Source organism: Halichoeres trimaculatus, unplaced genomic scaffold, assembly GCF_033239565.1.
Source record: "Halichoeres trimaculatus isolate MK-OKI-2021-1 unplaced genomic scaffold, fHalTri1.1 fHalTri1_scaffold_7, whole genome shotgun sequence".
NCBI classification, from domain to species: domain Eukaryota; kingdom Metazoa; phylum Chordata; class Actinopteri; order Labriformes; family Labridae; genus Halichoeres; species Halichoeres trimaculatus.
The window spans coordinates 7288944-7424559 of NW_027437185.1; the positions used below are offsets into that span (position 1 = coordinate 7288944).

Here is a 135616-nt window from a genome sequence, read left to right on the forward strand (position 1 = left end):
GATGCGTCACTCTGTCAGACCATTACACAGCTGTACTTTCCTACCGCACGTTAACAGACGAGAACAAGAGTGCGCGCGCACTGGTCACGCTCATAGACGTCGCTCTTTACTTGGTACGTTTGAAGCTAACCAGATTCCAGCACATTGGAGCGGGACGTCTGACTCTAAGTTTCAGTGCAACTTCTTTTTTGGGCATTAGCGCCCATGCTAACTGCGGTCGTGGACACAGTATCTCACAGTATCGCCCCCCTGCTCGGGAAGAGGAACGGCTGCACCGCGCACGTCTCGGTACCAGAGTTTCAGTGACGAGAGCGGCCGCACTGTTTTAATGTCACAGCGCATTCAGAGTCAGTGCAGGCACACAGTACAATCACCTGTTACCATACCAACGAGCTGACGCTGCTTATTATTTCATATTCTCCTCTCCTGGGGCCTCAATTATTGCAGTCCTCTTAAGTTTCACTTATGACGAAAAGGCAAAACGTGCATACCACCGAAACATATACACTCTTTTCAGATCTATCAGACTCTGCATACACACAGCTGCACGCTATTCTCCGTGATAAATCACACCACTCCGAGAAAAGTATGAATGTGGTGAGCGCGCCCCCTTTCCCTCCTTCAGCGTGCCCGAACTTTAACATATATGGTCAATGCAAATCAGTACGTGCATATTAAGTAGCCATGTGCGTTTTTGTAGTGACGTCAGCGTAAGACGGTAAACACAACATAAGGAGAGAGCATGGAAGAAGATGAATTTCTCTCCAAGCCAGATACACAGCAATATCAGGAAATATCAGTCAGAAAATGATCTTGCATTGATTTAGGCTACATTTTGTGATGAAGTGGGCCTCAGCAGATTTAGAAATCTTTATTTATTTAGACTATTTTCTGCAGTCAATGTAGCTTGTTTTTATCTACACTCACAGATTGAAGCAGAATTTGCTCGCCTTACATCAGTTGACCTGAAGGGCTGCCTCTTTGCCGGGCTGGACCAGCATATGACAAGGTTCCTGGAGCTGTACAGAGCAAAGAGTGGCATTGAAGGCCTAACCAGGCTGTTGAGATCTCTCGATGATAATGTAAGTGTAAAGGAATTATTTTTTTCATCAATGCCTTTCACACTTGTTAGGATCTTCCACACTGTATTTGTGAAACTTCTTTCTTGGGCACTGTTTTAGGAAGCGGATTTAGTGAAAACTGAGTTACTTGACTCAGCATTACAGGAAACTCAGGGTTTTTTGTTTCAGAAAGCTGGTTCAGCTCAGCTCTGAGTCAGTCACCATGGCAGCATACTCTGTGAACCTAATCTGGTTTGGAGCAGGTTATTATCCAGATTGAGATCACAAAGTATAAAAGTTCTGCCTCATGACCGATAAGTTCTCTTGGCAAATGAATCACCGATTTAGTGAGACAGTCTGATCAGCTGACAGAGGGCTGTCAGTCCTTCAATGAAAGCGAGAGAGAATATGCATCTGTCTCTTTTATGCTCATTAAAAAAGTCAGGAGCCTGTCTTAATTTTATTGAAGATTATTATCTTTTTTTTTTTTTTTTTTTTTTTGGACGCAGTGCATGCATTTTATTCACAACCTAACTCTCTGCATTGCAAGTACACCACAGAATTGCATGTGAGCAACACATCAGTTTAGGAATAAAATGTGATTAGAGCCATCCCATGGAGCAGTGGTTTTATTCAATGTCAATGCTGCTGTCAGATATGACTATGTCTGTGATAGGTCAGATGCTGCCAACTTCGCCTGTTTGATGTGAATGCGCTAATGTCCAGACTGGGAAACCCAGGATCAATTTCAGAGTTGATAAGCCCTGTTGTGTGACTGTTTGGTGTGATCACGACTGCTTGGTTAAGTGAAGCTGGGTAACTGAAAGATACCCTGGGTTTGTTAAACCTGCTTCGTAGTGCAGGCCCCAGATCTCAAAAAATGAAGAAAACACTTACAAGCATGGTGGATCATTGAAGTCTTTTAGTATTAAATTTGATTTTAAAAATGTGAGGCCACAACATGTCTTAATGTCTTATTTTTACTTGAGAGGTCTTAAACGCTGTTTACAATTGTATAGAAATGCCAGTTATTGAGTACTGTTTTTTTTTTCTAAACAGAGCTTGAACCACCATAAGAGGACAGTTCTCCTGCTGGGCCTTCCACACTTCCTCAAGGAGAAATCCTCCGGATTTTTCAAGACTGTCAAGGTAAGCATGTTTTATGTCTTTATTGTAGTGGTAAAGAATAATTTGAGGTAAAATTGCTTGTTGGACCTGCATAGTGGTGCCTACAAAATACATGCTATAAGCATGTGCTTTCTGTAGGTGTTGGACAAAAATATGAACTCCGATGTTGAATTAATTCTCTTCACGACACAGATTTTTCTGCTCTCGGCTCACGCAACTAATTCTTTCCCCTTTTTGAAAAAAAAAAATATTCTCAAGGCAGTGTAGAGCACGGTTGCTACAGTGACTCAGTCCCTTAGCTGCATGTCAAACCCCCTCTCACTTTCACTCTGCATCCTTGTCTCTCTCATGCTGTCCCTTTAAAATTAATATATAAAGCTCAGGGAAAAAAAACAAACAAAAAAAGTTCATCAATGTCTCCTGAGCTGGTGGCAATGAGAAATTTAAATGAATTTTCCTTCTCTGTGGCAAACATTGCACACCATTCCTTTACAAAAAAAATCTGAAAAGATCTGTCCAGCTTAGATCATCAAAATCAAGTTTATTCACCGAGTTTGGAAAATTTTGTTCTGTGGCCCATTTAGTAGGGTGATGATTGTTATCAACATGTCTGAAATGGTAACCTTGTTTCTGTTTTTTTTTGTTGATGTCAACATACATACATTGCTAACAGAACAATTTTGGATGGTAATATATTTCTGCCTTCTTCAAAATCTTGTGTAGGCCACAGATGGTGAGGACACGTTCAGAAAGGGTATGAAAGTTGGTGTTGTGATGGTGAAGGATGGAGGAGACATCGTTGACACAGTAGTGGTTCTCAAGGAAGCAGTGATCCTGTCCGATCTGAAGGACATCCCACGTGCCATGGCTTTGCTGATGGGTCTTCTTTACTCTCTCAAGACTATCCAAAAGAACTAAGGTACACGTTTGAAGTCATTCAAAAGGTCCTGATGAACATTGGTGGAGGACAGTGTTCAGTTGACAGTTTTTAACAAGACCCTAATCCTTAGTTGTTCTGACCTTACACTGTTTGTTTACATTGTTCTTTATTTACAATTGTCAAGCAGTTCAGTAGTCCCATATAGAGGCTCAACTGTTACACTTACTCACAGTCCTTTTCTTCCTCAGATTTTGCCCCTCTGAGTAAACGCCCTGTTCTCCAGCTGTGTATTCCGCATCTGTTGACTGTGAATTGTGACTTCACACTTTAGTGTTTGAAATGTATCATTCACATCCATTTACTGCTGTTGTTATTCATTATGTTTGTGAACTGCCGATGTCGTAGGCAGAGGGGGGCAGGGGGTTGGACTGACGTACACACACGCAGACTTGATTAAAAGTGTGATTGTTGTTCAAAATGCTTTGGGTTGGCAATGCCATGCAATACAGCAATAAATGTTGAACTTGTTGCTTGTGAATTGCTGTTTGTCATATTTCTCTTTGAAACAAACTTGATATAGGCATTTGTTACAGTCTGTTGCATTTATTGTACTAAGAAAATGTTAGTACAACAGGAAACATTAGTTATGTTGAAATGGAAATTTAAGTTCAAAGAAATATTGAATTATATTAAGTAGATTAATTAATTTAATTTAAATAACGTGACATTTTTAATTAAGCTAAAATGGATTTGCATATTAAAATAACAACCATAAAAAGTTCAGTCAATGACTCCAAGTCAACTTAACTGAAATTAAAGGGTTTACTCAACTTAATATCTTAATTAAGCTGGAATACATTTACAGGTTCAGACAACTATCATAAGTAGTTCAACCAACTAACAAATCCAATTCAGTTTAACTGAAACAAGAGTTTAAACAACTGACCATTTTAAGTGAACTGAGAGATTTGCAGGTTCAAACAACTACCTGAAGGAGTTAAGTCAATTATGAAATCTAAATCAATGAAACTAATGCAGATTTTTACACAACAAGGAATGTTTAATGAAGATGACAAATAATTCTTTTTCATTTAACTTAGATTTTTAAGGCAGCCCTTTCACTCATAATTTTAAGTTGAAACAACATGTTACATTTTACAGTGTAGGAATGCAAACTAACCTGTCTGACTCACTTTCTCTCCCTCTTCCTAAGTGTTATTTGTGATGGTGGAGCAGATTTCACCTTGGTGTTGATCAGTCTGAATCGCTCCAAAACACTCACTGCAAACTGAGGTCTCTCTCTGCAAGTCAGAGCTGATTATCTCCAGCATATGGCCTGGCTGTTTTTCAGTGAGTTAAGAACATCATTACAAGTCTGTAAAACTCAGGGCAAAGAAGAGCAAAATATTTAACAACTTTATAATGAAAACTTAAAAATAGATTGTAAAAAAATCGAACTAAAACTAACTGTGTTCCCAGCCACTAAGAGACAACCAAGTCTACCACAGAGCTCCAGCTGCCTGGGCAGTATTTTTAGGGATTTTCCCCTCATTGGGTCAACTTTGTGCAGTTACACTGTGTAACCCAGACACATATGTCAAAATATAAATGTGATAGTTCATAAGTTCATAAGAGATGTTAAAATTAAAATGATATAAAGGAATCAATAAGTTAAAAGTTGTATATGGTTAGAATTGGATCTCATGTACGTGTTTAAAAAGGTTTAAAAGCTGTTAAAAATATCTGAGTATCAGTTAAAAACGAATGAAACACAAATTGTTTTCATTATTTTATTTTGGTTTTATTGTGAAAGAGCTAACAGGAAGTGCTGTGTACACAACCCTTGCCAATCAGTTTTGTATTGGCTTTACTAAATCAAACCGGAAGTGGGATACGCTTGCTTGACTTCAAGAGACGCAAATTGAATCTACCATGTGGCTGCTGTTCATGAGTAATTAGAAGAGTTTTCTGGACTGTTAACTCAATGGTCGTCAATGAACACTTGTCTGTTGCTTTTGGATTACCTAGAAACAATTTCTGCCTGAAGTTTGCCCTGCAGTAGGTTGTTTAAAGAACTTTCGAAGCAGTTTAGCACCGTAGCATGTAGCATTCGCTGGTCTAGTGGATGTAGCATCACCAACGGACTAGTTTTGCTCACTCAGCTTTCTATGAACACTTGTTTCTCATCATTCTGGACTCGACATGAAGATTGGTTGTTGTCGAAGAGCAAATAGACTGCTGGCAAAGTGCCAAGTGTGGATTTTTTTTTCTTCTCTTTCCTGGACATAGCCTGGAGGATCAAGCCGCCATCTAAGGACACGGTTTGGGTTTCTCTTCACGTGAACTTGGACTGGAGGCTGTGAGTAATGATTGAACTACAAGCTCAGGATTATTTTATTTTGGTTTGCTCCTAGAGTGAAGTGGCCATTAAGTTTTGGGCTTTGCCACTCCCAAGCATTGCTCAGGCCTGCAACTATAGGTTTTCTAGTCTTTACTAGCCGGCTCGTGTGAGTGTATGTGTGAATGATAAGGGGGCCCCTTCCATGGGTTGTTAATTTAAGTTAAAGGGGACATATCATGCTGATCCCTAATTTAATACTTACATGTAATTTAATAAATTTGAAAACAAGACCTTTCACCCCCTGAATTTTCAAAAAATTAGATATTGTATTTTTTCTGATATCCTAGAACGAGATTTGATGCCTCTGAAAATAGGTCATTGCTATTCGCCTTCGAGATTTTGACTGTCGTAATGACACGAGGTACCATTCTTTTTATTGGAGTAATCTGATAAAGCAGCTCCTCCTCTATGATGTCAGTTAGTCACACAACCGCTACCCAGGAATACACCCACCAAGAGCTGAGTATAAACGTATAAACTATACATGTTACAGTACCGGTTTGACTCACTACACTGAAGCGTCCTGAGATGATCTGTGTCCAGGTGGATTTTCTTCCTCCTGAGCTGCAGAACCGTCCGGGTCTGACTCGGGGTCCAATATAAAAGAATATATCCTACACTCTGCCATTTTATTAGTGCTATCAATGCCTTACGGTGAAGTTTTGGCAAACAGCAAACTCGCTCGGTCTGCTCCATCCTATATGGCGATTTTGTAAATACTGCCATGCTGCAAAAACCACCCCCTGGCTCTACCCCCTCCGCCCCTCTGATAGAACTGACCAATCAGAGCACAAAGGGCTGTGACGTTGGGAGGTTACTGGAGGTCATTCTCGACATGGAGCGTTTCAACGAGATCTTCAGAATGGCCTAAAATGAGGATATTGAGAACGCTATTGTGGGGCAATGAAGGAACTAAATGACTTGTACTGAGGGCAGAAATGCTTTACAGGCATCCTAGTCTGGCATAGTGAAAAGGGGAAACAAGCATGATATGTCCCCTTTAAGAAACTGAGAAAAGAGAGATTTCAGGAGAAATGGTGATTTATTTTTGGTTTACATGTTAAAATGTTTATTTTATAAATGCTCAGTAAACTGGAAGTTTGCATTTAACTTAAAAGTTTGGTCATTTCATCTGATCTTAAGAGTGTGTGACAGTGATTTGGTTTCTCTACATGTTAGATCATAATAAGAGTGGGTTTTCGAACATTAAAGGGACACTTGTAGTCCACCAGCTCACCAAATCACCAACGGCTGAGCATGGCTGTTTCACTGTGATTTCATTTTTCCCGGAGTGTGCTGCAGAGACGTGTCAGTTTTTGCAGAGCAGATCGTACCAAACAGGAAATTAGACACAAAAACAATCAGAGTATCCGGTCATCTCCGGTCAGCATCATGCTCTGGCACTCAATTGTAAATCTCATCCTTGTTTATCAACACTACGTCTCTGACGCATGGCCAGAAGTATTTAGCAGGTCAGGTCCAGATGAAATTCAAGCCTTTGAAAGGAAAGTTAATCTTGGAGGTGAAAAACTTCATAATCCTCACTCTTTGTGTGTGTGAATTAGAGGTTAGCCTTGCATCAAATTTTCATCTTGTTCCCTATAACATGAACTTCCTGCACAGAAGCGGAGCAGGAGGCGGGGCATGTCATTGTGTTTTAGCATAGGAGTCACTTTCAAAGTCTGTAAGGTAAACTCACCTTCTACTGAGCTTTTTTTTTCAGTCTCACTATAACAAGGGGCGTAGGCTAATTATCCAAAAATAATGTCACATCAATATTTAAATGACTTGTTGGAAATTGGATGGCTTGTCATGTTTAAAGGCACCGTCATCCATCCTACAATAAAAAGTTCTCTTACTTCACCTTTTTGAACTTATGATCTTTATTTTAGTTACTTTTTTCGGTATTTAACTTTTTTTTAAATGCAAAATCTGACAACATATAACAACATGCAATAGTAAAAACACTTCTAAACACCACCAGCTCCTTGCAAGCTGCAAAAAGATGCACAAAGAACAAGAAAAGAAAGTTTTATGTTGCAGAAAGCATCTTGCTTCACTCTCACTCCCTCATTGTCATTCTGTTCTCCAAGCCTTCATTTCTCCCCTCCATCCCTCCTGTTTACACTCACCCTTTGAGGAAATCTGTGAAATGCCAGCTGTGTTTTATATGCTGGCACATGAGAGACATCTACCTGTGTATGTGTGTGTGAGTGAGTGTGTGTGTCCAGTTTGCATTGTACACTGACACGATGTGCAATGAGAGGTAATCTCATTGAGGCTCGCACACACAGAGTGATTTATTAAACAGCTATCCCACTATCAGTTGGGGTATCATTAGAGCAGAACTGCTGCTGTGAATAAGTAATATCACAGAGCACAGGCCTGATTAACGTGTGAGTGTTTATGTGTGTGTGTGTGTGTGTGTGTGTGTGTCGTACAGGAGATGATGTCGCTCCGAGAGCCAGCGATGATTGCTCTGACTGCTTGTTACTTTGAATCCAGAGGTAATAATCTTTTCTTCCCTCTTGCTGTTGTGACCTTCATTGCTTTTCTTCCCTCTCCTTCTTTTTTCCCTCTCACACATATAGCTCACATCTCTATTGTTTCCTTTCCTCACTTTTGATCTCTCATCCAATTTGTTCTGACTCATCTCTTTCCTGTTTCTCCGATATGTGTTGTGTATATATCTCCCTTCTCCAGTTTTCCTCCCTGACTAATCTCCGTGCCCTCTTATTTTTTTTTTGTCTGACTCACTGTGTTTTCTCCGACAACATGTCTCCATTTGTATCCCCTCTGCTTGCTTTAGCCTGTCTCAAATGGTGCATGAAACAAAAAGAGAAGAAATAGAAAGGTTCACCTGGAGAGTGCATCATCAACCCCGGCGTTTCATAAAGAGCTGACTGACATTTTGCTTATTTGTAGTATTCTAAAATTTACTATTTGGCTCAAAAAAAGCCAAGCAGCTTGCAGATTAAGTCCAAAAAAATGTCATATTTCAAGATATTTCAATATTAGAGGCAAAAAACCACAAACAAACAAACAAAAACTGAATTGCTTGAAACTGGAGAATAAAATGCTGCCGGGAAAAAAAATAAATAAATGATAAAGTTTCTTGATGACAAGAATTATTTTCCCATTCATAGACCTGACTAGTAATTTGTGCTTATCCAGGAAGATTTCTCTTTCCATGTCTGTGTCCATTTTTTTTCACCTCTTCTCCCTTCAGCTGGAGGCACAGTGAGTCTACTCCCCCCCTTTTTTCTTTTTTAGTTATTTTATAACAAAGTTATAAATATATCCCTCGTTCTTAACTCACTGAAAGACAGCCAGACCATATGCTTGAGATAAATCAGCTCTGACTTGCAGAGAGAGACCTCACTTTGCAGCGAGTGTTTTGGACTGATTCAGTCTGATAAAGACCAAGGTGAAATCTGCTCCATCGTCACAAATAACACTTAACTAAGAGGGAGAGAAAGTGAGTCAGACAGGTTAGTTTGCATTTCTATGGCCAGGTAAAAGGCTTCACTCCTGCATTATGGAAGTCGCTTTTGATAGGATTTTTAATTAAAAGGCAAGCAGTGAGCTCACAAAGTTTAGAAGACTAAAATAAAGAAGAGACCATTGCTAGAAATCTGGTTGTATCACACTTGTCAATCAATATTTGTAACAGTCAGTGTTTGGACCCAAATGCAACACACAAACTGCAGCAAAGTCTTTTTATTAAAGACAGTTCAATAACAAAAGTTCAAAACCAAGCAACAGTACTGTGAGGGAATAGACAAAGAGTGTATTCAGCAAGGCAGCAGGATCAAAACCAGGTATCAGTCCAGAAAGGCAAAATAGTACAAACAGAGGAAGGGCAGGAGGCAGGGCCCTATTCTACGAAGCAAGTTCAGCCTAGCGAGATAGCCTTGGAGCTACCTCGCTAAACTAAGCGTGGTAGCTGGCGGTCTCGCTACACGGTTTGACGACTCTGGTTATCAACCTCATATGTGGATCCAGCTAGGCAATGAGCGCGTGCATGCTTACATATAAGGCTGAGCCCGCTGCATCTGACCAATCGCGAACATGGAGCAGTCTGGAGTGTCAGAACAGGCCGGAGAGAGAAGGACCGCATACTTCACACAGGAGGAGCAGGAGGTGATCATGAGGAAGTATGACGAGCTGAAACATGTAATTTACGTTAAAAGCAACACCGTCGCCGCTGCCAAAGCACAGAAGGAGTGCTGGCAGAAAATAGCTGACAGTCTAAATGCATAAGTGTAGTGCAAAAAAAATCTGTTGTGCCATTATCATCCTGAAATAACACTGTTCACCATGCACTTTTACTGTAACATGCAACGTACCTAATTTATTTCTTAGATGAATTTATTCATTTGTTCATTCCTATCGTGTTTACATTTTGTGTGATATGTAGCCCACATGAGCCCTTCATAAATTCCTGTCACAATTTTCAGACGGGCAAAAAAATATTGTCATGGAACAGAAGTGTCGGCATCGAAGATCTTATTACAGCAATGAGAGTTCTTCATCCCTTTAACTACCTGTAGAAAGTGTCATGTACTACCAACCCCCCCTGGAAAACCGGTACCTTTCATAAAGGTGGTCATCCCAAAAACAGAGTGGGTCGGTGCGGTCACTGAAAACTCTTGCGCGCCAGAGTGCTCCTCGGACAATGCGAGCTCCGATGTCCACGGGATCCTCTAAGAGCGGACAAGCCGTTTTTTCGTGAGGGCTCATTGGTCAGTGGGCAGGGATTTTATAGTCCGCGAGTTCAATCTGGAATCTAACCTGCCCCGGAGCAGGTTAGCCGTTCAGCATATGTTGCCATGGAGACTCGCCTCGCTGAGGAGTGATCCCGTGTCGTAGAACAGGGAATCCGGAACCTATCCGCAAAGCTATCTCGCTGGGCTGTAATCCTGCTTCGTAGAACAGGGCCCTGGAGGCAGGTCAAAGGCAGGCAGAAGATCAAAACTGGGAAACCAAAACAGGAAAAGTGCTGGAAAGTCTTGCATGAAGCTGAGAGAAATCTGGCAAGGAACTGGTGAACAGCGGAGGTTTAAATGCAGGCCTGATTGCAGATGGGCTGCAGCTGGGTGCTCAGGTGCACTGAGTTGTCTAATTAGGTGGGCGTGTCCCACAGGCAGAGCAGCAGAGGAAGGGTGAGTGGAAAAATACCGCACCCATGGAGCAGAGCTGTGACAATATTGAGGGAAAAAAAGAAGAAGAAGAACAAGCAAAATTGGAGGTAAAATGCTTCCGCTGAAAAACTCAAATTAAAAAAGGCAGATGATGTGAAGTTTCAACTGAATAATGAACGCTGGTGTGAATGTTAGTCCACTCTCTGAGTGAAAGGATGACCAACCCAGGTCTCACTTTTTTGTATGCAGTATCTTGAAATAGCACTTCTCTTTCAGACTTGCCAGCATGATACAATTTATTCAACACAGGGTAAAAAGGACATAGTTTTCAGTTTCAATGCAGACTAAGGCCCTCCTCACACGAGGACGGCCCCGTATCGTCTTGGCTTTGGCATCAAAACATTTATCGCTGTTTACACATCGTATTGCACATAGGCTTGTGCATTTACGTGACAACGCAAAACTGTCGTCGGGTTGCCCGTTTGGTTCTGCTCCGAGGCGGATTCCAGGTCAACAAGTGCTCATTCACGTGTAACATGCTGCGTCTCTGCATGAGCACTTGTTATCGTTGCCGTAGCTGGTGTTGTTCATGCTTTGTGAAAATGTTGATATAATAGTCAAAGCAATATTTGTTGCTGCTGGAACAATATCAGAACCAGAAACCTGCCGCCATTGTTGTTGTGGGACAACGTGGGTTGGGGGGCGGAGAGTAGGAGGGGTGCTATGAGGTCACCGTCTTTTCCGGACTTATCTGTTTATACCAAATACGGCATGAAGACGAATACGCAGATATCCACCTGCAGACCCGTTTTCAAAAAAGATCCGGAGTCATGGACAATTACGCGTCTCCGTGTGTCAGTATCACCGGATCGATAGTTTATTTTACCAGAGTCGTAGAAATTCGTACTCGTGTAAAGCCCACCTTAAACATGATATGACCCCAGCAGAGAGTCTCATCTCAGTCTGAGGTGTTTGTGGATCATAGCAAACTTCTCTCTGTGCATTATTTCTCTCTGAAAAAAAAGGAACTAAATGGTTTCACTTGTAAATGTATTTATTTCACAGAGGGTCATACTTCATTTGTTAAATGAGAGAAGCCAGAAAAAAGATAATTCTTAAATTTTTCCCACAACAGGAAAATGTACAGAATTACAGGAGTAGAAGACATTGTACGGTGTAAACAAAGAAAATGATATGTCAAAGTAGAATAATACAATGAGTTGTATGTACAGAACAAGACATATTTACAGCCAGAACACTAGTATGAAATGTGCACAGACAGATAACATAACAGGAAAAAAACAATAACACAATGTAAGGGTATTCCACATGTTAAAACTGCACCAGTTCTCAAATAGCTAAACTAATACAAACACGTTGGATGAAAGGGAATTTTAACAACTACATAATGCAAATCAACAAATAAAATATATTAAGGTGCCTTGAACATTAACATCATCTGCTGATAAAATGAAACTGGTTAATTATGCAGTCCAGGTTAAATATTCCAGTTAAGGTTTTAGTTGATAGCAGCTGAAAAAACACCTGCCCTTTCACTCCGATAGAGTTAGCTGAAATCCTCACAAAATATTTACTATCCTGTTGGATATGTTCTTTATCTGCCTTTTTGCTTTGTGTTTTTTTTTTTAGAGGTGTCCTCTTTCCTGCCCTGTTTCTTTTCCTCCTTTATTTTGCCCTCTTTCCTCATTTTAACTTAAAGTTAATTGACCAGTGTTTTAATTCTAAAGAGAAATAATAAACCATATAAGGCTAAAATTGACCAGTCAAAATTAAGTATTTTATTTTCATTACTTTTTTAAAATCATTTTTATTTAAAGGGAAAGTGCACTTTCATTAACACGTCAGCAAAGCTAGAGTTAGCCGTAAGGCTAATTTTATATGCAGTCCCTGGCATTCAACACAGGTGAGCAACTAATGACAGACATCAGTCTGTGATCAGTCTATTCAGAGATTTTTGGCAATGGAAGCTTCTGGTAAAAACTGTTTTCTTGTTTCATTGTGTTTAGTCGTGTTCATATTTATTTCCAATATTTCTCCTAACTTATTTATGCAGACAAACATTACTGCAGATCTGTTGCACTATGTTCCATCTGGATCAGGTTTGTTTTTAGAGAAGTGAGTCTAACCATATCCACACAGACCTGACTTTAACCCCACACATGGTTATCATCCTTATATTAGAAAGTTTTAGTATTATTAAACTACTCCGACTCTAAAAAATATGTAAAGCTCAGTATTCTGGGCCTCATCAGGAGAAACTTTTCGTGCATGTTTTTTTTTTTTTATTTAGCAGGTATATGACTATTTATTCACCGTGGATATTAAAGTTAATGATATCCTCAGGAAGTGTAAGTTGCACTGAATCATGTCAGTATGTGTTTCATGCCTGTGCGTTCAGACTTGACTGAGTCATGAGTCAGAAAAGAAAGGAAATTATTTTTAACTCAAATTCACCTCATGCTATAATCCCCGGGGTAAACTTATGGCTTTCTCTGATCCCCCGTAAAACAAAAGTTATCGTGATTCAACAGCAGAGATTTCTCTTTGCCACTTTTCAGCATAAATAATACGCATCATCACCAAGTGTGACTGTTTGACTCGCTGAGATGGAGCTCTGTCATCTTAAGTTCACATAAATGTTTGTCTGCTGATGACAAATTATACACGGAGGTGTCTGTTAATAAATCATGATGGGTTAGGTAAAAGTTCTTCGCTCTTCGCGGACAAAAAACAGCATCTTAAATAACTCTAAGTGATGAAGGTTTAAAAAAAACTCAGCAGGCTCCAAAGTACAATAAAGAGATCAAATCTCCCAGAGGGAAAAGACTGAAAATGAGTTTTTATGAACGTCACCACATTTCTTCTTTCCCACTTTGTCCCTCTCACACAATGAAGTTTGTGATGGACTGTAAATGAATAATAAGTATTATAAAAAGTTTTTCATCAGTACTGAGAAGAGAGTGAATTTCCATCTCGCTGTGGCTGTGACTTACTGTCAGTTTTTAAGAGCTTTTCATAAGCTGCGCCTCGTCTTTCTCCCTATAGCAGGTTAATTGAACTAATATCCAGTCAGAGGAAATGTAATAAAACAGAGGTATGGAACATCACAATGTCTCACTTAAGTTATTTTTTGTTCACTTTCTATCTTCTTGTCTGTATGCAGAGCTGCAGTGTTTAGAACAAGGGTATCTCCAAAACCGTCCTGACAGAGGATCTAATCAGAGCTGCGTAACTGATTCAGAGGTGAATGGAAACCCTGGGTGCTTGGTGTGTATGCATCAAGTTTTGGTGCTCAAGGAATATAATATTTGACCCCACTATGAGACTCAGAGTGGTGAAAAAATACAACAGCTTACAAGGATAACTGAGAAGAGAGAAGATGTATGAATTGCAAGTGCATCTGAGGAGGAGCAGCAGTCTGTTTTCATTCCGAGTCGAGAGGTCGGTGATGTAGCGATGAAAGCCAGCCACCTCATGGCTAATGTTAGCATCAAGGCCGTATAACAGTTTACGATGAGGGGGAGTTCATGAAAACATGCTGAAGGCTGCAGACATTTTGTGTCCTGTGGAGCGACAAAGTTCTGCCTGATGGGGAATACTGTTTGAAAGACAGGGGCTAATGTAACTTTATTATATATATATATAAGAGGACATATCATGCTTGTTTCTCCTTTTCACTATGCCAGACTAGGATGCCTGTAAAGCATTTCTGTCCTCAGTACAAGTCATTTAGTTCCTTCATTGCCCCACAATAGCGTTCTCAATATCCTCAGTTTAGACCATTCTGAAGATCTCGTTGAAACGCTCAGTTTCGAGAATGACCTCCAGTAACCTCGCAACGTCACAGCCCTTTGTGCTCTGATTGGTCAGTTCTATCAGAGGGGCGGAGGGGGTAGAGCCAGGGGGTGGTTTTTGCAGCATGGCAGTATTTACAAAATCGCCACATTGGATGGGGCAGACCGAGCGAGTTTGCTGTTTGCCAAAACTTCACCGTAAGGCATTGATAGCACTGATAATGGCAGAGTGTAGGATACGTCCTTTTGTATTGGACCCCGAGTCACACCCGGACGGTTCTGCAGCTCAGGGGGAAGAAAATCCACCTCAACACAGATCATCTCAGGACGCTTCAGTGTGGTGAGTCAAACCGGTACTGTAACATGTATAGTTTAGTTTTGGAAATATAGGCAGACTTCACCAATAAACTATTTCTATAACAGGGCTCCATCCTGCTCCTTCACTTTTATCTGTCTGTTTTATTCATCATGCTGAAAGTGTAGTCTAAAGATCGCCTCTACCGTCAGTTTGTCACTATGTTATTACCGCAGCATTATTGTGGTCCAGGTTCACAGTGCATATCAGAACTGCAAATGAATATCACAGTCTCACAAGTATTACGACATCTGCTAAAACTACAGTGTTTTAACTACTAATTCACCATGTAAAGCCGAGCTCCGAGTCCCTGCACCCAGCACTCAGTCAAGTCAGCCAGAGCTGGTAGGGAGCTGTATTTATACTCGGCTCTTGGTAGGTGTATCCCTCGGTGGCGGTTGTGTGACTAACTGACATCACAAAGGAGGATATCAGATTACTCCAATAAAATGAAAGGATCCTCGTGTCGTCACCAAGGTCGAAATCTTGCGGCCAAATGGCAATGACCTATTTTCAGAGGCATTAAATGTCATTCGAGGATATCAGAAAAAATGCAATATCTATTTTTTTGAAAATTCAGGCGGTGTAAGGTCTTGTTTTCAAATTTATTATATTATATGTAAATATTAAATCAGGGATCAGCATATGTCACCTTTAAGGGTTAGTCCCACTTTTGCTGGTAAGGTGTGGGGAGTCTGTGTTCAAAATAACTACACAGATGTGAAAAATAGTTCCAAAGATCTGTGATTTATTGTTTTGTGCCTTTTCACATTCACTGTGATCAGTTATAAAGCACATGTGTTATTGATAAACAGAGGCTAAGTGATTTTACTGGTCTTACCCACTTGAGAAATTGGGCTGTCAGAAGCATATCAAGACAAAATGAGTTTAGCCCTTTTTCCACCAAGCAGTTCCGTTCTTCTCGGTAAGGCACACATTTTGTGGCCTTTCCGCTGACTAATCCTGGGACGACTACGGAAATAACTGAATAACTGAGACGAGCCGCCCCACTTTTTGGGAGGTGGAGCTACAAACACAACAGACCATTGATTGGTTGAAAGAATCGTCACTTACCGCGCAACAGCAGCTGCTGTATTTATCCTGGCATTACACAGACTTCTCTGAAACAAAGCTTGGTAGCGCTTTGTATCAAAGAGCCACATGCCAATCATAAAGAAGGCAAATTGCTGGATGTCTTCCATTGTTGCTTTTTGTTTTCTGTGTCATATTTTTCTACTTTGTTGGATTTTTTAGCAGGGTACACTGTTCCACGCTGCTATGGTGTCACTCTATCATGTTACTGATGCTCTATCATGTTACAGCTCACACGCTGCTTACCTGGGGTAGGGGGGTCTTGGTTGGCGGTGGAATGCTTTACCAATCCAACCAGTACCAAACTGTGCTGATCCAAACCAGACTGCTTGGTGGAAACAAGGCTTTTGGCACCCCTGTTATATAGTGTGCTATCCAAACCTCAGCAGGCCATAAAATCACATGTATGCTAACATAGCTTCATAAGATAGCGTCATGCTACACACAGCACTCTCAATGTTTTTGCTTGATCTGAAGCCTTGTGCTTTTTGTGTTACAGTCCTTTCACCTTTGTCTGTAAATCCCAGTGTGGTAAGTGAAAAGTCCACCATTGTTTTGAGTTGTTTTGGTTATTTTGTTTCACTGTTGTTGGATGGGACAGGTGAAGAGAGAGAAAAAATGTGGGAAGCAGGGCGTGATAACCTGCAGCAAAGGGTTGTTTCAAGGAGTGGACTCTGAAAATGCTTCAGTGAGGATGTGGCCAATTCACACAGGGTACGTTCTGTCGGTGCTGTGCACTGCATGGTCAGTCAGTTTCCATTGTAGTCAACAGACATGTTTACACAGGGAACACCAAAGCAGTTTATTCACAACAGAGCCTGCCACCAGCACACATCCAGCTGTGCTAAGATAACCAACCTAAACAGGAATTAAGCCACGAGAGCAACATGACATCATAAACTAGAAATACACTCAGAGAGCGCAGACCTCTGTCAAGCATATTGTGATTGTCACCAACACTTTAGTCCTACTTTAATATTATACTCGCTTTCAGGAGCCAGGATCTGGATCATTCTTTTACATCTGTCAGAAATTATGGTGACCTTGTCTTGAATTGTTTTGCAAAGCAATCCAAACATTTATCATGGAGTTACATGTATGGTGAAAACGGCCCTGTCTCACAAAATTTAATCACGTCTTCCTCATCCCATTTTAAACATTTCCTGAAAGTTTCATCAAGATCTGTTACTTTTTTAACTATGTTGTCCACAGACAAACAAACAGACAAACTCTCCCAATAAACACAACCTCCTTGGTGGAGGTAATGATCTCCTGGTCTTTTACCAGATGTGATGTTCAGACCTGAAACACTCTTTGATCATGGATGTAATTGTTAGTCGCTTTGAAGGAGAAACATACTGATGATCAAACTCGCCCACAGCAGGACATTTAGCATGACAAAGAGGAAAAGATCTGTCATAACCATACACATTTAAACCTGCTAAAACTCAGTTTTACAGTTATGCAACAGCACAAGAGTCTCAGAATAATGTTCAAATGAGCAGAAACTAAACCACAGAAAGACACCAACCTGGTGTTTGTATGTTGTTCTCTTTATCTTCAGCCTGGCTGTTACTGGCTGCTCTCAGCTGTGTTCCTAAGACACATCCTGTGTGCCAAAGCATGCACTGTCAGACTAAATCCACAGCAGTCATGTACGGGGCACCTGCTTAATCTGCTGGACCAACAGATTTGCCCTAGAAATACCCGTGCATGTGCTTCTATTTCTTCATCTTTGAGGTTTTAGCGGCAGTTGAAATCCAAAATGCCAGAAAAAACACTTGAGTCTCCTTCAATGATGTGTTTACTGCTGTTTACTTGAAGTATAACTTATCGCAATCCCTTATATTGTTGTGTGTGCATGTTTTTCAGATGTGAGAATATAGAGAAGAATATCTGAGGTGCAACCGTAAGTGATGCAACTCAGTTTCAAAACCCCTGCACTTCAGACACTATTATGCTGTGTCGGGGTAAACTTTAGCATTCATACAATTTTATTGTGCAACACTTTAAATATTTAGACCCTTCCCTCCCTTTTTACAACTAATCCTGTGTGAAAGAATCTCAGGCCTGTGTTTCTTTTAACAAGGCGGCCTTCATAAATGGATAATGAGTGTTTAACACACCACTAATTTACATCGCCCTGACAGCTAAGGAACAATAGCAACATTTAAAAAAGGTCGACACTTGTTCAAAGTGCTCCGGATTAAATATTATGGTAAGGCTAAAAACTCAATATGCAGCAATAACAATGAATTAATGGGAAGCATTAGCATAAACTCTCAGACTGAACGTGGAAGTGCCAATAAGGAGCAGAACACTGTCACTGTGAGATAATGTCAGCAGTTTAATACACATGTAGGAAAGAGTTATCCCCAACAACTTTGAGGGATGCAGCATTTTATAGTCTGGCTTAACTTTCCCAGAGAATCGCCGTTCCAGAAAGCAGGCTCATGCCTTATTTCAACCGCCCATCCAGATGGTTGGACAATTTAGTGGGTGACTGTGTTAGACCGGGGACTAGCACACACATTTAACCCACAGCACAGCAGAGCTGGCCTCTCTCCATTCAGGCTCTTTTATGTTTGTAACACCAGATGCTGCAGCGTCTGCCCTGCTTTAACACTTTATTCCTGTCTTTTTAATTACTGGCACTAAGTCATGCTTAAATGCATTTGCTGTTTCACTTTGTTGATCTATAAAATACATTGATTTTATGAAGTATGGTGTGCTTTAAGTGCTCAAAACTTTAGACATGAACTATAGTTGATAAGTGAAGACCTTCAAGGGCAGAAAAGAGATTTAGAACCCAAGCTAACAGTCCGACAGGGCTGCAGTTTAGGATGCACAAGTGTTCAAAGGTAATTTCACAGGTAGGTATGAGTTACACATCAATCTAAAACAGCAAAAATAAAATCAAACCTGATGTCTCAGAACTTGGTTAATGCCTCCAGTTAACACCGTTGCCAGGTTCATGTCTGTTTCTACACAGAAAAGTGTCTGAGTAGCCTGATGAGCACCTTCCTCAAATACACCCAGACCCTATTTTTGGTCCACAGGGCAGAATCTTGTTTCTGGCAGTACTTCTTAATCACAGTTTATTACTTACTTTCTTTCTTCTCTGAAGTCTCTTTTTTTCCCATTTGTTTTTAAAAACTACTGTTGAAACAAAAGCAACAAAGGTTCCAGCTTAACATGACTCTCTCAGGATAGACATTGTAACCGTTGCACAAGTAAGCAGAAAACATAGCTGGGATCTGACTTGTAGCAGTCATGCTGCCTTGAGGTGTTTGGGGGGAGTGTCACAGAGGGCAGTCTATGGCAGGGGTTGCCAAACCTTTCTGATGTCACCCTTAAGAAAGCAATCCCAGAGGGACCAGCGACCCTATTTGCATGGTTTTACAAAAAAAAAATATATATATATATATTCTCAGTTTTTGTTAATGGGTTTTGTTAATGGTTTTACAGATATAGATGATTTATTTATTTATTTATTTAGTTAGTTAGTTAGTTAGTTAGTTAGTTAGTTAGTTAGTTAGTTAGTTAGTTAGTTAGATAGTTATCTATTTATTGTTTTTAGGCATTTTGTGACCAAAGCAAATGTTTACACTACTCTTTAAAGCAGGGATGTCAAACTCGTGCCATGCAGGGCCAAGAGGCTGCAGGTTTTCTTTACAACCAAAGATTCCACCAGCTGATTTCACTGATTATCTCACCTTCAAGCAGAGAGCAGGGACCAATCAGTGAAACCAGCTGGTGAAGTTTTTGGTTGAAAAGAAAACCTGCAGCCTCTTGGCCCTCCATGGCACCAGTTTGACATCCCTGCTTTAAATTCTTCTCTGTTGTTAAATCTGAGAAGGTCTCTTATCAGAGCTGACATAGTGCTCTATGAGCAGCTGGTTATATAAAGACAAATACATAGAAATGAAAAAGAAAGAAAGAAGCAGAATGGTTCACAGAGAAATTAACCACTTAATTTAAGGGTAATATATATATATATATGTATATATATATATATATATATATATATATATATATATATATATATATATATATATATATATATATATATATATTTTTTTTTTTTTTTTTTTTTTTTTTTTTAAGTCCATATAGTCAAGGACCTCCATCAACAAGACAAATTATTCAGTTCCTTGCTTCCTTCACCCTGTCTTTGTAGAAAAACACACACATAAAAATGTGATTTATACATTTAGATAAAACAGTGTCAGGTGGGTGTTAGTTTTTTTGTACAGGTGTACGGTACTGTATTTAAATCTTCATATTTAATTTCAGGGTTTGCAGTTCCAAAACCAAATTTTATTTTACAGAATTCTGTTCTATAAAGTATTTCTTAATTTAAAAATCAATAAAAGAAAAATAAATTGATGAGCATGTTTTTTTTACTGATTCTTTAAACCCCCTCCACCTGTTCTGTTTAGTCTTAGAGACTCTCATTGACTGATAATAAATCCCAGAAACTGAGGTAGAAAAAGAGTTATCTTGTAGGTAAAGATCAGATGACTGGAGGAGCAGGTTTATTAAAGATCAATCAATTCATTAGTAACACAGATTTTTATTTTGAAATGACCTGACCCACCAAAGAGAGCCAAATCATGACTTGAAATCAGCACGATGGGGTCTAAAGGCCTTTGCACACTGAGTCTGTTTTGTTTTCTGGTTTTGGTCGATAGATTTTTCCCCTGCCTTTTTTTTTTTTTTGCTGAACAGGTTTGATTTTGTTGTGTCTTTTTGCATCTGTCCAGCTTGTTCCCAGTGTAGTCTGACTATTCAGAGACACTGCAGGCATCAGCTCATTAAACTGAGAGATTATAATTAATTGTTTCTTTATTCAAAGAATGAAAATATTTCAAAGTTAACTTTGGCTCAGCTATGATAAGAGCCTTTTTGAAACCCTGCTCGGTGTCAAAGTTCAGCTGTAATGATCATTTAATGAGTTATTCTACAAGAAGAAAAGCTAGCATCCTCGACTTACAAATATCCAACACACTTTACATTTCAGCCTCTGCTTCATCCTCCTGAACTCTTCAAAGGACACGTTAGAGAACCAGACAGATGTCCTGCTCCAAAGCTCTCAAGTCTCCAGACTAAAGTCTCCTTCTGTCTCGTAGACACTTTCAGACCCTCTCAGATCATCCACATTTCTTCAGCCAAGCTTGTCTTAAATCTCCCAAAACTCTGTAATGTAACTCCTCTCAATCCTCTCTCCGCTGGCTGCTCGCCTGTTTCTCAAAACACTGCTGCATCATGACAGCCGCGGTTCAGCCAGACTCTGTGGCCCGGTCTCTTCACTGATGTGTGAAATGCAGTCTTTTGCAGTCAGCTGAGCCTGTTTGGCCTGTAAACCTCCACCCCGTCCAGTCTTCACTTCCCCTCTGGCTCCATGGCTGCAGAATGATGTTCCTGCATTGATCTGAGCTGCAGAGTCTGTCTATTGCACACCACTTACTGAAAATCAATTCGCTCCGATGCCAGTTTGACCTCTGACCTCAAGCAGACTTTACTCAGCTGCTTCATGCTTCACCCTGCAGAGGCCTGTGTCTGCATGTTAAACATGTTTCCTGGACTGCAGTAAGAAGTGATGTCCGTTTCTTACTTTCAACTCAGCACACTCTGCACAGCCATGACTCGACTTCACATCTGATTATACGAAGCAGTTTTACACTACATGCCACATTTACCCTTTCACACACATTCATACACTAATGGGACCGCTACTATCACTTGATTTATTCACACACACTCCAACACCCGAGGCTATGCCTGAAGAGCAACCAGGGGTCCAGGGTTTTGCCCAAGGACACTTCAACACTCTGCTACAGCAGCTCCACTGGGATCTCCCCAGCTTGATTGGTTAATAACATCACTCTGAAACACAGTGTTGGTCACGTTAAATCTACCCTCACATTAAACTGTTTTCACCCAGTTTACTTTAATGAAAACATTAGCAAAAACACTTCAAATCTAGCCATCAAGAAGAAAAAAAAAAAAAACGTGCTTCTTAGCAATGCTACCATCCAGTCATGATTAACTTTAAAACTCAGATTAAAGGTATCACACATTAGATGGCAAAATGAAGCTAACATGTCTGTCTTTCCACTGTCTATAACCAAGAAAGAAAAAATCAGCCCAGGGATAAAGTACATCATTACTGAGCTTTTTTGCTGATCTTCAGGCTGTGTGAGATACTTGATTCTGATTGGTCAGACCTCTTCGACAACCCCTTGACGACGGTTATTAACTTTCACTAACATAGGCAACGCCAGAGGCAAACTGATCACACTTCATGTCGAATTTATCTTCAGACAAGTGTTCACAGAGTTAAGCTTCTGCTTGTTGACACCACTGACTGTAAGGTGAGGTAAAACATGTTAGCTTTCATTAGCATCATAAACATAGCTCCAGTTAGCATGCTAATTCTGCAGGATAAACAACATGGATATATTTGTATTGGATCCTGTCCAGCAGCAGAGCAGGTTAGAGAAATTATATAGCTATGTTCACACTGCAGGCCTTGTTGCTCAAATCTTTTTTTTCTTATTTTTTTACATTTTATTTTATTTTATTTTATTTCATTTTTGGGGGCTGTTTAAAGGGAAAGTCTGCAGGAAGGTTCCTGAGAAATAAGATATTAAAATGCCTCTACTCTTGTGTGTCAATGTCTGTGTCTGCCTCTGGGAGTCACCTCTTATAACAGAGTTAGCTATACTCAGTAACTGTTTGGTGAACAGGGATTCTGGGTGAAGCTGGGACTCTACAATCAGCTTGCTAAACCATTTCATGATGTGGTTTAAACATTTTTTTTTAAGGACATGTTTCCAAACCATTAAACGAAACAGAAAGATAAAATGGATTCAATAAAAGCACGATAACACAAGGTCAACATGGTCCTTTCAATGTTAAAATTGGACAGTTTTGTCAAACAACTCAGGGGTTGGTGTCCTTTTTTTACACAGCTTCGCAGTTTGCCTCAAAGATCAGTTTGTTGTTGATGATAGTTCCAAGATATTTGTATGTGTTGACACACAACACTACCAGAACTTTTAAACTGTGGCCTCCTGATTAGTATGTGTCAAATACGCGTGATTAGCTTGTGCTAACATGCCAAATCAGGAGCAAAGCTCAGCTAAGGGGGCACTGTCATGATTTTCCTTCTTTTGAACATCTTAGTCATCCAGTGTTTTTTCCTTTTCACAAGTAATTTCAACTCTTTCTTCAATACACTTGTGAAAAGCTTGTTTTAGCCTCTGTTTCATTCAAAGAGAGGGTCCACTCCAACCAAAAGTTTGTCTAACATGAGTGGGTTAAGTTGGGAATAAAGGAAAAAACAGTGCCATATCTATTTTAGTTTTGATAAGTGGGCTGAATAAAGACACATATATTCAATCCGTGACCTTGAGAAAGTTAATTAACTCCCGTGAAGGTCAAGAGTCAGGAGTACTGTTATGCGGTCATTAACTGCTCCTCTCAGCCTTCAGTAACTCTGTAAAGACCCACGTCCTTGATGTGACCATATCCTCAGACTGCTGACAGGATGGATGTTCCTATTTACTCCTCTTGACTAATGTAGCGCTCAGTGCTAATTGTACCCTGAAGGCTGTTTATGCTGTTGATGCTTGATATTTTTCCACTCTTTCACTCTTGCTCTTTCTGTGGCTCTCTCTGGATAAAAGCTTGTGCTAAATGTGTACATGCAAACTGTAATTATCTATTAGAGGGCTCTTTGTGGAAGCTCCTGTTTTTGTGTGTCTCATTTAAAGACCTTGATTTTGCTCTTGTGGTGATCTGAGGTTTTCATCAGACTATCAGCTTTTACATTCAGCATCCAGTTACAGAGCAGGAAAACATTTGCTTCAACTGATGAGGCAGGATGATCTAAAATCCCTCAACAGTGTTTTCCATCCAGATAAACACCTTGACGTCAACAGCCCTGAATGGAAACTGTCCAGCAAACATGGGAACAAAATGCAGACATTTACTATCTTTGATGCTTAAAGGTAAAGTGTGTGTGTGAAGGCAGAGATGGTCGCGCAGATACCAGGCATTAGCAGATGGCTTGAGCTTGTCATGTCAACAAATTAAGATTTGTCACACCTGATGAACTCTTAAACAAGAGGCCGGCTCTGCTCTCTGATTGTGTCCTTCATTTAATTGGAAACATGCTTACACATAGAGACTGCAGTGTTGCTCTTTCTAAACAATATGTTCCTCTCTATCATCCTTTCAGAGGGTTATGGCTGAAGGATGAATGTTTGGCCTCAGAAGATTTTTCCTGACTGTGGGTGTTGACAGTTGTTTGTTGTCATCTTTGGTTAGCAGATTTCATTTTGTACATTAATGTTTTCATGTGTTCACTATCAATGGAATAAGCTTTTCTCCCATGTGCAGACCCTATACACATGCTTTTCTTTAAGTGGTATATACATTAACATGCTTGTTTGTTTTTTTGTTTGTTTTGTTTTCTTTTGTTGTGTTTTTTTGTTTTGTTTTGTTTTGTTTTGTTTTGTTTTGTTTTCTGTTGATGATTTGATTGATGTTATTGTTGTTTTATCCTGTACAGTGTCCTTGGGTGTTTTGAAAGGCGCTTTTAAATAAAATGTATTATTATTATTATTATTATTATTATTATTATTATTATTATTATTATTATTATTATTAAGCACAGTGCATAGTGTATTTCAGTGAGTACATACACTGAAGGACATTATAATAACAAGTGGAACTCCTTGAGTGATTGTTGAAAATGAGGTGAGGTGTACGACATACATCTAAGTGTCAATTCTACTGTTTTCCCACACTTCAATATCTGTTAGAAGGAACAGGGTACAATGCAACGGTAAACTCAGCTACTTTTCCCACACTGCCTTACAGGGTACCTTTAACTGTGAGCTCAGTCATTTTCTCACACTGCTATCCTGACAGGATACTCTTCACTGTAGGTTCAGACATTTTTCCCACGCTGCTGCCTTGCAAACCATGAAGGGTACCTCACAGATATAGTTTGTCACTCAAAATAATGTCTTAGCTCTAAATTTCTCAAATACTCAAATTACTTCTTGTTGGAAATGTGATGCTATCAATCTGACCAAAATACCTTCAAATTATTAATCTGACTCCATTCTCCTCTCACCTCTTTCCGCGCAATTTGTTGATGGGGAAGGATCAGGAGACGTCCTGGTTCTCTGTTGAACACAAATTTTTTAACAATAGGACAAGAATATGCATTTACAGAGATCTCTGGTGCAGCCTCATTTCCCTGTCCCCTACATGTTGCAGAGACAGTTCATGAGACTGACCCCGACTCTCTATCTCAGCACCAATATATAGTCACTAACAGAGTTTCTCTAAGGAATGTAGGTTGAGTCATCTTCTTATTGGCTCTCCAGGTGTTGTCCCCCTCTTATTGGCTGCTGGTCGTCCTCTGTCTCTGTCTGTGACTGGCATTCATTAAGTGGGTGATCAGCCCCCCTTCACTTATCTGTAGAGAAACTGTTAGAAACACATCTCTCTCTTCCTCCTTTAATTGTTTACCTTAGTCACTTGACTGAAACACCTCAACTCTAAAAAAGTAATTGCTGACTTGCGTTATTAGTGTTACACAGTTACTTCTTTTTATTATTGGGTATAAACATTAACTTCACTTGTGGTCACTCTACACTCTGGGTGCTCCATAAAATCCCAGGAATCCCCAGCCCCCCTCAAGTGTCCTGCAATACATACCCCAACAATGAGCACGTGTACAACCAAGTTAGTAAAAGCACATCTTACAGTATTGTTAATAAAAAAGTCTCTACATAGGCTATATATTCTTTCATGATCTAAAAAGGAAACAAAAGCTAATACTGATTATGAAATATCTGTCTCTGTTTTATTTACTGGCTATATTTTTTTTTTTTACTCAAAGGGGCTGTGAGGGGTTTGAAAGTGATCTAGAAAAAGTCTCCCATCTAGATAAATACCTGATTGTAATCCACACTTTGAAATGAGATTATCAGCACCAATATCACTGGTTACAGGTGATTTTAAAATGCTACTTCTTAGCTTCCAGCTTGGGTTGACCAGGACCAGACTGAATTCTATCTAGGTCTTTATGGCAACACCACATTGGCTGATGAAGTTTAGTAGAGAAAAGAGATTAAACAAAGAGATCTGATCTATAAGTAAGGATTAAACAACGAGGGAGCGTGCGTTAGACCGTTCTAAGGCACGACGCGGAGTGGGAACACCACGACGCGCAGCGGAGTGGTGTTACTCCGCGGACTGCCTAAGAACGGTCTAATGCACGCTTCCGAGTTGTTTAATCCGCTTATACCATGGTCCCACAAACTGTAATGTTTAAAAGAAATAATGAATAAATAATGCGTGATGGACCACATGTGCTCAGTTGTTTGATCTGAGGTTTTTAGTGCACTGGTGGGACAGGAGGAGAGAGAAGCGGAGCTGTCTGCAGCGGTGACTTTCATCCATTATGCGCACGCAGAGGGACAGAGGTGAAACTGTTGCTGTATCAGCCAATAACGGCATGATCTCAAACCGATCAGTGATAAAACAACAGTTTGCTACTGTATGAAAATGGTGTGATTATGTGTTATTTTTAAAGGCATTATTGAACTGGCTCGAGTGGGCCAGTGGAGCGCACAGTCAGCTGACCTGGAGCCTTTCAGTTTCACTTTCAGCCTGCGTGTGTTGTCTGCTGTCCGGTCTCTGGGGCTCTTTCTAATTGTCTGTTGTCATCCTCAGTGAGAATTAATGTTCTAATCATCCAGATTAATATCAAACATGTTTGAAAATCACCGGGGCGGCTCCGACGAGTCTGTGAGACGATCGTGGGGCTAAAGATTCATCTGTCAACCGCTCACACTAGAAGATAATCTTGCCCGAACATCGGGCCCGATTTTAGTCCCCGACCAGATTTCTTCCCCGATTGTCGGGAGGACCAAATCTGGGTTAAATCGGGCGAGAATCCTGTAATGTGAGCCAGGCTTTATAGAGAGTAGGAGCGCAGGCTGCCCTCACATGCGTTGAAATGTGTGTGACGCGTTGCTATGGTAACGCGCACAGCGGAGTGATACAACGGTGATTTAACTTGCCGAACTAACTTTTCAACTGGCGTGCATTAGACCAATCTAAGGCACGCCAGTTGACATTGGAATTCTCACTGACCGTGGTATAACTAATTTTGTGGTGATGGTGGACACTAACTGTCAGACAGAAAAAGGACAGAAGAGCAGAAGAATGATAAACAGGAGAGAGATACAGCCTGAGCTAGAAGCTAATAAGCCTTTAGCTCGGGCTGTATCACTCTATAACACAGGAGCTTAACTGTTTGTGCAAATGTCCATTCCAACCCACAGTCAGCAGTTATTCTGCAGTGGTCTGTTCAAACTTGAGAGTCTATCAATAAAATGAAGAGTGAGGTTACGTTAGCTCTGCTTGGTAGATGACTGGCAGGACATAACCAGGATTCACCAACATTACACATTACAGACATGTCTTAGAGCACCGGGCTGCCAGCTGGGCTTAGTATAAACAGCTACTAAACTACATCAAACTGACAGTGTTTACTTGTTGTCAGCATTTGCTTGAAGTCACATTTCAAACTATAGCACAACGGAACTCCAATGATGAGTCAACTTGGTGCGTTCAATCCAGTAAAGATTTGTCTTGAACAAAGAAAAATGATTTCAAACCAATCTCCATTCAATTCTGATACAAACACACACCTCACTCAAAGTAACTTACGAAAGTGTGTGTGACTACGGGCCACAAGGGGGCGAGAGTGTGAATGTGATAGGATTGAGTAAATGAGACATAACAGTGTAAAGTGCTTTGAGTGGTCGGTAAGACTACAAAAGTGCTGGTCCAATACAGCAATGACGATTTACAATTAACGACATCAGTGCATTACTATTGACACTACACTTATTTACAATTTTTCCTTCCTGTTCTAACTTTTTCATAAAACAATTAGAAAAAAAAGAAGTAAAACTCAGGATTGTAATCATCAAGCCATTTGTTGTTAGCATTATGTAAAAATATGTGGAAAAATATCTACATATTTCTTTTTACCATGTTGTAAGTTGTAGCTAAAGTCATGTTCCAGCATAAAGTGGAAGTTTTAGATTCTCAAATACTTAATATTAGCTTCCTTTTTTGAAAAATCCATGATCCTACCTTCAGGGTGGGGGAGCTGAACTCTTGATATCTCTGCCTCTGCTTGCCCAGTTTGTTTGTCCAGGAGATACATCTTATCCTAACCTCTGGTCGTATCTTTATGTATCTTGTTCCCACGCTGGAAGATGGTACAAGTTTACCAGCCTCAACTCTCACTTTAGACTATACTAACTCACTGACTCTTAAAGTTTGCTAGCAGCAACGTTAAGTGAGTACCAATATAAAACAGCAAAACAACATTTTATTGGTTTTTGTTAGGGAGGCCAGGAAAAGTTGAGAATAGATTGTGTGACACTGAAAGTTAGCCACCAGAACCACAGGAGCGTACACAGGTTGAAGCTACTGCTCTACATCCACCTCACCAACAGCCCTTTTCACCTCCTGTCCAGCAAAATAGAAGATTGTTTTCATGCTGCCTGCTTTGATGGATGGAAAGAGGAATTTACAAAGAAAAGTAAGATAAATTTAATGAAGATTGGTTCATTAATCGCCAAATGTGGGAAAATGTCAAAATCAGTAACATGGAAATTATGACTAGCATTTCAAAGGTACATAAATGGTAAAAACAGGAGACAGGAGACGTTATTGACTCAGTATTGCTGGGTTGTAAAAAGTGAAAATATATATATATATATATATATATATATATATATATATATATATATATATATATATATATATATATATATATATATATATATATATTTATTTATCTATTTAATTATTTTTAATTAATTGCTCATGATTTGCAAGTATAGAAATAGGAGAACTCAGACAGACAGTATTGTTTTGATGAGCATGGTTTACATTTCCTTCCACAGGCTTCAAGACTGTGTGTCAGACATGGTGGTCTGCAGCACTGGGGTTCCACAAGGAGCGGTGCTCTTCCCCTTTATCTTCACCCTGTCCACCTCAGACTTCAGTTACAGCTCTGGGAACTGTAACCCCCAGAAGTTCTCTGACAGTTATCCTCAGATGTGTACTGAAGGGGGACGAGCGGGACTATAGGACTGTCATTGACTGGTGTGACACTAACCACCAACAGCTCAATGCCAGCAAGGAGAGGGTCATGGATTTTCGCAGGTGGAGGACACCCTATACTGCATTAGTTAAGATCCAGGGTGGAGTGGAGTGTGCAGGACTCTGCTCAGGACTTTTTATGACTCTGTGGTGGCTTCTGCACTTTTCTATGCAGTGGTCTGCTTACAGTCTGTGTCTTACTGAGGGAGAGGAGGCAACTTTCTACTGTATCTAATGTCCTTAGTGGTCACATAGAGCTCATACAACCCCACTTTAATAAAACTGAACTATCCCTTTAAGCCATTCAATTTTCAAAAATACAGCCACTATGCACGTCATCTCACTATTCAGTGTTTATTCTTGTTCTTATTTTGTTATAGTGTACATAGCGGTATGTTATTCTACTTTTTTGATTTTTTTTCCCCAAGTCTCTAATTTTCAGTTCTTAAGTTATTATTCTATTTCTATTGGTGCTTTTATGTACTTGTTGTGAGCAGCTGTGACAAAAATTGACCTTGTGGAGGATCAATAAAAAATATTCTGTTCTATTCAATTGTATTGACACAAGTGTGATGTGATGTATAGCAGTATCCACAGTCCCTGAAAAAATTTCATCACAGTGTTATTAAATCAGCAGCAGCTGCTGCAAGACTTGAAAATGTACTGTCAAGGTTAAGGAAGTTGCTCACTAACTCTTATGTATTATGTTTTTGCTGTCTCCACTATAACTATTTCAGATTCTCTCTACCATTCACCTCATTATGCTTCACACATTTGATTCGATCATATTCATTAAACGGTCCAACAAACATTTGAGTAGGAATTGGACTCAAATGAGAATATGACTCTCCCTTCCTTTTCTGAAAACTCATTTGTACTGCACACACGCCAGACTCCAAAACTCCAATTGTTAGAGGTTATTGATATGCAGTAGAGTACGCTGACATTTACCCGGTGCCCTCGCTATCAGAGCTCCTGTTTGGCCTTTTACACCAGCAGTTATGTAAAGCAAGAAGTGATTTCCACCAGAAAACATGCTTGGTCATGCCCAGTGAGATAACCTTACATCCAGCCCACACCATCCCTTCATCTCTATTCACCACGGCATCATTCCCTTTCAATTTTCATAAAATTGTAACACAGACTTTAAAGTACTCCATGCTCTTTTCACTGTTGCAATGATGGCGCAGCTTCCTGCAATGCACTGAAAGAGATTTCAGCAAGTCTCCGACTGCTCGAGATGGAGTCTAATTCACACACAACAATTTTCTCAATAGTACGGTAGGTGAAAAAAAAAAAAAAAAAAGCTTCTAAGCTTCCATTTTGGCAGCAAGCAGCCAGGGAAGTAGCTGCTGGCAGTCGCATCAATATATATTCAATGTCAGAATCCTTACAGGGCGTGGAGTCCACTCTGATAAAGTGAGGAGTGAGCTCAGGTCTGGAGATGGTGATGAATAGAGGATCATCACCCTGGAGCTTTGAATATCGTCCTCTTATCAGGTAAGTGGGATTATACCGGCAAAAAGGAAAAACACAGAATAAGAGGAAATATAACTTTAATCCTACTAGTTTGTCACTTTTAATAACGAGGAACAGCAAACACTGTTGCATATCTGTCAGCTGAAACTCAGTGGTACATTTTTTCGACCTCAAATTGATTCATAAAAGGGTTTGATCCCAGGCCCCTCTGTCCACATGTGCAGTGTGCAAGACACCTGACCTCAAGTTGACCCCAGTGATTGAGCCACAGGGTGTGAATGGGATTAGTTAAAACTAATTGGTACAGATTCTGCTTTCAGTGTTTCAGAGGTGACTTAAAAAGTTCATGCACACTGAGTGGGACGAAGACCAGAGAATAACCTGCAAAACTCAAACCAAAGTGTGTCTATTTGTCTCCAATCTAGCAAAAAATGTCCTCTTAGACTTTATGTAATGCCAATTAACCTGATGCATCCAGAAAAATGTCTGTTTCAAGATGTTAAAGAAAAAATATGATGCTAGTATTGCCTGTAGAGAGAAAGAGAAAGAGAATATGTGAATAGGGTAAGAGATATGTTTGGTTCCTATATGGAGACATTCTTCTTTTTTTTTTTTCAAGTTAGTTTTTTTAAGCTTTTCATGCCTTTAATTTTAGAGGAGAGGACAGTGGATAGAGTAGAAAAGGGGGCAAGAGTGGGGAGTGACATGCAGGAAACAGGGCACGGACTGGACTCAAACCCAGGCCAAGTGCTTGAGGTGGAACCTTATGGGGCCCGACCCAAACCGCCAACTGTGCCCCTTAGAGACCTTACTCTAATTTCAAGGAACCTGGCAAGAAATTTTTCCTTACTCCATTGGCATTTTTTTTTTTACTCTGCACAAGCAATTTTGGTGCATTTTTTGTATCTTTATATCATGGAATAAGCCACTTACTAAACTTTTCAAGTGAATATGTAATAAGTAAGTTATTATAAGTAGTTACAACTTAATATAATAAATTCCGGACTATAAGCCGCCACTTTCTTCTCATGCTTTGAACCCTGCAACTTATACAATGGTGTGGCTAATTTATCTTTTTTTTTTTTTTTATTGCCACCAGGGGGGGATTCTTTGGGTTGTACTCATTCAGCAACAATTATTTCTCGTGATCTCCCCTGACCTCCAAAGGAGCGTGTCAAACAGAGCGGCCCGTGGTGAGGAGGAGAAACACAGGAAGAGGACAGGTGAGAACAGAGCGCACGATCACATAAGAGCTCACCCGTACACAGCCTGCACAATACATATAGACCTAACTGAAATAACAAAATTATTGTGGACATGTATCACCTTTAGCTTGTTTTTGCTTTACGTTTAAATAAATAAATTAGCAAAAAACAAAATATATGCACAACTTCAGCTTTAATGTTATACATGATATAATTTTACACAAAATGAATAGGCTCCAACAGCTGTAATCCAGCGCCCAGGATACAAATGTTACAGCAGAATTATTTTAAGATAATTTACTCTACACTTGTGGACTTGTCTAGATAGAGCAAACAGATAGAAACGGATGCTGATCCAGGATAAGACCACGCTGTGACTGCTAAAGAGAAACGTCCTCCTGAATGGCTTTGATGCACAGATTTCTGACATAATTCTCCTGGAGTTTCATCTGGCGTCTGCACAGGCATGAGTTAGTATTGTTTCAGTGATAAACAAAAAGGAACCAGATATTAGCCTACGTCTATTATCCTTATATTTTGGGGGACAAAATGCAATGGTACAAACATCGGTCTGACCCCTTACTGTAAAAATATCTCATGTTACAACGTGCGGCTTACAGTCAAGTGCGGCCTAAATATGTAGGAAAAAAATCTTTTTAAATTTACTTGGTTGCGGCTTATACTCAGGTGCGCCCAGTAGTCTGGAAATTGTGGTAATAGACAATCACTTGGTCATGAGGATGTGTTGTAGGAAAGATGGGTGGCAACTATTAGAGATATCACGATTCAAAACTATAGACTGTAAAGACACTTATAAAACTGAAATCCAATCAAGTGATTACATCTGATTATTAGCAGAAAGTGTCTTACTGTACCTTGTATAGATCAAATACAGTTGATGCTTATAAAGAAGCTTCTTTTGAGATATCCAAGTCCAAAAAATGAAACTTGAGTTGCTTGAAGTGAGTATGTAACACTTGCCAGGAGAATTTCTTCTGTTTTTCTTTCTTTTTTATTGAGACATTATTCTTCTTAGAAAAATAACTAGCAATTTTCTTTTTACCCCATTGGCAGATTTTATTCACCCTTTACAAGTAAATCAGGTCTCATGTTTTTCCCTTTAATATTTTGAAATGAGACATTTCTCTGGACTTGTCAGGTGAATGTAGCTCATATTAAGTGTCAGATTTATTACGGATAATAAGCAGTCAGTATTCAGTTTATAAAGTGTGTTAGGTACAAGTTTTGATATCAAGTTTTCACGATACAGCAATTTTTTTTTCTATTAATCAGAAAATTGTGAGACTTTTAAAAAGCTACCAATTCAGTGAAATCACAGCGACTGTGCTTTCCCCTCACATAATCAAAGTGAAACATCACTTGTTGATTGTTCTTGTCCAAGTGTAACAAATAGAAAACATTTTGCACCGTGGGATGCAGTATTCTTTCTTGCTTCCTTCTCTTCTTCATCACTGTATGCAAAGCAGGGCTCATCTAATGGCTCACAGAGGGAAAGAGCAGTTCCTGTGTCCGCTGCCAGGTTTGGGCTCTGTGCTGGCCAGGTGTCTGAGGGGGAGAAGATAAACACACTGGCACACACTGGCACACACTGAACCATGCTAAGGACCACCTACACACTCAGAGCACATCCATGCTGCCATGTGTGCTCTCTTACAAACAGCACACAGTCTGGAGGTACAGCAACCAGCAGCCAGACCTAACCGGGCTCTCTGGGTTGGATTAATTTGTTCGAGGCCTTGCTGGAGGAGAGAAACAGGATCCTCTGAGACCAAATGTGTCAGCCAGAGATGAAATAGGTTTTTAGATCTGATGAGAGATCTAAACTATTTCTTTCCGAACAGGAAGAAGCTGAATCTTGGGCTGCTGATCTCTTTAACTGGATTTATTTGACAGATTAAATGCACACATGAATATTCCAGAAAATAGTATTACAAAATATTTATGTGCTTTTTTTCTGATTTAACTCTTAAAAATACACAATTCTTATTTCATTATTTCACCTTACACCTAACCCTCTGTTGCCCAGTCTGCCATGGAGGCTGGAAGAGCAACTGGATATTTTTGATGTCTCAACATGTGGTGGAATGCTGTGGCAAGAATAAGAGAGACACACGTTAAACTGCTGTTAACATCTCAAAAGGAATGTTTATTCTTCCATATGTCAGGACATACTTCAGGTATCAATAACAGAATAGCAATCAACAGATTTTCAGTTCCAGTGTTATTTCCATTTGTTAACATTAAATTCAACCAAACAAAACCTCTCTGTAAGGTTGCTCAATAAACCTTTCACATAAAATAAAATCCCAAGAAAACATCTACTTTTTTTTTTTTAATTATGAGAATCACAACACATTAATTACCTTTTTTGATCCTTTTTTAACCACATGAAATGTTATTTTTAACATAAACTGTATTGTTGTTTGTTCATCTTGTTGTTTTACTATTTGTACGAAATAATTGCATTTATTTATTACAGAAACACCATATGTGTACCTTTTTTGTAACAACAATCTCACAAAAAAGGTGTAATATTCCTTTAGCAATGCTTTCACACACTTAAAGGTATAATTGGTAGTTTGATTTAGATACATTTTTTGTTATGCTGGTTAAAATTATCTATATGTGCTGATGGCAAGAAACACATGATGTGTACAGATCACAGAGCGGGAAATATCCGCTATCTACAGCAGGAGTATAAAAGGGAAAACACCAACCAATCGTCTTCCAGGGACACCTTTTTTGTAAACCAATCAAAACCCGTCGCCGTTCTGCCCGCCTCCTGCGCGTACATTTCACTGGCGTGCACATGATTCAGTGCGCGTGGCCGAGCTGAGAAGGAAGGAGCAGCGCTGCTGAACGGCGGAGAAGCTACCTATACCTCGATTGCCTGTTGCTGCTCCTCCAGCTAAACAGAGCAAGAAAAGAAAGACAGAGGCTTTCTTTTCTTGCTCTGTTCCCCTGCCTCTAAGTACTGCCCCTCCCGCTCGACCTCGGGCATGTCCCCTCTGACCCGATGAGGTACTTGGCTCTGGGCTGTAATTCGGATCAGTCTAATACACTCTCACCACAGGGGCTCTGACAAGTAAAAAAAAAAAAAAAAAATGTGATATTTGGTAAGTCCTAGCGAAAATGTAGGCCTACATGTACTATTTGTATTATAGCTCTACTCCTGATATCATGTCACGGTAAAAGTGGACGATTCTAACATGACAGTCGCGAGTACTGACAAAAGCCACATTTGCTTATTGTTTTTTTAGCTTTACGTTTTAAAGTTTTGGTGTTTCCTTACCTCTAAATGAGACACGACTCGGCATAGTGCAAAACATAAAATGATGTGCCGAGTCCATCTTTCAGTCATTCACAATCAGAGTCGCGAATCAGCGGCACCTGTGCATGTGAGCGGGGGCGTTGCTTTGAGGGGAGCCCCAAGGGGAGGGGGAGGAGGGTCCTGATGAGATGCTACATTCAAATTCATGCTAGTTTTTCAGGACTGCCAACCCTGCCTTTAAACATTCTGCCAATGCATCCATAACTTTATTCACAACACAAACATGAAAATACGCCTGGCCATGGCATTTAACCTTTAACTTATATTTGCTACAAAAACTGACAAAAAATAAAACTGCTAGCATTAGCATGGTTAGCATTCAGACTTGAAATCATGTTTACCATTTACTGTAAAAAAAAACGGACGTCTGCTTACTCGGCTCGAAGTGAGGTCTCCACAACACTTGCTCCCCCTGGTGGCTGGCTGCAGTATAGGTTAAAAAATCTGGCTTTCCAGCCATTCCAGATGGGCTGTGGTCAAACTTTAAAAAATGCATACACCTGGTAGAAATGTTTCTCAAGTTTGGTTGTTGTGGTGATTTGAAGATATCATTTGGCTGTCTGGTTTTTGTGACTTTTGAGTACGTTTTACTAACCCGTGGCAAGAATAGGAGAGACGCACGTTGAACTGCTGTTAACATTTTAAAAGGAATGTTTATTCTTCCTCTGTGCTCAAATGCTACTCTATGCCACCAGCGCCACTGTGCCCCCTGGTGGATGGGTGTGGAATAGCTAAATAGAAACTGAAACTGCTGGGAAACCATACAACTGAAACTCGAAAAAATAAACATAAATAAGTGAAAAATAAATTATAGGGGTTTCTGTTTTTATCTGCTTTAATCAGCTTATTCTCAAATCCGTTCTAAAGATACTGATTTCAACTCTCTACACCTCCTTCATGCTTAAACCTATGAAGCCCCACCATGTAGCACAAATGGTCTCCTTGTACCAGTTTTGAACTGGTCCAGCCTCACCTTGTTTGTCAGATGTAAATGATGTTGTGGGAAAGTATAGATCTGCTGATGCAGAATTGATGAGACAGAACAGCATTACAGAGTTTCACAGCCAGCAGTGATGGGGTCTGTGACTGTGTTAGCGTTGATACTGAGCTGACCTTGGCTGTGCCAAAGCTGCCCTCTCTGAACCCGATCACCTCTTTGATTAACTAGACAGAGCGATGGGTGTCGGAAGATCTGAAATCTATAACTTACCCTTCATCAGTACTGTATCGTATCGATCATTTAGCAAAGCTGTGGTGTAACATTGGCAGCGGTTAGAGACGCTGACTGTGATGCTTTGAGGAAACAGATGAACAATATTTGTCTGATTTACCAGAGAAATCCCATCTTTAATTGTGTTTTAAAAACTTACCACTGTGGTTGAACAGATTTACCAGCAACACTTCAAATCCCCTTATCTTTGTCATGTTACAACATATAAAAAAATCACAGCAAACCATAATTAATTACTACAAATTACAGTAAATGTTGCTTTAATTAAGGAAAATAGCATCACTTTTATTCTTATAGCCACCACTGCTATAAACACAAGGCCCTGCAGAGGAATCTGTGGCTTTCCTCAGAGCTATCAGATGGTTGAGAAAGTAGAAAACCTCTAAATGGAAGCAGAAAAAAAGGACAAATGAAGGATGAATTTGGTAGTTTTGTGCTGTGTGTCAGAGTTGAGCATACATTTATGGCTAAGAATTATAAATTGTCAAGGAGAGGCTCTTTCATTACAGCCAAAACTACATCTCTTGTTGCCTTTTAAATTGTCTAAATTGTAAACAGCCTGTTCTCATAATGTTCCTGCGATGCCAAGTCTGAAATGTCTTATTACCACTGTTGTAATAACCTTTGTTTTGTAAGAGTGTTTTGTATTCCAGAGCTTTTGAATCCTCATTAATGTAAAATTTAGCCCTAAATTCTACCTGCCCAGGCTATGTCCCATTTTTTACAGTGCCCCTGTTGTTCAACTGGCTTACAACTGTTTCTTTCTGCCAGTTTCACATAGAAAAAATACTACAGATATACAGAAACACCTATCCCTCACATCCTATCTCTCCTAGATGCTGAAAAATTGGTCCATGCCTCTGTCTCCTCCAGACTCCAGTCCAGACTGGACTACTACAACACACTTCTCATTAGGGTCCCTACCAAGAGCATGCAGAGGCTCCAATACATCCAGAACTCTGCAGCTAGGATCCTGATGACAGTGTGAAAAACGTGATCATATCACCCCATCCCTCAATCACTCCACTGGCTCCCCGTGTCCACCAGGAATGAGTGTGAGGTTTCCCTCGTCACACACCAGTGCATCCATGGACATGCCCCCTCCTACCTCAAAGAACTCCTAAATCCACAGAACACAACTCGCTCCCACTGCTCCACCCAATCAAACGACCAGGTTGAGGACTACAGGCGATAGGGCCTTCTGAGCTGCTGCCCCACATCTGACTGCACTGACTGTTTTTAAAAGGGGCTGAAGACATTTCTTTATAGCAAAGCTTTTAGCCAACTCTGATGCTTTTAAGATTGTGTTTTCTAAGCTGTTTTTAATTGTTTGTAATTGTTCTTTTCTTTTAAACTGTATTATTACCTCCTTTTATCTTTTTATCTTTTCTAATTTCTTATTCTCTGTTTTCAGTTTTCATAAAGTTGTAACTCTTTAAGATCCTTGGATGAAAAGGGCTTGATTAATAAAATCTATTTTATATATTTTTGGGGGATTTTTGGAGGACTGTCGTCCACATCTGGTTTATTCACACGTCCTTTTTGAAAATCTGCAGAAAATCAACCATTTGCTCTAGCTCAATTCTGTAAAAAAAAACAGATAATTCTACACTCTTTACTGCATTACACAAGCCCTGAATGATTGATATCTGTCCTGTATTTAAATCTAAAGAATTCTTTAAAAATTTCCTTCCATCTTCCTGGTGTCATGTTTCAGCTTGGGGCTGCTCTGCACCAATGAGCAACAGTTTGTGTCTTCAGAGCTTGTAAAAATGAAAATACTTCACTTTTCTGTGATCCAAGACTTGAAAAAAGTATTTTGTACATAGTTCCTCACAGTTTTTAGCCTTTAACCCTGGTTCTCCTGACCCCATAGAAGTATAGAAGTTCATATTGCAGTGAAAATTGAGTCCACATTGAGTGAAAATGTGACAGAAGCAAAAAACCGTCCTAAAAATCAAATCAGCTTATCTTAGGTGCAGGACTGTGTAGATTTTGTAAAGATAGAACCATAAAACTTTTTTCATTTGTTCCTTATGCCTCAGGGTACCTAAAAAATGTGTTGTATATATTCCCACCTTATTTTTAAATGTTTTTAAATGTATATTAATGTAATTTCAATGTCCTGGAATTCAATTCTTTATTTTGGGACCTTAAGCAGATATGAGATTAAAATGTGATGAATTAGATTAATTAATTACAAATCCTGTAATTAATTAGATTAATTTTTTGAATCGCCTGACTAAGCACTAGTATATATATAAATATATATATATAGATAGATAGATAGATAGATAGATAGATAGATAGAGAGAGAGAGAGAGAGAGAGAGAGAGAGAGAGAGAGAGAGAGAGAGAAATCTAGTTGGGCGCAGCTGTGGCTCAGCAGTGTCCTTGGGTAAGAGTAGGAAACATGGCAGTGGGATAGAGGGTTAAAAGGTTAAAGAGGGGTATTGTGCGATTTGAAGTCTTTATACTGGCCCTCTGGTGCCCCTGTAGTAATTTGGTTTTATTTTTTTAAAGACACTGGTGTTCTAGTTAACTCTTATTTCAGCTTCCATCAGACACACTTTGTTTTAGCTGCCTTCTGATTGGCCAGTCCACTGGAGGCCTGTCAGGGGCAGAGCTATTGGCAGACCTTAGTGTCAAGTTCTGTTTCCATCAAGTGTTTGAGTTCAGTTTTTCCAGGTACAGCATGCTTTTTTTGGCAATTCCTTATAACTGGGTCAGGTCCCCAAATTACTGACCCGTACCATCCCACTTTGTGGGACCCTGCTGTTGCGGTGCTGGACATACCAAAGGTGGAGCTAGAAACGCTGCAGTCCATTGATTGGTCAAAGATTTGTCACCTCCTGTGCAACAGCAGTAATTAAGTGTTTTTCCTCACAGCACACTGTGTTCTCTGGAACAAAGCTTGACTTTGCTTTATAACAAAGAGCCACATGCCAATCATAAAGAGGGCAATTGCTGGATGTCTTCCATCTTTGCCCTTAGTTTGCTGTGTTGTGTTTTTCTTTGTATTTATTAGTTGGGTCCAGCATTGCTACTTTATACCTGTTTAAAATATGGAAAAGTAGAATACCCCCTCTTTAAAGCTTTAGGGCTGCTCTACATAACAGCCTCTGCAATCAGCGTGGCATGAGTGTAAAATCACTTTGAGTTGTTATAAGACAAGATAGAAAGTATAGTCCATTATCCCATAATGTTACAATTGAAGGAATATACAATAGCAATATACAACACCTTGGTAACAGTGAAATAAAATAATAATAATAATAATAATTGAATATAAAGGGCAATAACTCATTTTTTTCCCTGTCGGACTTGCTGCAGAGAAACAGGTGAGTGACTTGGATTTTGCTTCTAAAGATTTTTTTTCAGTAACTCCTGTATTGCAGATGCTGCTACAGTTATTTATGAATTCGTCACAGAGGTTTATGGTTCCTAAATTGGTGCTTTACGGCAGAGGAGCTCCATTCAGGTTGAGGGAAACACAGTTTGGTGAATAATTCAAGCTTTAATTTCCATGTAAAGGGTAAAGAAATTCCATATTTCTTAACTTCCACTCAAGCTCATTCCACTCTGAGGGACCAGGTCAGCATTTTAAAATGTCACCAGAGCTAAATCCCTGACTGCCGCTTCGCAAGCCTCCCTCTGTATGAAATATGGATCGAGGACAGCTGTGTGAATTAATGTGGCAGATTAACAATACAGCAATTTAAAGCTAAGTAACTTAGCTTGGTATCCACTGTAAATCATTGTTTCCATTTGACTGAGCCGCGTTTCATTTACTGTGTTACAAAACAAAACATTACCGGTCAATAACAAGAGGCATATCCAGGGACAAGATATGCCAGCCAGAAAAAAAAAAGAAAGAAAATAAGATTCATCCTGACAGTCTGCCCATGAGCAAGCAAGTTCCGAAAGATAACAATTAGAAATTATATAAAGAATCAATAATCAGAGTCTGAATGCCTGTAGTCGGGGAGAGACGCTCAGAAAGAAAAGGACAATTTTTGTCTGAGAGGAAGTGTGGATGGCGTCTCATTGCTGGAATCAATACATGAACTCTGATCCTGATGAAATATTTTGTAAAATTCTTGTTCCTGCAGCTCCTCCACTGACCCATGCATTTACCACCTCTTTTCTTTTGGTGTACGAGGTCAGACCGACCACAAGTAAATCTCCAAAAATGTCATCAGTGACATTTTCTCCAAGTTCGGCGTATAATGAGGAACAGAGAAAGACTTTAGAAATCTTAAAGTAGATCAGCTCCTTTCTCACAGCTGTGATTATCTCATCATGTTGTCTTTTCTCTGGAATCTTCTTTTCATCCCCTTTCAGATCAAAGTATAAAACTGAATAATAAGGTCAAGTCTAAGATGATAACTCCCTTAGAAATCAAACCCATGTTTCTTCAGCTTCTTTCTCAAGCACAGTAATGCTGTGACATCTTCACCGTAATCTCTTTCCCATCAGCCATAACCCCACTTCAGGACAAGCCCCCGTTCTGTAGCAGCAACAAAGATAAAGAGGGAGACAGAGGGAGGACTGATTCAGATTATCTGCACTAACAGCTGCTCGTGAACACCAACTCAAAACTGTCAAAGTTCTGATCAGAGGTCAAAGTTTGGCTTTCAGTGTTTGAATTTTAGTCTACCACTTTGCCACAACCTTCATACTTTCAAGACATCATAGTTAAGATGGGATAGTTAAGAATGTCCTAGGCCCCGTTTACACAACGTTTCATCTGAAAACACTAAAACAATGAAAAAATCTGTGTTTACACAGGGTGCGTCTCAAAGCGATAAAGTTCCATCCTTCCTTCCTTCACTTGCGTCGTTCTCCTGCTTCTTAGTCCCTTCCACCAGAGATGCATGTGAGAGACGCGAAGAAAGGAGAGAGGATGGAGGAGATTTGTTTTAAGAGCAATGGGATATCCTCTCCTTCAGAGCATCACATGAAGTGACATGTTTTTGATTGGTGATGGCATCAGCTGATCATCTCTGGATCATCTGTCAGTCAGCTCTAACAGCTGTTTGTGTGTCTGCACATGTGCGCTGTAATAACTGATCAAACATAAACAGTAACAGAGCTTTGTCTGTTCCTTCAACCATTTTAACAAACACGTTACCATGAAGAAAACCTGCTCTCTGTTTATTCTGTGTGCTGTTTAGAAGCACACGGATCACTTTACCGATAAATGCATAATTGTGAGATTATTTATGAATTATTTATCCTTTATCTAGAATGCATCTGATCGTGAACTATGAAACTTATTAATATGACCTTTTCTTTCATTAAACTCTGTTGTGTTTGTGAAGTTTCAAGTAAAGTCTGAGCCACTGCAGCGTCCAATCAGAGAGTGATATTCAATATGGGGGCGTGTCGGTCAGTAAAAAGACTTCTGCAAAGCCAGCTCTCTGGTTTCCTAGATCATCGCTCCTCAGATCAGTATCCTCCATCCTCTCTCCTCCAAGCGCATTTATTGCTTTGGGACAGTCCTCAAAATGGCGACTGGGAAAGTACTTCCGGTGCCGCAGAGTAGATAGGACGGAGGAAGCATGAAGTTAACGCATTGAGACGCACCCAGAGAAACTCTGAGGGAAAACGCTGTAGTAAGCATGCTAGGCCTGTAGTCGGTGCTAAAAGTGTCTTGTCCAGAAGCTGCTTTTGGGAGATTTCAACCAAAGAAGAGTTGAGCCAATCATCTGGGCTGTTTCCCAAAGCCCAGGTACCTTGCCTTGCCTTGGAAGGCAGTGCCTTCGAAGCCACTTCCTTCCAATCCAAGGCAAGTGTCCTGCCTCTGCTCAAAAGGAGATGCTAATGGAACAGACTACAAAGGCACATTTTACCATCAGATTCCTGTCAGAAATGTATATGTAATTGGAGTTACATTGTCTCACATAACGTGTTGCACTGTGGACAGTGCTTGGAAAGTTTATACGAACGTGGGAGGAACTCAGGTGGCTACAAAGTTTGTCATGGCTTGCCACTTTTCTACGCTTTTTGCTTTTTTATTGTCACAGCATTGAAACTCTGAAGGTGTGGCTTCTCAGTAATTATAGTTACATGAGTGACACACAAAAGAGTCAAGTGGTGGACATGGTATAAGTTGTTATTTTCAGAGGTGTATTTTGTTGCTTACATTTAAATCGGAATTTACCGCGCGCCTCCACTGGAGCGTCTCTCTCTGGTGCATTTTTTTCCTTCCATTTTTTCCCTTTTTTGTAGATTCACGCGTTGCATGTTGGGTATTTATAGCCATGGCAAGGCAGCGAAGGATACACCTGTGTATCCTTGGTCAATTAGCCACATGCCGACCAAACGGAGGACATATGCCTCCGGAGAACATGAACATTGTAACAGCACTTGGGCAGCGACTGATGATGTGGATGCCTGCCCACGCCCACCCCACACCCACATCAGACCAAGGCAAGGCTAGGTACCTGAGCTTTGGGAAACAGCCCTGGTGTACAGGTGAATACTAAGTTCAAAAATGGAGCATACAACTTGTTGTATGTGCTTGCACGAAGCGGAGTGTGACGTCAGCGTTTCCACTGAAAACACCTTACTGTTTACATAGCACCGTAGTTTCCTTTAAAACCTGTTTAATTGAAAAAAAAAAAAGTTTCACCCCCTTTGAAGATCATCACACCACTAACAGTTACTGAAGATCACTCAAGTTGTATTTTGGTCCTTATCAAAACATCTGCTTTTAATGAAATAATCCACACACTCTTTTCAGAAACATTGCAAAATTTCAAGAAGTTGCAGTAAGAATAATATCTAAATTGTGACTCACACACACAAAAAACAGTATTTTCTGCATTGAAAGTGCATATTTACCAAAACCTTAACTGAAACTTGCCAAAACTGTCCAATTTAACAAATGTAATACAATATATATCTTAATCAAAATTATTTTATGTATTTTTTATTATTTTATTTTCTGTTTTTTGAGGAATTTTTTAGGGGTTAATAAACATCTCAGTTACAGAAAGTACAATTTTCGGGCCATTTTTGATTGGTCAGGCTTTACAGGGTAAAGCACTATTAGGAGACAAAATGTGTTGTTTTTTTTTTTTTTGACCAAGGAGTCATCTTATTATACCATCACTTTTCCAATTAAAAGGAGGGTACTTTTTTCATTTTGATGCTCATTTGTCTGCATAGAAAATGTAAAATCAGCAGTCTCCTACCCAAGACAGTTATACTGAGTTCACAGCTAATGAGAGGTACTAGTACGGATGAGGAGTAGTTGACTGTTTCTTTCTGTTACTTCTATCATTAAACTCTTGCACAAGCTCTCTGTGACCTGCTGAGGAGCTGAGGTATAGAGATGGAAGAGTGTTCAATGCAAGGTTTGTTGTTTCAAATTTTTTTTCTGTTTTTAACATGTTTTCTGAATGACATAACACTTGACTTACGTTATACATGTTCCATAAATAAATACTACTTCTTCGTTTTGCAATCATTAAATCAACATTGTTAGAAGAAATATTTTTTAAAAAATCAGCCACACCATCAATCTGCTTCTAAATAATGCCCTTCTCACAGTCTAAAATTACTGAAACATGTTATCATAACAAGACTCTGCATGGCATTTTACTCTCAGCACAACATCTGGTACCACCCACAGAGCTGTAGCAACACAAAACATTTCCTATGGTAATCATTTTTCTGCTGTCTCAAGACTTGTAGGATCAAACTTGCAAACATACTGTACTTCCTCTCACTGAGTTTTTAAATATCACATTATATAAGTCTAATTACCAGATGCTAGTGCTTTCCATTTCCTCTGCCGGCCTCTTTCTCTCCCTCTCTGTAGCACCTCCACTCCCTCACCTTCTTTTCTCACTCCCTCCCTCTCTCCTCCATATGCTGGCTTGCACAACAGAACAGTCAAATCAATATGGCCGAGGCGATTAATGCGCTGGCGGTGGCGATGTACTTATAAAGAGCTTTCATGGCCCAGTGAAGGATGAAATCACCCTCTGAGTCCTGCGATCTTAAAAGTCTGAGGTGTACTGGCGTTAGACAGAGACAGAGAGGGAGACAGGGGGAGGCTGGGGGGAGGGGAGAATGAGGAAGATCAGTGCAGACTTTATTGGATCTCCTCCAATAGGTGAAAATGTAGAAGGAAAGAGAAATGTGAAATCTTTGAGGAGGGCATTGGACCCTCTCCAATAACCAAGTAAAAGAGGCATGAGTCCACATTTGACAGGAGGGACGTGTCTGAGAAGCCGAATGAAAGAGACTGCAGCAGGGACTGTGAGAGCCGGGGAGAGAATGACGTTGCTCTTAATGCTTTTGGTGCTGCTGAAATTCCTCTATTTAACGCCTTGGTGCTGCTGCTAAAGATCCCTGGGACTGAAGACAAGCTCTCGCTGTGTTAACAGTCACAAGTGATTTTCTACTCCAGTACAGTGGGCTGGTCTGGGTTTTGAACACAGGTAGAAACCTTTTTTTTTTTTTTTTTTCTGGTGCATTCTGGAGGATTGGATGGATGAAGCTTTGGTTTATACAAAAATTATAATTCACACGAATATTTGCTTAGCAAGGCCAAACACAACTCTGCTGCTTCATGCACAAACCACCAGTTCATTAAGAAATCATGTCGAATCACGGGCACAGCTGCAGCACTAACAGATCAGCTGCAGCTGCATCATCACTTCAACCCGTGACCACACACTCTCCTCCTTACACGCACACACCATGACTGATTGTAATTTCCTTCCTCAGTCATGAGTTGCGATGAAATGTGGTGATCGGGCTGAGCTGAAACCATCCCCCCCTTCAAATCAGATGGATGACAAAAGCAATGAGAGGAGGAGGGAAGTGGAGATGTATGAACAAGATGGTGGGGGGTAAATGTGGATGACAGGGAGCTTTGAATGCCTTAAACAGTGGATACAGACATATTTACGCACTAACGCACATTTCTCACACATAAAATACGAAACTTTATGAGCATGATTCACTCACTTGAACCCACTGTGCATTTCATGAAGTCAACCTCGACATGTGATGACTGGGATCACAAGAGTGTGTTAGTGCACAGAAAACGTTCTCATTTCTTTTATTTACTTCTGCTGTCTCTTTCCAAATGGCACCATAGACTGTATATAGAGTGGACAGCATGGCTCCACCATTTACCATTGTACTGTTTTGAAGCCAAAATACCCCCATCAAAGGCGCTGCCATTGTGTAGCCAGAGTCTGCACAGTCGAGGGTATTAGGGACTCCAATGAATAGTCCCAGGACAAACCCCAAATAACCGAGACAGATGCTTTTTCCATAGGGGTGCCAGACTAAATTGATCTGATCTCGTAAGGTGGAGCTACAACTCTGCAGCAGTGGCGGCTGCTAGTCAGTCAAGGAGGGGAGGCTCATTTTTTTCCGGCCTACATCATAAATTTGTTTATTTATTTAAACCTAAATTCTACCCTCCGTTCCTTTTTTAAAGAAAATGATCTGTGACCCTGTTGCACCAACCAGGTGTTTTTTCAAGGGATTTTACCTGTGTTCTCTCAACGCTCGTCGTTTTTAAGAAAGGTAAACTCATTGGAGATCGATAAAGCCTCCAGATCAGTCCAGAACAACTGAGAAGATGCTCCGGTGGAGGGTTATACTTCAAGATTGCTGACTGGCTCATTTCACTGTCAATCAAAAAGGGATTCGGCCTCAGACAGATCATCCAATCACAGATCGTCCAGGCCAGCCCACTGCCTCATAGACCCTCAGAGACGCTGAGCGTCCGATGGGCGGGACAAAGCCCAGCGTTTATCCAATGACCGTCCAGTTTCCACAGTGGAACAACCCATTCTACGCTTCCCGCTGAAGTCAGAAGACGCCCAGCATCTGACTGTGTTGAAGCGCTGAGATGCTGCGGGGATGTATGAGAAGGTGATCGAGCCAGTTACCTGTGATAGGAGCTGATTCTGAACAAAAGATGAAGGGATTGTAGCGCATATTTCGCCAATGAAATGTACACACAGCAGAACATATCACAACTTTTTTGGGGGACATTTTAGGGGAAGCTGAGCTTCCTTTGCAGTCTTCAAGCAATCAGCACTGCTCTGCAGTGTGTTGATTGGTGGAAAGAATCGTCGCTTACCATGCAACAGCAGAAATAAAACTATTAATATATCACCCACCACAGAGGACAACAAAGATCCAGGATGAGTTTCACAGAATCCCAGCGGTGCCTCTGCAATGGAAGTTCACATTGTAGCTAGATGAATACTACCCCAAGGCTTCTCAGCCCCTTCCACTCAAAGGGCAGGACCATGGGATTGAGGTGGTAGATGATCCTTCAAAAGGTATCCTCAATTTGGTAACCCCCCCCCCCAAAAAAAAAAAAAAAATAGTACATAAATTTTCATGTATTGTCATATTTTGATATACTTTTAAGTGGGTATATTACATTGGGTAAAAATTATCTGACATTAGTGATGGTGTTACAAATTTTAGCAGTGTCAACATTTTGGGAAATGGGCTACTTTTACAGTCTCTCTTCAAGGTAAAATAAAGTTAGAATGATAGTCTTTTTCTCTACTGTTAATTTGAAAGTACAAACAGCAGCCTTTCTTGACATAAAACAAAGAAACAGGGAAGCAGCTTGTTCATTCAAAGGGGACAAAACTCCAGCTCACCATATGTTCACTGATAAACAAAACATTCAAAATGCCTTGGATTTATATAAGTTTCTTTTCCAGGACCAGTGACTTTCTGGAGTCATAGCTGATCCTCATCAAAGACTTCCTGTCTCAACTGAGATTCAAAAACTTGTTTCCCAGGCAACGAATAAAAGATCATTGACAGTTGTTTCTTTAAGTCTAAGCCTCCTCATTATTTCAGGATCTTAGCAATCCTACTATCAGCAGTCTGTGATATCCAACTATAAGAGCCCCAATAATATTATTTATGTCTGATAAGGTCCAGAAATGTGTCAAGATTGTTACTTAAAATGTTTGGCAGCCCTAAAAGAAGTTGCAGTCAGACTCCTGCCTGAGCAGAGGAGTGGGCTACGTCAGTTTCAGGCAGGAGTGACCGAGGAACAGTCAAACCTGCAGTGTGTCAGATGTAGATAATAGAACATTTCTGATAGCGGGTATGCGTTTATGTCACTTGCTCTCTGGGACACGCCCACTTCAGCCGGTCTGAGTGGCAAAACAAACCCCACTTAGCTTTGCCCTGAGCTGCAGTAAACATAGTGAGTCCAGGGAAATTGTGGATTATGAAATGAAATTCAGGCCAATTGGACTCACTAGGATTGATTTATTAAAGAACCAGGGGTCCACAAACATCAACATGTGGCCTGAAATCATATGCTGACATTTATTTGTACTCGGTTTTAACGAAAGGAAAACGCACAATGCAAAGTCTGGAAGCTACGAAAGCCTCTATATGATTCAATTCACAGTTTACAGTGTATTCACCCCACTGAAAAAACATATTATCTATTTGTACTTTTGGTATTTAACATAGACTGCACAGTCACCAAAACAGTATTTAAGTAAAGTTAATATCAAATACTTTATATAGCACAGCTTGTGCTAGAGTTCCCCCTCATTTTGAAAACTGGGTTAGCCTCAATTTAACTTAGTTTACAAATCATGTCAAGCACGAGGTTCATGATCACACAAAGTCAAAAATGTTTCAGTGATAAAAAAAAAATATGATAAAATTTAGAGGTTTCATAATTTCAGGAATGATTTATCCCAAAAATACAGCATAAATTTGCGTTAACTGGCACAAAATGGGAACTGCCTGGATTGTTTCTGAAAATTGCATTGATCCATCAGTTTCTCTTGGTCTTTCGGTAGTCTGTCTAAAGATCACTCTGAATGCTTTTTAAACATGTTTGTTCAATCAATCATGCAACAGCTCTTCCCCTTTTTCGATTTTGTTTTAGTTTAGATGGTATTAAAGCCAATGCTGCCACTCATTTCCCTCTTTCTGAAGCTCAGTGGGCATAACTGCAGTGACTTCTGCTCACTGTGACATAACCTGCATACCCTCTCTATGCAGGACCGCAAACTGGTTAATCTACAAACCAAATTTTAATGTACTTCATAACTTTAACTAACTTTAATGTACTTCAGTTTAAGAGATCTCCAGTTTCATTTTCAAATATCCAAAATTAAATTTCTAGGCTAGGCAACTAGGCAATATGGATTGTGGATAACTGTAAATAGAATTTTGACTGGTACAAAATGGAAATGTAGATATCTAAAATAGGAATGAGGGATAGTCCTAATTAAATTGCAGACATATTTAGGCATTCTCTTGTTGTCTTTTCGATTACTTCCAAGCCAGTCAACGCCATAACTGCTTTTTTCTTTCTCACTGCAAAGTGGGATTTAGAAAATGAAACCACTGCTTCTTTCCATTATGGGAGGGGAAATGATGTATTTCTGGATATCTAAAATAGAGCAACATCATTAATGACCTTTGAGATATCTCTAATTCTTCTTCTGCCAAGTCAAAACTGAAATGCAGATATCTGTACTTTTCATTTGAGATGTGTGACGAGTTGTATGATGTTTTGGTGACATCATTGCAGATATCTGTAATTCAATTATGCCAAGTCAAAACTAAACTACAGATATCTTTGTTCTACATTTTGCCTACTACAAATTGTATCACAGAAATCTTGAATTGAAATTCAGACTGTCCAAAATGTAATTACAACTAGTCAGAAATACGTTGTTGATATCTACAATGTTTGTCTCAGATAGTCATAGTCTACAGTCAGCAGCATATCTGCAAACATTTGACTTTGACAAAGTGTGAAATTTGCTCACTCTGAACACCAAGGCATACTGAGACTTGCTGAATCCAACTACAATTGCATTATTCAGTCAAGCTATCCTCAGTCCGTTCGTGGTCTAACTAAGCTGTTTACATGCATCTTAACAGTCTGATCATGTGACTCAGCTCATAGTCTGTTTTCTTATGCTGCATGTGCATGTACAGAGTAGTGAGCCCGTGGACTTCTGGGCTTTACTGAGGCCCTGCAGACAAGTATGTTAAACAAAGCTGATATAACAAAGATATAAAACATACCAACTCAAATAAATACTTCCAATGATGACGAAATTGAGTCTTTACCTATACATCCATAAATACCAAGATTGCAGTGAAGTTTTATATATTTTGTGTTAGATATTTTGCTTTGTCAAAGTTTGACCTTTGGGAACACTTTTGGAGCTGGATTATTAAAAATATACCATGAGAAAAGATGGAACAGGGCTGGGCAACACATCCTGGTCTATTTTGAATCAGACATTTAATATAATAATTATTTCTATTGCTAAAATTAAAAATAATAATGATAAATAAATAAAAAGAAATTACTGCTTTTCATGTAAGTTGACTTCATGCATGGCGGTTTTATTTGATGCTTGCTTTGACTTTGATCACAGCCAAGGATGTCAAAAAATTTTGGATGTACCGTGGCAGACTTTAGGTTTGTGTATTTCCCATCTGGGACTCGAAGAGCTTCATTGTGGGTGACTTTGGAACTTCCTCAGATGCTTTAGCAGCATTGATGTAAGACCTGTACAAAATAAAAAGCACCCAAAGGATTTAAGAACATTGTTCTATTATCATTGTTCAAAAGAGTCCTTGTTGTTTTGGGTGTGGTCTAATGATCTAAACCAAGGACAGAAGCACCCCAAATCTTTCACATAATAATTAACATTTTGATCAAGGGAAAACAGAATGAATGAAAAAATGAATGAATGAATAAATAAACAGAAGCATTTCTATTGGTAAACCTGAAGAAATTGAGGTTGGGTCGGAAGAAGGAAGAAATAAAATGCACCACAATTTAGATATGTTTGTATATACTTACTACTTTTCAGCACAGTGTGACAAAAGAGTAGCTTAAAGGTCACAATTTATGAACTACAGAACAACAAAATTCTCATTTGACCTCTATGCAGTGCTCCTTCAAGTCAGTTAGTGCCAAATGCTTGTCAGGGGCCAAGGTTCAAATCCAATATCAGGCACCAATTTTGCATAAGCTTCTTTCTGAAGGCCTCCAACAGCTTATTTGTCCCAATATGACTTGCTGCAGTGCCGGTTTTCAGTACCTCTACAGCCAAAGGCCTCAACTAGTGAAATATCACTAACCTTAAAATATACATAACAGATACTACGGGCTACATTTTAATGTGTGACGACTGACTTCAGTCAAGCACATCCTCAAAACTTCCTAAATGAGTATAACTTGTGACATTGATAATACTGTGCTCCTCATAAGTGCTCTGGCCAAATCAACAACCAAGCTACCAGACAACTGTAGGTCCCAGCGAGGTCTATGCCAGCAGATATATAAGAAATCTGCTGAAAGAGTGCCCTGAAAATACTACAAATATCAAACGGGAATAAAGAGAAATAGGCATCTGTTGCTCATTCCCCATTCAACCAGCTTATGTTTATTCACAAAGTCATTTAAACATTTACCTGCATAAGGTTGTGCTTGGATCTTAAGCCCCACACTAGACTCAGCCTGTGATGAAGTGCTCAGTTCCCAGCACACTGGGAATTAGAATCCATGACCTTGTTTTGCCAGGAGGATGGGCTTCTCAAAGCCTGGATAGCTCAGTCGGTAGAGCATCAGACTTTTAATCTGAGGGTCCAGGGTTCAAGTCCCTGTTCAGGCGCTGATGTTATCATTTGACCTCTCTGCAGTGCTCCTTCCTGCCCACCAGCTTCCACAAGTTTCCAGGGGCCCTGATTCCCAGGACTGGTGGCGCCCCAGATTTGGACCTGCATATCTATGTGGGAGTCCAACATTAGGTTGTCCCCGCAGGACTTGCTGCAGTGCCTTGCCAGTCACACCAGTGTCCAAGTGGCCATTTGACAATTTTCAGCAGTGCTGTTCTGATGTTGACTTCTCATTGTCTGCATATGATCAGACTTGCAAACTGGTCAAATGGAAGAGCTCAAATTGGTGTGAAGATGCCTTTTTACTGAGAATGGTTTTGCTTGGATCTTAAGCCCCACACAAGACTCAGCCTGTGATGAAGTGCTCAGTTCCAAGCACACTGGGAGTTAGAATCCATGGCCTTGTTTTGCCAGGAGGATGGGCTTCTCAAAGCCTGGATAGCTCAGTCGGTAGAGCATCAGACTTTTAATCTGAGAGTCCAGGGTTCAAGTCCCTGTTCAGGCGCTGATGTTATCATTTGACCTCTCGGCAGTGCTCCTTCCTGCCCACCAGCTTCCACAAGATTCCACAAGTTTCCAGGGGCTTTGATTCCCGTGACTGGTGGCGCCCCAGATTTGGACCTGCATATCTATGTGGGAGTCCAACATTAGGTGGTCCCCGTAGGACTTGCTGCAGTGCCTCGCCAGTCACACCAGTGTACAAGTGGCCATTTGACAATTTTCGGCAGTGCTGTTCTGATGTTGACTTCTCATTGTCTGCATATGATCAGACTTGCAAACTGGTCAAATGGTAGAGCTCAAATTGGTGTGAAGATGCCTTTTTACTAAGAATGGTTGTGCTTGGATCTTAAGCCCCACACTAGACGTAGCCTGTGATGAAGTGCTCAGTTCCCAGCACACTGGGAGTAAGAATCCATGGCCTTGCTTTGCCAGGAGGATGTGCTTCTCGAAGCCTGGATAGCTCAGTCGGTAGAGCATCAGACTTTTAATCTGAGGGTCCAGGGTTCAAGTCCCTGTTCAGGCGCTGATGTTATCATTTGACCTCTCGGCAGTGCTCCTTCCTGCCCACCAGCTTCCACAAGATTCCACAAGTTTCCAGGGGCCCTGATTCCCGGGACTGGTGGCGCCCCAGATTTGGACCTGCATATCTATGTGGGATTCCAACATTAGGTTGTCCCCGTAGGACTTGCTGCAGTGCCTTGCCAGTCACACCAGTGTCCAAGTGGCCATTTGACAATTTTCAGCAGTGCTGTTCTGATGTTGACTTCTCATTGTCTGCATATGATCAGACTTGCAAACTGGTCAAATGGAAGAGCTCAAATTGGTGTGAAGATGCCTTTTGACTGAGAATGGTTTTGCTTGGATCTTAAGCCCCACACAAGACTCAGCCTGTGATGAAGTGCTCAGTTCCAAGCACACGGGGAGTTAGAATCCATGGCCTTGCTTTGCCAGGAGGATGTGCTTCTCGAAGCCTGGATAGCTCAGTCGGTAGAGCATCAGACTTTTAATCTGAGGGTCCAGGGTTCAAGTCCCTGTTCAGGCGCTGATGTTATCATTTGACCTCTCGGCAGTGCTCCTTCCTGCCCACCAGCTTCCACAAGATTCCACAAGTTTCCAGGGGCCCTGATTCCCGGGACTGGTGGCGCCCCAGATTTGGACCTGCATATCTATGTGGGATTCCAACATTAGGTTGTCCCCGTAGGACTTGCTGCAGTGCCTTGCCAGTCACACCAGTGTCCAAGTGGCCATTTGACAATTTTCAGCAGTGCTGTTCTGATGTTGACTTCTCATTGTCTGCATATGATCAGACTTGCAAACTGGTCAAATGGAAGAGCTCAAATTGGTGTGAAGATGCCTTTTGACTGAGAATGGTTTTGCTTGGATCTTAAGCCCCACACAAGACTCAGCCTGTGATGAAGTGCTCAGTTCCAAGCACACTGGGAGTTAGAATCCATGGCCTTGTTTTGCCAGGAGGATGGGCTTCTTGAAGCCTGGATAGCTCAGTCGGTAGAGCATCAGACTTTTAATCTGAGGGTCCAGGGTTCAAGTCCCTGTTCAGGTGCTGATGTTATCATTTGACCTCTCTGCAGTGCTCCTTCCTGCCCACCAGCTTCCACAAGTTTCCAGGGGCCCTGATTCCCGTGACTGGTGGCGCCCCAGATTTGGACCTGCATATCTATGTGGGAGTCCAACATTAGGTTGTCCCCGTAGGACTTGCTGCAGTGCCACGCGAGTAACACCAGTGTACAAGTGGCCTCTTTGACAATTTTCGACAGTGCTGTTCTGATGTTGACTTCTCATTGTCTGCATATGATCAGAGTTGCAAACTGGCAAAATGGTAGAGCTCAAATTGGTGTGAAGATGCCTTTTTACTGAGAATGGTTGTGCTTGGATCTTAAGCCCCACACTAGACTCAGCCTGTAATGAAGTGCTCAGTTCCCAGCACACTGGGAGTTAGAATCCATGGCCTTGTTTTGCCAGGAGGATGGGCTTCTCGAAGCCTGGATAGCTCAGTCGGTAGAGCATCAGACTTTTAATCTGAGGGTCCAGGGTTCAAGTCCCTGTTCGGGTGCTGATGTTATCATTTGACCTCTCGGCAGTGCATCTTCCTGCCCACCAGCTTCCACAAGTTTCCAGGGGCCCTGATTCCCAGGACTGGTGGCGCCCCAGATTTGGACCTGCATATCTATGTGGGAGTCCAACATTAGGTTGTCCCCGTAGGACTTGCTGCAGTGCCTTGCCAGTCACACCAGTGTCCAAGTGGCCATTTGACAATTTTCAGCAGTGCTGTTCTGATGTGGACTTCTCATTGTCTGCATATGATCAGACTTGCAAACTGGTCTAATGGAAGAGCTCAAATTGGTGTGAAGATGCCTTTTTACTGAGAATGGTTGTGCTTGGATCTTAAGCCCCACACTAGACTCAGCCTGTGATGAAGTGCTCAGTTCCCAGCACACTGGGAGTTAGAATCCATGGCCTTGTTTTGCCAGGAGGATGGGCTTTTCGAAGCCTGGATAGCTCAGTCGGTAGAGCATCAGACTTTTAATCTGAGGGTCCAGGGTTCAAGTCCCTGTTCAGGCACTGACGTTATCATTTGACCTCTCTGCAGTGCCCCTTCCTGCCCACCAGCTTCCACAAGTTTCCAGGGGCCCTGATTCCCAGGACTGGTGGCGCCCCAGATTTGGACCTGCATATCTATGTGGGAGTCCAACATTAGGTGGTCCCCGTAGGACTTGCTGCAGTGCCACGCGAGTAACACCAGTGTACAAATGGTCTCTTTGACAATTTTCGGCAGTGCTGTTCTGATGTTGACTTCTCATTGTCTGCATATGATCAGAGTTGCAAACTGGCCAAATGGTAGAGCTCAAATTGGTGTGAAGATGCCTTTTTACTGAGAATGGTTGTGCTTTGATCTTAAGCCCCACACTAGACTCAGCCTGTGATGAAGTGCTCAGTTCCCAGCACACTGGGAGTAAGAATCCATGGCCTTGTATTGCCAGGAGGATGAGCTTCTCGAAGCCTGGATAGCTCAGTCGGTAGAGCATCAGACTTTTAATCTGAGGGTCCAGGGTTCAAGTCCCTGTTCAGGCGCTGATGTTATCATTTGACCTCTTTGCAGTGCTCCTTCCTGCCCACCAGCTTCCACAAGTTTCCAGGGGCCCTGATTCCCGGGACTGGTGGCGCCCCAGATTTGGACCTGCATATCTATGTGGGAGTCCAACATTAGGTTGTCCCCGTAGGACTTGCTGCAGTGCCTTGCCAGTCACACCAGTGTACAAATGGTCTCTTTGACAATTTTCGGCAGTGCTGTTCTGATGTTGACTTCTCATTGTCTGCATATGATCAGAGTTGCAAACTGGCCAAATGGTAGAGCTCAAATTGGTGTGAAGATGCCTTTTTACTGAGAATGGTTGTGCTTTGATCTTAAGCCCCACACTAGACTCAGCCTGTGATGAAGTGCTCAGTTCCCAGCACACTGGGAGTAAGAATCCATGGCCTTGTATTGCCAGGAGGATGAGCTTCTCGAAGCCTGGATAGCTCAGTCGGTAGAGCATCAGACTTTTAATCTGAGGGTCCAGGGTTCAAGTCCCTGTTCAGGCACTGACGTTATCATTTGACCTCTCTGCAGTGCTCCTTCCTGCCCACCAGCTTCCACAAGTTTCCAGGGGCCCTGATTCCCAGGACTGGTGGCGCCCCAGATTTGGACCTGCATATCTATGTGGGAGTCCAACATTAGGTGGTCCCCGTAGGACTTGCTGCAGTGCCACGCGAGTAACACCAGTGTACAAATGGTCTCTTTGACAATTTTCGGCAGTGCTGTTCTGATGTTGACTTCTCATTGTCTGCATATGATCAGAGTTGCAAACTGGCCAAATGGTAGAGCTCAAATTGGTGTGAAGATGCCTTTTTACTGAGAATGGTTGTGCTTTGATCTTAAGCCCCACACTAGACTCAGCCTGTGATGAAGTGCTCAGTTCCCAGCACACTGGGAGTAAGAATCCATGGCCTTGTATTGCCAGGAGGATGAGCTTCTCGAAGCCTGGATAGCTCAGTCGGTAGAGCATCAGACTTTTAATCTGAGGGTCCAGGGTTCAAGTCCCTGTTCAGGCGCTGATGTTATCATTTGACCTCTTTGCAGTGCTCCTTCCTGCCCACCAGCTTCCACAAGTTTCCAGGGGCCCTGATTCCCGGGACTGGTGGCGCCCCAGATTTGGACCTGCATATCTATGTGGGAGTCCAACATTAGGTTGTCCCCGTAGGACTTGCTGCAGTGCCTTGCCAGTCACACCAGTGTACAAATGGTCTCTTTGACAATTTTCGGCAGTGCTGTTCTGATGTTGACTTCTCATTGTCTGCATATGATCAGAGTTGCAAACTGGCCAAATGGTAGAGCTCAAATTGGTGTGAAGATGCCTTTTTACTGAGAATGGTTGTGCTTTGATCTTAAGCCCCACACTAGACTCAGCCTGTGATGAAGTGCTCAGTTCCCAGCACACTGGGAGTAAGAATCCATGGCCTTGTATTGCCAGGAGGATGTGCTTCTCGAAGCCTGGATAGCTCAGTCGGTAGAGCATCAGACTTTTAATCTGAGGGTCCAGGGTTCAAGTCCCTGTTCAGGCACTGACGTTATCATTTGACCTCTCTGCAGTGCTCCTTCCTGCCCACCAGCTTCCACAAGTTTCCAGGGGCCCTGATTCCCAGGACTGGTGGCGCCCCAGATTTGGACCTGCATATCTATGTGGGAGTCCAACATTAGGTGGTCCCCGTAGGACTTGCTGCAGTGCCACGCGAGTAACACCAGTGTACAAATGGTCTCTTTGACAATTTTCGGCAGTGCTGTTCTGATGTTGACTTCTCATTGTCTGCATATGATCAGAGTTGCAAACTGGCCAAATGGTAGAGCTCAAATTGGTGTGAAGATGCCTTTTTACTGAGAATGGTTGTGCTTTGATCTTAAGCCCCACACTAGACTCAGCCTGTGATGAAGTGCTCAGTTCCCAGCACACTGGGAGTAAGAATCCATGGCCTTGTATTGCCAGGAGGATGAGCTTCTCGAAGCCTGGATAGCTCAGTCGGTAGAGCATCAGACTTTTAATCTGAGGGTCCAGGGTTCAAGTCCCTGTTCAGGCACTGACGTTATCATTTGACCTCTCTGCAGTGCTCCTTCCTGCCCACCAGCTTCCACAAGTTTCCAGGGGCCCTGATTCCCGGGACTGGTGGCGCCCCAGATTTGGACCTGCATATCTATGTGGGAGTCCAACATTAGGTTGTCCCCGTAGGACTTGCTGCAGTGCCTTGCCAGTCACACCAGTGTCCAAGTGGCCATTTGACAATTTTCAGCAGTGCTGTTCTGATGTTGACTTCTCATTGTCTGCATATGATCAGACTTGCAAACTGGTCAAATGGTAGAGCTCAAATTGGTGTGAAGATGCCTTTTTACTGAGAATGGTTGTGCTTGGATCTTAAGCCCCACACAAGACTCAGCCTGTGATGAAGTGCTCAGTTCCCAGCACACTGGGAGATAGAATCCATGGCCTTGCTTTGCCAGGAGGATGGGCTTCTCGAAGCCTGGATAGCTCAGTCGGTAGAGCATCAGACTTTTAATCTGAGGGTCCAGGGTTCAAGTCCCTGTTCAGGCGCTGATGTTATCATTTGACCTCTCGGCAGTGCTCCTTCCTGCCCACCAGCTTCCACAAGATTCCACAAGTTTCCAGGGGCCCTGATTCCCAGGACTGGTGGCGCCCCAGATTTGGACCTGCATATCTATGTGGGAGTCCAACATTAGGTGGTCCCCGTAGGACTTGCTGCAGTGCCACGCGAGTAACACCAGTGTACAAATGGTCTCTTTGACAATTTTCGGCAGTGCTGTTCTGATGTTGACTTCTCATTGTCTGCATATGATCAGAGTTGAAAACTGGCCAAATGGTAGAGCTCAAATTGGTGTGAAGATGCCTTTTTACTGAGAATGGTTGTGCTTGGATCTTAAGCCCCACACTAGACTCAGCCTGTGATGAAGTGCTCAGTTCCCAGCACACTGGGAGTAAGAATCCATGGCCTTGTATTGCCAGGAGGATGAGCTTCTCGAAGCCTGGATAGCTCAGTCGGTAGAGCATCAGACTTTTTTATCTGAGGGTCCAGGGTTCAAGTCCCTGTTCAGGCGCTGATGTTATCATTTGACCTCTTTGCAGTGCTCCTTCCTGCCCACCAGCTTCCACAAGTTTCCAGGGGCCCTGATTCCCGGGACTGGTGGCGCCCCAGATTTGGACCTGCATATCTATGTGGGAGTCCAACATTAGGTTGTCCCCTTAGGACTTGCTGCAGTGCCTTGCCAGTCACACCAGTGTCCAAGTGGCCATTTGACAATTTTCAGCAGTGCTGTTCTGATGTTGACTTCTCATTGTCTGCATATGATCAGACTTGCAAACTGGTCAAATGGTAGAGCTCAAATTGGTGTGAAGATGCCTTTTACTGAGAATGGTTGTGCTTGGATCTTAAGCCCCACACTAGACTCAGCCTGTGATGAAGTGCTCAGTTCCCAGCACACTGGGAGTTAGAATCCATGGCCTTGTTTTGCCACGAGGATGGGCTTCTCGAAGCCTGGATAGCTCAGTCGGTAGAGCATCAGACTTTTAATCTGAGGGTCCAGGGTTCAAGTCCCTGTTCAGGCGCTGATGTTATCATTTGACCTCCTGGCAGTGCTCCTTCCTGCCCACCAGCTTCCACAAGATTCCACAAGTTTCCAGGGGCCCTGATTCCCGGGACTGGTGGCGCCCCAGATTTGGACCTGCATATCTATGTGGGAGTCCAACATTAGGTGGTCCCCGTAGGACTTGCTGCAGTGCCACGCGAGTAACACCAGTGTACAAATGGTCTCTTTGACAATTTTCGGCAGTGCTGTTCTGATGTTGACTTCTCATTGTCTGCATATGATCAGAGTTGAAAACTGGCCAAATGGTAGAGCTCAAATTGGTGTGAAGATGCCTTTTTACTGAGAATGGTTGTGCTTGGATCTTAAGCCCCACACAAGACTCAGCCTGTGATGAAGTGCTCAGTTCCCAGCACACTGGGAGTAAGAATCCATGGCCTTGTATTGCCAGGAGGATGAGCTTCTCGAAGCCTGGATAGCTCAGTCGGTAGAGCATCAGACTTTTTTATCTGAGGGTCCAGGGTTCAAGTCCCTGTTCAGGCGCTGATGTTATCATTTGACCTCTCTGCAGTGCTCCTTCCTGCCCACCAGCTTCCACAAGTTTCCAGGGGCCCTGATTCCCGGGACTGGTGGCGCCCCAGATTTTGACCTGCATATCTATGTGGGAGTCCAACATTAGGTTGTCCCCGTAGGACTTGCTGCAGTGCCTTGCCAGTCACACCAGTGTCCAAGTGGCCATTTGACAATTTTCAGCAGTGCTGTTCTGATGTTGACTTCTCATTGTCTGCATATGATCAGACTTGCAAACTGGTCAAATGGAAGAGCTCAAATTGGTGTGAAGATGCCTTTTGACTGAGAATGGTTTTGCTTGGATCTTAAGCCCCACACAAGACTCAGCCTGTGATGAAGTGCTCAGTTCCAAGCACACTGGGAGTTAGAATCCACGGCCTTGTTTTACCAGGAGGATGGGCTTCTCGAAGCCTGGATAGCTCAGTCGGTAGAGCATCAGACTTTTAATCTGAGGGTCCAGGGTTCAAGTCCCTGTTCAGGCGCTGATGTTATCATTTGACCTATTTGCAGTGCTCCTTCCTGCCCACCAGCTTCCACAAGTTTCCAGGGGCCCTGATTCCCGGGACTGGTGGCGCCCCAGATTTGGACCTGCATATCTATGTGGGAGTCCAACATTAGGTTGTCCCCGTAGGACTTGCTGCAGTGCCTTGCCAGTCACACCAGTGTCCAAGTGGCCATTTGACAATTTTCAGCAGTGCTGTTCTGATGTTGACTTCTCATTGTCTGCATATGATCAGACTTGCAAACTGGTCAAATGGAAGAGCTCAAATTGGTGTGAAGATGCCTTTTGACTGAGAATGGTTTTGCTTGGATCTTAAGCCCCACACAAGACTCAGCCTGTGATGAAGTGCTCAGTTCCCAGCACACTGGGAGTTAGAATCCATGGCCTTGTTTTGCCAGGAGGATGGGCTTCTCGAAGCCTGGATAGCTCAGTCGGTAGAGCATCAGACTTTTACTCTGAGGGTCCAGGGTTCAAGTCCCTGTTCAAGCGCTGGCATTATCATTTGACCTCTCTGCAGTGCTCCTTCCTGCCCACCAGCTTCCACAAGTTTCCAGGGGCCCTGATTCCCAGGACTGGTGGCACCCCAGATTTGGACCTGCATATCTATGTGGGAGTCCAACATTAGGTTGTCCCCGCAGGACTTGCTGCAGTGCCTTGCCAGTCACACCAGTGTCCAAGTGGCCATTTGACAATTTTCAGCAGTGCTGTTCTGATGTTGACTTCTCATTGTCTGAATATGATCAGACTTGCAAACTGGTCTAATGGAAGAGCTCAAATTGGTGTGAAGATGCCTTTTTACTGAGAATGGTTGTGCTTGGATCTTAAGCCCCACACTAGACTCAGCCTGTGATGAAGTGCTCAGTTCCCAGCACACTGGGAGTTAGAATCCATGGCCTTGTTTTGCCAGGAGGATGGGCTTCTCGAAGCCTGGATAGCTCAGTCGGTAGAGCATCAGACTTTTAATCTGAGGGTCCAGGGTTCAAGTCCCTGTTCAGGCACTGACGTTATCATTTGACCACTCGGCAGTGCTCCTTCCTGCCCACCAGCTTCCACAAGTTTCCAGGGGCCCTGATTCCCAGGACTGGTGGCGCCCCAGATTTGGACCTGCATATCTATGTGGGAGTCCAACATTAGGTGGTCCCCGTAGGACTTGCTGCAGTGCCACGCGAGTAACACCAGTGTACAAATGGTCTCTTTGACAATTTTCGGCAGTGCTGTTCTGATGTTGACTTCTCATTGTCTGCATATGATCAGAGTTGCAAACTGGCCAAATGGTAGAGCTCAAATTGGTGTGAAGATGCCTTTTTACTGAGAATGGTTTTGCTTGGATCTTAAGCCCCACACTAGACTCAGCCTGTGATGAAGTGCTCAGTTCCCAGCACACTGGGAGTAAGAATCCATGGCCTTGTATTGCCAGGAGGATGAGCTTCTCGAAGCCTGGATAGCTCAGTCGGTAGAGCATCAGACTTTTAATCTGAGGGTCCAGGGTTCAAGTCCCTGTTCAGGCGCTGATGTTATCATTTGACCTCTTTGCAGTGCTCCTTCCTGCCCACCAGCTTCCACAAGTTTCCAGGGGCCCTGATTCCCGGGACTGGTGGCGCCCCAGATTTGGACCTGCATATCTATGTGGGAGTCCAACATTAGGTTGTCCCCGTAGGACTTGCTGCAGTGCCTTGCCAGTCACACCAGTGTCCAAGTGGCCATTTGACAATTTTCAGCAGTGCTGTTCTGATGTTGACTTCTCATTGTCTGCATATGATCAGACTTGCAAACTGGTCAAATGGAAGAGCTCAAATTGGTGTGAAGATGCCTTTTGACTGAGAATGGTTTTGCTTGGATCTTAAGCCCCACACTTGACTCAGCCTGTGATGAAGTGCTCAGTTCCCAGCACACTGGGAGTTAGAATCCATGGCCTTGTTTTGCCAGGAGGATGGGCTTCTCGAAGCCTGGATAGCTCAGTCGGTAGAGCATCAGACTTTTAATCTGAGGGTCCAGGGTTCAAGTCCCTGTTCAGGCGCTGATGTTATCATTTGACCTCTCTGCAGTGCTCCTTCCTGCCCACCAGCTTCCACAAGATTCCACAAGTTTCCAGGGGCCCTGATTCCCGGGACTGGTGGCGCCCCAGATTTGGACCTGCATATCTATGTGGGAGTCCAACATTAGGTTGTCCCCGTAGGACTTGCTGCAGTCCCACGCGAGTAACACCAGTGTACAAATGGTCTCTTTGACAATTTTCGGCAGTGCTGTTCTGATGTTGACTTCTCATTGTCTGCATATGATCAGAGTTGAAAACTGGCCAAATGGTAGAGCTCAAATTGGTGTGAAGATGCCTTTTTACTGAGAATGGTTGTGCTTGGATCTTAAGCCCCACACTTGACTCAGCCTGTGATGAAGTGCTCAGTTCCCAGCACACTGGGAGTTAGAATCCATGGCCTTGTTTTGCCAGGAGGATGGGCCTGAAGCCTGGATAGCTCAGTCGGTAGAGCATCAGACTTTTAATCTGAGGGTCCAGGGTTCAAGTCCCTGTTCAGGCGCTGACGTTATCATTTGACCTCTCGGCAGTGCTCCTTCCTGCCCACCAGCTTCCACAAGTTTCCAGGGGCCCTGATTCCCAGGACTGGTGGCGCCCTAGATTTGGACCTGCATATCTATGTGGGAGTCCAACATTAGGTGGTACCCGTATGACTTGCTGCAGTGCCACGCGAGTAACACCAGTGTACAAATGGCCTCTTTGACAATTTTCGGCAGTGCTGTTCTGATGTTGACTTCTCATTGTCTGCATATGATCAGAGTTGCAAACTGGCCAAATGGTAGAGCTCAAATTGGTGTGAAGATGCCTTTTTACTGAGAATGGTTGTGCTTGGATCTTAAGCCCCACACTTGACTCAGCCTGTGATGAAGTGCTCAGTTCCCAGCACACTGGGAGTTAGAATCCATGGCCTTGTTTTGCCAGGAGGATGGGCTTCTCGAAGCCTGGATAGCTCAGTCGGTAGAGCATCAGACTTTTAATCTGAGGGTCCAGGGTTCAAGTCCCTGTTCAGGCGCTGACGTTATCATTTGACCTCTCGGCAGTGCTCCTTCCTGCCCACCAGCTTCTACAAGTTTCCAGGGGCCCTGATTCCCAGGACTGGTGGCGCCCCAGATTTGGACCTGCATATCTATGTGGGAGTCCAACATTAGGTGGTCCCCGTAGGACTTGCTGCAGTGCCACGCGAGTAACACCAGTGTACAAATGGTCTCTTTGACAATTTTCGGCAGTGCTGTTCTGATGTTGACTTCTCATTGTCTGCATATGATCAGAGTTGCAAACTGGCCAAATGGTAGAGCTCAAATAGGTGTGAAGATGCCTTTTTACTGAGAATGGTTGTGCTTGGATCTTAAGCCCCACACTAGACTCAGCCTGTGAAGAAGTGCTCAGTTCCCAGCACACTGGGAGTTAGAATCCATGGCCTTGTTTTGCCAGGAGGATGGGCTTCTCGAAGCCTGTATAGCTCAGTCGGTAGAGCATCAGACTTTTAATCTGAGGGTCCAGGGTTCAAGTCCCTGTTCAGGCGCTGACGTTATCATTTGACCTCTCGGCAGTGCTCCTTCCTGCCCACCAGCTTCCACAAGTTTCCAGGGGCCCTGATTCCCAGGACTGGTGGCGCCCCAGATTTGGACCTGCATATCTATGTGGGAGTCCAACATTAGGTGGTCCCCGTAGGACTTGCTGCAGTGCCTTGCCAGTCACACCAGTGTCCAAGTGGCCATTTGACAATTTTCAGCAGTGCTGTTCTGATGTTGACTTCTCATTGTCTGCATATGATTAGACTTGCAAACTGGTCAAATGGAAGAGCTCAAATTGGTGTGAAGATGCCTTTTGACTGAGAATGGTTTTGCTTGGATCTTAAGCCCCACACAAGACTCAGCCTGTGATGAAGTGCTCAGTTCCAAGCACACTGGGAGTTAGAGTCCATGGCCTTGTTTTGCCAGGAGGATGGGCTTCTCGAAGCCTGGATAGCTCAGTCGGTAGAGCATCAGACTTTTAATCTGAGGGTCCAGGGTTCAAGTCCCTGTTCAGGCGCTGATGTTATCATTTGACCTCTCTGCAGTGCTCCTTCCTGCCCACCAGCTTCCACAAGTTTCCAGGGGCCCTGATTCCCAGGACTGGTGGCGCCCCAGATTTCGACCTGCATATCTATGTGGGAGTCCAACGTTAGGTTGTCCCCATAGGACTTGCTGCAGTGCCTTGCCAGTCACACCAGTGTCCAAGTGGCCATTTGACAATTTTCAGCAGTGCTGTTCTGATGTTGACTTCTCATTGTCTGCATATGATCAGACTTGCAAACTGGTCAAATGGAAGAGCTCAAATAGGTGTGAAGATGCCTTTTTACTGAGAATGGTTTTGCTTGGATCTTAAGCCCCACACAAGACTCAGCCTGTGATGAAGTGCTCAGTTCCCAGCACACTGGGAGTTAGAATCCATGGCCTTGTTTTGCCAGGAGGATCGGCTTCTCGAAGCCTGGATAGCTCAGTCGGTAGAGCATCAGACTTTTAATCTGAGGGTCCAGGGTTCAAGTCCCTGTTCAGGCGCTGATGTTATCATTTGACCTCTCTGCAGTGCTCCTTCCTGCCCACCAGCTTCCACAAGTTTCCAGGGGCCCTGATTCCCAGGACTGGTGGCGCCCCAGATTTGGACCTGCATATCTATGTGGGAGTCCAACATTAGGTTGTCCCCGTAGGACTTGCTGCAGTGCCTTGCCAGTCACACCAGGGTCCAAGTGGCCATTGGACAATTTTCAGCAGTGCTGTTCTGATGTTGACTTCTCATTGTCTGCATATGATCAGACTTGCAAACTGGTCAAATGGAAGAGCTCAAATTGGTGTGAAGATGCCTTTTTACTGAGAATGGTTGTGCTTGGATCTTAAGCCCCACACTTGACTCAGCCTGTGATGAAGTGCTCAGTTCCCAGCACACTGGGAGTTAGAATCCATGGCCTTGTTTTGCCAGGAGGATGGGCTTCTCGAAGCCTGGATAGCTCAGTCGGTAGAGCATCAGACTTTTAATCTGAGGGTCCAGGGTTCAAGTCCCTGTTCAGGCGCTGACGTTATCATTTGACCTCTCGGCAGTGCCTCTTCCTGCCCACCAGCTTCCACAAGTTTCCAGGGGCCCTGATTCCCAGGACTGGTGGCGCCCCAGATTTGGACCTGCATATCTATGTGGGAGTCCAACATTAGGTGGTCCCCGTAGGACTTGCTGCAGTGCCTTGCCAGTCACACCAGTGTCCAAGTGGCCATTTGACAATTTTCAGCAGTGCTGTTCTGATGTTGACTTCTCATTGTCTGCATATGATCAGACTTGCAAACTGGTCAAATGGAAGAGCTCAAATTGGTGTGAAGATGCCTTTTGACTGAGAATGGTTGTGCTTGGATCTTAAGCCCCACACAAGACTCAGCCTGTGATGAAGTGCTCAGTTCCAAGCACACTGGGAGTTAGAATCCATGGCCTTGTTTTGCCAGGAGGATGGGCTTCTCGAAGCCTGGATAGCTCAGTCGGTAGAGCATCAGACTTTTAATCTGAGGGTCCAGGGTTCAAGTCCCTGTTCAGGCGCTGATGTTATCATTTGACCTCTCTGCAGTGCTCCTTCCTGCCCACCAGCTTCCACAAGTTTCCAGGGGCCCTGATTCCCAGGACTGGTGGCGCCCCAGATTTGGACCTGCATATCTATGTGGGAGTCCAACATTAGGTTGTCCCCGTAGGACTTGCTGCAGTGCCTTGCCAGTCACACCAGGGTCCAAGTGGCCATTTGACAATTTTCAGCAGTGCTGTTCTGATGTTGACTTCTCATTGTCTGCATATGATCAGACTTGCAAACTGGTCAAATGGAAGAGCTCAAATTGGTGTGAAGATGCCTTTTTACTGAGAATGGTTGTGCTTGGATCTTAAGCCCCACACTTGACTCAGCCTGTGATGAAGTGCTCAGTTCCCAGCACACTGGGAGTTAGAATCCATGGCCTTGTTTTGCCAGGAGGATGGGCTTCTCGAAGCCTGGATAGCTCAGTCGGTAGAGCATCAGACTTTTAATCTGAGGGTCCAGGGTTCAAGTCCCTGTTCAGGCGCTGATGTTATCATTTGACCTCTCGGCAGTGCTCCTTCCTGCCCACCAGCTTCCACAAGTTTCCAGGGGCCCTGATTCCCAGGACTGGTGGCGCCCCAGATTTGGACCTGCATATCTATGTGGGAGTCCAACATTAGGTGGTCCCCGTAGGACTTGCTGCAGTGCCTTGCCAGTCACACCAGTGTCCAAGTGGCCATTTGACAATTTTCAGCAGTGCTGTTCTGATGTTGACTTCTCATTGTCTGCATATGATCAGACTTGCAAACTGGTCAAATGGAAGAGCTCAAATTGGTGTGAAGATGCCTTTTGACTGAGAATGGTTTTGCTTGGATCTTAAGCCCCACACTTGACTCAGCCTGTGATGAAGTGCTCAGTTCCCAGCACACTGGGAGTTAGAATCCATGGCCTTGTTTTGCCAGGAGGATGGGCTTCTCGAAGCCTGGATAGCTCAGTCGGTAGAGCATCAGACTTTTAATCTGAGGGTCCAGGGTTCAAGTCCCTGTTCAGGCGCTGGCATTATCATTTGACCTCTCTGCAGTGCTCCTTCCTGCCCACCAGCTTCCACAAGTTTCCAGGGGCCCTGATTCCCAGGACTGGTGGCACCCCAGATTTGGACCTGCATATCTATGTGGGAGTCCAACATTAGGTTGTCCCCGTAGGACTTGCTGCAGTGCCTTGCCAGTCACACCAGTGTCCAAGTGGCCATTTGACAATTTTCAGCAGTGCTGTTCTGATGTTGACTTCTCATTGTCTGCATATGATCAGACTTGCAAACTGGTCAAATGGAAGAGCTCAAATTGGTGTGAAGATGCCTTTTTACTGAGAATGGTTGTGCTTGGATCTTAAGCCCCACACTAGACTCAGCCTGTAATGAAGTGCTCAGTTCCCAGCACACTGGGAGTTAGAATCCATGGCCTTGTTTTGCCAGGAGGATGGGCTTCTCGAAGCCTGGATAGCTCAGTCGGTAGAGCATCAGACTTTTAATCTGAGGGTCCAGGGTTCAAGTCCCTGTTCAGGCGCTGATGTTATCATTTGACCTCTCGGCAGTGCATCTTCCTGCCCACCAGCTTCCACAAGTTTCCAGGGGCCCTGATTCCCAGGACTGGTGGCGCCCCAGATTTGGACCTGCATATCTATGTGGGAGTCCAACATTAGGTTGTCCCCGTAGGACTTGCTGCAGTGCCTTGCCAGTCACACCAGTGTCCAAGTGGCCATTTGACAATTTTCAGCAGTGCTGTTCTGATGTGGACTTCTCATTGTCTGCATATGATCAGACTTGCAAACTGGTCTAATGGAAGAGCTCAAATTGGTGTGAAGATGCCTTTTTACTGAGAATGGTTGTGCTTGGATCTTAAGCCCCACACTAGACTCAGCCTGTGATGAAGTGCTCAGTTCCCAGCACACTGGGAGTTAGAATCCATGGCCTTGTTTTGCCAGGAGGATGGGCTTTTCGAAGCCTGGATAGCTCAGTCGGTAGAGCATCAGACTTTTAATCTGAGGGTCCAGGGTTCAAGTCCCTGTTCAGGCACTGACGTTATCATTTGACCTCTCTGCAGTGCTCCTTCCTGCCCACCAGCTTCCACAAGTTTCCAGGGGCCCTGATTCCCAGGACTGGTGGCGCCCCAGATTTGGACCTGCATATCTATGTGGGAGTCCAACATTAGGTGGTCCCCGTAGGACTTGCTGCAGTGCCACGCGAGTAACACCAGTGTACAAATGGTCTCTTTGACAATTTTCGGCAGTGCTGTTCTGATGTTGACTTCTCATTGTCTGCATATGATCAGAGTTGCAAACTGGCCAAATGGTAGAGCTCAAATTGGTGTGAAGATGCCTTTTTACTGAGAATGGTTGTGCTTTGATCTTAAGCCCCACACTAGACTCAGCCTGTGATGAAGTGCTCAGTTCCCAGCACACTGGGAGTAAGAATCCATGGCCTTGTATTGCCAGGAGGATGAGCTTCTCGAAGCCTGGATAGCTCAGTCGGTAGAGCATCAGACTTTTAATCTGAGGGTCCAGGGTTCAAGTCCCTGTTCAGGCGCTGATGTTATCATTTGACCTCTTTGCAGTGCTCCTTCCTGCCCACCAGCTTCCACAAGTTTCCAGGGGCCCTGATTCCCGGGACTGGTGGCGCCCCAGATTTGGACCTGCATATCTATGTGGGAGTCCAACATTAGGTGGTCCCCGTAGGACTTGCTGCAGTGCCTTGCCAGTCACACCAGTGTACAAATGGTCTCTTTGACAATTTTCGGCAGTGCTGTTCTGATGTTGACTTCTCATTGTCTGCATATGATCAGAGTTGCAAACTGGCCAAATGGTAGAGCTCAAATTGGTGTGAAGATGCCTTTTTACTGAGAATGGTTGTGCTTTGATCTTAAGCCCCACACTAGACTCAGCCTGTGATGAAGTGCTCAGTTCCCAGCACACTGGGAGTAAGAATCCATGGCCTTGTATTGCCAGGAGGATGAGCTTCTCGAAGCCTGGATAGCTCAGTCGGTAGAGCATCAGACTTTTAATCTGAGGGTCCAGGGTTCAAGTCCCTGTTCAGGCACTGACGTTATCATTTGACCTCTCTGCAGTGCTCCTTCCTGCCCACCAGCTTCCACAAGTTTCCAGGGGCCCTGATTCCCAGGACTGGTGGCGCCCCAGATTTGGACCTGCATATCTATGTGGGAGTCCAACATTAGGTGGTCCCCGTAGGACTTGCTGCAGTGCCACGCGAGTAACACCAGTGTACAAATGGTCTCTTTGACAATTTTCGGCAGTGCTGTTCTGATGTTGACTTCTCATTGTCTGCATATGATCAGAGTTGCAAACTGGCCAAATGGTAGAGCTCAAATTGGTGTGAAGATGCCTTTTTACTGAGAATGGTTGTGCTTTGATCTTAAGCCCCACACTAGACTCAGCCTGTGATGAAGTGCTCAGTTCCCAGCACACTGGGAGTAAGAATCCATGGCCTTGTATTGCCAGGAGGATGAGCTTCTCGAAGCCTGGATAGCTCAGTCGGTAGAGCATCAGACTTTTAATCTGAGGGTCCAGGGTTCAAGTCCCTGTTCAGGCACTGACGTTATCATTTGACCTCTCTGCAGTGCTCCTTCCTGCCCACCAGCTTCCACAAGTTTCCAGGGGCCCTGATTCCCGGGACTGGTGGCGCCCCAGATTTGGACCTGCATATCTATGTGGGAGTCCAACATTAGGTTGTCCCCGTAGGACTTGCTGCAGTGCCTTGCCAGTCACACCAGTGTCCAAGTGGCCATTTGACAATTTTCAGCAGTGCTGTTCTGATGTTGACTTCTCATTGTCTGCATATGATCAGACTTGCAAACTGGTCAAATGGTAGAGCTCAAATTGGTGTGAAGATGCCTTTTTACTGAGAATGGTTGTGCTTGGATCTTAAGCCCCACACAAGACTCAGCCTGTGATGAAGTGCTCAGTTCCCAGCACACTGGGAGATAGAATCCATGGCCTTGCTTTGCCAGGAGGATGGGCTTCTCGAAGCCTGGATAGCTCAGTCGGTAGAGCATCAGACTTTTAATCTGAGGGTCCAGGGTTCAAGTCCCTGTTCAGGCGCTGATGTTATCATTTGACCTCTCGGCAGTGCTCCTTCCTGCCCACCAGCTTCCACAAGATTCCACAAGTTTCCAGGGGCCCTGATTCCCAGGACTGGTGGCGCCCCAGATTTGGACCTGCATATCTATGTGGGAGTCCAACATTAGGTGGTCCCCGTAGGACTTGCTGCAGTGCCACGCATGTAACACCAGTGTACAAATGGTCTCTTTGACAATTTTCGGCAGTGCTGTTCTGATGTTGACTTCTCATTGTCTGCATATGATCAGAGTTGAAAACTGGCCAAATGGTAGAGCTCAAATTGGTGTGAAGATGCCTTTTTACTGAGAATGGTTGTGCTTGGATCTTAAGCCCCACACTAGACTCAGCCTGTGATGAAGTGCTCAGTTCCCAGCACACTGGGAGTAAGAATCCATGGCCTTGTATTGCCAGGAGGATGAGCTTCTCGAAGCCTGGATAGCTCAGTCGGTAGAGCATCAGACTTTTTTATCTGAGGGTCCAGGGTTCAAGTCCCTGTTCAGGCGCTGATGTTATCATTTGACCTCTTTGCAGTGCTCCTTCCTGCCCACCAGCTTCCACAAGTTTCCAGGGGCCCTGATTCCCGGGACTGGTGGCGCCCCAGATTTGGACCTGCATATCTATGTGGGAGTCCAACATTAGGTTGTCCCCGTAGGACTTGCTGCAGTGCCTTGCCAGTCACACCAGTGTCCAAGTGGCCATTTGACAATTTTCAGCAGTGCTGTTCTGATGTTGACTTCTCATTGTCTGCATATGATCAGACTTGCAAACTGGTCAAATGGTAGAGCTCAAATTGGTGTGAAGATGCCTTTTACTGAGAATGGTTGTGCTTGGATCTTAAGCCCCACACTAGACTCAGCCTGTGATGAAGTGCTCAGTTCCCAGCACACTGGGAGTTAGAATCCATGGCCTTGTTTTGCCACGAGGATGGGCTTCTCGAAGCCTGGATAGCTCAGTCGGTAGAGCATCAGACTTTAAATCTGAGGGTCCAGGGTTCAAGTCCCTGTTCAGGCGCTGATGTTATCATTTGACCTCTCTGCAGTGCTCCTTCCTGCCCACCAGCTTCCACAAGATTCCACAAGTTTCCAGGGGCCCTGATTCCCGGGACTGGTGGCGCCCCAGATTTGGACCTGCATATCTATGTGGGAGTCCAACATTAGGTTGTCCCCGTAGGACTTGCTGCAGTCCCACGCGAGTAACACCAGTGTACAAATGGTCTCTTTGACAATTTTCGGCAGTGCTGTTCTGATGTTGACTTCTCATTGTCTGCATATGATCAGAGTTGAAAACTGGCCAAATGGTAGAGCTCAAATTGGTGTGAAAATGCCTTTTTACTGAGAATGGTTGTGCTTGGATCTTAAGCCCCACACTTGACTCAGCCTGTGATGAAGTGCTCAGTTCCCAGCACACTGGGAGTTAGAATCCATGGCCTTGTTTTGCCAGGAGGATGGGCCTGAAGCCTGGATAGCACAGTCGGTAGAGCATCAGACTTTTAATCTGAGGGTCCAGGGTTCAAGTCCCTGTTCAGGCGCTGACGTTATCATTTGACCTCTCGGCAGTGCTCCTTCCTGCCCACCAGCTTCTACAAGTTTCCAGGGGCCCTGATTCCCAGGACTGGTGGCGCCCCAGATTTGGACCTGCATATCTATGTGGGAGTCCAACATTAGGTGGTCCCCGTAGGACTTGCTGCAGTGCCACGCGAGTAACACCAGTGTACAAATGGTCTCTTTGACAATTTTCGGCAGTGCTGTTCTGATGTTGACTTCTCATTGTCTGCATATGATCAGAGTTGCAAACTGGCCAAATGGTAGAGCTCAAATAGGTGTGAAGATGCCTTTTTACTGAGAATGGTTGTGCTTGGATCTTAAGCCCCACACTAGACTCAGCCTGTGAAGAAGTGCTCAGTTCCCAGCACACTGGGAGTTAGAATCCATGGCCTTGTTTTGCCAGGAGGATGGGCTTCTCGAAGCCTGTATAGCTCAGTCGGTAGAGCATCAGACTTTTAATCTGAGGGTCCAGGGTTCAAGTCCCTGTTCAGGCGCTGACGTTATCATTTGACCTCTCGGCAGTGCTCCTTCCTGCCCACCAGCTTCCACAAGTTTCCAGGGGCCCTGATTCCCAGGACTGGTGGCGCCCCAGATTTGGACCTGCATATCTATGTGGGAGTCCAACATTAGGTGGTCCCCGTAGGACTTGCTGCAGTGCCTTGCCAGTCACACCAGTGTCCAAGTGGCCATTTGACAATTTTCAGCAGTGCTGTTCTGATGTTGACTTCTCATTGTCTGCATATGATTAGACTTGCAAACTGGTCAAATGGAAGAGCTCAAATTGGTGTGAAGATGCCTTTTGACTGAGAATGGTTTTGCTTGGATCTTAAGCCCCACACAAGACTCAGCCTGTGATGAAGTGCTCAGTTCCAAGCACACTGGGAGTTAGAGTCCATGGCCTTGTTTTGCCAGGAGGATGTCTCGAAGCCTGGATAGCTCAGTCGGTAGAGCATCAGACTTTTAATCTGAGGGTCCAGGGTTCAAGTCCCTGTTCAGGCGCTGATGTTATCATTTGACCTCTCTGCAGTGCTCCTTCCTGCCCACCAGCTTCCACAAGTTTCCAGGGGCCCTGATTCCCAGGACTGGTGGCGCCCCAGATTTGGACCTGCATATCTATGTGGGAGTCCAACGTTAGGTTGTCCCCGTAGGACTTGCTGCAGTGCCTTGCCAGTCACACCAGTGTCCAAGTGGCCATTTGACAATTTTCAGCAGTGCTGTTCTGATGTTGACTTCTCATTGTCTGCATATGATCAGACTTGCAAACTGGTCAAATGGAAGAGCTCAAATAGGTGTGAAGATGCCTTTTTACTGAGAATGGTTTTGCTTGGATCTTAAGCCCCACACAAGACTCAGCCTGTGATGAAGTGCTCAGTTCCCAGCACACTGGGAGTTAGAATCCATGGCCTTGTTTTGTCAGGAGGATCGGCTTCTCGAAGCCTGGATAGCTCAGTCGGTAGAGCATCAGACTTTTAATCTGAGGGTCCAGGGTTCAAGTCCCTGTTCAGGCGCTGATGTTATCATTTGACCTCTCTGCAGTGCTCCTTCCTGCCCACCAGCTTCCACAAGTTTCCAGGGGCCCTGATTCCCAGGACTGGTGGCGCCCCAGATTTGGACCTGCATATCTATGTGGGAGTCCAACATTAGGTTGTCCCCGTAGGACTTGCTGCAGTGCCTTGCCAGTCACACCAGGGTCCAAGTGGCCATTGGACAATTTTCAGCAGTGCTGTTCTGATGTTGACTTCTCATTGTCTGCATATGATCAGACTTGCAAACTGGTCAAATGGAAGAGCTCAAATTGGTGTGAAGATGCCTTTTTACTGAGAATGGTTGTGCTTGGATCTTAAGCCCCACACTTGACTCAGCCTGTGATGAAGTGCTCAGTTCCCAGCACACTGGGAGTTAGAATCCATGGCCTTGTTTTGCCAGGAGGATGGGCTTCTCGAAGCCTGGATAGCTCAGTCGGTAGAGCATCAGACTTTTAATCTGAGGGTCCAGGGTTCAAGTCCCTGTTCAGGCGCTGACGTTATCATTTGACCTCTCGGCAGTGCCTCTTCCTGCCCACCAGCTTCCACAAGTTTCCAGGGGCCCTGATTCCCAGGACTGGTGGCGCCCCAGATTTGGACCTGCATATCTATGTGGGAGTCCAACATTAGGTTGTCCCCGTAGGACTTGCTGCAGTGCCTTGCCAGTCACACCAGTGTCCAAGTGGCCATTTGACAATTTTCAGCAGTGCTGTTCTGATGTTGACTTCTCATTGTCTGCATATGATCAGACTTGCAAACTGGTCAAATGGAAGAGCTCAAATTGGTGTGAAGATGCCTTTTGACTGAGAATGGTTGTGCTTGGATCTTAAGCCCCACACAAGACTCAGCCTGTGATGAAGTGCTCAGTTCCAAGCACACTGGGAGTTAGAATCCATGGCCTTGTTTTGCCAGGAGGATGGGCTTCTCGAAGCCTGGATAGCTCAGTCGGTAGAGCATCAGACTTTTAATCTGAGGGTCCAGGGTTCAAGTCCCTGTTCAGGCGCTGATGTTATCATTTGACCTCTCTGCAGTGCTCCTTCCTGCCCACCAGCTTCCACAAGTTTCCAGGGGCCCTGATTCCCAGGACTGGTGGCGCCCCAGATTTGGACCTGCATATCTATGTGGGAGTCCAACATTAGGTTGTCCCCGTAGGACTTGCTGCAGTGCCTTGCCAGTCACACCAGGGTCCAAGTGGCCATTTGACAATTTTCAGCAGTGCTGTTCTGATGTTGACTTCTCATTGTCTGCATATGATCAGACTTGCAAACTGGTCAAATGGAAGAGCTCAAATTGGTGTGAAGATGCCTTTTTACTGAGAATGGTTGTGCTTGGATCTTAAGCCCCACACTTGACTCAGCCTGTGATGAAGTGCTCAGTTCCCAGCACACTGGGAGTTAGAATCCATGGCCTTGTTTTGCCAGGAGGATGGGCTTCTCGAAGCCTGGATAGCTCAGTCGGTAGAGCATCAGACTTTTAATCTGAGGGTCCAGGGTTCAAGTCCCTGTTCAGGCGCTGATGTTATCATTTGACCTCTCGGCAGTGCTCCTTCCTGCCCACCAGCTTCCACAAGTTTCCAGGGGCCCTGATTCCCAGGACTGGTGGCGCCCCAGATTTGGACCTGCATATCTATGTGGGAGTCCAACATTAGGTGGTCCCCGTAGGACTTGCTGCAGTGCCTTGCCAGTCACACCAGTGTCCAAGTGGCCATTTGACAATTTTCAGCAGTGCTGTTCTGATGTTGACTTCTCATTGTCTGCATATGATCAGACTTGCAAACTGGTCAAATGGAAGAGCTCAAATTGGTGTGAAGATGCCTTTTGACTGAGAATGGTTTTGCTTGGATCTTAAGCCCCACACTTGACTCAGCCTGTGATGAAGTGCTCAGTTCCCAGCACACTGGGAGTTAGAATCCATGGCCTTGTTTTGCCAGGAGGATGGGCTTCTCGAAGCCTGGATAGCTCAGTCGGTAGAGCATCAGACTTTTAATCTGAGGGTCCAGGGTTCAAGTCCCTGTTCAGGCGCTGGCATTATCATTTGACCTCTCTGCAGTGCTCCTTCCTGCCCACCAGCTTCCACAAGTTTCCAGGGGCCCTGATTCCCAGGACTGGTGGCACCCCAGATTTGGACCTGCATATCTATGTGGGAGTCCAACATTAGGTTGTCCCCGTAGGACTTGCTGCAGTGCCTTGCCAGTCACACCAGTGTCCAAGTGGCCATTTGACAATTTTCAGCAGTGCTGTTCTGATGTTGACTTCTCATTGTCTGCATATGATCAGACTTGCAAACTGGTCAAATGGAAGAGCTCAAATTGGTGTGAAGATGCCTTTTTACTGAGAATGGTTGTGCTTGGATCTTAAGCCCCACACTAGACTCAGCCTGTAATGAAGTGCTCAGTTCCCAGCACACTGGGAGTTAGAATCCATGGCCTTGTTTTGCCAGGAGGATGGGCTTCTCGAAGCCTGGATAGCTCAGTCGGTAGAGCATCAGACTTTTAATCTGAGGGTCCAGGGTTCAAGTCCCTGTTCGGGTGCTGATGTTATCATTTGACCTCTCGGCAGTGCATCTTCCTGCCCACCAGCTTCCACAAGTTTCCAGGGGCCCTGATTCCCAGGACTGGTGGCGCCCCAGATTTGGACCTGCATATCTATGTGGGAGTCCAACATTAGGTTGTCCCCGTAGGACTTGCTGCAGTGCCTTGCCAGTCACACCAGTGTCCAAGTGGCCATTTGACAATTTTCAGCAGTGCTGTTCTGATGTGGACTTCTCATTGTCTGCATATGATCAGACTTGCAAACTGGTCTAATGGAAGAGCTCAAATTGGTGTGAAGATGCCTTTTTACTGAGAATGGTTGTGCTTGGATCTTAAGCCCCACACTAGACTCAGCCTGTGATGAAGTGCTCAGTTCCCAGCACACTGGGAGTTAGAATCCATGGCCTTGTTTTGCCAGGAGGATGGGCTTTTCGAAGCCTGGATAGCTCAGTCGGTAGAGCATCAGACTTTTAATCTGAGGGTCCAGGGTTCAAGTCCCTGTTCAGGCACTGACGTTATCATTTGACCTCTCTGCAGTGCTCCTTCCTGCCCACCAGCTTCCACAAGTTTCCAGGGGCCCTGATTCCCAGGACTGGTGGCGCCCCAGATTTGGACCTGCATATCTATGTGGGAGTCCAACATTAGGTTGTCCCCGTAGGACTTGCTGCAGTGCCTTGCCAGTCACACCAGGGTCCAAGTGGCCATTGGACAATTTTCAGCAGTGCTGTTCTGATGTTGACTTCTCATTGTCTGCATATGATCAGACTTGCAAACTGGTCAAATGGAAGAGCTCAAATTGGTGTGAAGATGCCTTTTTACTGAGAATGGTTGTGCTTGGATCTTAAGCCCCACACAAGACTCAGCCTGTGATGAAGTGCTCAGTTCCCAGCACACTGGGAGTTAGAATCCATGGCCTTGTTTTGCCAGGAGGATGGGCTTCTCGAAGCCTGGATAGCTCAGTCGGTAGAGCATCAGACTTTTAATCTGAGGGTCCAGGGTTCAAGTCCCTGTTCAGGCGCTGATGTTATCATTTGACCTATTTTCAGTGCTCCTTCCTGCCCACCAGCTTCCACAAGTTTCCAGGGGCCCTGATTCCCAGGACTGGTGGCGCCCCAGATTTGGACCTGCATATCTATGTGGGAGTCCAACATTAGGTTGTCCCCGTAGGACTTGCTGCAGTGCCTTGCCAGTCACACCAGTGTCCAAGTGGCCATTTGACAATTTTCAGCAGTGCTGTTCTGATGTTGACTTCTCATTGTCTGCATATGATCAGACTTGCAAACTGGTCAAATGGAAGAGCTCAAATTGGTGTGAAGATGCCTTTTTACTGAGAATGGTTTTGCTTGGATCTTAAGCCCTACACAAGACTCAGCCTGTGATGAAGTGCTCAGTTCCCAGCACACTGGGAGTTAGAATCCATGGCCTTGTTTTGCCAGGAGGATGGGCTTCTCGAAGCCTGGATAGCTCAGTCGGTAGAGCATCAGACTTTTAATCTGAGGGTCCAGGGTTCAAGTCCCTGTTCAGGCGCTGATGTTATCATTTGACCTCTCTGCAGTGCTCCTTCCTGCCCACCAGCTTCCACAAGTTTCCAGGGGCCCTGATTCCCAGGACTGGTGGCACAACATTAGGTGGTCCGCGTAGGACTTGCTGCAGTGCCACGCGAGTAACACCAGTGTACAAATGGCCTCTTTGACAATTTTCGGCAGTGCTGTTCTGATGTTGACTTCTCATTGTCTGCATATGATCAGAGTTGCAAACTGGCCAAATGGTAGAGCTCAAATTGGTGTGAAGATGCCTTTTTACTGAGAATGGTTGTGCTTGGATCTTAAGCCCCACACTAGACTCAGCCTGTAATGAAGTGCTCAGTTCCCAGCACACTGGGAGTTAGAATCCATGGCCTTGTTTTGCCAGGAGGATGGGCTTCTCGAAGCCTGGATAGCTCAGTCGGTAGAGCATCAGACTTTTAATCTGAGGGTCCAGGGTTCAAGTCCCTGTTCGGGTGCTGATGTTATCATTTGACCTCTCGGCAGTGCTCCTTCCTGCCCACCAGCTTACACAAGTTTCCAGGGGCCCTGATTCCCGTGACTGGTGGCGCCCCAGATTTGGACCTGCATATCTATGCGGGAGTCCAACATTAGGTGGTCCCCGTAAGACTTGCTGCAGTGCCCCGCGAGTCACACCAGTGTACAAGTGGCCATTTGACACTTTTTGGCAGTGCTGTTCTGATGTTGACTTCTCATTGTCTGCATATGATCAGACTTGCAAACTGGTCAAATGGTAGAGCTCAAATTGGTGTGAAGATGCCTTTTTACTGAGAATGGTTGTGCTTGGATCTTAAGCCCCACACTAGACTCGGCCTGTGATGAAGTGCTCAGTTCCCAGCACACTGGGAGTTAGAATCCATGGCCTTGTTTTGCCAGGAGGATGGGCTTCTCGAAGCCTGGATAGCTCAGTCGGTAGAGCATCAGACTTTTAATCTGAGGGTCCAGGGTTCAAGTCCCTGTTCAGGCGCTGATGTTATCATTTGACCTATTTTCAGTGCTCCTTCCTGCCCACCAGCTTCCACAAGTTTCCAGGGGCCCTGATTCCCAGGACTGGTGGCGCCCCAGATTTGGACCTGCATATCTATGTGGGAGTCCAACATTAGGTTGTCCCCGTAGGACTTGCTGCAGTGCCTTGCCAGTCACACCAGTGTCCAAGTGGCCATTTGACAATTTTCAGCAGTGCTGTTCTGATGTTGACTTCTCATTGTCTGCATATGATCAGACTTGCAAACTGGTCAAATGGAAGAGCTCAAATTGGTGTGAAGATGCCTTTTTACTGAGAATGGTTTTGCTTGGATCTTAAGCCCTACACAAGACTCAGCCTGTGATGAAGTGCTCAGTTCCCAGCACACTGGGAGTTAGAATCCATGGCCTTGTTTTGCCAGGAGGATGGGCTTCTCGAAGCCTGGATAGCTCAGTCGGTAGAGCATCAGACTTTTAATCTGAGGGTCCAGGGTTCAAGTCCCTGTTCAGGCGCTGATGTTATCATTTGACCTCTCTGCAGTGCTCCTTCCTGCCCACCAGCTTCCACAAGTTTCCAGGGGCCCTGATTCCCAGGACTGGTGGCACAACATTAGGTGGTCCGCGTAGGACTTGCTGCAGTGCCACGCGAGTAACACCAGTGTACAAATGGCCTCTTTGACAATTTTCGGCAGTGCTGTTCTGATGTTGACTTCTCATTGTCTGCATATGATCAGAGTTGCAAACTGGCCAAATGGTAGAGCTCAAATTGGTGTGAAGATGCCTTTTTACTGAGAATGGTTGTGCTTGGATCTTAAGCCCCACACTAGACTCAGCCTGTAATGAAGTGCTCAGTTCCCAGCACACTGGGAGTTAGAATCCATGGCCTTGTTTTGCCAGGAGGATGGGCTTCTCGAAGCCTGGATAGCTCAGTCGGTAGAGCATCAGACTTTTAATCTGAGGGTCCAGGGTTCAAGTCCCTGTTCGGGTGCTGATGTTATCATTTGACCTCTCGGCAGTGCTCCTTCCTGCCCACCAGCTTACACAAGTTTCCAGGGGCCCTGATTCCCGTGACTGGTGGCGCCCCAGATTTGGACCTGCATATCTATGCGGGAGTCCAACATTAGGTGGTCCCCGTAAGACTTGCTGCAGTGCCCCGCGAGTCACACCAGTGTACAAGTGGCCATTTGACACTTTTTGGCAGTGCTGTTCTGATGTTGACTTCTCATTGTCTGCATATGATCAGACTTGCAAACTGGTCAAATGGTAGAGCTCAAATTGGTGTGAAGATGCCTTTTTACTGAGAATGGTTGTGCTTGGATCTTAAGCCCCACACTAGACTCGGCCTGTGATGAAGTGCTCAGTTCCCAGCACACTGGGAGTTAGAATCCATGGCCTTGTTTTGCCAGGAGGATGGGCTTCTCGAAGCCTGGATAGCTCAGTCGGTAGAGCATCAGACTTTTAATCTGAGGGTCCAGGGTTCAAGTCCCTGTTCAGGCGCTGATGTTATCATTTGACCTCTCGGCAGTGCTCCTTCCTGCCCACCAGCTTCCACAAGATTCCACAAGTTTCCAGGGGCCCTGATTCCCGTGACTGGTGGCGCCCCAGATTTGGAACTGCATATCTATGTGGGAGTCCAACATTAGGTGGTCCCCGTAGCACTTGCTGCAGTGCCTCGGGAGTCACACCAGTCTACAAGTGGCCATTTGACAATTTTCGGCAGTGCTGTTCTGATGTTGACTTCTCATTGTCTGCATATGATCAGACTTGCAAACTGGTCAAATGGCAGAGCTCAAATTGGTGTGAAGATGCCTTTTACTGAGAATGGTTGTGCTTGGATCTTAAGCCCCACACTAGACTCAGCCTGTGATGAAGTGCTCAGTTCCCAGCACACTGGGAGTTAGAATCCTTGGCCTTGTTTTGCCACGAGGATGGGCTTCTCGAAGCCTGGATAGCTCAGTCGATAGAGCATCAGACTTTTAATCTGAGGGTCCAGGGTTCAAGTCCCTGTTCAGGCGCTGATGTTATCATTTGACCTCTCGGCAGTGCTCCTTCCTGCCCACCAGCTTCCACAAGATTCCACAAGTTTCCAGGGGCTTTGATTCCCGTGACTGGTGGCGCCCCAGATTTGGACCTGCATATCTATGTGGGAGTCCAACATTAGGTGGTCCCCGTAGCACTTGCTGCAGTGCCTCGCGAGTCACACCAGTGTACAAGTGGCCATTTGACAATTTTCGGCAGTGCTGTTCTGATGTTGACTTCTCATTGTCTGCATATGATCAGACTTGCAAACTGGTCAAATGGTAGAGCTCAAATTGGTGTGAAGATGCCTTTTTACTGAGAATGGTTGTGCTTGGATCTTAAGCCCCACACTAGACTCAGCCTGTGATGAAGTGCTCAGTTCCCAGCACACTGGGAGTTAGAATCCATGGCCTTGTTTTGCCAGGAGGATGGGCTTCTCGAAGCCTGGATAGCTCAGTCGGTAGAGCATCAGACTTTTAATCTGAGGGTCCAGGGTTCAAGTCCCTGTTCAGGCGCTGATGTTATCATTTGACCTCTCGGCGGGGTCCTTCCTGCCCACCAGCTTCCGCAAGTTTCCAGGGGCCCTGATTCCCGTGACTGGTGGCGCCCCAGATTTGGACCTGCATATCTATGTGGGAGTCCAACATTAGGTGGTCCCCGTAGCACTTGCTGCAGTGCCCCGCGTGTCACACCAGTGTACAAGTGGCCATTTGACGATTTTCGGCAGTGCTGTTCTGATGTTGACTTCTCATTGTCTGCATATGATCAGACTTGCAAACTGGTCAAATGGTAGAGCTCAAATTGGTGTGAAGATGCCTTTTTACTGAGAATGGTTGTGCTTGGATCTTAAGCCCCACACTAGACTCAGCCTGTGATAAAGTGCTCAGTTCCCAGCACACTGGGAGTTAGAATCCATGGCCTTGTTTTGCCAGGAGGATGGGCTTCTCGAAGCCTGGATAGCTCAGTCGGTAGAGCATCAGACTTTTAATCTGAGGGTCCAGGGTCCAAGTCCCTGTTCAGGCGCTGATGTTATCATTTGACCTCTCGGCAGTGCTCCTTCCTGCCCACCAGCTTCCACAAGTTTCCAGGGGCCCTGATTCCCGTGACTTGTGGCGCCCCAGATTTGGACCTGCATATCTATGTGGGAGTCCAACATTAGGTGGTCGCCGTAGCACTTGCTGCAGTGCCTCGCGAGTCACACCAGTGTACAAGTGGCCATTTGACAATTTTCGGCAGTGCTGTTCTGATGTTGACTTCTCATTGTCTGCATATGATCAGACTTGCAAACTGGTCAAATGGTAGAGCTCAAATTGGTGTGAAGATGCCTTTTTACTGAGAATGGTTGTGCTTGGATCTTAAGCCCCACACTAGACTCAGCCTGTGATGAAGTGCTCAGTTCCCAGCACACTGGGAGTTAGAATCCATGTCCTTGCTTTGCCAGGAGGATGGGCTTCTCGAAGCCTGGATAGCTCAGTCGGTAGAGCATCAGACTTTTAATCTGAGGGTCCAGGGTTCTAGTCCCTGTTCAGGCGCTGATGTTATCATTTGACCTCTCGGCAGTGCTCCTTCCTGCCCACCAGCTTCCGCAAGTTTCCAGGTGCCATGATTCCCGTGACTTGTGGCACCCCAGATTTGGACCTGCATATCTATGTGGGAGTCCAACATTAGGGGGTCCCTGTAGCACTTGCTGCAGTGCCTCGCGAGTCACACCAGTGTACAAGTGGCCATTTGACACTTTTTGGCAGTGCTGTTCTGATGTTGACATCTCATTGTCTGCATATGATCAGACTTGCAAACTGGTCAAATGGTAGAGCTCAAATTGGTGTGAAGATGCCTTTTTACTGAGAATGGTTGTGCTTGGATCTTAAGCCCCACACTAGACTCAGCCTGTGATGAAGTGCTCAGTTCCCAGCACGAGGGGAGTTAGAATCCATGGCCTTGTTTTGCCAGGAGGATGGGCTTCTCGAAGCCTGGATAGCTCAGTCGGTAGAGCATCAGACTTTTAATCTGAGGGTCCAGGGTTCTAGTCCCTGTTCAGGCGCTGATGTTATCATTTGACCTCTCAGCAGTGCTCCTTCCTGCCCACCAGCTTCCACAAGATTCCACAAGTTTCCAGGGGCCCTGATTCCCGTGACTTGTGGCGCCCCAGATTTGGACCTGCATATCTATGTGGGAGTCCAACATTAGGTGGTCCCCGTAGCACTTGCTGCAGTGCCTCGCAAGTCACACCAGTGTGAAAGTGGCAATTTGACAATTTTCGGCAGTGCTGTTCTGATGTTGACTTCTCATTGTCTGCATATGATCAGACTTGCAAACTGGTCAAATGGTAGAGCTCAAATTGGTGTGAAGATGCCTTTTACTGAGAATGGTTGTGCTTGGATCTTAAGCCCCACACTAGACTCAGCCTGTGATGAAGTGCTCAGTTCCCAGCACACTGGGAGTTAGAATCCATGGCCTTGTTTTGCCACGAGGATGGGCTTCTCAAAGCCTGGATAGCTCAGTCGGTAGAGCATCAAACTTTTAATCTGAGGGTCCAGGGTTCAAGTCCCTGTTCAGGCGCTGATGTTATCATTTGACCTCTCGGCAGTGCTCCTTCCTGCCCACCAGCTTCCACAAGTTTCCAGGGGCCCTGATTCCCGTGACTTGTGGCACCCCAGATTTGGACCTGCATATCTATGTGGGAGTCCAACATTAGGTGGTCCCCGTAGCACTTGCTGCAGTGCCTTGCAAGTCACACCAGTGTGAAAGTGGCAATTTGACAATTTTCGGCAGTGCTGTTCTGATGTTGACTTCTCATTGTCTGCATATGATCAGACTTGCAAACTGGTCAAATGGTAGAGCTCAAATTGGTGTGAAGATGCCTTTTACTGAGAATGGTTGTGCTTGGATCTTAAGCCCCACACTAGACTCAGCCTGTGATGAAGTGCTCAGTTCCCAGCACACTGGGAGTTAGAATCCATGGCCTTGTTTTGCCACGAGGATGGGCTTCTCGAAGCCTGGATAGCTCAGTCAGTAGAGCATCAGACTTTTAATCTGAGGGTCCAGGGTTCAAGTCCCTGTTCAGGCGCTGATGTTATCATTTGACCTCTCGGCAGTGCTCCTTCCTGCCCACCAGCTTCCACAAGTTTCCAGGGGCCCTGATTCCCGTGACTTGTGGCGCCCCAGATTTGGACCTGCATATCTATGTGGGAGTCCAACATTAGGTAGTCCCCGTAGCACTTGCTGCACTGCCTCGCGAGTCACACCAGTGTACAAGTGGCCATTTGACAATTTTCGGCAGTGCTGTTCTGATGTTGACTTCTCATTGTCTGCATATGATCAGACTTGCAAACTGGTCAAATGGTAGAGCTCAAATTGGTGTGAAGATGCCTTTTACTGAGAATGGTTGTGCTTTGATCTTAAGCCCCACACTAGACTCAGCCTGTGATGAAGTGCTCAGTTCCCAGCACACTGGGAGTTAGAATCCATGGCCTTGTTTTGCCAGGAGGATGGGCTTCTCGAAGCCTAGATAGCTCAGTCGGTAGAGCATCAGACTTTTAATCTGAGGGTCCAGGGTTCAGGTCCCTGTTCGGGCGCTGATGTTATCATTTGACCTCTCGGCAGTGCTCATTCCTGCCCACCAGCTTCCACAAGTTTCCAGGGGCCCTGATTCCCGTGACTGGTGGCGCCCCAGATTTGGACCTGCATATCTATGTGGGAGTCCAACATTAGGTGGTCCCCGTAGCACTTGCTGCAGTGCCTCGCCAGTCACACCAGTGTACAAGTGGCCATTTGACAATTTTCGGCAGTGCTGTTCTGATGTTGACTTCTCATTGTCTGCATATTATCAGACTTGCAAACTGGTCAAATGGTAGAGCTCAAATTGGTGTGAAGATGCCTTTTTACTGAGAATGGTTGTGCTTGGATCTTTAGCCCCACACTAGACTCAGCCTGTGATGAAGTGCTCAGTTCCCAGCACACTGGGACTTAGAATCCATGGCCTTGTTTTGCCAGGAGGATGGGCTTCTCAAAGCCTGGATAGCTCAGTCGGTAGAGCATCAGACTTTTAATCTGAGGGTCCAGGGTTCAAGTCCCTGTTCAAGCGCTGATGTTATCATTTGACCTCTCGGCAGTGCTCCTTCCTGCCCACCAGCTTCCACAAGTTTCCACGGGCCCTGATTCCTGTGACTTGTGGCGCCCCAGATTTGGACCTGCATATCTATGTGGGAGTCCAACATTAGGTGGTCCCCGTAGCACTTGCTGCAGTGCCTCGCGAGTCACACCAGTGTACAAGTGGCCATTTGACAATTTTCGGCAGTGCTGTTCTGATGTTGACTTCTCATTGTCTGCATATGATCAGACTTGCAAACTGGTCAAATGGTAGAGCTCAAATTGGTGTGAAGATGCCTTTTTACTGAGAATGGTTGTGCTTGGATCTTAAGCCCCACACTAGACTCAGCCTGTGATGAAGTGCTCAGTTCCCAGCACACTGGGAGTTAGAATCCATGGCCTTGCTTTGCCAGGAGGATGGGCTTCTCGAAGCCTGGATAGCTCAGTCGGTAGAGCATCAGACTTTTAATCTGAGGGTCCAGGGTTCAAGTCCCTGTTCAGGCGCTGATGTTATCATTTGACCTCTCGGCAGTGCTCCTTCCTGCCCACCAGCTTCCGCAAGTTTCCAGGTGCCCTGATTCCCGTGACTTGTGGAGCCCAAGATTTGGACCTACATATCTATGTGGGAGTCCAACATTAGGGGGTCCCTGTAGCACTTGCTGCAGTGCCTCGCGAGTCACACCAGTGTACAAGTGGCCATTTGACACTTTTTGGCAGTGCTGTTCTGATGTTGACTTCTTATTGTCTGCATATGATCAGACTTGCAAACTGGTCAAATGGTAGAGCTCAAATTGGTGTGAAGATGCCTTTTTACAGAGAATGTTTGTGCTTGGATCTTAAGCCCCACACTAGACTCAGCCTGTGATGAAGTGCTCAGTTCCCAGCACGAGGGGAGTTAGAATCCATGGCCTTGTTTTGCCAGGAGGATCGGCTTCTCGAAGCCTGGATAGCTCAGTCGGTAGAGCATCAGACTTTTAATCTGAGGGTCCAGGGTTCAAGTCCCTGTTCAGGCGCTGATGTTATCATTTGACCTCTCGGCAGTGCTCCTACCTGCCCACCAGCTTCCGCAAGTTTCCAGGTGCCCTGATTCCCGTGACTTGTGGAGCCCAAGATTTGGACCTACATATCTATGAGGGAGTCCAACATTAGGGGGTCCCTGTAGCACTTGCTGCAGTGCCTCGCGAGTCACACCAGTGTACAAATGGCCATTTGACACTTTTTGGCAGTGCTGTTCTGATGTTGACTTCTCATTGTCTGCATATGATCAGACTTGCAAACTGGTCAAATGGTAGAGCTCAAATTGGTGTGAAGATGCCTTTTACTGAGAATGGTTGTGCTTGGATCTTAAGCCCCACACTAGACTCAGCCTGTGATGAAGTGCTCAGTTCCCAGCACGAGGGGAGTTAGAATCCATGGCCTTGTTTTGCCAGGAGGATGGGCTTCTCGAAGCCTGGATAGCTCAGTCGGTAGAGCATCAGACTTTTAATCTGAGGGTCCAGGGTTCAAGTCCCTGTTCAGGCGCTGATGTTATCATTTGACCTCTCAGCAGTGCTCCTTCCTGCCCACCAGCTTCCACAAGATTCCACAAGTTTCCAGGGGCCCTGATTCCCGTGACTTGTGGCGCCCCAGATTTGGACCTGCATATCTATGTGGGAGTCCAACATTAAGGGGTCCCTGTAGCACTTGCTGCAGTGCCTCGCGAGTCACACCAGTGTACAAGTGGCCTCTTTGACAATTTTCGGCAGTGCTGTTCTGATGTTGACTTCTCATTGTCTGCATATGATCAGACTTGCAAACTGGTCAAATGGTAGAGCTCAAATTGGTGTGAAGATGCCTTTTTACTGAGAAAGGTTGTGCTTGGATCTTAAGCCCCACACTAGAATCAGCCGTGATGAAGTGCTCAGTTCCCAGCACACTGGGAGTAAGAATCCATGGCCTTGTTTTGCCAGGAGGATGTGCTTCTCGAAGCCTGGATAGCTCAGTCAGTAGAGCATCAGACTTTTAATCTGAGGGTCCAGGGTTCACATCCCTGTTCAGGTGCTGATGTTATCATTTGACCTCTTGGCAGTGCTCCTTCCTGCCCACCAGCTTCCACAAGATTCCACAAGTTTCCAGGGGCCATGATTCCCGTTACTGGTGGCGCCCCAGATTTGGACCTACATATCTATGTGGGAGTCCAACATTAGGGGGTCCCCGTAGGACTCGCTGCAGTTCCTTGCGAGTCACACCAGTGTACAAGTGGCCATTTGACAATTTTCGGCAGTGCTGTTCTGATGTTGACTTCTCATTGTCTGCATATGATCAGACTTGCAAACTGGTCAAATGGTAGAGCTCAAATTGGTGTGAAGATGCCTTTTTACTGAGAATGTTTGTGCTTGGATCTTAAGCCCCACACTAGAATCAGCCTGTGATGAAGTGCCCAGTTCCCAGCACACTGGGAGTAAGAATCCATGGCCTTGTTTTGCCAGGAGGATGGGCTTCTCGAAGCCTGGATAGCTCAGTCGGTAGAGCATCAGACTTTTAATCTGAGGGTCCAGGGTTCACATCCCTGTTCAGGTGCTGATGTTATCATTTGACCTCTCGGCAGTGCTCCTTCCTGCCCACCAGCTTCCACAAGATTCCACAAGTTTCCAGGGGCCCTGATTCCCGTGACTGGTGGCGCCCCAGATTTGGACCTGCATATCTATGAGGGAGTCCAACATTAGGTGGTCCCCGTAGGACTTGCTGCAGTGCCTTGCGAGTCACACCAGTGTACAAGTGGCCATTTGACAATTTTCGGCAGTGCTGTTCTGATGTTGACTTCTCATTGTCTGCATATGATCAGGCTTGCAAACTGGTCAAATGGTAGAGCTCAAATTGGTGTGAAGATGCCTTTTACTGAGAATGTTTGTGCTTGGATCTTAAGCCCCACACTAGACTCAGCCTGTGATAAAGTGCTCAGTTCCCAGCACACTGGGAGTAAGAATCCATGGCCTTGTTTTGCCAGGAGGATGGGCTTCTCGAAGCCTGGATAGCTCAGTCAGTAGAGCATCAGACTTTTAATCTGAGGGTCCAGGGTCCAAGTCCCTGTTCAGGCGCTGATGTTATCATTTGACCTCTCGGCAGTGCTCCTTCCTGCCCACCAGCTTCCACAAGATTCCACAAGTTTTCAGGGGCCATGATTCCCGTTACTGGTGGCGCCCCAGATTTGGACCTGCATATCTATGTGGGAGTCCAACATTAGGGGGTCCCCGTAGGACTCGCTGCAGTTCCTTGCGAGTCACACCAGTGTACAAGTGGCCATTTGACAATTTTCGGCAGTGCTGTTCTGATGTTGACTTCTCATTGTCTGCATATGATCAGACTTGCAAACTGGTCAAATGGTAGAGCTCAAATTGGTGTGAAGATGCCTTTTACTGAGAATGGTTGTGCTTGGATCTTAAGCCCCACACTAGACTCAGCCTGTGATAAAGTGCTCAGTTCCCAGCACACTGGGAGTTAGAATCCATGGCCTTGTTTTGCCAGGGGGATGGGCTTCTCGAAGCCTGGATAGCTCAGTCGGTAGAGCATCCGACTTTTAATCTGAGGGTCCAGGGTTCAAGTCCCTGTTCAGGCGCTGATGTTATCATTTGACCTCTCGGCAGTGCTCCTTCCTGCCCACCAGCTTCCACAAGATTCCACAAGTTTCCAGGGGCCCTGATTCCCGTGACTGGTGGCGCCCCAGATTTGGACCTGCATATCTATGAGGGAGTCCAACATTAGGTGGTCCCCGTAGGACTTGCTGCAGTGCCTTGCGAGTCACACCAGTGTCCAAGTGGCCATTTGACAATTTTCGGCAGTGCTGTTCTGATGTTGACTTCTCATTGTCTGCATATGATCAGGCTTGCAAACTGGTCAAATGGTAGAGCTCAAATTGGTGTGAAGATGCCTTTTACTGTGAATGGTTGTGCTTGGATCTTAAGCCCCACACTAGACTCAGCCTGTGATAAAGTGCTCAGTTCCCAGCACACTGGGAGTTAGAATCCATGGCCTTGTTTTGCCAGGGGGATGGGCTTCTCGAAGCCTGGATAGCTCAGTCGGTAGAGCATCAGACTTTTAATCTGAGGGTCCAGGGTTCAAGTCCCTGTTCAGGCGCTGATGATAACATTTGACCTCTTGGCAGTGCTCCTTCCTGCCCACCAGCTTCCACAAGATTCCACAAGTTTCCAGGGGCCATGATTCCCGTTACTGGTGACGCCCCAGATTTGGACCTGCATATCTATGTGGGAGTCCAACATTAGGGGGTCCCCGTAGGACTCGCTGCAGTTCCTTGCGAGTCACACCAGTGTACAAGTGGCCATTTGACAATTTTCGGCAGTGCTGTTCTGATGTTGACTTCTCATTGTCTGCATATGATCAGGCTTGCAAACTGGTCAAATGGTAGAGCTCAAATTGGTGTGAAGATGCCTTTTTACTGAGAAAGGTTGTGCTTGGATCTTAAGCCCCACACTAGAATCAGCCGTGATGAAGTGCTCAGTTCCCAGCACACTGGGAGTAAGAATCCATGGCCTTGTTTTGCCAGGAGGATGAGCTTCTCGAAGCCTGGATAGCTCAGTCAGTAGAGCATCAGACTTTTAATCTGAGGGTCCAGGGTTCACATCCCTGTTCAGGTGCTGATGTTATCATTTGACCTCTTGGCAGTGCTCCTTCCTGCCCACCAGCTTCCACAAGATTCCACAAGTTTCCAGGGGCCATGATTCCCGTTACTGGTGGCGCCCCAGATTTGGACCTACATATCTATGTGGGAGTCCAACATTAGGGGGTCCCCGTAGGACTCGCTGCAGTTCCTTGCGAGTCACACCAGTGTACAAGTGGCCATTTGACAATTTTCGGCAGTGCTGTTCTGATGTTGACTTCTCATTGTCTGCATATGATCAGACTTGCAAACTGGTCAAATGGTAGAGCTCAAATTGGTGTGAAGATGCCTTTTTACAGAGAATGTTTGTGCTTGGATCTTAAGCCCCACACTAGAATCAGCCTGTGATGAAGTGCCCAGTTCCCAGCACACTGGGAGTAAGAATCCATGGCCTTGTTTTGCCAGGAGGATGGGCTTCTCGAAGCCTGGATAGCTCAGTCGGTAGAGCATCAGACTTTTAATCTGAGGGTCCAGGGTTCACATCCCTGTTCAGGTGCTGATGTTATCATTTGACCTCTCGGCAGTGCTCCTTCCTGCCCACCAGCTTCCACAAGATTCCACAAGTTTCCAGGGGCCCTGATTCCCGTGACTGGTGGCGCCCCAGATTTGGACCTGCATATCTATGAGGGAGTCCAACATTAGGTGGTCCCCGTAGGACTTGCTGCAGTGCCTTGCGAGTCACACCAGTGTACAAGTGGCCATTTGACAATTTTCGGCAGTGCTGTTCTGATGTTGACTTCTCATTGTCTGCATATGATCAGGCTTGCAAACTGGTCAAATGGTAGAGCTCAAATTGGTGTGAAGATGCCTTTTACTGAGAATGGTTGTGCTTGGATCTTAAGCCCCACACTAGACTCAGCCTGTGATAAAGTGCTCAGTTCCCAGCACACTGGGAGTAAGAATCCATGGCCTTGTTTTGCCAGGAGGATGGGCTTCTCGAAGCCTGGATAGCTCAGTCAGTAGAGCATCAGACTTTTAATCTGAGGGTCCAGGGTTCACATCCCTGTTCAGGTGCTGATGTTATCATTTGACCTCTTGGCAGTGCTCCTTCCTGCCCACCAGCTTCCACAAGATTCCACAAGTTTCCAGGGGCCATGATTCCCGTTACTGGTGGCGCCCCAGATTTGGACCTACATATCTATGTGGGAGTCCAACATTAGGGGGTCCCCGTAGGACTCGCTGCAGTTCCTTGCGAGTCACACCAGTGTACAAGTGGCCATTTGACAATTTTCGGCAGTGCTGTTCTGATGTTGACTTCTCATTGTCTGCATATGATCAGACTTGCAAACTGGTCAAATGGTAGAGCTCAAATTGGTGTGAAGATGCCTTTTTACAGAGAATGTTTGTGCTTGGATCTTAAGCCCCACACTAGAATCAGCCTGTGATGAAGTGCCCAGTTCCCAGCACACTGGGAGTAAGAATCCATGGCCTTGTTTTGCCAGGAGGATGGGCTTCTCGAAGCCTGGATAGCTCAGTCGGTAGAGCATCAGACTTTTAATCTGAGGGTCCAGGGTTCACATCCCTGTTCAGGTGCTGATGTTATCATTTGACCTCTCGGCAGTGCTCCTTCCTGCCCACCAGCTTCCACAAGATTCCACAAGTTTCCAGGGGCCCTGATTCCCGTGACTGGTGGCGCCCCAGATTTGGACCTGCATATCTATGAGGGAGTCCAACATTAGGTGGTCCCCGTAGGACTTGCTGCAGTGCCTTGCGAGTCACACCAGTGTACAAGTGGCCATTTGACAATTTTCGGCAGTGCTGTTCTGATGTTGACTTCTCATTGTCTGCATATGATCAGGCTTGCAAACTGGTCAAATGGTAGAGCTCAAATTGGTGTGAAGATGCCTTTTACTGAGAATGGTTGTGCTTGGATCTTAAGCCCCACACTAGACTCAGCCTGTGATAAAGTGCTCAGTTCCCAGCACACTGGGAGTAAGAATCCATGGCCTTGTTTTGCCAGGAGGATGGGCTTCTCGAAGCCTGGATAGCTCAGTCAGTAGAGCATCAGACTTTTAATCTGAGGGTCCAGGGTCCAAGTCCCTGTTCAGGCGCTGATGTTATCATTTGACCTCTCGGCAGTGCTCCTTCCTGCCCACCAGCTTCCACAAGATTCCACAAGTTTTCAGGGGCCATGATTCCCGTTACTGGTGGCGCCCCAGATTTGGACCTGCATATCTATGTGGGAGTCCAACATTAGGGGGTCCCCGTAGGACTCGCTGCAGTTCCTTGCGAGTCACACCAGTGTACAAGTGGCCATTTGACAATTTTCGGCAGTGCTGTTCTGATGTTGACTTCTCATTGTCTGCATATGATCAGACTTGCAAACTGGTCAAATGGTAGAGCTCAAATTGGTGTGAAGATGCCTTTTACTGAGAATGGTTGTGCTTGGATCTTAAGCCCCACACTAGACTCAGCCTGTGATAAAGTGCTCAGTTCCCAGCACACTGGGAGTTAGAATCCATGGCCTTGTTTTGCCAGGGGGATGGGCTTCTCGAAGCCTGGATAGCTCAGTCAGTAGAGCATCAGACTTTTAATCTGAGGGTCCAGGGTTCAAGTCCCTGTTCAGGCGCTGATGTTATCATTTGACCTCTCGGCAGTGCTCCTTCCTGCCCACCAGCTTCCACAAGATTCCACAAGTTTCCAGGGGCCCTGATTCCCGTGACTGGTGGCGCCCCAGATTTGGACCTGCATATCTATGAGGGAGTCCAACATTAGGTGGTCCCCGTAGGACTTGCTGCAGTGCCTTGCGAGTCACACCAGTGTCCAAGTGGCCATTTGACAATTTTCGGCAGTGCTGTTCTGATGTTGACTTCTCATTGTCTGCATATGATCAGGCTTGCAAACTGGTCAAATGGTAGAGCTCAAATTGGTGTGAAGATGCCTTTTACTGTGAATGGTTGTGCTTGGATCTTAAGCCCCACACTAGACTCAGCCTGTGATAAAGTGCTCAGTTCCCAGCACACTGGGAGTTAGAATCCATGGCCTTGTTTTGCCAGGGGGATGGGCTTCTCGAAGCCTGGATAGCTCAGTCGGTAGAGCATCAGACTTTTAATCTGAGGGTCCAGGGTTCAAGTCCCTGTTCAGGCGCTGATGTTATCATTTGACCTCTCGGCAGTGCTCCTTCCTGCCCACCAGCTTCCACAAGATTCCACAAGTTTCCAGGGGCCCTGATTCCCGTGACTGGTGGCGCCCCAGATTTGGACCTGCATATCTATGTGGGAGTCCAACATTAGGGGGTCCCCGTAGCACTTGCTGCAGTGCCTTGCGAGTCACACCAGTGTACAAGTGGCCTCTTTGACAATTTTCGGCAGTGCTGTTCTGATGTTGACTTCTCATTGTCTGCATATGATCAGACTTGCAAACTGGTCAAATGGTAGAGCTCAAATTGGTGTGAAGATGCCTTTTTACTGAGAAAGGTTGTGCTTGGATCTTAAGCCCCACACTAGAATCAGCCGTGATGAAGTGCTCAGTTCCCAGCACACTGGGAGTAAGAATCCATGGCCTTGTTTTGCCAGGAGGATGGGCTTCTCGAAGCCTGGATAGCTCAGTCGGTAGAGCATCAGACTTTTAATCTGAGGGTCCAGGGTCCAAGTCCCTGTTCAGGTGCTGATGATAACATTTGACCTCTTGGCAGTGCTCCTTCCTGCCCACCAGCTTCCACAAGATTCCACAAGTTTCCAGGGGCCATGATTCCCGTTACTGGTGGCGCCCCAGATTTGGACCTGCATATCTATGTGGGAGTCCAACATTAGGGGGTCCCCGTAGGACTCGCTGCAGTTCCTTGCGAGTCACACCAGTGTACAAGTGGCCATTTGACAATTTTCGGCAGTGCTGTTCTGATGTTGACTTCTCATTGTCTGCATATGATCAGGCTTGCAAACTGGTCAAATGGTAGAGCTCAAATTGGTGTGAAGATGCCTTTTACTGAGAATGGTTGTTCTTGGATCTTAAGCCCCACACTAGACTCAGCCTGTGATAAAGTGCTCAGTTCCCAGCACACTGGGAGTAAGAATCCATGGCCTTGTTTTGCCAGGAGGATGGGCTTCTCGAAGCCTGGATAGCTCAGTCAGTAGAGCATCAGACTTTTAATCTGAGGGTCCAGGGTCCAAGTCCCTGTTCAGGCGCTGATGTTATCATTTGACCTCTCGGCAGTGCTCCTTCCTGCCCACCAGCTTCCACAAGATTCCACAAGTTTCCAGGGGCCATGATTCCCGTTACTGGTGGCGCCCCAGATTTGGACCTGCATATCTATATGGGAGTCCAACATTAGGGGGTCCCTGTAGGACTCGCTGCAGTTCCTTGCGAGTCACACCAGTGTACAAGTGGCCATTTGACAATTTTCGGCAGTGCTGTTCTGATGTTGACTTCTCATTGTCTGCATATGATCAGACTTGCAAACTGGTCAAATGGTAGAGCTCAAATTGGTGTGAAGATGCCTTTTACTGAGAATGGTTGTGCTTGGATCTTAAGCCCCACACTAGACTCAGCCTGTGATAAAGTGCTCAGTTCCCAGCACACTGGGAGTTAGAATCCATGGCCTTGTTTTGCCAGGGGGATGGGCTTCTCGAAGCCTGGATAGCTCAGTCGGTAGAGCATCAGACTTTTAATCTGAGGGTCCAGGGTTCAAGTCCCTGTTCAGGCGCTGATGTTATCATTTGACCTCTCGGCAGTGCTCCTTCCTGCCCACCAGCTTCCACAAGATTCCACAAGTTTCCAGGGGCCCTGATTCCCGTGACTGGTGGCGCCCCAGATTTGGACCTGCATATCTATGTGGGAGTCCAACATTAGGTGGTCCCCATAGGACTTGCTGCAGTGCCTTGCGAGTCACACCAGTGTACAAGTGGCCATTTGACAATTTTCGGCAGTGCTGTTCTGATGTTGACTTCTCATTGTCTGCATATGATCAGACTTGCAAACTGGTCAAATGGTAGAGCTCAAATTGGTGTGAAAATGCCTTTTTACTGAGAATGGTTGTTCTTGGATCTTAAGCCCCACACTAGACTCAGCCGTGATGAAGTGCTCAGTTCCCAGCACACTGGGAGTTAGAATCCATGGCCTTGTTTTGCCAGGAGGATGGGCTTCTTGAAGCCTGGATAGCTCAGTCGGTAGAGCATCAGACTTTTAATCTGAGGGTCCAGGGTTCAAGTCCCTGTTCAGGCGCTGATGTTATCATTTGACCTCTCGGCAGTGCTCCTTCCTGCCCACCAGCTTCCACAAGATTCCACAAGTTTCCAGGGGCCCTGATTCCCGTGACTGGTGGCGCCCCAGATTTGGACCTGCATATCTATGTGGGAGTCCAACATTAGGTGGTCCCCATAGGACTTGCTGCAGTGCCTTGCGAGTCACACCAGTGTACAAGTGGCCTCTTTGACAATTTTCGGCAGTGCTGTTCTGATTTTGACTTCTCATTGTCTGCATATGATCAGACTTGCAAACTGGTCAAATGGTAGAGCTCAAATTGGTGTGAAGATGCCTTTTTACTGAGAAAGGTTGTGCTTGGATCTTAAGCCCCACACTAGAATCAGCCGTGATGAAGTGCTCAGTTCCCAGCACACTGGGAGTAAGAATCCATGGCCTTGTTTTGCCAGGAGGATGGGCTTCTCGAAGCCTGGATAGCTCAGTCGGTAGAGCATCAGACTTTTAATCTGAGGGTCCAGGGTTCAAGTCCCTGTTCAGGTGCTGATGATTACATTTGACCTTTCTGCAGTGCTCCTTCCTGCCCACTAGCTCAAACGTCTATATTTATAAATATATAAATGGAAGCTACTCGCACTGGTCATTTTATTAAACAAACCATTCCAACTTCTTGTTAATGCCACTTCCTTACAAGCCAATCACATTGTAGCAACTTGATTCATTAATGCATGTCAATATGTTCAAGACAATCTGTTGGAGTTGAAACTGAGCATCAGAATGGGGAAGGAAGGGGATTTCAGTGACTATGAACGTGCCATGGTTGTTGGTGTCAGACGGGCTGGTATTTCAGAAACTGCTGATCTACTGGGATTTTCACACACCACCATCTCTTTGGTTTACAGAGAATTGTCCAAAAACAGGAAAATATCCACTGAGCAGCAGTTCTGTGGGACAAAATGCCTTGTTGATGCCAGAGGTCAGAGAAGAATAGCCAGACTTGTTTTAGCTGATAAAATGGCAACAGTAGCTCAAATAACTGTTTGTCACAACCAAGGTATGCAGAACAGCATCTCTGAACGCACAACACATCCAACCTTCAAGCAGATGGGCTACAGCAGCTGAAGACCACACTGGGTGCCACTCCTGTCTGCTAAGAACAGGAAACTGGGGCTACTATTCACACAGCAACACCAAAACTAGACAATAGAAGATTGGAAAAACGTTGCCTGGTCTGATGAGTCTGGATTTCTGCTCCACATTCAGATGGTAGGGTCAGAATTTGGCGTCAACAACATGAAAGCATGGATCCACCCTGCCTTGTATCAACGGTTCAGGCTGCTGCTGGTGGTGTAATGGTGTGGGGGATATTTTATTGGCTCACTTTGGGCCCCTTGGTACCAACTGAACATGGTTTAAAGTCCACAGCCTACCTGAGTATTGTTGCTGACCAAGTGTCTGGTGAGTGTATATGTATTCTTACTATCAATGGATCAATAGACATGTTGATCACAGACATGCTTAGATAAACATCCAAAAAAAATCAAGTCACATTTATCAGTTGTGTTCATTTTTGTTCCAGAGTTGTCATACTTCCATCAGAATTATTATTTCCCCCAACATAATTCTGTCTTTTTTTTTCTTTTGTCATACTCATAAATCAAACCAGCTTGAGGTGGTAATGTAGTGTCCTTGTTCCAAGGGATTAGCAGCTAGCAAGGCAATATGAGCTTTAAGAGTATGTATTTTCATATCACAAATTAGTTCCTGATCTAATATCGGTTATTTCCAGTTTCAACACAATGAAGTGAAGCCAAATGGAAAAAGCAAATTTGCCTTGACCTTGCACATGTTCTTTTTTTCAACATAACTTTTGTTATAGGGGAACCATGTTCAAAGAAATTGTTAAAAAACATATTAATCCATTTTCTTTCCCATATCAGGGTTACAGCTGGCAAAGTAAGATGCCCTGGATATCCATCTCCCCAGAAACAAGGTGTTCCTGTGTCAGATGGGACCTGTAATCCCTCAAGCCTTTTCTGGGTGTACCCCAGGGTCTCCTCCCTTTTGGATGTGCCAAGGAATCCCCTGAAGGGAGGCACACAGGAGGCATCCTCAACTGTGGCCTAAAACACCTCAACTGGCACTTTTTTAATGCCAAGGGATGCCATCTCTGCCATCTGCTCCCCACAGGTTGTCCGCAGAAAATTGTTTCAGTTAATCACTTTTCAGATATGGACACACACTGATCTGCGGGCCCCTGTTTTGATTTATATCTATGGTAAAAAAGGTCCTTGTCTGGTTGTAAAGGTATAACACAGTTGATTAAAGCTTTGCTACTAATTATGGCTGCTCCATTCCTGTGAGACCCCACAGTGACATATTACAAGAGCAGCAATCTCTTAACATGATTGCGAGAAGCAACAACAGAGCAGCACGAAGCAGCACTGGCACAGGTGACAGTGCAACCTCAAATCTTAAATTTAAAGTGTGGGGAAACTTGTGATATTTAAAGAAGAATGGGAAGTTGGATAAAAGTCCTGCCATATTGGTAAAGTGTGCAAAGCAGTGATTAAGTACAATGCTAATAATGTGACTAAATCGAGCTCTCACCTGTTGAGATGGCAACAGTGCTAGCAAAGCTGGTGTGAGCAATAACTCTCGAGACTAAGACACTGGATTAAAAAAAACTTCTTCTAGCCTCAGCTCCACAGGGTCCAAGGTAATCATTTCATTGCCAAGGACTAAAAACCCTATAGTGTCATTACAAGTGGTGGGCATGATAAACATGCTAGAGCCAAAGTACAAGGTTCCAAGTTGGCAACATTTCACTGACAAGTGCAGGCCAGCAGTATGCATAAGTAACTACCAACAATCAGGGACATCCAGTCCAGAGCCATTGTGGACAGATCCAGCTCAGAGATACAGTGCATAGGTGATCAGGACAACAGCATAGTTAGTCCACAGGCACAGCACGGCAAATACTGAAATTTACAGAAATTGTTGTGTATTTCAGAACAAAGTAAAGTGAAGCACTGGAACAACTGCTGGGACAAATGTCTGAATGAAACAGCAGCAGCAAGATTTTCAAAGGCCAAGGCCAGTTAGGAGATCATGAGGTACAGAGATTTTGCACAGGCAGACCTACCTCTACTTTCAGCTCAAAAATATCTCCGTATACCAGCCAGTGTGGCATCAGAAAGAGTATCGAGCACTGCAGGTGACATTGGTTCTTTATAATGCAGTGTACTCTAACATGATGATGTTGATCTATTAATTTTCCTCAAAAAGAATCTCAACAAACTTGTCACTGATGTAAGATTACTATATAATGTAAAAGAAAGTATGTACAAATAGGGTACAATTTACTGTTGAGGTCCCAGATTTTTCCGTAGAGCCTTTTTACAGGAATATTATCAGTTTTTCAATTCACACATTGTATTGAGGGAGAAAGAACCCCACACTGAGCATGAAAGTGAGAGACTTAAAAAAAAAGTCATTTATGTAATTCACTTTTGTCATTTAATTTAAGTAAATGAAATTTTGTATTTGGATTAAATGACTTTGTGAATTGTAACCTAACAGTTATTGTTACCATGTGTGAGGAGGGAATACAGTGGGTCTGAGAGTTTGCTGTACATTGCTTGCACAAAGGCACAGGCTGTCTGCGCTCCATGAAATGGACCGGCTGTATGCACTGCATGGCATCAGTAGTCAGTGCCTTTCGTGATTTTAAGCACGTCCCTGTACTTATGGTACTATACTTACGGTATTTTTTTTATTTTACAGTAAGAAAACTTGGAAATCACAGGCAACAGTTCACCCTAAATAGCTGTGATTTTACGCTGAAAAAGTTTCACAGTAAAGCTCCCATCAATGATGGTGAACATAAACTGTACGATTATCGAATCATCTGTTTAAGGATTAAAGGAAGTTTCTGTCAATTATACTAAATATAAAATGAAAATTTACACAACTGCCTGTTTTGGGATGTATGGAAGGTCTGTAAACTTAAAAATATGTACTGGTAATTTTCTGCCTGGAAATTATCCATTTTTCATTTTCTTTTTATCTATGTCTTTTTTAAGAGTTTAGTTTTTAACCATTTTGTCCTTTGTTTTGAACCTCCAGCCTCTCTCTGAAGTATCTAAACAAATAGGTGTCCAGTGACGGACTAAGCCTCAACCAGCCACCCATGCAATGAATGCTAAATACACAGTGAGACCAAGTGACTCATCTCCTACCACATATGGGAAAATGTGTTGATTTAAAATATTCAAAAGGCTGACCTGCCATCCACAAATTGGCCTCTATCAACTCTCAGTAGACACTGTCCCTCAGATGAACTCAGAGTAAACTTTGAGTCTTTTTTTTTCCTGATAATAGCTTTGCAAGTGGTGCTGTTTCGTTCTCTTTCACTCCTGATTGAGTTCTAAATTAAGTTTGCGCCTCTGTGTGTGTTAATGCCACCAAAGCTTATGTGATGATGTGTCTGTATAGATGTGTATACATTTGTGTGTTTTTAGGTAAATGCATATATTGTTGCCTTTCCCCTGAGTCTAAGCTAGCTCATGGTTTATGTCTTTGCAAGTTCTGTGTGGGAGTATGAGTTTGTAAGAGTGAGTGCACATTTCATGTTACTGTCCACAGAGTCCATTTCTTTCTTTTCTAATCTTTATAATGGCTCCAAAACCGAGGATGCAGCCTCACACCTATTTTTGTCTTTTATTTTACTCCACCCCAAACCACCATGCAGATAAACAGACCTGTCTTAGCTTTCTCTAATATAGTCTCTGATGGTGTCTCTGCTTCAGTTAATTGAATAAAGACAAGAGTGACTATAAGGATAGACAGTTAACCAAAGGTTTTCTATAGGATTCAGGTCTGAAGAAAGAGCAGGCTGCCTCCAGCCTCCAGCAGCTGTTCCCCGTTAATGTGCTTGGGCATTGTGATCCATGAAGATGAAGTCAGGGCCTGTATGCACGTTCAGTCATTAGACAAACTGCACCATTAGTCCAAACGTTAGGTTATGGAACGTCCCAATGGTCACAGTGTTAGCCACAAGCACGACTGCAAACAAACCGCCAGTTAACTAATTACACCATGAATGTGACACAGGTGCAGATTACGTCATAATTAAGGGGAACCTCCTGAAAAACCCCATCGAACAAATTCAAACTGTGCATGTCTACCACTCATAAACAGTAATAAACCTGGCAAGCAGCAACAGTGTGACTGAGAAGATAAAAAAAAACAATTTTAGCTGGAAAAATTGAGATTTAATTACAGGAATACACACGGATGAACAGCTATTATCCGTGAGTCAATCAGGTAAAAAAGAGAAAGAGAAAGTGTGGCGATCCTAAACAGAGTAAATGTGTGGTGTTTCTGAGCGCACAGTAGAAAACCTCAATAATAAAATCAATAACATGAAAGCTGCTTTGAGAAACAAGCAATGCAGCAATGTCCCAGTATCTTGATGAATGACTCTTAAAGCAGTTTATGAACTTCAACATTTCACCAGACACATCTTGAAGGACCCAGACGCATACAAACAAAGAGCCAATCAAACTTATCAAACTGATGGTAGGGAACCTCACTTATTTGTCTCCCCTATCTCATCTGTTGACAGAAAAAATGTTGTGTCTCCCAAATATAAAATTGTTGTATGGCTCCACATTGCCACCTTTCCAAAGCATTGTCCACTGTCTGCCGTTAGCGCCTGGTAATGGTGGATTAATGTATTATCTGGGTAGTATGGGCTTGTCGTCGTATCATTCACAAGGTGCAGGGCAGTTCTGTACTGACTAGAAACATATGTCTAGATTGTAACACCACCACCTCAGAAGTGGTGATCATTTCTATTGAGTGCAAAACTATTTTCATCCCAGAACTGACCCACTGGTTCCTCATCTAGCACAAATGCTCCCTGGCTCATGAAGATAATAGATAATGATGCCTGTGCCTGGTAGTGTGGTCAGCACCCTTGCACATTGAAATGAGAAGTTTGAATGATCTGATGTGACACCAGGGTACCTCTCACTTCTCTTCAACATGGCTGGAGTTGAGAGCTCTGCTAATCATGAAGCGGTGGGCAGCATGGGATATGGCCAAAGGATGTCCACTTCTCTGTCTTTCCGTGATTGTCTAATCTTAGTGGAAACTTTCCACTGAGAACATCCCATTAAAAGCCTCACAGTGAGCAGGTCCTGTTGATAGACTGTAAGGTCCTGGTCTCATTATGTAAAAACTTGAACAGCCTGGTGAGGAGGGCTCTCGAAATACATTCCGTTTGGTGGAATCACCCTTCTCCTGTTTTTGTCTTTGTTTTGGGTCATAATGGTAGCTGCTTTCTCTGGAAGCTTCAAACTCAAATGTGCATTTATATTGTCTCATGAGTCAAATGAAAGAGACATCTGCTCTCCAGCTTTCATCATCTTATATTAACACCAGCAGTGTAGCCAGCATGTCATAACACAACAAAGACATGATGCAATGCGTGGTTAAGGCTGGCCAGGCCTGACTCCTACTATCAAAAGACGACAGAACACAATTTCGGTTGAGAGGTTGGAATAGTGCAGAGAGTAAAAGGCCAGAGAGAGTGAGACTCACTTAAAATCAGATATTATAGACACTGTCGCATTGTGAGTCTATAAGTCAAATTGTTGTATGAAAATAAAGTAATGATGATCAAAGTCTAGGAACAGTGGAAGTTTTTGGTCACACTGGATAGTACCTATGCAATACATCACAGAGTTGATAGAGTCATGGTTTCTGAGGATAGACAATTAGGAGTTTGGCTTTAACTTTATCCTGATGTCTCATGTCATTGTTCAAATGGTAGTTAAGAATAAAAAAAAAATAGATGTGATCTGTTCTGATGTGAAAGTTCATGTGTGGCTTACAGATATCAGTTTAACCAGATGTCCAGAGTTAGTCACTGTGGCTTTAGGATCTTACATTAACAAGAGCTGGAGAGTACATTTCTGTTCAGCATGCTGACCCTGAATTTAACCTCACCCTGTCAGAATTCACATTTAAACAATCCCCTTCTCACTCTTCATTATCATTTTAATTACATGGCTGATAACTAAAGCTTTAAAAATGTTGGAAAAGAAAACTGACTCAAAGATTGAGTAGTAGTAGTAGAATAGTATTGACAGTGCTACACCTTTAGGATTTCCTTAAAAGTGCCTGTATTAGTCCACACTAAATATGTCACAAAAAAAACGAAACTACACATTTGAATTTGTTTGATATTTTACTCCATGACAGAGCTTCAGCATCTCTTAGTAAGTTATAACTTAGTTTTGAGTGTCAAATTCAAGTTTGAATTTCATTGAGATGATTCTATATTTAAATAATCCAAAGTGTGAATTTGAAAATGTAATTTTCAAGTAGTTGCACATGTAAAGGAAGAACATTCAAACTCCACACAGAACTGCTGTTTGGGTTTCAGATCAGGAACTTTCAACCAGTTCATTAACACCCATTACTCAATTTTTTTCCTCCTTTTTAAAAAATATTATGTATATTTTTTGTACAGGTAACCAGGTAAACTAGAGACCGTTTAAAATACTATTTCACTTACCTAAGTCAGTGTTTCCCAACCCTGGTCCCGGGGTACCCCTGCCCTGCATGTTTTAGATGTTACCCCACTCCAGCACACCTGATTCAAATGAATGGCTCGTTATCAGGCTGGAGCAGGGCTTGATGACGAGCTAATCATTTGAATCAGGTGTGTTGGAATCGGGAGCATAAAAAACATGCAGGGCAGGGGTACCCCAGGACCAGGGTTGTGGAAACACTGACCTAAGTGTTATATTTTGGTCATTAGTACTCTGAGAGCTGCTGCTCCTTATTGAGGTAGCACTGCCCCTTTAAGAGCCGAGCAGAGCTAGACACGCAAGAGCAAGGAGCTGCCGTCAGACAGAAAGCCCGCGAAACGCTGGAGTCCTGAGGTGTGTATTTTGTCTGTGAAAAAGAGAAATACAGCTGTGAGAGTTAATGTAATCCAAATATATGCAACAGTTTAAGTTTCACCATCAGTAGTTAGAGTAATCCTAACGTTTGTACAGCACGGCTGATGAATGAAGATTATGTATTCAGGATTCTGTTGATGAGTCTATGTGTCGTAGCTGCAGTACTAGAGGAAAAGGGAGAGCATCAGAGCAGCGTGAGTTGTCATTTCTAACTTTGAAAGTAAAAACCGAAGAAAATTTGCCTCATTTAGAGGGGAGATATGTTGAGTTAACATCCAGAGGTGTGTGTCTTTGAGTGCAGGCTACGCACTGCTGTATAAGGGGTTTATTTCTTAGTTAGAGTGTATTTCTCCTCATGTTAAACTGTTTTACTGTTTAAGGAGTTGCTTAATATCTTAATGCAGTGTGAATATTCACTGAGATAATGCACTTTTTCTGTGGATTATAACTGTGAAGCTTTGTGGCTCAAGAAATGTATTAATGTGAATCATATTTTTGCTTTCCTTGTTCGGAAGCGAGCCACTTCTGTTGTCTATTGAGTGTCTGTTATACAGGATAGTTTGTCTACGGTTGTCTTTTGACACGTCTATTGACTTGTCTTTTGATATGTTTACATAAAAGGCTTTTGACAGGTTAGTCTGTTTAAAAGAAGAGAATATTAATGTTCATCAGTGAAGCTTGTGAAAACTTTCATCTCACACTACTAAAAACTTAATGTTGTTCTCACGCTTATTGGCCTTTATTTATCAATCTTGCGTGGGAATTGACGCAGATCTTTTTATGATTATCCGTACCACGAGACGAGCACATAGATTGTGATCTCATGTAAATGAATGTCTTCTGTAAATAAAATAGTAACTTTTTAACACATAATTCATATAATTTTTTTGAGGTGTGAAATAATAATCTTCACAGTAAATCCTGTAATCAATACAGCTTCCTTACAAAAAACAGGCTAGGATTCAGTTGGATCCAGCGTTCTTCGAATGTTCTCTGCGGAGACTTTATCATGGACATTTAAGAGTGTATTAAAAACTGAAAAAAGCATCTCTATTTTATTTTTTTTTAAACTGAAGGAGGGAATACATTTTTATTATGGGGAGAAATCAGCTGACAGCTTGCGCTGCTCCTTCATAGCAAAGTATTTTATAGATTGGCGGAAGAAGAATGAAATGTTCTAAACATTTTTGGTGTCATGTCTAATTCAAGGATCTAAATATTAATCCAAGAACTTAATTTTTCTTTTGACAGTAAATGTTTTGCCCTCATGATCGAATAATTCTCCTCTACAGACAGATTTTCCTCACTGCACCACGCTCTCCACTGACACGAAACTTGCGTACACGATCTAAGACCCGGCGTGGGATTTGTACATACCCAATGTCCTCATTCGGATTGATAAATGCCGATCTGTGTGTGGAAAGGAGCGTACACCCATTTTTCAGGCGTACGTACGTTTGATAAATGAGGGCCACTGTGAGTGCAGTCCAGGAATTAAGACCTACATAAAATTTATTCAGTGTGTTCCTGCCTATCCTTGACCCAGTCACATAGAATATATGTAGACATATATAAAGAGAGAGTTCTGTTTCCAAAACTTTGTGGTTCATCAACTCCTCACCAAGAGAAGTTGCAGAATTACTAAACTGACACAGGGAGTGCATGAAACAGACACTACGGACGATCTTCAAGAAGTATGAACTTTAACTTCCTGAATCAAAAATAACTTTATTTGACCAATTATTTTGAAATACAAACGATAAGAGTTGAAAAAAAAAGAAAAAAAGAAGCTCTTTCCTCAATCTTAACTCCTGCACTGTAAATCTAAGTTGTGAATTTCCTGAAGACAAAAATTCAGATTCTTCTAAGGCAGGGTTACATTATCTCATGAACTGACATACTCATGGATCAAACCACGTCACACCATGTTTAATTATTTATGGTCAAGGTCAAACATTATCCTGCTTGTTTGTTACCATCATTTACTCTTAGGTTAAGATAAGGTGGTTTTAATCAGAATTCTGTAAAGTTAAGGATGTTGACATCATTTCTCTTTCAGCTTTTTTTTTTCTTTTTTTTTATTATCGGCACAATATCGGTATTGGCTGATAAAAGCTTAAAAACACGTTTATCGGTATCGGCAGATATGAAAATTTCTGCAGATAGGCACAGCCGATAAGGTGCTATTCAGTTAGGATTATTATTTTCCATCTGAAAAATAAGCTCCTTAAATAAAATGTAGCACTTCATTTATTTGCACTGCAGAGCTCTGTGTCTGTCACCAGGTTGTTACAGTAGCTCTAAAATAATCAAATGCAACTTGGTTATGTTTATAAATGCATTGTACATTTAAAGTTCATGTGATCTTAAGAAATTATTTTTCTGTATTTCAATACTGAATGTCTTGAGTTTGAAAAAATACTACATTTCTTATTTATGGTAAAATCAAATGTTTTTTGTCTTGTTTTATTTGTGTTTCTTAAATAAGACCATCACAATTAGAGTAACATATAAATTCCAGTACAGGATAGACTTAGCTTTCTGTACAGTGAAAAAAACAAACAAACTTCTGATTATCGATATCGGCCAAAAGGGGTTTCGATATATCGGATATCGGCAAAAATGCAATATCCTGCATCCCTAGTTTTTTTCATAGCAATGCAGCGTAAAATCAATGAGGTGATAGTCACTACTCCCTATGCTGATGCTATCACTGTGAATGGATTTTTTTTATATAAGATATGCACTTCAAATACATACAGATGATGTCAAATACAGGTTGGTGACATATATTATCAGCTAATGAAAAAAGAGGTTTAGTGTCTCACAGCATTCTGCTAAAATGTTTCCATCTTTTCACTTCTATCAGCTTGGTCTCTGGTTTAAAGCAAGATTATTGCACTGTAGACTAAAGTAGAAGGAGAAAGCTGGGGAGAAGTTACCATAAGCCATGTGAGGATAACACAAGACAGACTCGACAAGTCTGCATTCAACCTCATTCTTTAACGTGGTCACAAGTTTTATATTTAGTTTTCCCATCTAATTTAGGATTTAAATATTGAGTCACAGCAGATTCATGAACAGCAGTAGCCAGACACATATTTTATTAATCTGCTATTCTGTCCTCCAAATCTGACATTAAACATGAAACTTAAATAGGAAGTACAGCCAACTGTGTAATTCCTCAATTTTAATTGCTTGCATAAGCAATGCCCTCTGAATAAATTCCGTGCTGGTGAACTTATTACATGAAATCTTTTTCAAACAGGGGACTCAACAAACCTCACTTCCAGTGCTATTGGAATTTGGTGCTGATGACCTGAACTCAGTTTGAACTTGTGATTTATTTTAGCTTAAGATTGTTTAAATAATGCAGCAGACTAATTAACTTTAATCATATTTCTTTGAAAGTTGAGGATTTTTATTTTCTTCATTTCACTCGGTCAGAGATGGACTAAAGATTAACACCAAAGTCTCAGTTACTATCATCTGAAGTAATATAGACAGTTCTTTTGGATCCAAAGTTTGTTTATGTTTATCATTAGAAAATAGACTCAATACGCTCACCAGAGAAGTAATCTTTTATTCTTGCAGCTTCAAACTTATATTTAACACTGCAATGTCACCACCATCTTAAATACCTGTGCTTGTTTGTTTCCCTCAATTCTGCCTCAAAAACATAATTTAGGTGATTATATTGAAAGATTTCTACAACAGATATTGAAGCCTTATTTTTTGCCATCTATACAGGCAACATGCCACTTAGAAAATGCCTCAGATGCCTTACTTACTTTACTCATCCTAAAAGAAACATATGATATTCATTTTTTATTCAACGTTGCCTTACTGTTGTACAATCCAAAATCAGAATCAAAATAGTGTTTTCTGCACCAAGTATCATATATATATATATATATATATATATATATATATATATATATATATATATATATATATATATATATATATATATATATATATATATAATCATAAGAGGTAGGGTCTGCAGGATTTCCGTTAGTTGTTAGTAAACACAGCATTCAAACTGGGCTCCTCCTCCTCTGGATCAGTGCCAGCAGCAGCGCACACCCACAGCCTCAGACCACGACTACATGAACACACTTGCTAGCCCAGCAACCACCTGCAGCATTGCACTTTTACGTGTGACAGACTCGAGAGCCCAGCACCTGACTTGGCATGTTAGCACAAGCTAATCATGTGAATTTGAGACATACCTGGTTAGCAGAAAGCTAACTACCATCACTGTTCTTCTTGATTTGCTCTTCAAATCCCCAAAAGCGAGTTGAGGTCAAGCCAGGCTTCACCTTCTTTCAGGAGAAAGCTTTGTCTGCTTGGTGCTTGTTTTACTTTGCTTGTGTTTTTATTGTTTGCTAGTGTTTCGGGCTATGCCAACTATTGTAGCTGCTTTGAAAAGATTCTTCCTCTCGCTATCATCAACAACTTTGCAAAGTCACTTGTGTGCTGGGTGCACTTGGATTGGCTGATGTTACCACACTTATTTGCCCAGAAACGTTCGGATATAACCAAAACATCAACATAGAAGCAGAGGAGGGATTTGAGGCAGACACTGACACACATGCATAGCGGACCATTGAGCAGGATTATTCCTGTAAAGGTTGACATTTTATTTTAAAGGAAAATCCCACAGACCCAATCTTTAAAAAACAGTGTGCACTGAAAAGATTATTTAGGAGATGAGACTGTCTAGTTCAAATGAATAGCCCTGTAAGGAATGAAAAGTGTGGAAATAGCCTAAGTTCTGTCTTCAAAACAATGATACCCCACACACACACACCCAAAAAAGGGGGAAAAAAAAACTTTCGAAGATTAATACACCTTTTTTTTTTTTTAGAGAGAGAGAGAGGTTGATGTTTTCTTTTTAGTAAGACTGTTACAAAGCGTCAAAGAGTTCAAAGGTCATAAAACGCACAGATTTTTCTCACATTATTGTCTTAAAAAAGCACACCAAGCTTCCTAACTTGACAGCTGTGATATTCTTGTTGCTTCTGAGAACATCTGAAGTGTCAAAAGTATAAAAAGTGCCGTCAAAGAGCTAAGAGGACTGACATTCCTCCTCACTTCTTTAGCAGTGGGTGGTTTTGTCTCTGTGTAGTGCTTCAGAGCTGTGTATACAGTGTGTTTGAGTGGATGTGTGCATTCACTCTTTGACAGCTCTTCTATTATTCAGGAATAGAGAGGGGATCAGGGCCAACCTACAGAGCCTTTTAAACTTACTATTTATAAATTGATGTGGAAAATAATGAAATGATACTCTTATATATGGGTTTCCAAAGTATTCAAAAACACTTTCTAATAAAATAAACGAAGCCAGACAGAACGGACAGAATGACATAGTGGAGCATGAAGGAAGTGAAGAACAGTTTGTTCTGTTTTCTGACCCTGGGCCTGTTTTGTTCCCTTCTGCTTGCTATATCTGGACTCTGTGAACCTCCTTGTTTGTGTTTGTCATTAAAATTACTCGTATCACTGGATCCACATCTGGGTCCAGTTTCCCTTCTCCTCTGCGTCAATGTGACAGCAGGTTTTCTTTCATAACGGTAACCCCTCAACATAAATCCAGTTTGGTCTGCTTCTGCTGCCCCAGCTTCAATTTTCAAACCTGTGTTGGTAAATCATGGGCTGTGTCAAATTGCATACTTCTGTAAGTCCACTTACATAAAATCAACTGCATACAATCTGTACTTACTAGAACAGTGCACAAAATCTTACAAGGTAGTGTCGTTTCAAATCTAGCACTGCTGCTTCGCACTTACCAGAAATAACAACTGCATGTCACAACTGTTCACAGGTGTTCTCTGCTATTTCAATAATCAACCACTGTTTGATCCATTCCAACCTTCTCCTCCATGTAGCCAATCTGGCAACCATCGAGGATGAAAAGTGTCCAGTTTTTGATTTCTCAGCTGGTGCACTCAAAATGGTCAAAGTGCACTACATTTTCTTTATGCTTGGGTGTAAAAAGCACTTTTGCACTCAACATAGTAAGTGTCAGTGCAGAAGTACAGCATATGGGACACAGCCATGGACTTTCAACACTTTCTTTGATTAAAATGACCTTTGACCCCATGCAGGTGGGATGTGTGTAAAACAGTTTGTTTACGCTGCAAAAAGAGAAACTTAAGCAAGGGTTTGTGTTTTATTTTATTATCTCGATACACTAAGTATGAGCCACATTCTCCTGATTGGTTTGGAAAAATGTCTGACAAAATGACAAAAATGATGTCAAAATTGCTTGAGAAGGGTAAAATATATGTCAGAATGAAGAGAAAAATATACTTGTCAAGTTTCTTTAAATATGAATAATGTATTAATATAAGGAAAAAAAAGGCATTTTTTTGTACCCTATTGGCAGATTATTTTACAGGCATTTCAGGGATTTATTTTTTCCCAAAATATCTTAAGATAAGACATTTTTTCTCAACTGGTGGAGTGAGTGCAGCTCATATTAACCTCCAAAAGCCTGACCCATCAAAACAAGAAAGAAAAAAGAAAGAAAGAAAAGTGGGAACATCATAATGTTTCAGAGATGAGACGTTTATGAACCCTTTGAACAAACTCCACAGAAATATTGGCATATCATTATGTTGGTGATATAATTTTTGTATTTCATTTCATAAATGAGCAGATTTGGCATTTTTATGGTAAAGTTTTTAACAGGTAAGCATTATTTCTATGCAAAAACACTTGTTGGAAAAAAATACAGTAGTTCTAGCTGTAACTTCTTAAGAAATTAACCTCGATTTTCCCTGAATAAAAAGTGCAAAGATGATTTCATCAGAGCAGCCTTTTTGAAAAGGGCCAAAATACAACTTCAGCTGCCTAAAGTGGAATCATAACCCCAAAGGGGTGGGATACATATTTGTTTTTGATTATTTATTTGCTGAAAACATATAGTTTGGGAATGATTTTTCTGTATCTTAAATCACTAAATTTTGGTTATTGTATGGATATGGAAATCACTGATTTTTCATAGCTCTTTTTTTTTTTTCATATTTAATTTTCTTTTTGAAAATGTTTATATGTGCTTAAAGTCAGGGACTCTTTAAAGTATGGTGCTCGTATATTTCCAGCACAAACAAGTTTTTTGTGTTCCACTGTCACAAGTCTCCTCTCTGAGACCAACGTGTGTTTACCTGTCAGCGATGACAAGACCTGTTTGAATTTTTCAAGTGAGAAGAAAATGAGTGTCAGTGCTTCCATAAGATACTCTGGAGTGTCCTATTTACATACACATATTCAGATTTCTGTCTCCATAATGTCTCAGTTTTAAGTCTGAATATTTTGATTTATCAAGTTGCTTTCTAAAAAATTGCCAGTTATTCATGGCAGACAAATGCCTTTTTGAAAATTAGACAATAATTTGTTTAACTGTCTGTTGTTCTCCCAGATATATCCAACATTTTGACTCTAATGAAACAAATCAAAGGGATGTGTTAATTGAGTAAAATACCAAATACTGAGTCACTTGTTTTCTCCATGGATCTGCCTGTAAGTGAGTCAATGTGCTTTCTTCATCTCTTTTCAGGGTGCAGATGTGAGGAGCGGCTGATCACAGTTGCTTCATCAGAGCCTGGCTTCTCTCGCTCCAACAGGACTTGATGGTTAATGACAGTTAAAAGAGCAGGAACAACTATTGCATCCGCAGCAGGTGCAGCAACCCACACGCTCTGTATTAGACGCATCAACTATGAAAATGAATTCAGTGTCGTCTGAAGCGGATGTGGAGACGTTCAGCTCACATCAAACGGAGTCAGAAGACATCTGCCCGGTGACAGCTGGTAACAGAGTGGGATTGTGTTAGAGAGAGTTTCAAAATAATGTCATCACACACGCACACACACATCTACTTAAGATACAAGAGACAAAAAAAAGACTTATTTTGACATGAGGATTGTTTCAGCAGACTTCTCTAAATCAACACAAAATCTTCACTTCTGTTTGTGAAGAGTTGTGGAATAGGAATATAGAACCTGATTACTTTCAAGTGCTACTTTACAGCAGCTTGGACAAACCACAACTTTGTGTTAAGAGAATAAAACTTTGTATTATGACTTCAAAGTGAATCCAGACTTTTGACTGGAGGATCTTATTTATGAGATGATGTTCTTTAAAACTTAAAAAAGAAAAAAAAAGTGTACTTAAAAGTGTACTAAAGGCAGGGTCTCATAGAAGCTCATGTGTGCATCCATTATGGCAAATAAAAGTTTAGTCTCTGTCAGAATTATTGATTTTATGAGATATTTAAGGCGATGTGTAGCACTCCTACTTTTTAAGAGAATGAGATGAAAAATGCATGTACAAAAGAAAAGCCATGACAGGAGAACCTGGAGCATGCTAGCCTCATTTTATTATTGTCCAAGGCATATTTTTATGCCACATTTTATTGATATTTATTTATTTATTATTGTATATATTATCAATAATAATAGCATTTTTTTTATATAATCTATATTTTTTTATTATTAACGTATTTATTTTAGGCAATGATGCTCTGAGGCTAAATATATGTGAAAATAAATCCACAGCATGTGAGCACTGGCGTAGATTAGTGTCACAAACAGTATATTAACAGTAAGTGAAATAGAGAGACTTTCCTGCTTGTCTTGGCTTCATAGAAGAGAGGATAAAGAGATAATATAAAAAAAGAAAACATCTTTACTGTGAAAAGCAAAAAAAAAAAAAGAAAAAGTTTAGTTTAATATTAATTAAAGTGGACATATCATGCTTGTTTCACCTTTTCACTATGCCAGACAAAGCATTTCTGCCCTCAGTACAAGTCATTTAGTTCCTTCATTGCCCCACAATAGCGTTCTCAATATCCTCATTTTAGGCCATTCTGAAGATCTCGTTGAAACGCTCCGTATCGAGAATGACCTCTAGTAACCTCACAACGTCACAGTCCTTTGTGCTCTGATTGGTCAGTTCTATCAGAGGGGTGGAGGGGGTAGAGCCAGGGGGCAGTTTTTGCAGCATGGCAGTATTTACAAAATCGCCACATTGAATGGAGCAGACTGAGCGAGTTTGCTGTTTGCCAAAACTTCACCGTAAGGCATTGATAGCACTAATAAAATGGCAGAGTGTAGGATACGTCCTTTTGTAGTGGACCCCGAGTCAGACCCGGACGGTTCTGCAGCTCAGGAGGAAGAAAATCCACCTCGACACAGATCATCTCAGGACGCTTCAGTGTGGTGAGTCAAACTGTAACATGTTTAGTTTATACGTGGAAATATAGGCAGACTTCACCAATAAACTATTTCTATAACAGGGCTCCATCCTGCTCCTTCACTTTTCTCCGTCTGTTTAAACCATCATGCTGAAAGTGTAGTCTAAAGATCGCCTCTACCGTCAGTTTGTCACCATGTAAAGCCGAGCTGCTCCGCAGTGGAGTCCTTGCATCCAGCACCCAGTCAAGTTAGCCAGAGCAGGTAGGGAGCTGTGTTTAAACTCGGCTCTTGGTGGGTGTATCCCTCGGTGGCGGTTGTGTGACTAACTCACATCACAGAGGAGGAGCTGCTTTATCAGATTACTCCAATAAAAAGAAAGGATCCTCGTGTCGTCACGAAAGTCGAAATCTCGCGGCCAAATGTCAATGACCTATTTTCAGAGGCATCAAATCTCGTTCTAGGACATCAGAAAAAATACAATATCTCATTCTTTGAAAATTCAGGGGGTGAAAGGTCTTGTTTTCAAATTTATTATTTTATATGTAAGTATTAAATCCCAGATCAGCATGATATGTCCCCTTTAAGAACTGTCCCAACAGGGAGCCTTGTGATTGACTGTTGACCAGTCCACGACACAGTGTACTCTGCCTCTAGCCATAAGACAGCTGTGAGAGGCTCCAACCAGCCTTAACCAAACAAGTTAAGGGGTATAGAAGATGGATTGATGTCACAACCGGGGAAGTTGGACACAGTTGCAGAGCAAAGAAAACGAGGGGTACTAAAAGTTATCCCAAAGGGGTAATCACTAAGGTAGTGAATGATTACAAGGGTGGGGTAATAAGGTGAAATAATACTGAGCTGGGTTTAACAGGCTCCTTAAACAAAAACAAAGCTCAGAAAAATGAGAAGCCAAAGCACCACTGCCAGGTAGCTTAAAAGAAACTAAACAGAAAACCCTCCCAATAAAGAAAACACTAAAGATGGCCAGGTAACTCTAACACAGAGAGCTGGGTTTGAAACTGGGCCCAGAAACTTACACTAACACTGTGAGAAACACAGAAACTCCAAGAAAACAAAAGAAAACCATTGGATCAGTAAGCACTGGAAGCTACAGCTCAAGGGTACAAGCTTCCCCCTCCTGCTCCAAATCAGGGCAATCAGGCACACGCACACACACATGCACACACACACACACACACACACACATACACACACACACCTGGCTCACTCTCGGACGATTACCTCATCGGAGTCAGAGTAGTAAAACTTAACCTCCATGACAAAAAATCATGGATAAGTTTATAGATTGAAACAAACAAAAGCCCAGGCTACTAACTGTGTGTACACACCCACAATCAAATCTCATTTATAGTTTTTACCTTTCCATCTCCACTTATCACATCTTTTTTGACTGCTTACATGTCAAGATATGTAATTGTTTTCCTTCAGTGTGCCTGTATACAGGGTGTTTATTCACCTATGAAAAGTAAAACAAGAAGTGACAATGCATAAACCATTTCATTGATGCACAAAAGGAAATCTGACACGCTACCAGCCTTTCACAGCACAGATAAAAATGATGAAGTTATACTGTATTAACATCAGTCTTGCTGCAGACAAGCCAACAACTGTTGCTGACTCAAATTGGTCTCACTGGGTTCCACATAAACGTAGATCCTTGAGGGCTTTATGGTTTCTTCCACATATTTGTACAATTTTTTGTTTAATTGGTGTGTCTTGTGTTCTATTTCCAACTTTTTGAACTTTGAAAAATAAAAGATACAAAAAAAAGAAAGAAAAAAAACGTATATGTCTGTACTGTAGTTTAGTAGCCGGCAATATTCAGCGCAACTCTCAGCCCTGTGCTCTGAGACATGCCTGTCATCTGCAATCTTAGTTAATTCTGGTTATGTCCTGCAAGTGTTCATCTACCAATTGATAGACTCTCAAGTATGAACAGACCACTGCAGAAAAACTGCTGCATGTGGGTTGGTATAGACATTAGCACAAACACTTTAAGTTTTAGCCTTTAGCTCAGGTCTCATCACGCTCCTGTTTATCTTTCTTCTGCTCTTCTGTCCTTTTTCTGTTTGACAGTTAGGCTCCAGTGTCCACCATCACTACAAAATTAATCACAGAAATCGTTTTCACCAGAAAAAAACACAGATCGCCCTTCTCACTACTAAACTCCATCAGCTGGTGTGGTGTTGTCATATAGCCCAAGATGTGCTATGAATCAGATAGATCCTGTCTGAGGGAAGCCGAGAGGCAGCATTTAACCCTAGAACACTATCGCTAAAATTAGTAACACCATCCCTAACGCTGGGCGATTTTTACCCGATATAATATACCCAATAAAAAAGTATTTGCCATCAAAATATATCAAAATTTCACAATGCATGACAAATTAGTGTACTGTTCTTTTGTTTTTAATTGTGCCATGTCTGACAAAATAAAAAATTAGGACCATGAGAGGACCATAAAAAATGCTCAAAAATGACTGGAAAATTAGAAATTTGAGAACAAAAAAATCCTAATAAAATAAAATAAAATAAATAAAATGAAACTGGAAACTTGGTCTTTGGTCCACCCATTCTAGCAGCGTTTGAGACTTCCTTGTTAAAGGCCTGGTCTCCTTGACACAAGAACAGCTGCAGGAGAGAGAAACAAAATATGGGGTGTTTTGGGCATCAGGTGCGGCAGTCTACCGGGTGGTCGGTCTATCAGAATCCTGATGTTGCTTCTTTTTTCTCTGACAACTTGAAGTGCCAGGCTCAAAGCCGTCATTATCACTCTTATCGTCCTCACCCAGTTTTTGAATGTACTCTATATCGCTGTCATATATCTCTTCTGCTTCCACGTGATCAACATCTTCATCACTGCTTTCCCTGAACAGAATCTCTTCTATTTCCTTATCTAACAAGTATTTCACTAGTTTCCTTTCAGGCATGATATTTTTCTTTCTGTCAGACTGTTTGAACTTCACCTGACGGCGATCTTGCTAGATGACATAGCTCTTAGCTAAAAAAAAGACTGTGCACAGTTGATTAGCTAGTGAGCTGGCTAGCTACAACGTATACAACGTATACAACGTATACAACCTGGCCTTAAAGTGATACTCCAGGATGGAACAAGTTGGGTCCGATCACAAGGTTTAGGGCAGAAATTACCCCTACAGCAGTGTTTTTGTGCAGCAGAAGCCCAGAGCGCTCACACCAAACACCCCCTCCCTGCTCATCGGCCGGTTTCCTCTGCACTCAGACAGGGCCGTACTTTACTTGACCAAAAACACAAATAAACAGACTCCCACTGAAAAAATCTGATATCGGTCTGCATTCACACTTTATTTAGAGAATTTTCAGCGCGTTACTTACACACAAAAACACCGCTAAATAAGGCTCTAGTTCTCATCGTGTCGTAAAACGGCGCTACCTCCGCTGCAGAGCCACAGCTGGCTACGAGGCGCTCGCCGCTTAGTGTATCAGTCCGTGTGCGTGGCGTGCCAGATATAAACAAACGCAGGTAGTCTGCTAGAACGAAGAGACAAAAAAAAAAAAAAAAGCAACATAATGAAAACAATGTGAACATGTTTGCCCGGGTGAAGATCACCCGGCGATAGTGTTCCAGGGTTAAGAGAAACCTATTTTGAGGTTGATAATCTCATTTTAAAGTGTGGATTAGGATCAGGCATATAGGAGTGATACTTTTTCAAGATCAAAGAAAGTCCTCACAGTCCGTTTAAAAGGATCGTTGTACACATAAGACATTTGTGTTATGTGTACAATTTTAAAAGTCTTACTGGATGTTTTCCTAAACAATCAATGCTTGCTTCATGTAGAGCCTAAGAGCTGCAAAAGTACTTCAGAATGATGGTACCTAAATCATCTACAATCAAGGAAGCACTAATAGTATGTTCAGACAAAATGATGTCAAAATTATAGCCCACAAAATAATCAAAACTGCTCCTCATGCAGCTCCAGTGAAGATAACAAAAGTAATCAAACACAAAGGAGTAGTGTTAATATGAGGCGTAGAGTCAGCTCAGGCTGTGGACTGATTGGATTATAAAGTATGCTGTGTCTTCAGCACACTGAGTTAAAGCTTTATAGTCATAAAAGACAATCCCAAGGCTCATGAAGGTCATGGACACGCAGTGGATGTGATTCGTTCCAGACAGCGCTGACCGTATTTGTTTTCATGGCTCTACCTTAAACACATGCATTATCTCTTTGGATTGACCCCTAGAAAAATAAACATACATACAATCACACCCTAACCGACACACACAGCGGATATAATACGTCTCAGATTGGTGTGAAAGTTGTTTCCCTACAGGGATTAACCTTGATGAAGTCTTTATACAAAAAAGTTTCAAACTGCCCTCTGGGGATTTGTGTGGCTCTGCCTTGAACTCTCAGTTTAAACCCTCCGCTCCACCATCACACCGTTATGAATCATAATGAAAAGTGTTTCCTACCACACAGCTAAATATGAGATCTGTATTTTCTTTAACATGGTAATGAGAATCCATGACCATGTGGGGGGGAGTGGAAGCAATATGTGCGTCTTTCTGTGCGTCAGAGGGACAGATGCTGGCTTGGCGGGTGCACCGTCCCCTGGCAGATTACATCTCTAGCTGCTTTGAAAACCGTATGGCCAACAGAGCGGGGTCACATTGTTAGTTAAATACTTAGTGGTTCTCCAGGGGCGATTGCTTTGACCTGCCTGACAAACCGTATGGCGAACTGACCGGGGGCCATGTTGCTGGAGAAACAGCAGGGGTAAGGGCGTTACTGTGACCCTCCGGAAAAAAAGTTTCAATTTGAGATGTCAAGGTCACATTTAGAGTCAGACATGCTGTGACTGAGCAGGGCCACATGTTTTACCCGTGATCTCAAAAGAAATTAAAAAACCTGTCAAAGTTATTCTGTAAAAATCTTGGAGTCTGTTTGACTGATCAGGTGCACAATGGCTTGAGTCCTACGCCTTCTTCCAACTCAGCTCAGATTCTTTGATGGACAGGACAGGGTACACACGAAATCCTGAGCTCATGATCAGCTTTGACTTTGAGGTGCATAACAGCACAGAGAACCCAGGCAGACACCCAGTGCAAGGTGTTGTGGTAGAAAGAGCAAGTGTCAATGTTATTTTCAACAGCCAGTACTCATGTTGTAGAAATAGGGGAACGGGTGCCAAAGTGGGAACAAAATGCCGCAAGCCACAAGGACAATGTACCGATGTCACAAGGAAGGTGAAGGCTTCTGCTCTTTAAACTGATAAAAAAAAAAGAACAAAAGCCTGAAACCAGAGGTGGCACACTTTTTTTAACCCTTTCCTTGCCACAGTGTTAATAAGTTGCCAGCCAGCACCAGCTTTTTTTGACCATTCTCACTAATCTTTGAAGGCCTACTGAAAATGTTGTGTAAGAGGTATTCAAACACTGAATGCATCAAATGAAAGAAGGGACTTTAATCTTTTAAAAATAAAAGATATTTTATTCTATCTTTATTCATTCTTGAGTAATCAAGATTTAAACATTGCTAGTTTTCGTGAAAAAAAAAAGTCATTTTGAACAATAAAAAAACAAAACAAAACAAAAAACAAAAACGGAGAAAAAGGCTTCTTCTTCTTTTTTTTTTTAATCCAAGACACTCTTTAAGATAAAACTGATGAGATAGTTACATTTTTGACTCTTTCTTATCTACAAACAGTGACACAGCATTCAAAATGGTAAAATATAGCATTGATGGTAACAATAATATTAATAATCAGTTTGAATAAATACCAAAATTCACAAACTTTCTCGCAAACTTACCCAAGCTTTACACAAAACCTCTCCTAGGACACAGAATTTGTTATCAACTTTACATATTTACAAAAATCAGTAATAATTTATCTTCATTTCAGTTTCACCTTCTTTATAAACACTTTTACATAGTTCATTTGAATACCTTTGATTGCACCTGTTTCCCCTGAATTCCCCCCGTCTCCCTCTCTGCCCCTCTTTCCACAGAGTCTCTGCCGTCTCCATGTCTGACCCTGTGCGTCTTTTTTCCACTGCCTCCCTCACCACTGTGTCAGTCGCCCTCAGTGTCTCCTTCACTTTCTCCATCGCTGGCACTTGAATTTTCTTCGGACTGTACATCAAATATCAAATTGTTAGAGTCTAAGTCAATAGTACCTCTAGAGCTTCTGAAACACCTTTTCCACAGAGATGGCATTTTTAGAAACGCTCCCATCCTCTTTATGTGGATGCGGGGAAAACATTCAGGATACAGTATTTATAACTTTAATGTAACTTGTGTTGAAGGCACTAATACAGAATACAATATAAATTCTTAACTTTTGAATATTTTTATGTTTTTACATTTGATATTGAAATATAGTATTAGAGTAGCATTTCTCTGTTTGTGTGTACGTATGTTGCTCCTTAAGTCACGGCCTTTTTGCTTTTTAAGTCACAGCCTAAAGTGTTGACCAATGTCGTGATGGTGTGGTGTGTCTGGGGAGGAGTTAAGTTTTAGAAAAGATATGTTTGAGCAGGACGAGGAGCAACGTTTTTCTGACACTGTATGGATGTAAATTTTTGTTTAAGAAGGATAGCAGACAAATCATTTTTGTAACCCTCAGCTTTATGTCCGTTTTTTGAAGATGTCATGACCCTCTGTCATGTCTTCATTTTTTAGTATATGTTTTGTTGTTAGTTGTATCCTTCCCCTGTGTGTATGTGTGAGTGTGTGCGAGTGAGCTGCACAGTTGGAGATGGAGGAGTGGCTCTACAGTCGTCTTGATTGGTGCTTGGCTGGAGGACGGGATTTGTGGGAGACCATCTTTAAAAAGCCGGTGGAAGCCCCGCCCTCTCTCTCTGACTTGCCTCTCCAAACAAAGAGCCACTGGCCGCCTGAACGTGTCTTTGTGAAGGAACTTGTGTGTAACTTTGTGTGAAGCCAAGAAGGCGAATTTGCAGGAGGGAGAAGCCCGTTTTCTTTTGTTGACTCTTTTCTCCTGTTTTTCATATTTTTAGTTAGGTATGTCATTTGTTTTTCTTTGTTTCCTGTCCCACAGGTAAGGTTAGATGCATAAGACTGTTTTGTTTGTTGTTTTGGGCATTGCTCTCAGTCAGTTAATAAAACTGTAATCTGATTTGAAAACTGTTTTTTTTTGCCTTTGTTGGGATTTGGCTAGCAGAGAGGGCTCTGCATGTTGTGTTCAGGGCACCCCTAGGCTGGGGACATAACACAGTGAAAACATGAATTGAAGGAAAATCTTGTCAATTGCAGGGGAAAGAGTTAAATGCAGACTTTGCATTAGTGAGATAGATCAGCAAACAAGTTCACAGTGTGCATCTTTTGTACACAAAGACATGAATGCACTAACTTCCAATTAAATACCTGAGATTTTGTCCTTTTGATTGGGACATAGGGCTTTGAGAAGATAGTATTTTTCTCTGTTGCCTCCTCGTTATGACACTGCTTCAAGTACAGAGCTGGTCTGTCAAAGCAACTATCTCACACACCAGTTACAGCCTAAACAAAAAAGATGCGTAAGCAGGCTGGTTCAGCTCTGTCATGGCATTGGATCATAGGTTTCTATTCAAGGCACTGTGTCAACTCACACTGAATCCACTACACTCCAGTCCTGCTGCCTCCCTGCTCCAGCAGGTTGCAGCAGATACACAAGATACACATTGTTGGTGTCATTGTCCAAAAAACAGATTGAACAGGACAGGAAGTTGAACACAGAAACCACCCAAAAACACCCAGTGACTTTTAAAATAAAACACCCCATGTAAGAACAGATCATAGTTATCTCGACTACAACAACAAACAGACATAATGAGTGGAGCCAGACCAGGAGTCAAGGTTTGAGGTTTAACAGCCCAACATGAATGAAGAGAGACTTATCAATAGAGTGGGAGGTGCCGTAACCCCTCAGTCTCACGACTCCAGCTGTCTGGTGTCCTGCAAGATGCCGGACTGGAGACACACCTGGTGTACTCTCAGTTTTAGCTGGGTAAAGAATTAAATCTTACAAAGCTACCTTGGCAGGGATTTTTGTGCAATGTGCAGGTTTGAGGAAAAGGTTACAACAGAAAAACAGTTCAGGGTCATCTTCGGGTGAGGTGGTGGTTTTATCAATCAAAAGGTGACGGCTATACACTAATATACACTTCTGTCACTCTGTCTTCAGTTTTTAAGTGTTTCATTGGATAGAACATCAGTAATTTAACAGACATAACTCATAGGTGACCTTGGTGTGTGTTCTGTGTTTTTATGAGCACAGTTTGAGGAGGGAAGTCAAATATGCCAGCAGAATCCTGGTGTGTTTAGCTGGAATGACAGAAATATGAAACAAAATTAGCAACATGCCAGCCTGCCCACAGGCACACCTGCCTCTAAAAGAGAATGACAGAAGACACAGCAGCTGGTTTGATTTCTTGATTTCTGTTACGCCAAAAACAAACGTTTGACTGATCAAGAGACTTCATTGAACCTTTTTATTGCCCTGCCCCTCATTTAGTGCCTGTTTGATCCAGTTACCAGGCTGGATCTAAAGAAAACTACATAACTATCAGGGTCAAACCAAGAACAGAGAGTCTTTTGTTACAAGTTTTATAAAAACTAGGCTCAAGCTGTGACAGTTGTATCTGTCTCTCTTTTATTTTTTAAAAATACTCTCCTCCTTTCCTCAGTTAGGCATAAATTTGTCAGGTTTGAGACGTCCTGTGTTTTCTCTGGTAACTTGGTTCAACTGTGTGACTGTTTACAAAAGTGAGACTAAAAACACACAGAGAGAGGAAAAACTCTGCTGCAGGGATGGATCAAGGGAGAGAAAAGTTAACTTTTGCAGCTCTTGTCATGTCTTGTGCTTTGGCAGGTTATTGTGAAACTGGAGTTGCCCTCTAAAAGGTGATGAAAGCAATAATCGGTTGAGCAGACTCACATTTTGTCAGTTTCTGCACTTAAGAGTTTTTGGTTTTGTTTTGTTTTGACTGTGTCACCGTACAGAGAGGAACACGAGCAACAGCCCGGTAAGCTTTGAACTTTGCAGACTGAGACTTTGAATACAGAGCAGACTGGGTGATTTAAACCAGTAAAAACTCTGAATATAGCAGTTTAATTCTAGAAAAAAAGAGTATCTTTCCATCTTAGATGGGACAAAGTCATTAATAGAAACTGCAGGTCAAGTTGGACCTCTGACAGATTCATCATCCACAAAGGGCCCAAAGATTAAAACCCCGGAAGAGGGTTGAAACCAGTAAAGCAGGTAAACAAACCTCTGTCTTTAAAAAAAAAAAAAAAAAAAAAAAAAAAAAACTTTCAAACAGTAAAAACTAAGAAGACAGTATGAACCTTTTCAAGCTACATAAAACAATATTTCAGCATTGTCACACTTAAAGTCACGGTTTTTCACTGTCATATGTTTTCTTCTACGAATAAAGTTGATAATTTTAGCTGGCTAAAATCTTACATATAGTAAGAAGTAAGTAAGTAAAAGTCTAGAATGCCTGCCGAAATAGATAGGTTTTAAGTGGCTTTTTAAAAATATCTACTGAGTTCACAGAGCACAGCTCTAGAGAAATATCGTTCCACAGGTGGAGTGCGGCAACCATGAAAGGAGCGGTCATCCCGACTCACAAAAAGAGTCTGTGAGACCATCAGTAGAGTCAGCCTAGCTGACCTCATGCTACGCGTTGAGCTGTAGGGCTTAATAAGGTCAGCAATATAAAGGGGAGCATGCCCATGAAGGGCTCGAAAAGTTTGCACTACGACTTTAAAATGAATACGATACACCACAGGGAGCCAGTGGAGGGATTTTAAAATAGGTGTTATGTGGGACCTGTTGGTGCAGGTCAGCAGCCTTGCAGCAGAGTTTTGGACAAACTGAAAACGCATCAACTCCTTTTTACTCAGACAAGTGAAGAGGCTGTTGCAGTAATCCAGTCGTGAGACAAAAGCATGAACAATTTCTGCTTTAAAGTCACAACAAACACTTTATCAGATTTATGACCCATTTTGAACGATCCTCAGTGTCTGTTTTCAGCTCGTCTTTTCTCTCATTAAACTCTGTTGTGTTTTTGAAGTTTCATGTCGTGAAGTCTGAGCCGCTGCAGCGTCCAATCAGAGAGTGATATTCCATATGGGGGCATGTCTGTCAGTGAAAAGACTTCCGCAAAGTCAGCTCTTGTGTTTCCTCAATCATAGCTCCCATGATCACTCCTCCACCCTCTCTCCTCTCTCTGAGCACAACTGTCGTTTTGGGACAGTCTTCAAAACAGTGACTAAGGAAGTACTTCTGGTGCCGAGAAGGAGAGAGTAGACAGGAGGCATGAAATTATTGCTTTGAGAAGCACCCTATGTAGACAGGGAAGCAATCAAACACAGGTGTGGAACAAGACACAGGTAAAACACATAAGGAGCAATCATAATGGAGGGAAACACAAGGCCAGAAAAGAAAACTTATCCTTAAAATCCGAAAATACACAAAACACACGTCCAAAACCAAACAATGACTAAACTAATATTCAGAGTTTTTAAATCTGTTCTTCATCATAAAGAGTGTCCTCATGTTCAGGAAAGTCAGGGTTAGGGTTGAGTGACTAACAGGAAACACTGTTCACGTCAACATAATTACAGTGATAAATGTGGGTTCTCTCAGCCTGTCAGCAGTGAAGATGTAGGGTTTGGGCTGTGTGTTGATGCAGGGGCAGCTGTTTGGTTTGAACTGCGATGTTTGTAGCACTGTTCAAACCAAATCACAACAAGAAGAACCATGTGAAATCCATGTGCTGATGTGCACATTAAATTGACTCATGCCTGTTTATGGAGTTTCTCAGTGATTTAACTAAGCTGTAAAGATCTGTGACACATTTAGTCACGAACAGGAAGCTGATCAGTGAAGGTGTAACAGATTACCAACTTATCAGGCTGTTTTTGACAATATTTGCCAATATCAGCCTTATAAATTATTGATTTCCTTTCTTTTACATTATACTGTGTTTTAATTTTCCACAGCCAGGTTTCACGAGACATATCTACGAGAATCAAATAGATTTTTTTTTTCTTGGCACTCCAGGTTTTACAGGATAAAGTTGATGGAAAAGAGTTTCCTGAAGAAAATTCTGAGAACTTTCTTTGTCAGAGCAGAGCCAGAGTTACTTTTGCCATGAGGTGGTGTGATACAAAAAGTTAAAACTATGAGGCATTGTGTAGGAGGCCAGTCTAGCTTAAGATGAAAAGATTTTTTACAAAGTTTTTTTTTTTAGTATTTTTGTTTGCGTGTCTATAATATACTTGTTTAACATGTCTTCAGAATCAGAAATCAGAAATCCTTCAGTAATCCCAGGGGGAAATTTGGTGCCACCATTGCTTTTCACATAATACAGCAATAGAAAAATAAGATGTAGAAGGTTCATGACATAAAATAAGTGGTAGTTAAACAATAAAATAAGCGATCAAGCAGCATTAAGTACCATATAAGTCATAAGCACCATAAGCAGCTTAAAAAAAAAAAAAACATGAAGAGGGAATACAAGGCGAGATGGACTGTGTTTAACAGATATCGCACTTAGTGAACAGTATTTAACAGAATTTCTGAACTTGACCAAATAGAGTATTGCACTTGGTACATTGAGGTTAAACAGATTTTACACATGGTGAACCTTGTTTTTTTTTTTTTTTTTTTTTAACAGGTATTGCATAATAAGAACAGAAATAAAATGAAATTAGACAGATATTACACTTGGTGTACTGAAAACCAGACACATGTTGCAAGTGAAATATTTTAGAAAAATAATGTGTAAACAAACTGTATTAAACAGATTTTGCACTTGAATACAAAGGAAACTTAAAGAACTTAGGGGAGTTAATCACTCATGCAACACTCTGCTCTTCTTATCCATCAAATAAAAATGAAAAACAAAACAATGACAAAATGCAGCCAATTCACAACCATTTACTGTGCTTTAGATTTTCAGCTCTCCTTCTCTGTCCAGCTGCACAAACCCACACACAGCGAATGAGTCAGTTTGTAGCTGTATGTGAAACATCTGAGTGTCATTACCAAAATGATAAAAAAATAAAATAAAATAAATCCAAAGGGGTATTTGTAGATCTGCTGAACCAGCAGCAGCTGGAGACAAGAGCAGTGATTGATGGGAGAGAAGCGAGGATGGGAAAGAGCTCAGATGTCGAGGATCAGGCAGAGAAAGGCTTTCATAACTGAAGGTGGTTGTGTGGAGGGCAAAGGAATCGAAAGAGAGGAAAACTCCTTTCATTGCTCGTAATTAAGCTCAGAGGAAGTGTTTCCATGAAAAGGCTGTCCTGTGAATAAAACCATATGTGGTCCCTATTTTGGCTGAGGATGAATAGGAACTCCGTCTTGACAAGCAGTGCCCCAAGAATATAAAATGTTCTGGTGTTTCCAGACTGACAGAGCTGAAAAAAGCCACAATTTCTGTGGGTTTCATTTGCCCTGCTGTCAGGAAACCACCAGATGAGTCCAGAGAGCAGGCAGAGAGCTTTTCACTGTCACTGGAGCGGCATGAAATTGGAAAAAGTGAGGAGAGGAAGTGATGTCACCGAGGGCTTATTGTTGGGTGTTGTTGGCGTGTTATTTATTTCAGTTAGCTGTAACAGTGTATGAACATTTTATGATGCCTAAGGGGGTTTGCACATCGTTTCTTCTTGATGTGGTCAAAGGTGTGATAGAGACCTAAAGGAAAAAAAATGTTCGACAAACATTAATTGATCAGATCTGGAGTCATTTGGATGTCGAGTAACACGACGGGCAAATTGTACATCACAATTGCTAATGTCTGAAGCTACAGTAAGAAGATGGACAACAGACAAACAAAGCAGCTTCACCTTACCTTGTACACAGCATTAGACCCCAATGAGTCATACATTTGACCATTAAAAGAAAGCAGGATGACCTTTTCTCATGTCGCAAAACCTTACAGCCACCAGCTCCATCAACCAGCTTGCACTCATTTTCAAGTGTGTCTGGAGCCACTCTCACTCTGAACAATTTCCTGCCAATCTCAGATATAGCAGGTCCTTTCCTTGAAATGGGGATGTATCTTTAACATGATGACACAAGAGTGCTGCTTCCACTTTTTCCCAAATGACCAAGAAGAACCAGAGTCCATTGAGTCCACTGTGATGACGTCACTGCTGAAGCTCTGCTCTGATTGGATACACGTCCATCCAATCCCTTCTCAAAGGACTTGTGCATACAGCTGTTGCTATCACCTTTGACAGAGAGGACCATGGTGAGCTGGTGTTTACTGGAAAAGATCAGGTGAGAGAACATTCGGGTGTCAATTTGTCCACAGAGGGCGCCAAAATCAACACAGGCTAAAATTACTGCAGCACCTTTAATGACTCTGTGAGGACAATCTGACATTGACAGAAGCGACACCTTTTTTCTAAAATTGATTGTATTTCCTGGGGGAAAAAAAAATAAAAAAATAAAAAAATTATTTCCCATTAGCACTATCACCCACTGTCTTGAAGACGTGACTCTTACCAGGAAGTGCATTTGTTCTGAAACAAATGGAGATGGGATCTTCTTTTGGATTGATTTATGGCACATTTAAGCCTCCATGACAACACCATGTCTGCTGACGAAGTTTAGTAGAGAGAAGAAAGATCTGTTTTTTTCTCTGCTGAAAAATATTTCTCTGATTAATTTTGTAGTGATGGTGGACACTGGAGCCTAACTGTCAGACAGGAAAAGGACAGAAGAGCAGATGAAAGATAAATGTGAGAGAGCACGAGCTAAAGGCTAACACAGGGGCTAAACTGTTTGTGCTAATGTTCATTCCAACCCACAGTCAGCAGTTATTCTACAGTGGTCTGTTCAAACTTGAGCATCTATCAATAAAATGAAGGGTGAGGTTACTTAAGCTCTTCTTGGTAGATGACTGGCTGGACATAACCAGGATTCACCAAAGTTACACATTACAGACACGTCTTAGAGCACTGGGCTGTGAGCAGTGCTAAATATGAAGGACTGCTAAACTACAGTACAAAGTAACAAATCTTGCTAGTTGTCACATTTCAAACAACAATCCTATGTAAAAGTCAAAAATTACCTTACCATGTTGCGATGTTCACATAGACTGTAAAATTAATGGACTTAGTCTCTCTGACGTCAACCATATCTTCCTGAAACAAATGTTGAAGTGAATCAGCTATGCCAGCCATATTGGAAGTGGCAAGGACAGCTATAGAGCGCCCATCAGTCACATGTCCTGAGCTGTGCCTCTGATTGGGCGAGCCTCTGAACTGCCAAGTTAGAAAAAATCACCCACTACAGTGTGTGCCAATAGCAAAATTAGCAACTCAGATGGGAGATATTTTTTGAACCAGGCTGTAAATGGGTTAATTTCTGCTTTGAAAACTGCTTTTTTTTTTTTTTTTGTAATTTCTTGGTGTGTATGTGACTTCCAGTACTTCCGGAGCCGACCTCAAGCAGACTCTCAAGAAACAGCAGATTTTAGCACTTCCGCATTGTCTCATATTCTTAGACTGGAGGTTGCCGCTTGGTTGTATCCTGTTAAAAAAAGTTGTCTTGAACAAATAAAAGCAGTGTAACAAAAGAAGTTCTGATCTCTGTTCATTTCCAAAACGAACACACGCCTTGTTAAGAGTTACATTGTCATGACAGTATGCGTGCAACTTTTGACTAAAAGATGTCACTGCAGTCCAGTTAAAGCAGATCCTCCTCACAGTCTCTTTTACTTTACTTTCTTTGTTCAGCTCCAGCGCCCTCTGTTACCACAAAATGAGCCCAAGAAAAGGACAGATCTTGCTTCTCACTTGAGCACCTCACTTGTCCGTGCTTAACTCTGCCGGCTGGCGTAGCGCCATCAGAGGGACTTTTGGACTACTTGCTGTAAATGGATTTGTCTAGAGAGAAAATCAGAATCAACCACCAACTACTGAGAAATAGGATTTAGAAATAATCAATTCTGGCACTGATAATCTATTTTAAATCCTGGATTTATATGAACAAACAAGTGTATTAAAGTGAGACTATTTTAGACTGCTTATAAAGTTCTCATTGGGCCTTTCCAAAATACTCCTTCAGTTGATACCACACAGTAAGAACTTAACACCAAAGGGATTTTTTGCTGCTATTACTGTCTTTGTGTCTACTGGAGTTTTCTCAATTGCCATTCACCGTCTTCCTGGCATCATGACAGCAAGGAAAGCTCACTGTGAGTATATGGGGAATAAAGAGTTAAGTAGTGCTCAGAATGAGGAGGTGCACACAAACAAGCAAACATAGCTATAAAATCCTAGTACAGGAGGAGAGAGGTTGTTTCATAACATCATGGAGACATCCAGAGATCCTCTGAATGATCTTTTTGAACATTTCTCTCAGCAGGAAGACTGATGCTTTTATCATTTTAATAAAAATGTGTATGTCATAACCTCACTGAAAGTGATAAATGGGGGAATAAGAGTAGAATGTGGGCTGCAAATTGGCTAGCAAAGCACGATGCTGACCACAGGATCTTTGCTTTTGAGGTATGTCTGCGTCATTTTGGCTAAAAAATCTCAAAATTGTAATCTCTCAGTAGCTGTCCCAAAAATAAGAAAAATAAAAACCACACAAATAAGAGTAGAAAACATGCTCCCTTCGATATTTTAATTGGCTCAATGTGGGCTGGAAGAGACAGAAAACAACATACCACCATGCTCCGTGTGTCTTTCCCTGCCACCAGACTGCCCCCACTTCTCTGTTAACTTTCAATCCATTATTACTCCTGCTCATAATGAAATGCTTTTCCAGCCTCATGTTACTCTCTGCCTCTGACAGCATGATAAAGAGCTCTCTTACTGACAGCAAACAGTCACGATTCTGCCCGTCACGACTCAGCAGCGAGAGTAAAAACCAAAGCAGAGCTGTGTGCCGCTCTGTGGGCTCTAACAGAGTGGATGCAGAGCACCTTCAGAACATTGTGCACAGTGATCAGGCCCAGATTTGTGAGGATCCCCTCCCATCTCATCAGTTTCTTCATCTCTGTCTGCTGCACCGTTTCTCATGGATCTTCCTCCTCTGTCTGACTCTGCTGAGAAGCCATCAGACAGATGTTTGTTGACTGTGCAATACAAAGAATAGCCGTGCCGTGTCACTATATCAGAGGAAGATGACAGTCGTTCACACAGTTATGAGCTCAGGTTGTGCTCCTGCTGCTGTCTGTGTTCTTTCTCTCAGGTTTGTCACTTCAAACTGCTTTTCTTAATTGGGTTTAATTTACAAAGCTGCGAGTATATCTTAATCTACTCATAAAACACTCTGGCTTGAAACTTGTTGGATTGTTTACTTTTTTGATTTGCAGTATGACTTTGCATCTAATCAAGCCTGATGCACAAAGCATCCATAAACCTATCTCCACTCTGAGCACTATATCTTTATCTAATGTCATTTCCCTCCCATGACCTGCACCATTGACTCCATACTATATTACCATATTTACTATATTAACTTTATTTGTTTTCAGGCTCCTGGTGCACATCTCAAGAGCCCACTTTATCCAGCACACACACTTTGTCAGCATACATAATCAAGTTTAGACGTTAAATTTTATGCAGCCACTAAATCTGATTTATTTTCTGTGGGGATGGAGGGACACATTATTTTTTTTCACACATTTGCATCATTCATCAGTCCTGTGTATGAGACTCATATTCATCCCACAGCACTCCCCAGTCCCTGCTGAAGAACCATTGACTCTTAAACTAACTTATAGTAAAGTTTGGTAGCTCAACAGCTGTTCCTTACAGATATCAACATCAACCATCAATACTTAGGTTATCCAGGACTCTGCACTTTCACACCTTCATACCCTTGATATATTGTTGAAAGCCAATGTTGTTTTTCATGAACAAACACTCACCAGCCACTTCATTAAGAACACCCGTTCAGCTGCTCCTTGACCTAAATATCTAACCAGCCAATCACATGGCAGCAAATCAGCAGCATTTAGTCATGTACACATAGTGAAGATGAGCTGCTGCAGTTCAAACCGAGCATCAGAATGAGGAAGAAAGGTGATTTAAGGGACTTTGAATGTGGCATGGTTGTTGTCTGTGTGCTTCACAAGTTGCTGATCTACTGGGATTTTAACCAACAACCATCTCTAGGGTTTACAGAGAATGGTCCCAAAAAGAGAAAATATCCAGTGAGCGGCAGTTCTGTGGGCCAAAATGCCTTGTTGATGCCAGAGGTCAGAGGAGGATGGACAGACTGGTTGGAGCTGATAGAAAGGCAACAGTAACTCAAATAACCACACCCGAGGTCTGCAGAAGAGCGTCTCTGAACGCACAACACGTCCAACCTTGAGGCAGATGGGCTACAGCAGCAGCAGAAGACCACACCGGGTGACCCTCCTGTCAGCTAAGAACAGGAAACTGAGGCTACAATTCACACAGCACCACCAAAACTGGGCAATAGAAGATTGGAAAAACATTGTCTGGTCTGATGAGTCTGGATTTCTGCTCCACATTCAGATGGTAGGGTCAGAATTTGGCGTCAACAACATGAAAGCATGGATCCATCCTGCCTTGTATCAACGGTTCAGGCTGCTGCTGGTAGTGTAATGGTGTGGGGGATATTTTCTTGGCTCACTTTGGGCCCCTTAGTACCAACTGAGCATGGTTTAAAGTCCACAGCCTACCTGAGTATTGTTGCTGACCATGTCCATCCCTTTATGAACACAGTGTACCCATCTTCTGATGGCTACTTCCAGCAGGATAACGCTCCATGTCATAAAGCTCGAATCATCTCTAGAGTTCTCTGTACTCAAACGGCCTCCACAGTCCCCAGATCTCAATCCAATAGAGCACCTTTGGGATGTGGTGGAACGGGAGATTCTCATCATGGATGTTCAGATGACAAATGTGCAGCAACTGTGTGATGCTATCATGTCAATATGGAACAAAATGGGATGTTTTTGGCACCTTGTTGAATCTGTCACCAAGATTTTAGACCATAGAGGGTCCAACCCAGTACCTCTAAAGTGTATCTAATAAAGTGGCTGGTGGGTGTATATATAATAGGTAATGTTTTTTTTATTTTTTTTCTTACATAAATAAAAACCATTGGTCATGGTGAACTCTGATAGGCTTAACACTTTGCACAGACAAAATACACACACTGGTCACAATCATCATATTTAGAACCTGGCTCCTGGACGTAAACCAGTGTTCAGCCTGTCAACCTGCCTGCAGGGAGAGTTGAGATGTGTCCATTTTCAACCAGGCACTGGAGGCCTGTCAGGGGCAGAGCTATGGGAAATCCTTGGTGTTTAAGGCCCACACCTCCAACATGTCATTAACTACTCAAGAGATCCTTATGTAACGATCTCATTATTCCTCCAAGTCCCATGACAATCACATAAGGATCTCTTGCTATTTGTCGTTGTGACCTGACATCGTTCAGCCTTTTTTGTTAAGTCATTTTTGGAGACATTTCTCTTCGTGACTGTGACCGTACTTGGATCTGCATACAAGATCAGTAAAAACAGTACAAGACTATAAAAGCACTCAGAAAGCTAAAACCTCTGTCAAGCATATTGTGTTTGTCAAGCATTATTTTAGTCCTACTGTTATACTCCCTTTCAGCAGACTGTCTGCTACAATTTGGTGTTAGTTGCAGGTTTGTACGATAATTTGTTATCTAACAGTATGAAAAATGATGATAACCCTGTACATTTTTCATATTCTGAATCTTAGTATCTAGAATATGTCAAGGGCACAGACAGGAGGACTCGAGGCGCAGGATTCAGAGTTCAAACACAGGTCTTTAATCCAGAAAATAGGTTGGTACACGAGATATCCAAAACACAGGCAGAGGTACAAAATCGGCAGGCAGAAGGTCAACGAGAAAGCTACGAAAGGGTCAGAACACAAGAGATCAAATACGAAGGGATGCTGGAAAATCAAAGTAATACTTGTGATAATCTGGCAGGGAGTGAAAGGGAGACCAGGGTTAAATACCCACAGGGAGTGCCCAGAAAATAAGACACAGGTGAAACACATTAGGGAGGGGCCCAGTGATCAGCAGTGGGGGAGAAGCTTGACAGGAACTGAAAAAGAAAGAGACACAAGTTAACAAAATGAAACAGGAAGTGGAAAATGAGCGAAAAGGTAACAAAAGAAACTTTACAAACTGGTGGTCCTGATAGAATATTGGCAGGATCTGGATCATACTTAAACATCTGTCAGAAAATTATGGTGACCTTGTCTTGTATTGTTTTGCAAAGCAATCCAAACATTTATTGTGGAGTTATATACATCCACATTTTAATCACTTCTTCCTTATCTCATTTTGAACATTTACTGAAAATTTCATCAAGATCTGTTCGATAGTTTTAGAGTTATGTTGTTCACAGACAAACTAACAAACAGATAAATTCTCCCAAAAACATAACCTCCTTGGCGGAGGCAATAATGTAAACCAGAGTCACATAACCTATGGACAAGGATTTGATCAGTCTTGAGCTTCATTCTTAGAGCTATCGGAGAGCTAAAGGAGAGGTATACAGAGTTACAGTCTTTACAAGAATATCAGACTTATTGCATTTGTCTTAAAGCTGTTTTCATTGCCTGCCAATACTTCTGAAATATGAGTTTAAGTAAAAACAGTCCACCTCAGTTTGCCAGGCCATAGTTTTATTAATGGAACTCCGGAGTGCTCTCCGCTCCAAGCTTTAATGAAACACAACTATTTTGATCATCTTTTAAAACACTGTGAAGATCCTCTGGTAATATTTTGATGAGTATTTGATTTAATTTCATGAGGCAATCCAATCTTTTTAATGGATTTCTAATCAGAGATTGAAGCCTGATGTGCTTTTCCACACCTAAAAAATGTACTGCGCAGTAAAAATGCTTTGGCAGGCTTTAATGCTGGCACAATCCACAATTTTCATTTAGACATTTTTCATGTATTTACTCTAAAAAGAAATCCTGCATATGCCAAAAGAAAGCATTTTGACAGGTTTATAGCAGAAATAGTTCTTTTCTGTTCATTTAAAGCAGTGACTCATACAAACTCCTTCACCTCTCATTCCAACATTTCAGCAGACACACTCCTGCTGCTGCGCCATGGCAACTGACCTGTCGCAGCACTTTCATATTTAATGGATGCCGCACAAATGGCTGTTTGTTCTGGTGTTTGTGAAGTAGAGTGATCCCTCACATATTTAAAACAGTCTGATATAACTCTTTCAAACAAGGCACTCTAAAGCAAACACTTCAAACTCTGCATCTGTAACAATAGATCAATTGTGATGGATGGATGAAAACATAGACAGTCTGTCTTTTGAAAAAAAAAGTCTCTATGAGGCCTTTTTAAGAGATCTTGAAAAAGCTTTACTCAGACATATTAGCCTGATCATAATCCGCCATTTAAAATTAGTCTGTTTTCAAATGCTATTTCCCAGCTTTCAGGGCGGGTCGACCGTGATGGTGATGGTGCTTTGCTGGTTGCAATCACTTTCTTCCTAAAACCTGTTTGGGTTTCCATCAGCACGGAGCAAACTTGGAGCCACGTCATTGTGTCGCTGTAAAATGTCAGTACGTCACAGCATATATAACCAGCTGCAAATGCACAAGGCAGGAGATGGCAACAAAGTTGGTGCTGGGAGCGCTTAAATATTGGCAGAGAAATGTGAACGTACGCACACTAGGCGGACATGCTATCCCGTCATTTCCTCATGTTAGCTAGATAAACAACACAAGGCTATAAATAATTTGTTACACAAGTAATGAGGTATAGAAGAGATCTATGAGAGATGGTGCATTGCTGCTTCAGTTTTGCGTCCATTTCAGGTTTTGAAATGATGAAACTCCAACAAAACATCAGACGATTCACTCCACAGCTTTCCTTTTTTTTAAGAATGGCTGTTGTTCAAAGCTGATCATTGGTCACATTGGCCCTGGCCCATGTTTTAGTTAGTACTTTGCTCTGGCCCAGGAAAGGGCTGGTGCTTGCTGAGCTCCAGTTTTGTGCACCTGGAGTCAGTTCTTTGTCTGTGGAAACACAAAGAAGCAGCACTAAATTAGGCACTAACCTAGAACCAGCACCAGCACTAGCACCAGTTTGGTCAAAAGGGGTATTTGAGGCTGATGGTGACCTAGAATTACTTATGACTTACTTACTTATGACCCAGAAGGGATTGCACTTCCTCCTATTCTTTGGTATGTTTTTTTTTTGTTTTTTGTTTTTTTTCATAACTGTTGCTGTTCTAAAGTTTGGAGGCAAACTCTTAAATGGCTCTGTTGTTGGTTGCAAACCTCAACACAGAAATCTTAATTCTCTCCCATCACTGAAGGAACAAAAAATTAAAGTAATTTAAAAAACTTAAGGACCTGCCTTATATGCTTGTGAAGATTTATTTTCACTGAACACTTCACCTTGAACTGACTGAGTACATACCAGGATTTTATTCCAAGCTTTTCTGTTTTTTTTTTTGTTTTTTTTTCCTGCTTTTGCATTTGTCTACACTAGTATGCACCCTCCTACCACAGACTATATTGAGGCAGCTAATGAGTGCTGCGTCTCTCTATTGTAGCTTCCCTTATCACTAAAATCATTACAGAGATAATGCGATAAGGAACTAAGAAGCTGCAAAATCTTCACAGCGGCTATGTTTAAGTTGTTTTAGGTGAGCGACCCAAGACATTTTGCACACAGAATTAAACTAGACGTACAAGTTGTTGTACTTATCATTAATACTTCATTTATTTCACTCTCAATAATGATTTTGCTTTTTGATAAAGAAACTAATAAATGCATTTATATAGACAATTCTTCATTATTTGGGACTAAAGTAAATGGAAATATTGATGGTAGCCTATACATATAAATTTCACATCCATAATTTGAATCTCCTATTTCACCACATCCCAGAGGTTCGAGGTTTGATTGAAATCCGGGGACTGTGGGGGCCACAGGAGTACAGTAAACTCCTTATTATAGCACGTTAGATCCATGCTTTCATGTCGTTTACTCCTAGTTCTGAGCCTCCCATCTGAATACGACAGCATGAATCCAGACTCATCAGATCAGGCAACGTTTTTCAATCTGTCCAGTTTTGGTGAGCCTGTGCAAGTTGTAGCCTCAGAGTCCTGTTCTTCAGAATCAGAAATACTTCATCAATCCCAGGGGGATATTTTGTGTTACTGTTGCTTACACAAATAAAGTAGTTGGAAATAAAACAGAATTACATTGTAAAATCAGCATTAAAAACTAACTAACTAAAGCCAACTAAAGCTAACCAACTAAAAAAAGCAATAAAATAAGCGATAAATACTAAACAAGATATGAATGGAGTTAAGAATAAAATAAAAAAAAATACATGACGGATTGTCAAGATAAATCGTGTTAGACAAATGTTGCACTTGGAGCAGATAGTTCCCTTCTCTACTTTGGTACGCTTCAGAGAGGTGTGCCCCAGCACCGTTCACTTGTAATATATTTTTGCAATAACTGACATAGTTCAGCATTTCAATCAAGTCATATGCTGAGTTCAGGGTTGATGTATATTTACCTGGCAGATAGAAGGATAGCTTCTGTCTCCAGCTTGTGTCTGAGAGGTCTATTTGACCCTGTGTAAACTTTCACCCAGTCTCCTAGCTCCACGCTCTGATTCAACAGTCACAAACTCTAATAGCACATCTCTCTGAATACTGACACCAGCTGTGGGTTGAGACAGTGGTGTCAGTCATGTTTTTTGGCCAATTACTCTCGGGTGTTAGGTTTAACTCAACCTCTGTATAGGGGTAACAGTGATTGTTATAAAATTGTATTGCTCCAAGGTATCGTGGCTCATTCTTTTGGGATCAGAGCTGTAAACCTTACCTGTGACCAGAATAAATACTGAACTGAGGAATGGATCTTCTTCTTGTGATCTTTGGGAGTTGTTTGACTAAAGAACTGGGTAGATTTTGTTACACACTTCTTGGTCGTATGACGTATGATCGCTGCAACCACTCTTTTTGACAGTCATTCTAAACAGAAGTTGGGGTGTTAGAGGACTGTGTCTGTTGTTAAGATGTACTGAGCGGTTCTTGTTCTCATCTCCAACCGGTCTGTCCATTCTCCTCTGACCTCTGGCATCAACAAGACATTTTGGCCCACAGAACTGCAGCTCACTGAAGATTTTATCTTTTTGGGACCATTCTCTGTAAACCTAGAGATGGGTCTGTGTGAAAATCCCAGTAGATCAGCAGTTTGTCAGATACTCAGACCAACAACCATTGCCATGTTCAAGTCCCTTAAATCACCTTAATAAACCATTCTGATGCTTGTCTTTAATGTATCTACATGGGTAAATTAATTGGCTGATTAGAAATGTGTGTTAATGAGCAGCTGTACAGGTGTAATTAAAACAGTGGCCTGTGAGTGTATATTTCAAACAGCTTCAGAGACAATAATAACAGAAATAATGGCATGTAATGCACCCAAAGAAAGAGCAGTACTTTCTCATGAGCCTGGGTTCTTGAGTGAAGCTCTATTTTTTCATTCATGTCCCAGGCTGACAGATTAAAGAAAACCCTACTTTGATGTCAGTGCTTTGGTAATTCCTCACTCCAGCTCCTTATGTCACATTACTGCAGCAGCTGCCAGAAAGCGTCTTTCCCCTCTCAGGTCTCTGCGTGCCCGCTGACTTGGCTGTGAAATACGCCTGTGAAACCTATAAGCACGGCCTCTTGGCTTTCCCAGCTACCAGTTCACTGCATACTGGCTGGTTTTCTGCTGAAAAACCACTGCTCGTCACCTTCATTTTCCTCTCAAGCCATTAGCAGAATTCCTGTCTCTTTGTGTCTGTTGCCTTGAAACGATTTAGTGAACTGAACATGGATTTTCTTCTAGTTGGGTGGCTTCACAACACATGCGCCAGTGGAACTCTTAGCTTTTGTCTGTGCATGGCCTTGAGCTCAGTGGTGTAAATGCAGATTGGAGTTTGAGTTGTACAAACATTTCTGGGAGGCAGAGTTATTCTGGAAGCAGAAATAATCTCATTTAATGAGATAAAGCTCAGTGGGATAAGCCAAAGAAAGCACAGATTTTTTTTAGCCAAGTGTAATATCACACTGGAGCCCTTTTGGAAAATGCAATAAGAGAGAAATATGTGATTCAACAAAGCCAGAAAATAAGCCTAAAATACAATTTCATATCACTTTATCTAAACCACTCTTGTTAGTGTTGGGGATTATCCTTTTGATACATGCTGATCTAGGAATGGTTATTTATTTGTTCGCTCTGCTTAGAGCACCACTGCTCCAAACACATTCAAGCTTGGCATCAGTTTTGTGGTAACTTTTCTCTTAAACTTGTGTTCATGTAGTTGGTCAGTGTCTGTTAAGCACCACTTGAATCAAAGTGCTGGAAAGTGGTTTGTTTTACTTTGTATTGTGTCCCTCGCTGAATGAGTCCACTTTCCTTTTCTCTGTGTTTTTTCCTCCCACCCTGCATGGGTGGAGTGGGCTTCAATGATGTGCAAAACTTTAAAGCTCCTCTAAGGACTACTTTATTGATTAACTGACTGATAGCGAGACTGAAATGAATACTGATGTGAAGTAAATTAATGTATGACTGTTTACTTCTGCTGACCTACCACTATTTATATGAGTCCAGCAGTTGTTTCTTTGGTTTATTGCATTCTCATTCAAACAAACCACTCCAGGTTTAGACTGAAAATGACACAAAGGCCTGTGCTACGAAGTTGATTTTCTCTTATCGAGGTAGGCAGGCTTCATCCTGAATTTTCCATCCTGTAACACTGGTTCAGTTATTAGCAGTTAAGTTCTAGATAAGAGATCAACAAGTACCACTTCCTGACCAATCAGCTCTCCTGGAAGATCCTGTTGAAGTTGGTGCATGGATCATAAGAGAAGTGTTTGTGAAAGAAAAAGTTTTTAGGAATAGATACAATCCTTTTGATGACCCTGATGACAATTTTAGCCAAAGGAATGGCACTAGGGAAGTGATAGAGTGAAATGCAGTGATCAGAGTACTATTTATATTAATTTTGTATAATTTCACAAATGTAGGCATTAACAGGGTCAGCAGTGTTGCTTTTTTCCTGGACAATGTGTTTGAATTCTTGGTACTTTTGAAGAATATTGACTATAGTAAAGTAGGCTGCTCTGCAGGGTTTCTTCTGTTTCTCCATGTTTGTAATTGGCCAGACTCTGCATAAACCACTCCTTGGGCACTAATTTCGTGGCGCAGCGCAGGGGGCGCAAGCCTGGCGCACCCCGCGCAGTGTTAATTTGCTAATTTGCCAATTTGGTAGACCGTCTGCGCAGAGATGGGTGTGACGGCGCGCCAGGGGGTGTCATAATGGAAAGTTAACCTGATGGCAGCTGGAAGTTTGATGCACATCTTACAATTAAACAATAAACAGCCTTAACATCTGATACTGAGTATATATCTGGCTTCTCTCATTTCATTTAATTCAAA

The 135616-nt window shown here is 43.0% G+C and overlaps 1 protein-coding gene and 82 non-coding genes across 83 annotated transcripts in view; all 83 read left to right on the forward strand.

Moving 5' to 3' along the window:
• Positions 1 to 3510, forward strand: part of LOC141793923 (uncharacterized) — a 3964-nt gene extending 454 nt beyond the window's left edge. Inside the window, exons 2-4 of the mRNA XM_074674797.1 lie at positions 930 to 1082; positions 2121 to 2210; positions 2913 to 3510. Of these exons, the coding sequence (XP_074530898.1) occupies positions 930 to 1082; positions 2121 to 2210; positions 2913 to 3107 (438 nt within the window). The 3' untranslated portion in view covers positions 3108 to 3510. The remainder of the gene's footprint in view (positions 1 to 929; positions 1083 to 2120; positions 2211 to 2912) is intronic.
• Positions 3511 to 50962: 47452 nt separating this feature from the next.
• On the forward strand, positions 50963 to 51035 carry trnak-uuu (transfer RNA lysine (anticodon UUU)). The gene has a single exon. It is a non-coding gene; the product is annotated as a tRNA-Lys (tRNA).
• A 436-nt stretch (positions 51036 to 51471) lies between these two features.
• Positions 51472 to 51544, forward strand: trnak-uuu (transfer RNA lysine (anticodon UUU)). Its single transcript has one exon. It is a non-coding gene; the product is annotated as a tRNA-Lys (tRNA).
• A 446-nt stretch (positions 51545 to 51990) lies between these two features.
• Positions 51991 to 52063, forward strand: trnak-uuu (transfer RNA lysine (anticodon UUU)). The gene has a single exon. It is a non-coding gene; the product is annotated as a tRNA-Lys (tRNA).
• Positions 52064 to 52509: 446 nt separating this feature from the next.
• trnak-uuu (transfer RNA lysine (anticodon UUU)) lies at positions 52510 to 52582 on the forward strand. Its single transcript has one exon. It is a non-coding gene; the product is annotated as a tRNA-Lys (tRNA).
• A 446-nt stretch (positions 52583 to 53028) lies between these two features.
• Positions 53029 to 53101, forward strand: trnak-uuu (transfer RNA lysine (anticodon UUU)). Its single transcript has one exon. It is a non-coding gene; the product is annotated as a tRNA-Lys (tRNA).
• Positions 53102 to 53538: 437 nt separating this feature from the next.
• Positions 53539 to 53611, forward strand: trnak-uuu (transfer RNA lysine (anticodon UUU)). Its single transcript has one exon. It is a non-coding gene; the product is annotated as a tRNA-Lys (tRNA).
• A 436-nt stretch (positions 53612 to 54047) lies between these two features.
• Positions 54048 to 54120, forward strand: trnak-uuu (transfer RNA lysine (anticodon UUU)). Its single transcript has one exon. It is a non-coding gene; the product is annotated as a tRNA-Lys (tRNA).
• Positions 54121 to 54557: 437 nt separating this feature from the next.
• On the forward strand, positions 54558 to 54630 carry trnak-uuu (transfer RNA lysine (anticodon UUU)). Its single transcript has one exon. It is a non-coding gene; the product is annotated as a tRNA-Lys (tRNA).
• A 437-nt stretch (positions 54631 to 55067) lies between these two features.
• trnak-uuu (transfer RNA lysine (anticodon UUU)) lies at positions 55068 to 55140 on the forward strand. The gene has a single exon. It is a non-coding gene; the product is annotated as a tRNA-Lys (tRNA).
• A 437-nt stretch (positions 55141 to 55577) lies between these two features.
• Positions 55578 to 55650, forward strand: trnak-uuu (transfer RNA lysine (anticodon UUU)). The gene has a single exon. It is a non-coding gene; the product is annotated as a tRNA-Lys (tRNA).
• A 437-nt stretch (positions 55651 to 56087) lies between these two features.
• Positions 56088 to 56160, forward strand: trnak-uuu (transfer RNA lysine (anticodon UUU)). Its single transcript has one exon. It is a non-coding gene; the product is annotated as a tRNA-Lys (tRNA).
• Positions 56161 to 56597: 437 nt separating this feature from the next.
• Positions 56598 to 56670, forward strand: trnak-uuu (transfer RNA lysine (anticodon UUU)). Its single transcript has one exon. It is a non-coding gene; the product is annotated as a tRNA-Lys (tRNA).
• A 436-nt stretch (positions 56671 to 57106) lies between these two features.
• trnak-uuu (transfer RNA lysine (anticodon UUU)) lies at positions 57107 to 57179 on the forward strand. Its single transcript has one exon. It is a non-coding gene; the product is annotated as a tRNA-Lys (tRNA).
• Positions 57180 to 57626: 447 nt separating this feature from the next.
• On the forward strand, positions 57627 to 57700 carry trnak-uuu (transfer RNA lysine (anticodon UUU)). Its single transcript has one exon. It is a non-coding gene; the product is annotated as a tRNA-Lys (tRNA).
• Positions 57701 to 58135: 435 nt separating this feature from the next.
• trnak-uuu (transfer RNA lysine (anticodon UUU)) lies at positions 58136 to 58208 on the forward strand. The gene has a single exon. It is a non-coding gene; the product is annotated as a tRNA-Lys (tRNA).
• A 447-nt stretch (positions 58209 to 58655) lies between these two features.
• On the forward strand, positions 58656 to 58729 carry trnak-uuu (transfer RNA lysine (anticodon UUU)). Its single transcript has one exon. It is a non-coding gene; the product is annotated as a tRNA-Lys (tRNA).
• Positions 58730 to 59165: 436 nt separating this feature from the next.
• On the forward strand, positions 59166 to 59238 carry trnak-uuu (transfer RNA lysine (anticodon UUU)). Its single transcript has one exon. It is a non-coding gene; the product is annotated as a tRNA-Lys (tRNA).
• A 436-nt stretch (positions 59239 to 59674) lies between these two features.
• On the forward strand, positions 59675 to 59747 carry trnak-uuu (transfer RNA lysine (anticodon UUU)). The gene has a single exon. It is a non-coding gene; the product is annotated as a tRNA-Lys (tRNA).
• Positions 59748 to 60183: 436 nt separating this feature from the next.
• Positions 60184 to 60256, forward strand: trnak-uuu (transfer RNA lysine (anticodon UUU)). The gene has a single exon. It is a non-coding gene; the product is annotated as a tRNA-Lys (tRNA).
• Positions 60257 to 60693: 437 nt separating this feature from the next.
• Positions 60694 to 60766, forward strand: trnak-uuu (transfer RNA lysine (anticodon UUU)). The gene has a single exon. It is a non-coding gene; the product is annotated as a tRNA-Lys (tRNA).
• A 436-nt stretch (positions 60767 to 61202) lies between these two features.
• trnak-uuu (transfer RNA lysine (anticodon UUU)) lies at positions 61203 to 61275 on the forward strand. Its single transcript has one exon. It is a non-coding gene; the product is annotated as a tRNA-Lys (tRNA).
• Positions 61276 to 61719: 444 nt separating this feature from the next.
• trnak-uuu (transfer RNA lysine (anticodon UUU)) lies at positions 61720 to 61792 on the forward strand. The gene has a single exon. It is a non-coding gene; the product is annotated as a tRNA-Lys (tRNA).
• A 437-nt stretch (positions 61793 to 62229) lies between these two features.
• Positions 62230 to 62302, forward strand: trnak-uuu (transfer RNA lysine (anticodon UUU)). Its single transcript has one exon. It is a non-coding gene; the product is annotated as a tRNA-Lys (tRNA).
• A 437-nt stretch (positions 62303 to 62739) lies between these two features.
• Positions 62740 to 62812, forward strand: trnak-uuu (transfer RNA lysine (anticodon UUU)). Its single transcript has one exon. It is a non-coding gene; the product is annotated as a tRNA-Lys (tRNA).
• A 436-nt stretch (positions 62813 to 63248) lies between these two features.
• On the forward strand, positions 63249 to 63321 carry trnak-uuu (transfer RNA lysine (anticodon UUU)). Its single transcript has one exon. It is a non-coding gene; the product is annotated as a tRNA-Lys (tRNA).
• A 436-nt stretch (positions 63322 to 63757) lies between these two features.
• Positions 63758 to 63830, forward strand: trnak-uuu (transfer RNA lysine (anticodon UUU)). Its single transcript has one exon. It is a non-coding gene; the product is annotated as a tRNA-Lys (tRNA).
• Positions 63831 to 64266: 436 nt separating this feature from the next.
• trnak-uuu (transfer RNA lysine (anticodon UUU)) lies at positions 64267 to 64339 on the forward strand. The gene has a single exon. It is a non-coding gene; the product is annotated as a tRNA-Lys (tRNA).
• Positions 64340 to 64775: 436 nt separating this feature from the next.
• Positions 64776 to 64848, forward strand: trnak-uuu (transfer RNA lysine (anticodon UUU)). The gene has a single exon. It is a non-coding gene; the product is annotated as a tRNA-Lys (tRNA).
• A 436-nt stretch (positions 64849 to 65284) lies between these two features.
• trnak-uuu (transfer RNA lysine (anticodon UUU)) lies at positions 65285 to 65357 on the forward strand. Its single transcript has one exon. It is a non-coding gene; the product is annotated as a tRNA-Lys (tRNA).
• Positions 65358 to 65793: 436 nt separating this feature from the next.
• On the forward strand, positions 65794 to 65866 carry trnak-uuu (transfer RNA lysine (anticodon UUU)). Its single transcript has one exon. It is a non-coding gene; the product is annotated as a tRNA-Lys (tRNA).
• A 436-nt stretch (positions 65867 to 66302) lies between these two features.
• trnak-uuu (transfer RNA lysine (anticodon UUU)) lies at positions 66303 to 66375 on the forward strand. Its single transcript has one exon. It is a non-coding gene; the product is annotated as a tRNA-Lys (tRNA).
• Positions 66376 to 66811: 436 nt separating this feature from the next.
• On the forward strand, positions 66812 to 66884 carry trnak-uuu (transfer RNA lysine (anticodon UUU)). The gene has a single exon. It is a non-coding gene; the product is annotated as a tRNA-Lys (tRNA).
• A 437-nt stretch (positions 66885 to 67321) lies between these two features.
• On the forward strand, positions 67322 to 67394 carry trnak-uuu (transfer RNA lysine (anticodon UUU)). The gene has a single exon. It is a non-coding gene; the product is annotated as a tRNA-Lys (tRNA).
• A 437-nt stretch (positions 67395 to 67831) lies between these two features.
• Positions 67832 to 67904, forward strand: trnak-uuu (transfer RNA lysine (anticodon UUU)). The gene has a single exon. It is a non-coding gene; the product is annotated as a tRNA-Lys (tRNA).
• Positions 67905 to 68341: 437 nt separating this feature from the next.
• Positions 68342 to 68414, forward strand: trnak-uuu (transfer RNA lysine (anticodon UUU)). The gene has a single exon. It is a non-coding gene; the product is annotated as a tRNA-Lys (tRNA).
• Positions 68415 to 68850: 436 nt separating this feature from the next.
• Positions 68851 to 68923, forward strand: trnak-uuu (transfer RNA lysine (anticodon UUU)). The gene has a single exon. It is a non-coding gene; the product is annotated as a tRNA-Lys (tRNA).
• Positions 68924 to 69370: 447 nt separating this feature from the next.
• trnak-uuu (transfer RNA lysine (anticodon UUU)) lies at positions 69371 to 69444 on the forward strand. Its single transcript has one exon. It is a non-coding gene; the product is annotated as a tRNA-Lys (tRNA).
• Positions 69445 to 70396: 952 nt separating this feature from the next.
• Positions 70397 to 70469, forward strand: trnak-uuu (transfer RNA lysine (anticodon UUU)). Its single transcript has one exon. It is a non-coding gene; the product is annotated as a tRNA-Lys (tRNA).
• A 437-nt stretch (positions 70470 to 70906) lies between these two features.
• trnak-uuu (transfer RNA lysine (anticodon UUU)) lies at positions 70907 to 70979 on the forward strand. Its single transcript has one exon. It is a non-coding gene; the product is annotated as a tRNA-Lys (tRNA).
• Positions 70980 to 71411: 432 nt separating this feature from the next.
• On the forward strand, positions 71412 to 71484 carry trnak-uuu (transfer RNA lysine (anticodon UUU)). Its single transcript has one exon. It is a non-coding gene; the product is annotated as a tRNA-Lys (tRNA).
• A 436-nt stretch (positions 71485 to 71920) lies between these two features.
• On the forward strand, positions 71921 to 71993 carry trnak-uuu (transfer RNA lysine (anticodon UUU)). Its single transcript has one exon. It is a non-coding gene; the product is annotated as a tRNA-Lys (tRNA).
• Positions 71994 to 72429: 436 nt separating this feature from the next.
• Positions 72430 to 72502, forward strand: trnak-uuu (transfer RNA lysine (anticodon UUU)). The gene has a single exon. It is a non-coding gene; the product is annotated as a tRNA-Lys (tRNA).
• Positions 72503 to 72938: 436 nt separating this feature from the next.
• On the forward strand, positions 72939 to 73011 carry trnak-uuu (transfer RNA lysine (anticodon UUU)). Its single transcript has one exon. It is a non-coding gene; the product is annotated as a tRNA-Lys (tRNA).
• Positions 73012 to 73447: 436 nt separating this feature from the next.
• On the forward strand, positions 73448 to 73520 carry trnak-uuu (transfer RNA lysine (anticodon UUU)). The gene has a single exon. It is a non-coding gene; the product is annotated as a tRNA-Lys (tRNA).
• A 436-nt stretch (positions 73521 to 73956) lies between these two features.
• Positions 73957 to 74029, forward strand: trnak-uuu (transfer RNA lysine (anticodon UUU)). The gene has a single exon. It is a non-coding gene; the product is annotated as a tRNA-Lys (tRNA).
• A 436-nt stretch (positions 74030 to 74465) lies between these two features.
• trnak-uuu (transfer RNA lysine (anticodon UUU)) lies at positions 74466 to 74538 on the forward strand. Its single transcript has one exon. It is a non-coding gene; the product is annotated as a tRNA-Lys (tRNA).
• A 436-nt stretch (positions 74539 to 74974) lies between these two features.
• Positions 74975 to 75047, forward strand: trnak-uuu (transfer RNA lysine (anticodon UUU)). Its single transcript has one exon. It is a non-coding gene; the product is annotated as a tRNA-Lys (tRNA).
• A 436-nt stretch (positions 75048 to 75483) lies between these two features.
• Positions 75484 to 75556, forward strand: trnak-uuu (transfer RNA lysine (anticodon UUU)). The gene has a single exon. It is a non-coding gene; the product is annotated as a tRNA-Lys (tRNA).
• A 436-nt stretch (positions 75557 to 75992) lies between these two features.
• trnak-uuu (transfer RNA lysine (anticodon UUU)) lies at positions 75993 to 76065 on the forward strand. The gene has a single exon. It is a non-coding gene; the product is annotated as a tRNA-Lys (tRNA).
• A 402-nt stretch (positions 76066 to 76467) lies between these two features.
• trnak-uuu (transfer RNA lysine (anticodon UUU)) lies at positions 76468 to 76540 on the forward strand. Its single transcript has one exon. It is a non-coding gene; the product is annotated as a tRNA-Lys (tRNA).
• Positions 76541 to 76976: 436 nt separating this feature from the next.
• trnak-uuu (transfer RNA lysine (anticodon UUU)) lies at positions 76977 to 77049 on the forward strand. The gene has a single exon. It is a non-coding gene; the product is annotated as a tRNA-Lys (tRNA).
• Positions 77050 to 77485: 436 nt separating this feature from the next.
• On the forward strand, positions 77486 to 77558 carry trnak-uuu (transfer RNA lysine (anticodon UUU)). Its single transcript has one exon. It is a non-coding gene; the product is annotated as a tRNA-Lys (tRNA).
• Positions 77559 to 77960: 402 nt separating this feature from the next.
• On the forward strand, positions 77961 to 78033 carry trnak-uuu (transfer RNA lysine (anticodon UUU)). Its single transcript has one exon. It is a non-coding gene; the product is annotated as a tRNA-Lys (tRNA).
• A 436-nt stretch (positions 78034 to 78469) lies between these two features.
• Positions 78470 to 78542, forward strand: trnak-uuu (transfer RNA lysine (anticodon UUU)). The gene has a single exon. It is a non-coding gene; the product is annotated as a tRNA-Lys (tRNA).
• A 445-nt stretch (positions 78543 to 78987) lies between these two features.
• trnak-uuu (transfer RNA lysine (anticodon UUU)) lies at positions 78988 to 79060 on the forward strand. Its single transcript has one exon. It is a non-coding gene; the product is annotated as a tRNA-Lys (tRNA).
• Positions 79061 to 79506: 446 nt separating this feature from the next.
• On the forward strand, positions 79507 to 79579 carry trnak-uuu (transfer RNA lysine (anticodon UUU)). The gene has a single exon. It is a non-coding gene; the product is annotated as a tRNA-Lys (tRNA).
• Positions 79580 to 80014: 435 nt separating this feature from the next.
• trnak-uuu (transfer RNA lysine (anticodon UUU)) lies at positions 80015 to 80087 on the forward strand. Its single transcript has one exon. It is a non-coding gene; the product is annotated as a tRNA-Lys (tRNA).
• A 436-nt stretch (positions 80088 to 80523) lies between these two features.
• trnak-uuu (transfer RNA lysine (anticodon UUU)) lies at positions 80524 to 80596 on the forward strand. Its single transcript has one exon. It is a non-coding gene; the product is annotated as a tRNA-Lys (tRNA).
• A 436-nt stretch (positions 80597 to 81032) lies between these two features.
• On the forward strand, positions 81033 to 81105 carry trnak-uuu (transfer RNA lysine (anticodon UUU)). Its single transcript has one exon. It is a non-coding gene; the product is annotated as a tRNA-Lys (tRNA).
• Positions 81106 to 81550: 445 nt separating this feature from the next.
• Positions 81551 to 81623, forward strand: trnak-uuu (transfer RNA lysine (anticodon UUU)). The gene has a single exon. It is a non-coding gene; the product is annotated as a tRNA-Lys (tRNA).
• A 435-nt stretch (positions 81624 to 82058) lies between these two features.
• On the forward strand, positions 82059 to 82131 carry trnak-uuu (transfer RNA lysine (anticodon UUU)). The gene has a single exon. It is a non-coding gene; the product is annotated as a tRNA-Lys (tRNA).
• Positions 82132 to 82566: 435 nt separating this feature from the next.
• Positions 82567 to 82639, forward strand: trnak-uuu (transfer RNA lysine (anticodon UUU)). Its single transcript has one exon. It is a non-coding gene; the product is annotated as a tRNA-Lys (tRNA).
• A 436-nt stretch (positions 82640 to 83075) lies between these two features.
• On the forward strand, positions 83076 to 83148 carry trnak-uuu (transfer RNA lysine (anticodon UUU)). Its single transcript has one exon. It is a non-coding gene; the product is annotated as a tRNA-Lys (tRNA).
• Positions 83149 to 83584: 436 nt separating this feature from the next.
• trnak-uuu (transfer RNA lysine (anticodon UUU)) lies at positions 83585 to 83657 on the forward strand. Its single transcript has one exon. It is a non-coding gene; the product is annotated as a tRNA-Lys (tRNA).
• A 436-nt stretch (positions 83658 to 84093) lies between these two features.
• trnak-uuu (transfer RNA lysine (anticodon UUU)) lies at positions 84094 to 84166 on the forward strand. The gene has a single exon. It is a non-coding gene; the product is annotated as a tRNA-Lys (tRNA).
• Positions 84167 to 84601: 435 nt separating this feature from the next.
• Positions 84602 to 84674, forward strand: trnak-uuu (transfer RNA lysine (anticodon UUU)). The gene has a single exon. It is a non-coding gene; the product is annotated as a tRNA-Lys (tRNA).
• Positions 84675 to 85639: 965 nt separating this feature from the next.
• trnak-uuu (transfer RNA lysine (anticodon UUU)) lies at positions 85640 to 85712 on the forward strand. Its single transcript has one exon. It is a non-coding gene; the product is annotated as a tRNA-Lys (tRNA).
• A 445-nt stretch (positions 85713 to 86157) lies between these two features.
• On the forward strand, positions 86158 to 86230 carry trnak-uuu (transfer RNA lysine (anticodon UUU)). Its single transcript has one exon. It is a non-coding gene; the product is annotated as a tRNA-Lys (tRNA).
• Positions 86231 to 86675: 445 nt separating this feature from the next.
• On the forward strand, positions 86676 to 86748 carry trnak-uuu (transfer RNA lysine (anticodon UUU)). Its single transcript has one exon. It is a non-coding gene; the product is annotated as a tRNA-Lys (tRNA).
• A 445-nt stretch (positions 86749 to 87193) lies between these two features.
• On the forward strand, positions 87194 to 87266 carry trnak-uuu (transfer RNA lysine (anticodon UUU)). Its single transcript has one exon. It is a non-coding gene; the product is annotated as a tRNA-Lys (tRNA).
• Positions 87267 to 87711: 445 nt separating this feature from the next.
• trnak-uuu (transfer RNA lysine (anticodon UUU)) lies at positions 87712 to 87784 on the forward strand. The gene has a single exon. It is a non-coding gene; the product is annotated as a tRNA-Lys (tRNA).
• Positions 87785 to 88230: 446 nt separating this feature from the next.
• On the forward strand, positions 88231 to 88303 carry trnak-uuu (transfer RNA lysine (anticodon UUU)). The gene has a single exon. It is a non-coding gene; the product is annotated as a tRNA-Lys (tRNA).
• A 445-nt stretch (positions 88304 to 88748) lies between these two features.
• trnak-uuu (transfer RNA lysine (anticodon UUU)) lies at positions 88749 to 88821 on the forward strand. The gene has a single exon. It is a non-coding gene; the product is annotated as a tRNA-Lys (tRNA).
• A 446-nt stretch (positions 88822 to 89267) lies between these two features.
• trnak-uuu (transfer RNA lysine (anticodon UUU)) lies at positions 89268 to 89340 on the forward strand. Its single transcript has one exon. It is a non-coding gene; the product is annotated as a tRNA-Lys (tRNA).
• A 445-nt stretch (positions 89341 to 89785) lies between these two features.
• On the forward strand, positions 89786 to 89858 carry trnak-uuu (transfer RNA lysine (anticodon UUU)). The gene has a single exon. It is a non-coding gene; the product is annotated as a tRNA-Lys (tRNA).
• Positions 89859 to 90303: 445 nt separating this feature from the next.
• On the forward strand, positions 90304 to 90376 carry trnak-uuu (transfer RNA lysine (anticodon UUU)). Its single transcript has one exon. It is a non-coding gene; the product is annotated as a tRNA-Lys (tRNA).
• A 445-nt stretch (positions 90377 to 90821) lies between these two features.
• trnak-uuu (transfer RNA lysine (anticodon UUU)) lies at positions 90822 to 90894 on the forward strand. Its single transcript has one exon. It is a non-coding gene; the product is annotated as a tRNA-Lys (tRNA).
• A 446-nt stretch (positions 90895 to 91340) lies between these two features.
• Positions 91341 to 91413, forward strand: trnak-uuu (transfer RNA lysine (anticodon UUU)). Its single transcript has one exon. It is a non-coding gene; the product is annotated as a tRNA-Lys (tRNA).
• Positions 91414 to 91858: 445 nt separating this feature from the next.
• On the forward strand, positions 91859 to 91931 carry trnak-uuu (transfer RNA lysine (anticodon UUU)). The gene has a single exon. It is a non-coding gene; the product is annotated as a tRNA-Lys (tRNA).
• Positions 91932 to 92376: 445 nt separating this feature from the next.
• trnak-uuu (transfer RNA lysine (anticodon UUU)) lies at positions 92377 to 92449 on the forward strand. The gene has a single exon. It is a non-coding gene; the product is annotated as a tRNA-Lys (tRNA).
• Positions 92450 to 92894: 445 nt separating this feature from the next.
• Positions 92895 to 92967, forward strand: trnak-uuu (transfer RNA lysine (anticodon UUU)). The gene has a single exon. It is a non-coding gene; the product is annotated as a tRNA-Lys (tRNA).
• A 446-nt stretch (positions 92968 to 93413) lies between these two features.
• trnak-uuu (transfer RNA lysine (anticodon UUU)) lies at positions 93414 to 93486 on the forward strand. The gene has a single exon. It is a non-coding gene; the product is annotated as a tRNA-Lys (tRNA).
• The last annotated feature ends 42130 nt before the right edge of the window (positions 93487 to 135616 follow it).